We start from the raw sequence: 104,282 nt of genomic DNA, 5'->3' as shown, positions 1-104,282 counted from the left end.
GGCCAGGACACTAAGAGAACTCACCTGCTCTTCTTCAAAATAATATGATGGAATCTTTTACGTCCACCTGAGAGGGCAGTCGGGGCCTCGGTTTAAAGTCTCATCTGAAAGATGGCACCTCCGACAGTGCAGCACTCCCTCAGTACTGCACTGGAGTGTCTGCCTGGATTTGGTGCTCAAGTCTCTGGAGGGAGACTTGAACCCATGACCTTCTGACTCAGAGCTATACCCACTGAGCACGGCTCAACTTTACACTTCGTACACCAGGATGAGAAATTGAAAATCCCAGTTTGTATGTTTAAATAAATCATTACAAGTACAGCCAGAACTAAGCAAGAAATTAATTAGAATATAACTGTTAATGCAAACTACACAATCTTTTTAAAACTTTATTCCTTCTTTCTGATCCTGAATTTGAAGGTTGATTACCCCTTAGAGCAAACATTGATTCTAATATCGTGGACGTAGAAATCAGAAATAGCTGCCTCAGTAAATCAGGCTGTAAAAATTCACTGCTCTGCTTAACTCCCTTTAGTTTATACTCTCCAGTGCTGGATTAACATCCCCGGCTGGTACTTAGTTACTCAAATTTACCACCTTGAAACGGGCATTATTGCAAGTGAGTCCTGATTGGTCAGCTCTCTGCTAGTAAGGCTAAATGCTATTGAATTAATTGACCTAGCAGAAAACTGACGTTATCAACATCTCCAATGGCCGCTGTTAAAGTAAACAAAAACTATCAAGATCAACACCAGTTTCTAAAAGCAGAAAATGTCCCCATTATTGGACAATGTACGCAGGCTGATGCAATTGTAGTATGAACACTGTTATCTCCTGTCAACTCTTACATGGCTTGTAACCTTTTAATCACTAATCACTAATATTTAACCTGTATTTAAATAGCAGTTAAATATTACCTGCTTTTTCATATATTTGGCTCTGGTAAATACAGTGCCAGCTCAGATTTAACACGTATTCCCATCTGTGTGCTTGTGTCACAGAGACAATTGTTTTATGTGAGTATTTGGCACCAAGTGTATCAGTGTGTTTAAAGATCCCCTGCAGTGTTGGTTACAAGGAGCTGGGGTCTGGAGCACAGTTTTTTTTATTAAACTGCTAGGCTGGCCTGTCACTTTAAGGCTGAAGTAGTCCCTGGGGGAAGTGGTCGACAGAGACAAATCGAGGCAATCCTAGCTTGCAAACTAATGAGGTCGACTATAACTGCTCAAGGCTCCAGGTCAACGCACAGCTTTCTTTCTCTTTATTTATAAAGACAAATGGTGTTTGACCGACGCTGTGCGATGCATGGCGTTTGACAAGTATGATGGATAACATATGACGGATAGTGTGTGACAGATGGTGTATAACATCTGGAGTGTGACAGATGAGATTTGACGGATGGTGTGTGATGGATGGTGTGTGACGGCTGGTGTGTGACAGATGGTGTGTGATGGATGGTGTGTGACAGATGGTGTGTGACGGATGGTGTGTGACGGATGGTGTGTGATGTATGCTGTGTGACAGATGGTGTGTGACGGATGGTGTGTGACGGATGGTGTGTGACGGATGGTGTGTGACGGATGGTGTGTGACGGATGGTGTGTGACGGATGGTGTGTGACGGATGGTGTGTGACGGATGGTGTGTGATGTATGCTGTGTGACAGATGGTGTGTGATGTACGCTGTGTGACGGATGCTGTGTGACGGATGGTGTGTGACGGATGGTGTGTGACGGATGGTGTGTGACGGATGGTGTGTGATGTATGCTGTGTGACGGATGCTGTGTGACGGATGGTGTGTGACGGATGGTGTGTGACGGATGGTGTGTGACGGATGGTGTGTGATGGATGGTGTGTGACGGATGGTGTGTGACGGATGGTGTGTGACGGATGGTGTGTGACGGATGGTGTGTGACGGATGGTGTGTGACGGATGGTGTGTGACGGATGGTGTGTGACGGATGGTGTGTGATGGATGGTGTGTGACGGATGGTGTGTGACGGATGGTGTGTGATGTACGCTGTGTGACGGATGCTGTGTGACGGATGGTGTGTGACGGATGGTGTGTGACGGATGGTGTGTGACGGATGGTGTGTGACGGATGGTGTGTGACGGATGGTGTGTGACGGATGGTGTGTGACGGATGGTGTGTGACGGATGGTGTGTGACGGATGGTGTGTGACGGATGGTGTGTGACGGATGGTGTGTGACGGATGGTGTGTGACGGATGGTGTGTGACGGATGGTGTGTGACGGATGGTGTGTGATGTATGCTGTGTGACGGATGGTGTGTGACGGATGGTGTGTGACGGATGGTGTGTGACGGATGGTGTGTGATGGATGGTGTGTGATGGATGGTGTGTGACGGATGGTGTGTGACGGATGGTGTGTGACGGATGGTGTGTGAGGATGGTGTGTGATGGATGGTGTGTGACGGATGGTGTGTGACGGATGGTGTGTGACGGATGGTGTGTGACGGATGGTGTGTGACGGATGGTGTGTGACGGATGGTGTGTGACGGATGGTGTGTGATGGATGGTGTGTGATGGATGGTGTGTGACGGATGGTGCGTGACGGATGGTGTGTGATGTATGATGTGTGACGGATGGTGTGTGACGGATGGTGTGTGATGGATGGTGTGTGATGGATGGTGTGTGATGGATGGTGTGTGACGGATGGTGTGTGACGGATGGTGTGTGACGGATGGTGTGTGACGGATGGTGTGTGACGGATGGTGTGTGACGGATGGTGTGTGACGGATGGTGTGTGACGGATGGTGTGTGACGGATGGTGTGTGATGTATGCTGTGTGACGGATGGTGTGTGACGGATGGTGTGTGATGGATGGTGTGTGACGGATGGTGTGTGATGGATGGTGTGTGACGGATGGTGTGTGACGGATGGTGTGTGACGGATGGTGTGTGACGGATGGTGTGTGACGGATGGTGTGTGACGGATGGTGTGTGACGGATGGTGTGTGATGGATGGTGTGTGATGGATGGTGTGTGACGGATGGTGTGTGACGGATGGTGTGTGATGTATGCTGTGTGACAGATGGTGTGTGATGGATGGTGTGTGATGGATGGTGTGTGACGGATGGTGTGTGACGGATGGTGTGTGACGGATGGTGTGTGACTGAGGATGGTGTATGATGTATGGTGTGTGATGGATAGTGTGTGATGGATGGTGTGTGACGGATGGTGTGTGATGGATGGTGTGTGACGGATGGTGTGTGGCGGATGGTGTGTGACGGATGGTGTGTGACGTATGCTGTGTGACGGATGGTGTGTGATGGATGGTGTGTGATGGATGGTGCGTGACTGAGGATGGTGTGTGACGGATAGTGTGTGACGGATGGTGTGTGATGTATGCTGTGTGACGGATGGTGTGTGACGGATGGTGTGTGATGGATGGTGTGTGACGGATGGTGTGTGACGGATGGTGTGTGACGGATGGTGTGTGACGTATGCTGTGTGACGGATGGTGTGTGACGGATGGTGTATGATGTATGCTGTGTGACAGATGGTGTGTGACGGATGGTGTGTGACGGATGGTGTGTGACGGATGGTGTGTGACGGATGCTGTGTGATGGATGGTGTGTGATGGATGGTGCGTGACGGATGGTGTGTGATGGATAGTGTGTGACGGATGGTGTGTGACGGATGGTGTGTGACGGATGGTGTGTGACGGATGGTGTGTGACGTATGGTGTGTGACGGATGGTGTGTGACGGATGGTGTGTGACGTATGGTGTGTGACGGATGGTGTGTGACGGATAGTGTGTGACGCATGGTGTGTGATGGATGGTGTGTGATGTATGGTGTGTGACGGATGGTGTGTGACGGATGGTGTGTGACGGATGGTGTGTGACGGATGGTGTGTGACGGATGGTGTGTGACGGATGGTGTGTGACGGATGGTGTGTGACGGATGGTGTGTGATGGATAGTGTGTGATGGATGGTGTGTGATGGATGGTGTGTGACGGATGGTGTGTGACGGATGGTGTGTGATGTATGCTGTGTGACGGATGGTGTGTGATGGATGGTGTGTGACGGATGGTGTGTGACGGATGGTGTGTGACGGATGGTGTGTGACGGATGGTGTGTGACGGATGGTGTGTGACGGATGGTGTGTGACGGATGGTGTGTGATGTATGCTGTGTGACGGATGGTGTGTGATGGATGGTGTGTGATGGATGGTGTGTGATGGATGGTGTGTGACGGATGGTGTGTGATGTATGCTGTGTGACGGATGGTGTGTGACGGATGGTGTGTGACGGATGGTGTGTGACGGATGGTGTGTGACGGATGGTGTGTGACGGATAGTGTGTGACGGATGGTGTGTGACGGATGGTGTGTGACGGATAGTGTGTGACGGATGGTGTGTGATGGATGGTGTGTGACGGATGGTGTGTGACGGATGGTGTGTGACGGATGGTGTGTGACGGATGGTGTGTGATGGATGGTGTGTGACGGATGGTGTGTGACGGATGGTGTGTGACGGATAGTGTGTGACGGATGGTGTATGATGTATGCTGTGTGACAGATGGTGTGTGACGGATAGTGTGTGACGGATGGTGTGTGATGGATGGTGTGTGATGGATGGTGTGTGACGGATGGTGTGTGATGGATGGTGTGTGACGGATGGTGTGTGATGGATGGTGTGTGACGGATGGTGTGTGACGGATGGTGTGTGATGGATGGTGTGTGATGGATGGTGTGTGACGGATGGTGTGTGACGGATGGTGTGTGACGGATGGTGTGTGACGGATGGTGTGTGATGGATGGTGTGTGATGGATGGTGTGTGACGGATGGTGTGTGACGGATGGTGTGTGATGGATGGTGTGTGACGGATGGTGTGTGACGGATGGTGTGTGATGGATGGTGTGTGATGTATGGTGTGTGATGGATGGTGTGTGATGGATGGTGTGTGACGTATGGTGTGTGACGGATGGTGTGTGACGGATGGTGTGTGACGGATGGTGTGTGACGGATGGTGTGTGACGGATGGTGTGTGATGGATGGTGTGTGACGGATGGTGTGTGACGGATGGTGTGTGATGGATGGTGTGTGACGGATGGTGTGTGACGGATGGTGTGTGATGGATGGTGTGTGATGTATGGTGTGTGATGGATGGTGTGTGATGGATGGTGTGTGACGTATGGTGTGTGACGGATGGTGTGTGACGGATGGTGTGTGACGGATGGTGCGTGACGGATGGTGTGTGATGGATGGTGTGTGACGGATGGTGTGTGATGGATGGTGTGTGACGGATGGTGTGTGACGGATGGTGTGTGACGGATGGTGTGTGACGGATAGTGTGTGACGGATGGTGTGTGACGGATGGTGTGTGACGGATAGTGTGTGACGGATGGTGTGTGACGGATGGTGTGTGACGGATGGTGTGTGACGGATGGTGTGTGACGGATGGTGTGTGACGGATGGTGTGTGACGGATGGTGTGTGACGGATAGTGTGTGACGGATGGTGTGTGACGGATGGTGTGTGACGGATAGTGTGTGACGGATGGTGTGTGATGGATGGTGTGTGACGGATGGTGTGTGACGGATGGTGTGTGACGGATGGTGTGTGACGGATGGTGTGTGATGGATGGTGTGTGACGGATGGTGTGTGACGGATGGTGTGTGACGGATAGTGTGTGACGGATGGTGTATGATGTATGCTGTGTGACAGATGGTGTGTGACGGATAGTGTGTGACGGATGGTGTGTGATGGATGGTGTGTGATGGATGGTGTGTGACGGATGGTGTGTGATGGATGGTGTGTGACGGATGGTGTGTGATGGATGGTGTGTGACGGATGGTGTGTGACGGATGGTGTGTGATGGATGGTGTGTGATGGATGGTGTGTGACGGATGGTGTGTGACGGATGGTGTGTGACGGATGGTGTGTGACGGATGGTGTGTGATGGATGGTGTGTGATGGATGGTGTGTGACGGATGGTGTGTGACGGATGGTGTGTGATGGATGGTGTGTGACGGATGGTGTGTGACGGATGGTGTGTGATGGATGGTGTGTGATGTATGGTGTGTGATGGATGGTGTGTGATGGATGGTGTGTGACGTATGGTGTGTGACGGATGGTGTGTGACGGATGGTGTGTGACGGATGGTGTGTGACGGATGGTGTGTGACGGATGGTGTGTGATGGATGGTGTGTGACGGATGGTGTGTGACGGATGGTGTGTGATGGATGGTGTGTGACGGATGGTGTGTGACGGATGGTGTGTGATGGATGGTGTGTGATGTATGGTGTGTGATGGATGGTGTGTGATGGATGGTGTGTGACGTATGGTGTGTGACGGATGGTGTGTGACGGATGGTGTGTGACGGATGGTGCGTGACGGATGGTGTGTGATGGATGGTGTGTGACGGATGGTGTGTGATGGATGGTGTGTGACGGATGGTGTGTGACGGATGGTGTGTGATGGATGGTGTGTGACGTATGGTGTGTGACGGATGGTGTGTGACGGATGGTGTGTGACGGATGGTGTGTGACGGATGGTGTGTGACGGATGGTGCGTGACTGAGGATGGTGTGTGACGGATAGTGTGTGACGGATGGTGTGTGATGTATGCTGTGTGACGGATGGTGTGTGACGGATGGTGTGTGACGGATGGTGTGTGACGTATGCTGTGTGACGGATGGTGTGTGACGGATGGTGTGTGACGTATGCTGTGTGACGGATGGTGTGTGACGGATGGTGTGTGACGGATGGTGTGTGACGGATGGTGTGTGACGGATGGTGCGTGACTGAGGATGGTGTGTGACGGATAGTGTGTGACGGATGGTGTGTGATGTATGCTGTGTGATGGATGGTGTGTGACGGATGGTGTGTGACGGATGGTGTGTGACGTATGCTGTGTGACGGATGGTGTGTGATGGATGGTGTGTGATGGATGGTGCGTGACTGAGGATGGTGTGTGACGGATAGTGTGTGACGGATGGTGTATGATGTATGCTGTGTGACAGATGGTGTGTGACGGATGGTGTGTGATGGATGGTGTGTGACGGATGGTGTGTGATGTATGCTGTGTGACGGATGGTGTGTGACGGATGGTGTGTGACGGATGGTGTGTGACGGATGGTGTGTGACGGATGGTGTGTGACGTATGCTGTGTGACGGATGGTGTGTGATGGATGGTGTGTGATGGATGGTGCGTGACTGAGGATGGGTTGTGACGGATAGTGTGTGACGGATGGTGTGTGATGTATGGTGTGTGACGGATGGTGTGTGATGGATGGTGTGTGACGGATGGTGAGTGACAGATGGTGTGTGATGGATGGTGTGTGACGGATAGTGTGTGACGGATGGTGTGTGACGGATGGTGTGTGAGGATGGTGCGTGATGGATGGTGTGTGACGGATGGTGTGTGACGGATGGTGTGTGACGGATAGTGTGTGATGGATGGTGTGTGACGGATGGTGTGTGATGGATGGTGTGTGACGGATGGTGTGTGATGTATGCTGTGTGACGGATGGTGTGTGACGGATGGTGTGTGACGGATGGTGTGTGACGGATGGTGTGTGACGGATGGTGTGTGACGGATGGTGTGTGACGTATGCTGTGTGACGGATGGTGTGTGATGGATGGTGCGTGACTGAGGATGGTGTGTGACGGATGGTGTGTGATGGATGGTGTGTGATGGATGGTGTGTGACGGATGGTGTGTGATGGATGGTGTGTGACGGATGGTGTGTGACGTATGCTGTGTGACGGATGGTGTGTGATGGATGGTGCGTGACTGAGGATGGTGTGTGACGGATGGTGTGTGACGGATGGTGTGTGACGGATGGTGTGTGACGGATGGTGTGTGACGGATAGTGTGTGACGGATGGTGTGTGACGGATGGTGTGTGAGGATGGTGTGTGAGGATGGTGTGTGACGGATGGTGTGTGACGGATGGTGTGTGACGGATGGTGTGTGATGGATGGTGTGTGACGGATGGTGTGTGACGGATGGTGTGTGACGGATGGTGTGTGACGGATGGTGTGTGATGGATGGTGCGTGACTGAGGATGGTGTGTGATGGATGGTGTGTGACGGATGGTGTGTGACGGATGGTGTGTGACGGATGGTGTGTGACGGATGGTGTGTGACGGATGGTGTGTGACGGATGGTGTGTGACGGATGGTGTGTGATGTATGGTGTGTGATGGATGGTGTGTGATGGATGGTGTGTGACGTATGGTGTGTGACGGATGGTGTGTGACGGATGGTGTGTGACGGATGGTGCGTGACGGATGGTGTGTGATGGATGGTGTGTGACGGATGGTGTGTGATGGATGGTGTGTGACGGATGGTGTGTGACGGATGGTGTGTGATGGATGGTGTGTGACGTATGGTGTGTGACGGATGGTGTGTGACGGATGGTGTGTGACGGATGGTGTGTGACGGATGGTGTGTGACGGATGGTGCGTGACTGAGGATGGTGTGTGACGGATAGTGTGTGACGGATGGTGTGTGATGTATGCTGTGTGACGGATGGTGTGTGACGGATGGTGTGTGACGGATGGTGTGTGACGTATGCTGTGTGACGGATGGTGTGTGACGGATGGTGTGTGACGTATGCTGTGTGACGGATGGTGTGTGACGGATGGTGTGTGACGGATGGTGTGTGACGGATGGTGTGTGACGGATGGTGCGTGACTGAGGATGGTGTGTGACGGATAGTGTGTGACGGATGGTGTGTGATGTATGCTGTGTGATGGATGGTGTGTGACGGATGGTGTGTGACGGATGGTGTGTGACGTATGCTGTGTGACGGATGGTGTGTGATGGATGGTGTGTGATGGATGGTGCGTGACTGAGGATGGTGTGTGACGGATAGTGTGTGACGGATGGTGTATGATGTATGCTGTGTGACAGATGGTGTGTGACGGATGGTGTGTGATGGATGGTGTGTGACGGATGGTGTGTGATGTATGCTGTGTGACGGATGGTGTGTGACGGATGGTGTGTGACGGATGGTGTGTGACGGATGGTGTGTGACGGATGGTGTGTGACGTATGCTGTGTGACGGATGGTGTGTGATGGATGGTGTGTGATGGATGGTGCGTGACTGAGGATGGGTTGTGACGGATAGTGTGTGACGGATGGTGTGTGATGTATGGTGTGTGACGGATGGTGTGTGATGGATGGTGTGTGACGGATGGTGAGTGACAGATGGTGTGTGATGGATGGTGTGTGACGGATAGTGTGTGACGGATGGTGTGTGACGGATGGTGTGTGAGGATGGTGCGTGATGGATGGTGTGTGACGGATGGTGTGTGACGGATGGTGTGTGACGGATAGTGTGTGATGGATGGTGTGTGACGGATGGTGTGTGATGGATGGTGTGTGACGGATGGTGTGTGATGTATGCTGTGTGACGGATGGTGTGTGACGGATGGTGTGTGACGGATGGTGTGTGACGGATGGTGTGTGACGGATGGTGTGTGACGGATGGTGTGTGACGTATGCTGTGTGACGGATGGTGTGTGATGGATGGTGCGTGACTGAGGATGGTGTGTGACGGATGGTGTGTGATGGATGGTGTGTGATGGATGGTGTGTGACGGATGGTGTGTGATGGATGGTGTGTGACGGATGGTGTGTGACGTATGCTGTGTGACGGATGGTGTGTGATGGATGGTGCGTGACTGAGGATGGTGTGTGACGGATGGTGTGTGACGGATGGTGTGTGACGGATGGTGTGTGACGGATGGTGTGTGACGGATAGTGTGTGACGGATGGTGTGTGACGGATGGTGTGTGAGGATGGTGTGTGAGGATGGTGTGTGACGGATGGTGTGTGACGGATGGTGTGTGACGGATGGTGTGTGATGGATGGTGTGTGACGGATGGTGTGTGACGGATGGTGTGTGACGGATGGTGTGTGACGGATGGTGTGTGATGGATGGTGCGTGACTGAGGATGGTGTGTGATGGATGGTGTGTGACGGATGGTGTGTGACGGATGGTGTGTGACGGATGGTGTGTGACGGATGGTGTGTGACGGATGGTGTGTGACGGATGGTGTGTGACGGATGGTGTGTGATGGATGGTGTGTGACGGATGGTGTGTGATGGATGGTGCGTGACTGAGGATGGTGTGTGATGGATGGTGTGTGACGGATGGTGTGTGACGGATGGTGTGTGACGGATGGTGTGTGACGGATGGTGTGTGACGGATGGTGTGTGACGGATGGTGTGTGATGGATGGTGTGTGATGGATGGTGCGTGACTGAGGATGGTGTGTGACGGATAGTGTGTGACGGATGGTGTGTGATGTATGGTGTGTGACGGATGGTGTGTGATGGATGGTGTGTGACGGATGGTGTGTGACGGATGGTGTGTGATGGATGGTGTGTGACGGATGGTGTGTGACGGATGGTGTGTGACGGATAGTGTGTGACGGATGGTGTGTGACGGATGGTGTGTGACGGATGGTGTGTGACGGATGGTGTGTGACGGATAGTGTGTGATGGATGGTGTGTGATGGATGGTGTGTGACGGATGGTGTGTGACGGATAGTGTGTGATGGATGGTGTGTGACGGATGGTGTGTGATGGATGGTGTGTGATGGATGGTGTGTGACGGATGGTGTGTGACGGATAGTGTGTGATGGATGGTGTGTGACGGATGGTGTGTGACGGATGGTGTGTGATGGATGGTGTGTGACGGATGGTGTGTGATGGATGGTGTGTGATGTATGCTGTGTGACGGAAGGTGTGTGATGGATGGTGTGTGACGGATGGTGTGTGACGGATGGTGTGTGATGTATGCTGTGTGACGGATGGTGTGTGATGGATGGTGTGTGACGGATGGTGTGTGACGGATGGTGTGTGACTGAGGATGGTGTATGATGTATGGTGTGTGATGGATCGTGTGTGACGGATGGTGTGTGACGGATGGTGTGTGATGGATGGTGTGTGACGGATGGTGTGTGATGTATGCTGTGTGACGGATGGTGTGTGACGGATGGTGTTTGACGGATGGTGTGTGACGGATGGTGTGTGACGGATGGTGTGTGACGTATGCTGTGTGACGGATGGTGTGTGATGGATGGTGTGCGATGGATGGTGCGTGACTGAGGATGGTGTGTGACGGATAGTGTGTGACGGATGGTGTGTGATGTATGCTGTGTGACGGATGGTGTGTGACGGATGGTGTGTGACGGATGGTGTGTGACGGATGGTGTGTGACGGATGGTGTGTGACGTATGCTGTGTGACGGATGGTGTGTGATGGATGGTGTGCGATGGATGGTGCGTGACTGATGATGGTGTGTGACGGATAGTGTGTGACGGATGGTGTGTGATGTATGCTGTGTGACGGATGGTGTGTGACGGATGGTGTGTGATGGATGGTGTGTGACGTATGCTGTGTGACGGATGGTGTGTGATGGATGGTGTGTGATGGATGGTGCGTGACTGAGGATGGTGTGTGACGGATGGTGTGTGACGGATGGTGTGTGACGGATGGTGTGTGACGGATGGTGTGTGATGGATAGTGTGTGATGGATGGTGTGTGACGGATGGTGTGTGACGGATAGTGTGTGACGGATGGTGTGTGATGTATGCTGTGTGACGGATGGTGTGTGACGGATGGTGTGTGACGGATGGTGTGTGACGTATGCTGTGTGACGGATGGTGTGTGATGGATGGTGTGCGATGGATGGTGCGTGACTGAGGATGGTGTGTGACGGATAGTGTGTGACGGACGGTGTGTGATGTATGCTGTGTGACGGATGGTGTGTGACGGATGGTGTGTGATGGATGGTGTGTGACGTATGCTGTGTGACGGATGGTGTGTGATGGATGGTGTGTGATGGATGGTGCGTGACTGAGGATGGTGTGTGACGGATGGTGTGTGACGGATGGTGTGTGACAGATGGTGTGTGACGGATGGTGTGTGATGGATGGTGTGTGACGGATGGTGTGTGACGGATGGTGTGTGATGGATGGTGCGTGACGGATGGTGTGTGACGGATGGTGTGTGACGGATGCTGTGTGATGGATGGTGCGTGACGGATGGTGTGTGATGGATGGTGTGTGATGGATGGTGTGTGACGGATGGTGTGTGACGGATGGTGTGTGATGGATGGTGCGTGACGGATGGTGTATGATGGATAGTGTGTGATGGATGGTGTGTGATGGATAGTGTGTGATGGATGGTGTGTGTCGGATGGTGTGTGATGTATGGTGTGTGACGGATGGTGTGTGACGGATGGTGTGTGACGGATGGTGTGTGATGGATAGTGTGTGATGGATGGTGTGTGATGGATGGTGTGTGACGGATGGTGTGTGACGGATGGTGTGTGATGGATGGTGTGTGATGTATGGTGTGTGATGGATGGTGTGTGATGGATGGTGTGTGACGTATGGTGTGTGACGGATGGTGTGTGACGGATGGTGTGTGACGGATGGTGCGTGACGGATGGTGTGTGATGGATGGTGTGTGACGGATGGTGTGTGATGGATGGTGTGTGACGGATGGTGTGTGATGGATGGTGTGTGATGGATGGTGTGTGACGTATGGTGTGTGACGGATGGTGTGTGACGGATGGTGTGTGACGGATGGTGTGTGACGGATGGTGTGTGACGGATGGTGCGTGACTGAGGATGGTGTGTGACGGATAGTGTGTGACGGATGGTGTGTGATGTATGCTGTGTGACGGATGGTGTGTGACGGATGGTGTGTGACGGATGGTGTGTGACGTATGCTGTGTGACGGATGGTGTGTGATGGATGGTGTGTGATGGATGGTGCGTGACTGAGGATGGTGTGTGACGGATAGTGTGTGACGGATGGTGTATGATGTATGCTGTGTGACAGATGGTGTGTGACGGATGGTGTGTGATGGATGGTGTGTGACGGATGGTGTGTGATGTATGCTGTGTGACGGATGGTGTGTGACGGATGGTGTGTGACGGATGGTGTGTGACGGATGGTGTGTGACGGATGGTGTGTGACGTATGCTGTGTGACGGATGGTGTATGATGGATGGTGTGTGATGGATGGTGCGTGACTGAGGATGGGTTGTGACGGATAGTGTGTGACGGATGGTGTGTGATGTATGGTGTGTGACGGATGGTGTGTGATGGATGGTGTGTGACGGATGGTGAGTGACAGATGGTGTGTGACGGATGGTGTGTGACGGATAGTGTGTGACGGATGGTGTGTGACGGATGGTGTGTGAGGATGGTGCGTGATGGATGGTGTGTGACGGATGGTGTGTGACGGATAGTGTGTGATGGATGGTGTGTGACGGATGGTGTGTGATGGATGGTGTGTGACGGATGGTGTGTGATGTATGCTGTGTGACGGATGGTGTGTGACGGATGGTGTGTGACGGATGGTGTGTGACGGATGGTGTGTGACGGATGGTGTGTGACGGATGGTGTGTGACGTATGCTGTGTGACGGATGGTGTGTGATGGATGGTGCGTGACTGAGGATGGTGTGTGACGGATGGTGTGTGATGGATGGTGTGTGATGGATTGTGTGTGACGGATGGTGTGTGATGGATGGTGTGTGACGGATGGTGTGTGACGTATGCTGTGTGACGGATGGTGTGTGATGGATGGTGCGTGACTGAGGATGGTGTGTGACGGATGGTGTGTGACGGATGGTGTGTGACGGATGGTGTGTGACGGATGGTGTGTGACGGATAGTGTGTGACGGATGGTGTGTGACGGATGGTGTGTGAGGATGGTGTGTGAGGATGGTGTGTGACGGATGGTGTGTGACGGATGGTGTGTGACGGATGGTGTGTGATGGATGGTGTGTGACGGATGGTGTGTGACGGATGGTGTGTGACGGATGGTGTGTGATGGATGGTGTGTGACGGATGGTGTGTGATGGATGGTGCGTGACTGAGGATGGTGTGTGATGGATGGTGTGTGACGGATGGTGTGTGACGGATGGTGTGTGACGGATGGTGTGTGACGGATGGTGTGTGACGGATGGTGTGTGACGGATGGTGTGTGACGGATGGTGTGTGACGGATGGTGTGTGATGGATGGTGTGTGACGGATGGTGTGTGATGGATGGTGCGTGACTGAGGATGGTGTGTGACGGATGGTGTGTGACGGATGGTGTGTGACGGATGGTGTGTGACGGATGGTGTGTGACGGATGGTGTGTGACGGATGGTGTGTGATGGATGGTGTGTGATGGATGGTGCGTGACTGAGGATGGTGTGTGACGGATAGTGTGTGACGGATGGTGTGTGATGTATGGTGTGTGACGGATGGTGTGTGATGGATGGTGTGTGACGGATGGTGTGTGACGGATGGTGTGTGATGGATGGTGTGTGACGGATGGTGTGTGACGGATGGTGTGTGACGGATAGTGTGTGACGGATGGTGTGTGACGGATGGTGTGTGACGGATGGTGTGTGACGGATGGTGTGTGACGGATAGTGTGTGATGGATGGTGTGTGATGGATGGTGTGTGACGGATGGTGTGTGATGGATAGTGTGTGATGGATGGTGTGTGACGGATGGTGTGTGATGGATGGTGTGTGATGGATGGTGTGTGACGGATGGTGTGTGACGGATAGTGTGTGATGGATGGTGTGTGACGGATGGTGTGTGACGGATGGTGTGTGATGGATGGTGCGTGACGGATGGTGTGTGATGGATGGTGTGTGATGTATGCTGTGTGACGGAAGGTGTGTGATGGATGGTGTGTGACGGATGGTGTGTGACGGATGGTGTGTGATGTATGCTGTGTGACGGATGGTGTGTGATGGATGGTGTGTGACGGATGGTGTGTGACGGATGGTGTGTGACTGAGGATGGTGTATGATGTATGGTGTGTGATGGATCGTGTGTGACGGATGGTGTGTGACGGATGGTGTGTGATGGATGGTGTGTGACGGATGGTGTGTGGTGTATGCTGTATGACGGATGGTGTGTGACGGATGGTGTTTGACGGATGGTGTGTGACGGATGGTGTGTGACGGATGGTGTGTGACGTATGCTGTGTGACGGATGGTGTGTGATGGATGGTGTGCGATGGATGGTGCGTGACTGAGGATGGTGTGTGACGGATAGTGTGTGACGGATGGTGTGTGATGTATGCTGTGTGACGGATGGTGTGTGACGGATGGTGTGTGACGGATGGTGTGTGACGGATGGTGTGTGACGGATGGTGTGTGACGTATGCTGTGTGACGGATGGTGTGTGATGGATGGTGTGCGATGGATGGTGCGTGACTGATGATGGTGTGTGACGGATAGTGTGTGACGGATGGTGTGTGATGTAAGCTGTGTGACGGATGGTGTGTGACGGATGGTGTGTGATGGATGGTGTGTGACGTATGCTGTGTGACGGATGGTGTGTGATGGATGGTGTGTGATGGATGGTGCGTTACTGAGGATGGTGTGTGACGGATGGTGTGTGACGGATGGTGTGTGACGGATGGTGTGTGACGGATGGTGTGTGATGGATAGTGTGTGATGGATGGTGTGTGACGGATGGTGTGTGACGGATAGTGTGTGACGGATGGTGTGTGATGTATGCTGTGTGACGGATGGTGTGTGACGGATGGTGTGTGACGGATGGTGTGTGACGTATGCTGTGTGACGGATGGTGTGTGATGGATGGTGTGCGATGGATGGTGCGTGACTGAGGATGGTGTGTGACGGATAGTGTGTGACGGATGGTGTGTGATGTATGCTGTGTGACGGATGGTGTGTGACGGATGGTGTGTGATGGATGGTGTGTGGCGTATGCTGTGTGACGGATGGTGTGTGATGGATGGTGTGTGATGGATGGTGCGTGACTGAGGATGGTGTGTGACGGATGGTGTGTGACGGATGGTGTGTGACAGATGGTGTGTGACGGATGGTGTGTGATGGATGGTGTGTGACGGATGGTATGTGACGGATGGTGTGTGATGGATGGTGCGTGACGGATGGTGTGTGACGGATGGTGTGTGACGGATGCTGTGTGATGGATGGTGCGTGACGGATGGTGTGTGATGGATGGTGTGTGATGGATGGTGTGTGACGGATGGTGTGTGACGGATGGTGTGTGATGGATGGTGCGTGACGGATGGTGTATGATGGATCGTGTGTGATGGATGGTGTGTGATGGATAGTGTGTGATGGATGGTGTGTGTCGGATGGTGTGTGATGTATGGTGTGTGACGGATGGTGTGTGACGGATGGTGTGTGACGGATGGTGTGTGATGGATAGTGTGTGATGGATGGTGTGTGACGGATGGTGTGTGACGGATGGTGTGTGACGGATGGTGTGTGACGGATGGTGTGTGATGGATGGTGTGTGACGTATGGTGTGTGACGGATGGTGTGTGACGGATGGTGTGTGACGTATGGTGTGTGACGGATGGTGTGTGACGGATAGTGTGTGACGGATGGTGTGTGACGGATGGTGTGTGATATATGGTGTGTGACGGATGGTGTGTGACGGATGGTGTGTGACGGATGGTGTGTGATGGATGGTGTGTGACGGATGGTGTGTGACAGATGGTGTGTGACGGATGGTGTGTGACGGATGGTGCGTGACTGTGGATGGTGTGTGACGGATGGTGTGTGACGGATGGTGTGTGACGGATGGTGTGTGACGGATGGTGCGTGACTGAGGATGGTGTGTGACGGATAGTGTGTGACGGATGGTGTGTGATGTATGCTGTGTGACGGATGGTGTGTGACGGATGGTGTGTGACGGCTGGTGTGTGACGTATGCTGTGTGACGGATGGTGTGTGATGGATGGTGTGTGATGGATGGTGCGTGACTGAGGATGGTGTGTGACGGATAGTGTGTGACGGATGGTGTATGATGTATGCTGTGTGACAGATGGTGTGTGACGGATGGTATGTGATGGATGGTGTGTGACGGATGGTGTGTGATGTATGCTGTGTGACGGATGGTGTGTGACGGATGGTGTGTGACGGATGGTGTGTGACGGATGGTGTGTGACGGATGGTGTGTGACGTATGCTGTGTGACGGATGGTGTGTGATGGATGGTGTGTGATGGATGGTGCGTGACTGAGGATGGTGTGTGACGGATAGTGTGTGACGGATGGTGTGTGATGTATGCTGTGTGACGGATGGTGTGTGACGGATGGTGTGTGACGGATGGTGTGTGACGTATGCTGTGTGACGGATGGTTTGTGATGGATGGTGTGTGATGGATGGTGCGTGACTGAGGATGGTGTGTGACGGATAGTGTGTGACGGATTGTGTATGATGTATGCTGTGTGACAGATGGTGTGTGACGGATGGTGTGTGATGGATGGTGTGTGATGTATGCTGTGTGACAGATGGTGTGTGACAGATGGTGTGTGACGGATGGTGTGTGATGGATAGTGTGTGACGGATGGTGTGTGACGGATGGTGCGTGACGGATGGTGTGTGACGGATGGTGTGTGATGGATAGTGTGTGATGGATGGTGTGTGATGGATGGTGTGTGACGGATGGTGTGTGACGGATGGTGCGTGACGGATGGTGTGTGACGGATGGTGTGTGATGGATAGTGTGTGATGGATGGTGTGTGATGGATGGTGTGTGACGGATGGTGTGTGACGGATGGTGTGTGATGGATGGTGTGTGACGTATGGTGTGTGACGGATGGTGTGTGACGGATGGTGTGTGACGTATGGTGTGTGACGGATGGTGTGTGACGGATAGTGTGTGACGGATGGTGTGTGATGGATGGTGTGTGATGTATGGTGTGTGACGGATGGTGTGTGACGGATGGTGCGTGACTGAGGATGGTGTGTGACGGATGGTGTGTGACGGATGGTGTGTGACGGATGGTGCATGACTGTGGATGGTGTGTGACGGATGGTGTGTGACGGATGGTGTGTGACGGATGGTGTGTGACGGATGGTGTGTGACGGATGGTGCGTGACTGAGGATGGTGTGTGACGGATGGTGTGTGACGGATGGTGCGTGACTGTGGATGGTGTGTGACGGATGGTGTGTGACGGATGGTGTGTGACGGATGGTGTGTGACGGATGGTGTGTGACGGATGGTGTGTGACGGATGGTGTGTGACGGATGGTTTGTGACGTATGGTGTGTGACGGATGGTGTGTGACAGATGGTGTGTGACGGATGGTGTGTGACGGATGGTGTGTGACGGATGGTGTGTGACGGATGGTTTGTGACGTATGGTGTGTGACGGATGGTGTGTGACAGATGACAACACATTGGTAAAGCATTGAGTGCAATACGAATATGTATCCATCCCTGGCCATTACATGCTAGGCTGGAGCATAAAAGAAAAATGATGCAGCACTCAGGAATTCATCCCCCTCTTTGCCCTTTATACTGTTATTTTCCCAGTCTATTTTGGGATAATTGAAGTCCCCCATTACCATTACTCTATAATTCATGCACCTTTCTGAAATTGGCCTGCAAATTTGCTTCGCTATCTCCTTCCCACTATTTGGTGGCCTACAGTATACACCCAGTAGTGAAACAGCTCCTCTATTGTTCCTTGATTCTAACCAAATAGATTCTGTCTTTGAACCTTCAAGTACGTCATCCCTTTCCAGTGATGTAACAGTATCTTCGATCAATACTGCCACCCCCTCCTTTTCATGCCTTCCCTATCTTTCCTGAATACATTGTAGCCAGGAATATTAAGATTCCAATCCTTCCCTTGTTTGAGCCAGGTCTCCATTATTGCCACTATATCATAATCTCATGTGCCTGCAGCTCACCAACCTTATTTACTGCGCTCCATGTATTTACACACATGCACTCCAAAACCATCCTATTCTGCCTTGTAGTTCCCCCCTATCTGATCCCTCCTATTTCTGAACTCTTCTTTATTCTAATGCTATTTGTCTCTCCCAGTCCTCTATGCACCTTGTTTCTCCTCTTTAATGCTTCAACCCAGTGCCTCTCCTCCTGGTTTAAACTCTGGTGGGGGAGTCCAGTCCAAGGGGGTATAACCTTAAAATTAGAGCTCGGCCATTCAGGGGTGATATCAGGAAGCACTTCTTCACACAGGGTAGTAGAAATCTGGAATTCTCTCCCCCAAAATGCTACTGAGGATGGGGGTCAATTGAAAATTTCAAAACTGAGATTGATAAATTTTTGTTCGGCGAGGGTATTAACGGTTACGGAACCATGGCGGGTAAATGGAGTCAAGATACAGATCAGCCATGATCGAATTGAATGGCAGAATAGGCACGAGGGGCTGAATGGCCTACTCCTGTTCCTATTACTGTGCCGGTGAACAGATTTAGATGCATGGGAGAATGGGCCAAACGCTGGCAAATGGTATTTAATCTAGATAAGTGAAATGTTATGCATGTGGGCAACACCAAGTATACTTACACTTTACATGGAACAGAAACTGAAATTGGTTGAGAGAGAAGAGGATCTTGGCATTATAATTCTCTAAAGGTTGATGACCAATCCCAAGAAGTGATAGCCAAAGTAAATAGGGTAATAGGTTGTATTAACAGGACTCCTACTAAATTTCCATCCGTCAGCTCAGCAGTGATGATGGGGCCAAATGAATTCACTCCATTGTTGTCAGTTCTGAACAAGCCTAGCCAGTCATCTGTATCCCTTTCTGTGACAAGTCACTCTTGACATTATCTCTCTTGCACTTCCTTGGTCTTTCTCGGGCTTCCAACACTCAGGTCTCTTATAATAAGGCCAAATGCAACAATTGCAGAGGAGTCAGCTTACTGAGTATACCTGGAAAAGTATTGACTGGGACACTGCAGAGGAGAATGAGAAGATACATAGAAGTAGGACCGCATGAAGGACAAGCTAGTTTTGGATCAGGATGAAGTATAATGGATCAACTGTTTGTGGTAAGACAGATTTTGGAGGCCTTTATAAAACACAACATCCATTGTTACAACAGCTCAATAGGTTTTAAGCACGCCTTTGACAGTGTATGGTGAGAAGGGATATGGCTTGTCTTGAGAATGTATGATATTCTTGAGAAACTTGTCAGTCTGATTAACAAGTCCCTGAGCGCTGTTCCAGTGGGCAGGAAACTGACGGAATGGTTTATATCAATAGTTGAGATGAGACAAGGATGCACACAGTTGCCTGATGTATTTAATCTAGTGCTGGAAACAGCAATGAATCTTGCACTAAGAGATGATATTGGAGGAGTCTCCTTATGTTGCAAGATTAACAGGACTTTTCAATATAAAACAAAACACAGCATTTCGTCCTTGTACAAGACCTTGGTTGGACCACATTTAGAATACTACGTCCAGTTTTGGTCTGCTCATATGGTGGGTGATATAAAGCCTTTGGAAAAGGTTCAGAGGAGAGCCACAAGAATGATTCCCAGCTTAAACATAGAAGCATAGAATCTTGCAGCACAGAAGGAGGCCATTTGGCCCATCATGCCTGTGCCGACTCGTTGAAAGAGCTATCCAATTAGTCCCAAACCCGCTCTTTCCCCATAGCACTGCAAATGTTTCCTTAAACTGCCTTAGTTACTCAGAGAAGCTTAAAAAGTCAGGTCTATTCACTTTAGAGATGCGTAGACTTAGGGGTGATTTGATAAAGGTATATAAAATAGATAAAGGGATAGATAGTGATAGACTATTTAAATTTGATACATGGGGGAAGACCAAGGGCTTAATTTTCCAGTGAAGTAGCGGGTGCCTTGAGGGCAGGAGGAGCTCCGAAAATCGGGGAAATCCCGTTCGGGTTCGGAGCCCGGCTCCAACCCCCAGACTTCCGGGTTCCCCACTGACACGTCTGGGTGCGAGCACCTCCCAAATGTGGGAGTCCCACCGGCAATTAAAGCCGGCCGGATGATCATTTACACACTTGTTTAGATAGTTTAAGTACTTGAAGTAATTAATTTTCTCCACATTTTGTCAGGGGTGCGATTTTGAAGCATCCTCAGCGTGTTTCCCGTGCTGTGGGAAACACTCCCTGTTGCAACAGATGTGTTTCAGCCAGCAGCCAATGGGATAAATGCTTATTTGACAGATGGGGAGAAAAGGTCACTTATTGCAACAAGGCACTCTGTTATTTCAGACAAAGTTTTGGCTGCAAGATCTTTGTGTTTGCACTGAAAATTCTTACTTTCCACTCAAAATTCTGCTGTGCAAACATTTAACTACTTTGTGGACCCCCTCAAACTCACACCATCAGGAATGGGGGGGGGCGCCATGGCTGCATTCATCACTACATCCGAGGACGAGCAACATCACCAGCCTCGCCAGGCACGGTGTCCACCTCCGCCACGTGGAGCTCCACAACACAGTGCTGCGCCACAGGCACCTGCACAAGAGCACGGAGGGCAACAACAGAGAGGGGGCCGCTTGAGGAGGCCCCATCCACATCTGCAGAGCAGTGGCTCACCTGGCTGCTCGTGAGGCCAGGGAGTCACTGATATGTGAACGGTTCTCCTAACATCAGAGAGTGTGAAGAGTCCAGTCCTCACCACCTGGACAGAGCAGCGCCCAAACCAGCAACAACCCCCCCTCCCGATTCCATGCACAAAACAGGCCCGCAACTACACATACACCCACTGTAGAGTGACCCAGTGGGTGACGTCAAGTGTTGCCGTTCATGGTGAAGGTCATGAAAGGGCCTTATTACAGAAGCCAGGCACGAATGGCCAAGACGTGGCAGTGGTGGTGCCAATAATAATATTTAATGTGAGTTTAACAAAAATCAAATATAAATAATAAACATGACCAACCGTCAAACACCCTTGTGCATTCCCTTCATGCTTACAAAACCTTCGCCTTTCGCTTCCGACTACTTCTACGTGGTGCATCCCCTGTGGCTGCAGCAGAGGTAGTGACAGGTTGCTCTTGTTCATGCCCTGACCGATTAGATGCTTTGGGCCTACGCCCTCTGGGTTTTGGTGCCCATGAGGGCCCCTCCAAAGACTGCTCCACCTGCACCTGTCCAGGGGCAGACTCAGCCACCTGGAGAGGAGGCAGCATTATGGGTACTGGTTGAGAGGGGGACAACGGGTGATACGTGGAAGTTCCCACTTCCATGTCCCCTTTCGCCATCATCCCTCCCCTGTGCCAGGCCCACATCACTCCTTCCACTCTGCTGGACAACAGTTTGGAGGACATGTGTGAAGCCTTGTAAGGCCAGTGCTAGTGTAACTGCCTGCCTGTTTAAGGTGGCAGAATGTGAGTCCGAACGGTCGTTGTCAGGGCCTGAATGGACTCATTTGTGAGCCGTGCTTGAAGCTCAATGGAGGCTAGCCGTCCCTCCATCGCAGACATTCCCGCACTTACCCGTGACAGTATCTCCGAGAGTTGCTCATGTCCCTGTGACAATATCTCCGAGAGTTGCTCATGTCCCTGTGAAAGTATCTCAGAGATTCCCTCCCGTACCTGTGCCACCATTCCACTCATGCAGGAGTTGGACTCCTCCATCCTCTGCGTGATTGTGGAGAGTGTGCATGGCACCTGTTCCAGCACCTCGCAAATGTGCTGCTGTCCCTCGATCATTCTCCTTTTAAAGGATGGCCCCCAGGGTTCAGCATCTGTGTCCAGCTGAGCAGAGCCTGGAGAGGAGTGCTCCCACCAATGCGGAATCTCCACTGCTGCCCCTGCCACCAGTGTCTGATCATGCTCACATTTGTGTGGTAACTCACCAGGTGCCAACCCAACTAACTAAGGACTGGACCCACTGAGGTGTGGGTATCTGTGCTGGTGGTTGACTCACTCAGATGTGACGGTGCCCCCTCAGAGGCTGACAGGTCCTCTGAGGAATCGCCCTCTGCCATCACAGCAGTCACTGAAGGCCCTGAAAGAACAGACGGCAATATTAAGCATGATCATAGATGTGTCATGTTGTGATGAGCATACTGAGGTGCTGAAGATGACAAGGCATGTTAACATCAATTCATATTGTGTGTGATGAATGTTAAAGTTATGTCACCAGTTGTTTCTGGGATGCCAGCCTCGGCGTCCCCAACGGACAGGCACTCGAGGGTTCGTCTGAGCTCCAGTGCCTCCTGCTCCGCGTCTGTGAGGACAACGATTTGTTGCGGCCCCCCTCCAAGTCCTCGTCCTCTCCCGTGCATTCTGGGCTCTCTTCTCCTATATCTGTAAGGAGTCTTACAACACCAGGTTATAGTCCAACAGTTTTATTTGAAATCACAAGCTTTCGGAGGCTTCCTCCTTCGTCAGGTGAGTGTGGGATTCAATAAAAGTACAGCATATATAGTCAGAGAACAATGCCTGGTGATTACAGATAATCTTTCCAACTGCCCGTTATCAAAGCAATCAAAGGACTTGAACGGTGTTCAGACAGGGAAACATTACATACAAGACTACCGAATACACAAACGGTCACAACACAAAGACAGAGAGAGAGACACACCCTAAAGGCAGAGAAAGAGATAGAATGACCATTTGTATTAAAAACAGATCACTTTTTTTTCGCTGGTGGGGTTACATGTAGCATGACATGAACCCAAGATCCCGGTTGAGGCCGTCCTCGTGGGTGCGGAACTTGGCTATCAATTTCTGCTCGACGATTTTGCGTTGTCGTGTGTCTCGAAGGCCGCCTTGGAGAACGCTTACCCGAAGATCGGTGGCTGAATGTCCTTGACTGCTGAAGTGTTCCCCGACTGGGAGGGAATCCTCTTGTCTGGCGATTGTTGTGCGGTGTCCGTTCATCCGTTGTCACAGCGTCTGCATGGTCTCGCCAATGTACCATGCTCTGGGGCATCCTTTCCTGCAACGTATGAGGTAGACAACATTGGCCGAGTCGCAGGAGTATGAACCATGTACCTGGTGGGTGGTGTCCTCTCGTGTGATGGTGGTATCTGTGTTGATGATCTGGCATGTCTTGCAGAGGTTACCGTGGCAGGGTTGTGTGGTGTCGTGGACGCTGTTCTCCTGAAAGCTGGGTAATTTGCTGCGAACGATGGTCTGTTTGAGGTTGGGTGGCTGTTTGAAGGCGAGTAGTGGAGGCGTGGGGATGGCCATAGCGAGGTGTTCGTCGTCATCGATGACATGTTGAAGGCTGCGAAGAACATGGCGTAGTTTCTCCGCTCCGGGGAAGTACTGGACGACAAAGGGTACTCTGTTGGTTGCGACCCGTGTTAGTCTTCTGAGGAGGTCTATGTGATTTTTCGCTGTGGCCCGTCGGAACTGTCGATCGACGAGTCGAGCGTCATATCCCGTTCTTTCGAGGGCGTCTTTCAGCATCTGTAGGTGTCCATCGCGTTCCTCCTCGTCTGAGCAGATCCTGTGTATTCGCAGGGCCTGTCCATAGGGGATGGCCTCTTTGACGTGGTTAGGGTGGGAGCTGGAAAAGTGGAGCATCGTGAGGTTGTCCGTTGGCTTGCGGTAGAGTGAGGTGCTGAGGTGCCCGTCTTTGATGGAGATTCGTGTGTCCAAGAATGAAACCGATTCTGAGGAGTAGTCCATGGTGAGCTTGATAGTGGGATGGAACTTGTTGATGTTATCGTGTAGTCTCTTTAGTGATTCTTCACCGTGGGTCCATAGGAAGAAAATGTCGTTGATGTATCTGGTGTATAGCGTTGGTTGGAGGACCTGTGTAGTGAAGAAGTCGTGCTCGAACTTGTGCATGAAAATGTTGGCGTATTGGGGTGCGAATTTGGTCCCCATGGCTGTTCCGTGTGTTTGGGTAAAGAATTGGTTATCGAAGGTGAAGACATTGTGATCCAGGATGAAGCGGATGAGTTGTAGGATGGCGTCTGGAGATTGGCTATTGTTGGTGTTGAGTATTGAGGCTGTTGCAGCGATGCCGTCATCGTGGGGGATACTGGTGTAGAGTGCCGAGACGATAGGATCAGGCAACGGAACCCTGTGTGAGAAACTCTCTGGATACGTCAAGGGCATCCTGAAACCCATCGTGCAGGGAACCCCCAGCTTCTGTCGCGACACTACAGACTTCCGACAAAAACTCAGCACCCACGGACCAGTTGAACCAGGAACACTTCTCACCACGATTTCAAATAAAACTGTTGGACTATAACCTGGTGTTGTAAGACTCCTTACATTTATCCACCCCAGTCCATCACCGGCATCTCCACATCATCCTCCTTTTAGGGAGGAAAGTACAAACACATGAGTGGGTGATGGTGAATTGGCCAACCGATGAATGCATTGGTTTGGGTGCGCTGACTGCGAAAGACATGCATCAGAGGGTGAGTATGAGACAGAGCCAGGACATTGGATGAGGATTGGGTTGAGTGGTAGTGGTGGGGTGAGTAATGGGGAGGTGAGGAAGTGCAGGTAGGTTGAGGATGAGTTTTGAGTGGGTGTGAGGAGTGATGTGATAGAGTAGTGTTGGCAGTGCAGAATGAGTTGGGGGGTGGGGGCGGTGATGTGGATGACAGAATGTAGGAGAATGAGTAAGTGTACTCACTTTGGCTGACCTAGTTAGGTCATTGAAGCACTTCCTGCACTGGATCCAGGTGCGGGAGGTGTTGCTGCTGCTGGTGACCTCCTCTGCCACCTCGAGCCAGGCCTTCTTGGTGGCAGAGGCAGGCCACTTCCTCCCGTCCACCGGGTAGACCACATCCCTCCACCACCTCACCCCATCCAGTAGCACCTGGAGTGAGGCAACGCTGAATCTAGGAGCAGCCTGGCCCCTGTGCTGCTCCATTGTGCTGTGTGGGTGTTTGTTCCTGGAGCAGCCATTGGAGGACTGCCCCTTTAAATAGAGCTCCTCCAGCAGACAGCCTGTGATGCGGGTGCGCAATCCGCCCGCTGCTCAGCTTTCGGACGGCAAACCCGGAAGCAACGTTAAGTGGCTCCAATTGGCCCATGATCACATGGGGAACGGACTTGTTTTATTGGGCGGGTTACCCACGTGCCCAATCAGCCCCCCTCCGCTGCCATCCCACCTCCCCACTAATATCGGGGCCCATGAGTCAAGCGTATAAGTTGCGCAAGGGTAGGGGAGCTTGGTTAGATGTTAGGTGGTTGGTCTTTTCCCAGAGGATAGTAGACCATTGAAACAAGAGTCTGGCTTGTGTTGTGAGTGCTGACTCTTTGCAAACCTTCAAAAGAGAGCTGGACCAGTTCCTGGGTGGGGCGGAGATCACATCTTACAAAAGTTAGAAGAAATACCAGGTAATATAAACACGATCAATGTGGTCTCCCAAGGAAGTCAGAAGGAACTATCCAGATGTTTCTTCCCTGATTGTCATTGGGTTTTATCTGTGTTTTTGCCTCTCCCGGGAGAAGACAGGACTGCGGGAGGGTAGGGGGTGTCTAATGATGATGCTTCACACATCACGAGGAGCAGGCTTGATGGACCAGATGGTCTTTTGCTGCCCGTCATATTTGTATGTTCATTTTCTCCAGTTTCAGATCAATGGAATTGAAGGGCGAGAGAAAAATTCTACACCTGGTCCCAATTGATTGCGATATACTGAGAACAGCTGTGCTCTTTACTATTACACATCACTAATAAGGGAATGAAATTAATGAAGGCAACATTTCTTTCCCCTAGGATGTGGCATTGATAAACTATCGGGCTCCCATCTTTGCTGCTGAGACACTGGATCCTGTGTTTCCTAAAGAGAGAGACAGTGCGCTGGTCCTCGATGTCGCCTGTGGAACAGGAATGGTTGCTGAACAGGTATCAAAGTGAACACCAATCATACACACAGATTTGTGTTGCTGGTTAGGCCTCATGTAGAGCTGACACCAGGCCGGCTGTGTTCACAGTATCCCAGTCTTGCTCAGGGGGCCTGAAACAGGTGTTAGGCCCCTTATTTGCATATGCAATGGGCCTGACGCCTGTTTCAGGTGCGGGCCCTCGAAGCCTATTTTTTTGCCCGCACCAATATAGCAGGTGGTGCACTTCTGGCTCGTAATGACCGCCCGCCTCCTGCCCGTCGCATTGGAAGCTTAGGTGGCCGTTTAGCACCTGAAAAACAGGCACAGAGCCATTGAATTTCTAGGCCAACGTTCCAACATGAAAATGTGCTGGAAACACCAAAGTAATTCACTTCTATGATTCCATGCTACCCTTGAACCCTGTCCCAGTCATGTTACCTTTCGATAGTCCTTTCCAACAAATACTATTCACACTGAGCAGAAGTCAAGTGATCAATCTTTATTGACTCATTCACAGCAATGTGTTCTCTAAATCCTATGCCAGTGCTTCATAGTCCATAGTCTCAGACTGTGTCTACATGTTCCTGTGGATGGAGGCTGCTCTTGAGTATTGTAGCTCTGTAGGGACAGTGATAGCGGGCAGGGTCATGGGGATGGTCCTGCAACAGCAGGAGCCATTCCCAACAACACTGTATATGCCAACATCTGCCTGTTCTCCAGCAGTTCACCAATCCCTTGAGGGTTCTAAGTAGAGTGTTGGATGTGCAGTTGTCCTGAGAGGGAGCTATCTCATTATCCCCTCCTCCTGCCATGCTCCAGTTGCTGGGCATGCCAGCTGGATGGCAAATGATGTACGGATTATTCTCACACATTGTGACTCCCACATGGTTTAAGTCAACCCCCATTGCTCTCTTGAGCCAATCACCCATTCTGTCAAACTGATGGACTAGTGTAAGTGGGTACCAAGGGTCCAACTGTGCTGGTCACAGTTTCATGGGTGAATGTTTGCCACTTGTTCCCTCTGTGGTTTAGGGATGTAAAGATACTATCACTCCATGGCCTCTGCATTTAAGCAAATTCGTCTATTTCAAATTTCAGATCTGCAGCAGCTATTCTCTTGGCTTCAGCATTCCATAAGCAGACCTTGAAGCCCTTACAGCCAAGAGTTCACCTTTACTGCCCAATATCTACTCATAAGCTCATGACCCTGGGGGTTGTAACAATGCAACCCATTGTTACTTGAGCAGAATACGGTTTTGTCATACATGCCGTCAGCGTGTTTCTCCTATCTTTCAGAAGTTGGACTAATGAACACTCGAGTCAGACAAGGTCAATTATAGATGTATGTGATATATAATATGTCAATGAGCAGAATAACATTTACAGTAAATATTAACGTGTTTCAAAAAACTCTTCATAACAGAAAATAGCATAGCGATTCCCATGTTAACGGGCTGAATACACTTTTCTGACTAGCAATATCTCTGAAATTAGACAGCACTGAATTTAAACAGGGAGATGTCACCCTCGGCATCTAATTTCCATTCCAGGTTTTTCTCAGCTTGCCCCAGCTAAACAGGAAACCAAAGGCTTGCCCTCTGACCCTCCCCAAACTCTCCAAATTCCACCCTCCTAAGTGAGAGCTTCCCTGGCAGCAAACCCCTGCTGAGACTCTGGGGAGGGGGGCGGGGGAGGCCGAGTGCTTGAACAAGTTATAAAATGAGGGTGAATTTCCGCAGGGGTTCACCTACTTGTCTGCCTTAACTGCTCCGGAAAAAGCACGGAAACCCGGGAAAAATGGGTGGACACTGCTTACACCGTTTGTCAGGGTTTCCGTGGCTGTTCTGCCGAAATTACAGCAAACGAGCGGTCGAACACCGCCGAAAATTTACCCCTCCTCTCCCCTCCACCCGTCTATAGGTCGGCACGCATTTCCTGTCAACTTTTTCCATTGTGAATTCCTTTGTCCACATTTATAATGGAAACTGCCAATGTAATCTTGTCACGTTCTAACGACCCCCCCCCCCACCAACCCCAATTGTTGTCGTCAGAAAATAGCATGCAGGAAAAAATAACATCAGCCAATAATTTTAATGTCATAACGAAAGTCCCGCCTTGGGCAGTGAGCTGGTGTTCCAAAAGTTCTGCCCCACGTGCGCCAGTTTACAGGACGTAATGAAGACAAAAATCACCCCCGCTGCACAGCGTTCCATTCGCAGCTTAACCAAGAGCTGTTGCTGACTCTCTGCTTAGGTGTCTCCACTGGATTAGAGAGAAGTGATCATCTTGTGATCGGATCGGTAAGTCTGAACTAGGAGCAGTGATTGACAGTCCCATTGCCACTACTGATCAGTCCTAGGACACTCGCTCATGCCTCCTTTAGCCAGAGTGGTGTGCCCCAGGGATCTGTACTGGTGTCTCAGCTTTTGACCATATTTATCAATGACTTAAATGAAGGAATAGAGAGCCATAGATCCAAGCTTGCTGACAACTGTCGAAAACTTAAATACCTGTTATATACAATGCATTAACTCCAAACACTTATTTTCAGACAGGTAAGAATTTATTAAAAGAAACTTGTATACAAGGGAAGAGTGTTCTAAGCAATGGTCAGAACATCCTCTTCACTGAACAAAGGAAACAGCTCACGTTTATACAGTTAATTCAGCTTCGCCCACCTGTCATAGAATATGGGCGTACACGTACATTCTTTATTGGTTCAAGTGGTTAGTCAATCAAAATAGGGAACCCACCCTCTGGTTCCTCATGACTGCCTCGTGATGTTTGGACACAGTCCTGGGAAAGTAATTTTCCTTAATAAAGTCTTTTTTATCAGTAGGTCTGTACCTAGTCTCAAGGCTATATGGTCATTCATTTCTGTTAGTCAGACAATTATCAGCATGAGGGAACAATAGCTCTTTGGTGAGAAACTAAAACATAAGCTTTCTATTATATTCAGCTGGTCAGTTAATATGGTCAACTATCCATCATGCATTTCTTCATTTTTTTGGTTTTAAGGGTATTAGAAAATTAATATGGTCAGGTCCACATTCATGGTTTAGGTGTATTAGAAAGTTAATATGGTTGATGAACTGGATTCTTTTTTTTTCCTCAGTCTGGTTCAGCAAACACTGAGTCGAATACGCCTTTAAAGTTCAACACAACTTTAATAGCAGGTCTTAGTCTGTAGCTTCGATTCAGACTCCTGAGGGAGTCCGGACGATTCTAACAGTGGGTTGTGTTGTTGACAATTGAGACAGCGACTGCTGATGCTCTGGGCCAGGGCTTGCAACCTAGGATGCCACCAAGTGGCCAGCAGCGTACCACTAGCAGCTTTGGCACCACAATGAGTTGCAAAGTGTACACATTCAATAACCCATAGTGCTAATTCATCTGACATACAAGTCTGCCCCGCAGGGGTAACCCACAATTTAGATACACAGTCATAAGTACAACCAAGTTGTTTCCACATTTGTTTATCACCGTCAGGAGCGTCCTCCTGTAATTTAATGACGTCTTGGATGGTTGGCATTGGCTTTTCAGAGGGAGACTTGCTTTTGTTTGAGCTTTTAGTCTGACTCATCATTCTAGGGACGACCACCCTCTGTGTCTGGGATGCTTCCTTAGCTTCCCGATCAGCATATCTATTCCCTATATCTACTGGGGTCTGTCCTGTCGTGTGGGCGGAGCATTTTATAACTGAGATCTGTCTTGGTAGCATAAGGGCTTGTAACAAATCTGAGACTAACTTCTGATGGGAAATCTGCGTACCTGCAGAAGTCAGAAACCCTCTGTTTTTCCATAACTGTCCAAAATCGTGAACTACCCCGAAAGCATATCTCGAATCTGTATACACATTAACCCTTTGGTCTTTCCCGAGGACACAAGCTCTTATCAGTGCAAACAGCTCCGCTTGCTGGGCAGAATATGGAAACTCAAAAGCAGCAGATTCGACAGTTTTACCGTCCTGGTCCACTATTGCATATCCAGAAAGTTTCTCTCCAAAGGAACCAATAGAGGCACACCCATCTAGTACATAGTTATGTCCAGATCCTTTATTGGGACATCAGATAAATCGTCTCTGATAAAGTGTCTTCCTTAATTAAAGATAAACAATCGTGTCCTGGATCAGTCTGTTCCAGGGATGGCTCTGTGAGAAAACATGCTGGGTTGATAGTAGTACAATGTTTAAATCGCAGTCTAGGATTATTCAGCAGATATATCTCATACTTATTCTGTCGAGCCATGGTAAGATGTTGAGTCTGCAGCTGTCCTAATAATGCAGTTACCGAGTGTGAACTGTATACAGTGATGTCCTGTTGTAAAGTCAGATTAGCAGCTGACTGTAGGCTATTGTAAATGGCCGTTAAAATCTGAGTACAAACTGGATGTCCTAGCGCTACCGGATCTAACTTCGAAGAGTAGTACGCTACCGGTCTATGCTTGTCTCCATGTTTTTGAGTCAAAACAGCAGTCGAGCAATCAGCGAGGATAGTACAGTACAACTGGAAAGGTCTGTCATACAGGGGTCTCCCCAGTGCGGGTGCTTGTGACAAAGCTTTCTTTAATCTCTCAAATGCTCCCAAGGCGTCAGAATCTAGTTGAAATTCGCCCTCTTTGCTGGTATATGGCGTTAATAATTTAGTGTCCAAGGCAATATTAGGGATCCACTGTCTGCAATAGTTTACCATTCCCATCCACTGCCGTACCTCCTTTGCAGTGCGAGGTACAGGGAATTGACAGATTGGTTCAATCCTGCTTCTTTCTAGGCTCCGCTCGGTTGCTGAGAGCATGACTCCATGAAACTTAACCCTCTGTTGGCCCACCAGTACTTTCGACTGGGATACTATGTACCCTAGCAAGGATAAATTATTTAGCAATTGGGCAGTGTCTTTTCGGTTACTCTGCTCATCAGGGCTGGCTATCAACAGATCATCCACATACTGGACTAGCGCAGACCTTTGTTTCTGCATTATAGACGGAAACGGTAGTCTTAAGGAATTCTATAAATGCGGTAGGTGACTTTCTCCTATCCGGCACCCCGGTTAGAATGGCCATTATCTCGTTGGGTTTCCATGGACAGTACACATCTATCGTTCGGGAGTTGCCGGCTACTCCAGCGTTGGCTGGGTTTGGGTCAAAAGCGGGGTTAGGCATCGGCCTCATTGGTAACTGACGAGGGGTCGGCTCATACCTAGCTAGTGTCTCAGTAGTACGTTCTAAGTTTAGTGATGGCAAGTCGTCTCCTGACTCTTCAGTGTCTGCGTCTCTAAGTCCCTGACTGTCCAGTCTCTGATCTCTCTGCTGTCTTAAACTAAGTGGGCTGACTGAGAATTTAAATGTTGGAGCCAATAATTCCCTAGTTTTACTTCTGGTACAGGAAGCAACCGGGGAGACAATTTGAGGCATTATCACAGGGGTTTGAACAGTCGGTCCCGTAGGCACTGAAGAATAGATATTACTGTACTCAGGAGGGGCACTAGGACCCTGGGGAGCTACACGGGACCTACAATTCCACTCATCCAATTCATCCTCGTCCCCCTCAGCCAAGGCAAGGCCAATCATTGGATTACATAATCCACTTTCATCAACTGCTTTAGACTCGCCCAAGGTCTTTTCAGACCTCTTTTTAGAGCTCTTTTCATGAGCACATTCTCCTTTTAGGACCTCTACGGACTTGACTACCCCTCCTTCAGTGAGTCCTATCCCTAACTTCAACGGGTTATCCTGCCAACTTGCTAATAACGAAGCTTCTTTCAGTTCTTGACAGTACTGTCTCCATAAAGCAATTAAATCTTTGGTTGCTTTACTTCCGTTATTTTTCCAAATTAATTCCTGTGCTTTTATGGCAGTATCTAGGTCTTTAGTTCCTCCCAATGACCATTGACCATTCCCCAGTTTTTTATTCAACCCGCCTGACAATTGTCTAAATTGTTTTGCCTTGTCCGGATATTTTTCACACAAAGTCTGTAAGGCACTCCCTGGTTCTGCAGAGGTATCCAGACAATTACCCATTCTATGTCCCATTTTCCTTTACTCTAAGTCAACTAATTAATACAACCGTATTCGAACAGAATTCAAGGATGGACCTGACTCCTTGTGCCTCACAATCCTAAGTGCCTTTGGTCTCTACGCCCACTTCAGGGTCCTGACCTTCGCGTGGGGGATCTCCCCTCTTAACAACCGGTCTAAGGCTGCACGTTTGAGACAGGCACTTCCTTCTGTAGTTGATCAGCACAAGCAATCAGTTCCTGTTCATACCCAATCCCCAGGGAATCGAAGTTTCTGTTTATACCCAATCACCAGGAACTCGAACCCTAATCCTCAGCGATTTTTACTCACTGACTCGAGGTTCCGGTTTATATCCAATTACCAAGAACTCGAACTTTAACTCTCAGTGATAATTTTGATCACTGACCTTCAGTGACAGTTCGATCACTGACCTACCGCTTACAAGTTATTCCCTCAGTACCTGTACTGACCCTCAGTGATATTCAACCACTGACCTCTTCCTGCTATTTCTGTGTATTCGCCAGACTGACCTGAATCTCGTAAGGACGCCACACGAGTGTTAGCGATTGGACGATTCGTCGTCAGACTTAACAGATTTAGGAAAGCCGTAATAGTAAAGAAGGTTTTACTTACATAGGGAGTGCTCTCTCCTTCCTCCGTGTCCAAGACAAATCCGCCTCTTACTCCGCGAACTCTCGGTGAATGACCGTTGAGATCCCCGTACGGACCACCAAATGATGAACTGGATTCTTTTTTTTTCCTCAGTCTGGTTCAGCAAACACTGAGTCGAATACACCTTTAAAGTTCAACACAACTTTAATAGCAGGTCTTAGTCTGTAGCTTCGATTCAGACTCCTGAGGGAGTCCGGACGATTCTAACAGAATAAGATGACAAAGACGTATACAAAAATTCATACCTTTATACAGATCAATAGGGGTTGGAGCATTGTTAACACAAGGGTCAACACCAATCATAAGCTGGACATAGACTGGCCATGCGAGGTTACCTAATTTCAAGCCAATCACAGGTAGCCCATGGCCTGATCATGCCGCAGTGACAGACACTGATGGATGCATCCTTTCTTCTCATTAGGAATGTCCCTTTTGGTCTTGCTAAGGTGTTACCAATCTTGATTAGCTCGCAACATGGAGACACTCAGACCAGACCCTGAAACACATCAAAGACTCTACATTGATAAGACAATGCAGGCCTGCTGACTACGCAAACATATGGCCCAGCAGAGGGGGGGGCCCCTTTACCAACCTCAGCTACCAACTTATTAACCCTTTCCTAACCATTTTGCATTCTGCTCCTTTGCCACATAGGCATTTTAATACTTTACTGGACACTGACCACACAGGGATTCTCATGGTCAGGTATCTCTTTATGCATTTCCACACAACACTAAATTAGGTGGCAACTAACTTAATGTCCGGAAACCCGCTGGCAACTAAAATCCCTTCCAGACTCTATTCACTGGAGCGTTAAGTTAGGAGGGACAATAAATAGTGTAGATGGGAACAGAAAGTTGCAAAGGGATATTGATAGATTAAATGAGTAGGCAAAACTGTGGGGAAATTTGAGGTCATCCATTTTGGACCTAACAAGGATAGATCAGAGTATTTTCTAAATGGCGAGAAGCTCGGAACTGTGGAGGAGCAGAGAGATTTAGGGGTCCAAATACAGAAATCAGTAAAAGCTAGTGGACAGGTACAAAAAATAATTAAAAAGGTTAATGGAATGTTGGCCTTTATCTCTATCTATAAGGCGGCTGGAATACAAAGGAGTGGAAGTTATTTAACAGTTATATAAAGCTCTGGTTAGACCTACACTGCATGTAGTTCTGGGCACCGCACCTGAGGAAGGATATATCGGCCTTGGAGATGGTGCAGTGCAGATTCACTACAATGATACCGGGGCTAAAAGGGTTAAATTATGAGGCCAGGTTGCATAGACTAGGCTTGTGCTCCCTTGAGTATAGAAGATTAGGGGTGATTTAATTGAGGGGTTTAAGATGATTAAAGGATTTGATAGGGTAGAGAGAGAGAAACTATTTCCTCTGGTGGGAGAGTCCAGAACAAGGGGGAATAACCTTAAAATTAGAGCTAGGCTGTTCAGGGGTGATGTCAGGAAGCACTTCTTCACACAAAGGGGAGTAGAAATCTGGAACTCTCTCCCCAAAAAGCTACTGAGGCTGGTGGTCTATTAAAAATTTCAAAACCGAGATTGATAAATTTCGTTAGGCAAGGGCATTAAGGGTTACAGAACCAATGCGGGTAGATGGAGTTAAGGTACAGATCAACCATGATTTAAATGAATGGAGAAACGGGCTCAAGGGGCTGAATGGCCTACTCCTGTTCCTATGTTCTTCCTATGTTCCAGAGCGAACCTCATCCTGAGTAAAGCAAAAGCAAAGTAGATGCTGGAACTACAAATGCTGTACCATTCTTAGAAATTAATGGATAGGTTTATAAAATAGAAGTTAAGTGATAACGACAAAGCTTTTTAAATCTGGTTTCTTTTGTTGCAGAATGTAGGATTTAAGAACTTCCATGGAATAGATGGCAGTGAAGCAATGCTGAAGGTGGCTGATTCCAAAAACCTGTATCAGAGTCTGAAAAAGTGTCTGATCGTTCCAGATAAACCACTGCCTGTATCTTCAGGTAACAAATCCGTTACATAGAATTACATAGATTTTACGGCACAGAAACAGTGCATTCGGCCCATCTAGTTTATGCCGGTGTTTATGCTCTACACGCGCCTCTTCCCACCCTACTTTATCTAACCCTATCAGCATATCCTTCTATTCCTTTCTCCCTCATGTGCTTATCTAGCTCCCCCTTAAATGCATCCATGCTATTCACCACAACCACTCCTTGTGGTATTAAGTTCCACATTCTAACCACTCTTTGGGTAAAGGGGTTTCTCCTGAATTCCCTATTGGATTTATTAGTGACTATCTTATGACCCCTCGTTCTGAAGTCCCCTACAATTGGAAACATCTTCTCTACGTCTACCCTATCAAACCTCTTCATAATTTTAAAGACCTCGATTAGGTTATCCCTCAGTCTTCTCTTTTCTAGAGAAAAGAGCCCCAGCCTGTTCAGTCTTTATTGACAGTTATAGCCTCTCAGTCCTGATATCATCCTTGTAAATCATCCTTTTTTGCACTTTCTCCAGTGCCTTTATATCCTTTAGTAATATGGAGACAAGAACTGTGCACAGGTAAGTGTGATCTAATCAAGGTTCTATATAAGTTTAACATAACTTCTCTGCTTTTCAATTCTATCCCTCTAAAAAGGGCAGGGGGAGTGGGACTAATTGAATAGTTCTACCAAAGAGCCAGCAGAGGCACGATGGGCTGAATGACCTCCTTCTGTGCTGCATCATAATATGATACTAAGATATTATAAATTAACTCAAGTGTTTTATTTGCATTTCTTATGATGCTACTTTCAATGATTGATGAATCTGTTCCCGTAGATTCCCTCTGCTCCTCTACCCCATTTAGACTCTTATTTTCCAAGGAGTATGTGGCTTCCTTATTTCTCCTACCAAAATGCACTACCTCACACTTATCTATATCGAAATTCATTTGCCAATTATGTGCTTATTCTGTATTTTGTCGCAGTTTTCCTCGGTATTAACTTTACTCCCCAATCTGGTGTCATCCTCAAATTTTAAAATTGTATTTACAATTCCCGAGTCCAAATTGTTAATGCAATTAGTGAAAAACAACAGTCCCAGCACCGATCCCTGTGGAACACCACTTCCTACCTTCCACCAGTCTGAGTAAATGACTTTAACTCCTCCTCTCCGTTTTCTGTTTTGTAGCCAGCTTGCTATCAATTCTATTACTTGCCCCTGACTCCACATTCTCTGACCTCAGTCATACAGTACCTTATCGAAGGCCTCTTAAAAATCCAAGTATATTCATCGACTGCATTACCCTTGTCTACTCTTTCTGTTACTTCTTCAAAGAATTCAATAAGATTTGTCAAGCATGACCTTCCCTTTTGAAATCCATGCTGACTATTCTTTATTATATTCTTGGTTTCTAAATGTTTTTCTGTTATATCTTTCCTACCACTGACGTTCAGCTGACTGGTCTAAAGTTCCCTGGACATGGTCTATCTCCCTTTTTAAATATAGGAATTACATTACCTGTCCACCAGTCCTCTGGCACTATTCCCTTTTCTAATGAATTTTGAAATATTTATAACAGTGCCTCTATTATCTCTTCCCTAACTTCTTTTACTATGCTCAGATGCAATCCATCGGGACCAGGGGTTTTATCCTCTCTAAGTTTGATTAGTTTATCAATTATCTTCTCCCTTTCTATTTTAAATGTCTTTATATCTTTTTTGATCTCTTCTTTTAATGTCATGTCCACCGTGTTAGTCTCCCTGGTAAATACTGAGGCAAAGTGGTTACTCAATATTTCTGCCATCACCTGTGAGTTTATCTTGTGCATCCCTTAGTGGCCCTATCGCTATCCTGATTTTTCTTTTGTTATTGATGTGTCTGTAGAATACTTTACTATTTCTTTTTATATTCTTTGATAATCTAATTTTGTAGTTCCTCTTTGCCTTCGGAATTGTTTGTTTTGACTACTTTCCTCTTCGTATTCCCTTTTGTCATTCTCTCCTTTATTGCCTATGTACTTGTTATGTGCCTTTTTCTTTAGTTTCAATTTTGCCCTTATCTCTTTATTCATCCATGGTGTTTCATTATTGGCTAGTTTGTTTTTGCTTTTTATATTTCTCCTGAACTCTATTGATCACCAATTTAAATATTTCCCATTGCTGTTCTATCTCTGTTTGACAATATCTTTTTTGAGTTTAGCTCCATCCTCATCCCCTCAAAATTTTATTCCAATCTATCGCTTTGATCTTTGTCTTACTTATGTCTTTCTCAATTATTATCTTAAACCTTATTATGTTGTGATCGCTGTTGACTAGATGCTCCCCTATGCTTACTTCCCTTTTCTGCTCTGATTCATTTCCATTATTAGATTCTTACCGTCCTCTGAATAGAATTGCAAATTTTACATCTTGCAGTTCTTTTATTCTGACAGACAGTTCCTGTATTTCGGTTCATCTCTTAAATCTGCAAATTAGATCAAGTGTTTACTCAAAAATCTAAATACGACCATTCTAAATCATCAAAACAAAATGTTCCGCAAATTTTTCAGCAATCAAATTCACATTGCAGCAAGTAACCAATCCAAAGTATGGATTCCCTTTAAAGACTGTTTCCAATTAAGTTAATTATTGACTTATTGGCCCAATAAAGGATTAAAAAATGATTAGAATGGAAATTACATGAGGGCCAGTGTTTCATTCTTCATCTTGCCTGATTGATTCAATGGAACCAAAATGAATGCAATTCAAACTGTGGTTTCAGTTATTTATAGAATCATTGCATCATACAAAGGCTACAGCACGGAAGGAGGCCATTCGGCCCATCGAGTCTGCACCGGCTCGATGCAACAGCGATCCAGCTAGTCCCAATCCCCCACCCTATCCCCGTAGCCCTGCAAATTTTTTCCTTTCAAGTAGTTATCCAGTTCCCTTTTGAAGGCCATGATTGAATCTGCCTCCACCAACCCCCCGGGCAGTGCATTCCAGATCCTAACCACTCGCTGCATAAAAAAGTTTTTCCTCATGTCACCTTTGGTTCTTTTGCCAATCACCTTAAATCTATGTGCTCTGGTTCTTGACCCTTCTGCCAATGGGAACAGTTTCTCTCTATCTACTCTGTCTAGACACTTCTTGATTTTGAATACCTCTATCAAATCTCCTCGCAACCATCTCTGTTCCAAGGAGAACAACCCCAGCTTCTCCAGTCAATCCACATAACTCAAGTCCCTCATCCCTGGAATCATTCTAGTAAATCTCTTCTGCACCCTCTCTAAGGCCTTCACATCTTTCCTAAAGTGCGGTGCCCAGAACTGGACACAATACTCCAGTTTTGGCCGAACCAGTGTTTTATAAAGGTTCACCATGACTTCCATACTTTTGTACTCTATGCCTCTATTTATAAAGCCCAGGATCCCGTATGCTTTTTTAATCACTTTCTCAACCTGCCCTGTCACCTTCAATGATTTGTGCACATATACCCCCAGATCTCTCTGTTCCTGTACCCCTTTTAGAATTGTGCCCTCGAGTTTATATTGCCTCTCCTCGTTCTTCCTACTGAAATGCATCACTTTGCATTTTTCTGCGTTAAATTTCATCTGCCACGTGACTGCCCATTCCACCAGCCTGTCTATATCCTCTTGAAGTCTATCACTATCCTCCTCACTGTTCACTACCCTTCCAAGTTTTGTGTCATCTGCAAATTTTGAAATTGTGCCCTGTACACCCAAGTCCAAGTCATTAATATATATCAAGAAAAGCAGTGGTCCCAGCACCGACCCCTGGGGAACACCACTGTACACCTCCCTCCAGTCCAAAAAATAACCATTCACCAGAGATGGCGATTTGAGATGTCAATATTTTTATGAAGCGACCAAAGAAAAACATATGAAAATTAAGATGTGAATTCAGATAATATACAGACTGCAATATACAACTGTTATCAGTGCAGGTTGAATACAGTTTGGGATTTTTGTTTGGAAATGTTCCAGATACCTACGATTTAGTGATAGTTGTCGGTGCTCTGTCCAGTGGACATGTGTCTCCAGATGTGCTTCCAGAACTGCTGAGAGTCACCAAGCCAGGTGAGCAGAAAGTCTCACCTATGTAATACAATGTAACAAATACACTTATGTAGCCACTTCAATGTAGTAAACGTGCAAGGTTTAACACAAAAGGGGGCGAGGGAGCACATAGGCCCCGATATTACCAGGGAGGCGGGTTGGCAACGGGAGGGCGACTGGGCGCGAGGGTAACCCGCCCAGTAAAATCAGTACGTTCCCCACGCGATTGCGGGTAAATTGAAGCCACTTAATCGCAGGCTGTCAGCTGGAGGAGACCTATTTAAAGGGGCAGTCCTCCAATGACTAATCTTGCAGCAAAGAACCACACAGCGCCATGGAGCAGCCCAGAGGAAAGGCTGCCCGCAGGTTTAATGATGCCTCACTCCAGGTCTTACTGGATGGGGTGAGGAGGAGGGAGATCCTCTACCCGGCCAACGGGAGGAAGTGGCCTGCCTCTGCCACCAAGAAGGCCTGGCTCGAGGTGACAGAGGAGGTCACGAGCAGCAGCAACATCTCCCGCACCTGGATCCAGTGCAGGAAGTGCTTCAATGACCTAACTAGGTCAGCCAAAGTGAGTACACTTACTCGTTCTCCTACATTTCATCTTCCACATCACCGCCCCCACCCCCCAACTCATTCTGCACTGCCAACACTACTCTATCACATCACTCCTCACACCCACTCAAACCTCATCCTCAACTTACCTGCATTTCCTCACCTCGCCAGTACTCATCCCACCACTACCATTCAACCCAATCCTCATACAATATCATGGCTCTGTCTCATACTCACCCTCTGATGCATCTCTTTCACGGTCAGCCTCACCCAAACCAATGCATTCAGCGGTTGGCCATGTCAACGTCCCTCACTCACACCTCTCTACTTTCTCCCCTTATAGGAGAAGAGAGCCCAGAATGCACGGGAGAGGGTGAAGACCGGAGGGGCGGCCACAACATCAGGTCGTCCTCACAAACGCGGAGCAGGAGACTCTTGAACTGAGCCGCACCCTCGAGTGCCTGCCCGTCGGGGATGCCGAGACTGCCACCCGACGAACGGCTGGTGACAGAGCTTTAACATTCAGCACACACAATAGCAAATGATGGTAACATGCCTTGCCATCTTCAGCACCTCAACATCTGTGATCATGCTTAATATTGCCTTCTATTCTCTTTCAGGGCCTTCAGCGACTGCTGTGATGGCAGAGGGCGATTCCTCAGAGGACCTGCCGGGCTCTGAGGGGGCACCATCACATCTGAGCGAGCCATCCACCAGCGCAGATACACACACCTCGGTGGGTCCCCGACCTCACTTAGTTGGGGTCGCACATGGTGAGTCACCACACACGTGTGAGCACGAGCAGACACTGGTGGCAGGGGCAGCTGTGGAGAGACCGCCTTGGTGGGACAGTTCTTCTCCAGGTTCGGCTCAGCTGGACACAGATACTGAACCCTGGGGGCCATCCTTTAAAAGGAGAATGATCGAGGGGCAGCAGCACATTTGCGAGGTGCTGGAACAGGTGCCATGCGCACTCTCCACAATCACACAGAGGATGGAGGAGTCCAACTCCTGCATGAGTGGAATGGTGGTACAGGTACGGGGGGGAATCTCTGAGATACTGTCACAGGGACGTGAGGGAATCTCTGAGATAGTGTCGCGGGTAAGTGCGGGAATGTCTGCGATGGAGGGACGGCTAGCCTCCATCGAGCTTCAAGCACGGCTCACCAATGAGTCCATTGAGGCCCTGACAACTGCCCTTTGGACTCAGGGTGAACAACATTCTGCCGCCTTAAACAGGCAGTCAGTTACACTAGCACTGGCCTTACAAGGCTTCACACATGTTCTCCAAACTGTCGTCCAGCAGGGTGGTAGGAGTGATGTGGGCCTGGCCCAGGAGAAGGATGATGGCAAAAGGGGATATGGAAGTGGGGTCGCCACTCAAAGCGCCCCCACGTCTCACCTGTTGCCCCCCTCTCAACCAGTACCCGCAATGCTGCCTCCTCTCCAGGTAGCCGAGTCTGCCCCTGCACAGGTGCAGGTGGATCAGTCTTTGGAGGGGCCCTTACGGGCACCGAAACCCAGAGGGTGTAGACCCAAAGCAGCTAATCGGTCAGGGCATGGACAAGAGCAACCTGCCACTACCTCTGCTGCAGCCACAGGGGATGCACCACGTAGAAGTAGTCGGAAGCAAAAGGCGAAGGTTTTGTGATCACAAAGGGAATGCACAAGGGTGTTTGACGGTTGGTCATGTTTATTATTTATATTTGATTTTTGTTAAACTCACATTAAATATTATTATTGTCACCATCACTGCCACGTCTTGGCCATTCTTGACTGGCTTCTGTAAAAAGGCCCTTTCATGAGGTTCACCATGAACACCCACACTTGATGCCACCCATTGGGTCACTCTACAGGACTGTTTTGTGCAGGGAGTCGGGGGTGGTGGCGGGGGCTGGTGTGGCCGCTGCTCTGTCCAGGTGGTGAGGACTGGACTGTTCACACTCTCTGATGTTAGGAGAACCGTTCACATATCAGTGACTCCCTGGCCTCACGAGCAGCCAGGTGAGCCGCTGTTCAGCCCATGGGTTGCTCCTCCTCCTCGTCCTCCTCCTCCTTGTCCTTCTCCTCCTCCTCCTCAATATGGGTGGCAGATGTGGACGGGGCCTCCTCCAGCGGCACCCCTCTCTGTTCTGTCATGTTGTGCAGGGCACAACACACAACTATAATGCGTCCCACGTATTGAAGCGCTCCCCCAGAACAATCAAGGCACTTGAAGTGCATCTTGAGCAGCTCTATAACATGCTCAATTGTAGACCTGGTAACGATGTGGCTGTCATTATTTCGACGCTGTTGCTCGGTGGTGGGGTTCCTCAGAGGTGTCATAAGCCACATGTGCAGGGGGTATCCATTGTCCCCGAGGAGCCAGCCTTTGCGGGTGTTCATTGCGTGGAAGAGGGGCAGGACGTTGGACTTCCGGATGATGAAGGAATCGTGGCAGCTGCCAGGGTATCTGGTGCACACGTGAAGGAATCTCTTGCGGTGGTCACAGATGAGCTGGGTGTTGATGGAGTGATAGCCCTTCCTGTTGATGAACAGTCCTGGCTCGTGTGGAGGTGCTCGTATTGCTATATGGGTGCAATCGATTACACCCTGCACCCATGGGAAGCCAGCCACAGCGTGGAATCTCACTGCCCTCTCCATCTGGCTGAGGTCATCCATGGGGAAGTTGACATAGTGCGAGGCCCTGTGAAACAAGCCCTCGGTGACTTGCCTTAAGCACTTGTGTGCAGACGACTGAGAGACCCCAGCGATGTCCCCAGTGACACCCTGGAATGATCCGGAGGCGAAGAAGTTGAGGGCAGTGGTGACTTTTACAGCGACAGGTAAGAAGATGCTGCTCGGCCCAGCCGGGAGCAGCTCGGCATGAAGGAGGCTGCAGATATTTGCGACTACCTGGCGACTGACTCTGAGCCTCCGTCTGCACTGCTCCTGAGAGAGGTCCAGGAAGCTGAGCCTCGATCTGTAGACCCTGTGGCGAGGGTAGTGCCTCCTGCGACATCGCTCTCTCTGTTGTTACCCTCTGTGCTTTTGTGCAGGTGCCTGTGGTGCAGCACTGTGTTGTGGAGCTCCATGTGGCGGAGGTGGACACCGTGCCTGGCGAGGCTGGTGATGTTGCTTATCCTCAGATGAAGTGATGAATGCAGCCATGGCGCTCCCCCATCTTGACGGTAAGAGTTTGAGGGGTCCACAAAGTAGGTAAATGTGTTTGCACAGCAGAGTTTAGGATATAAATTAATAATTTTGAGTGGAAAGACAAAGGTGTTGTAGCCAAAACTTTGTCTGAAGTGACAGAGTGCCCTGCTGCAATAAATGAGGTTTTCCCCCCACCTGTCAAATAATCCTTTGCATCTCCCACTGGCTGCTGGCTGAAACACGTCTGCTCCAACAGGGAGTGTTTCCCACAGCACGGGAAACACGCTGAGGATCCTTCAAAATTGCACCCCTGCCAAAATCTCCAGTCAATGAAGTCTGTCTAGTACCTCAACTAGCTAAATAACTATCTAAATTATCATCCCGCCAGTGGGAGTCCCGCATACGGGAGCTGCGCGCGCACCCGATCGCGTCATTGGGGAACCCGGAAGTGAGCGGGTTGGAGCCGGTCTCCGCACTCGCTCTGGGATTCCGCCATTTTCGGAGCCCCCCTGCCCCCAATGCACCCACTCGGCCATCCGAAAATCAGCCCCATCGTCACACAATTTGGAACAGGGTCAGGCATTCGCTCCTAAACCTTTGACATGTTTGACCACACCATCCTCCAGCAACACCTGTCCTCCATTGTCCAGCTCCATGGGACTGCCCTCAGTTGGTTCCACTCTTGCCTATTCAATCATAAGCAGAACATCTCCAGCAACAGGCTTCTCTTCCTGCCCCTACACCATTACCTCTGGAGTCATCTAAGATTGTATCCTTGGGCCCTCATCTTCTTTCTCTACATGCTGGGCATTGGTGACATTATCTGTAGAGATGGGGTCAGGTTCCACGTGTATGCTGACGACACCCAGCACCTCTCTTGACCCCTCCATTGCTCCTGAGGTGTCTGACGTCCAGTCTTGCACGAGCTGTATTTCCCTCCAACAAAACTTTGGGAAGACCAAAGCCATTGCCTTTGGCCCTCCCCACAAGCTCCGTACCCATCCCACTGATTCCATCCCCATCCTTGGTCATTGTCTCAGGCTGAATAAGACTATTTCTGGAATGTAGAATTGTATAATAGAATTGCATTCTATTTGACCCCAAAATGAGCTTCCAACCCCATATCCTCTCCATCACATAAAATGCTTACTTCCACCTCCGTAACATCACCCCTATTCTCCATGCTTTTGTCACCTCCAGCTTCAACTATTCCAATGCTCTCCATGGTGATCGCTCATCCTCCACCCTCCATAAACTTCAAGTTGGAAATATATCGTCGTTCCTTCATCGTCGCTGGGTCAAAATCCTGGAACTCCCTACTAACAGCACTGTGGGAGAACCTTCACCACATGGACTGCAGCGGTTCAAGAAGGCGGCTCACCACCACCTTCTCAAGGGCAATTAGGGATGGGCAATAAATGCTGGCCTTGCCAGCGACGCCCACGTTCCATGAACAAATAAAAAAAACTCTGTTGCCCATTTTCTAACCTACACCAAAGCCTGCTCACCCATCACCCCTGTGCTTGCTGACCTATATTGGCTCCCAACACCTCAAATTTAAAATTCTCATCTTCACGTGTCAAACCCTTCATGGGTTTAACTCTCCCTGTAGCCTCCTCCAGCCCTACAATCTCTCTGAACTCTCCGTTCCACTAACTCTGGCCTCTTGTGCAACAAATCAGGCCAACATTTATCCCTCAACCAACACCTGAAACAATGATCAGGTCATTTATTTAATTTATGTTTGTGGAATCTTGCTGCATTTCCTACATTATAACAGTGACTACATTTCAAAAGTACTTTATTGGTTGTAAAAGCGCTTTGGGAATTCCTGATGTCGTAAAAGGGGCTATATAAATACAACTCCTCCTATTTTTCCTTCCTACTGTTACTTTTACTCTCACTGTGCTCAGAAAATTGAGCTAGCAAATATTAGTTGTGAGAGACTCAGTTTCTTTGTGGTTAATCTTATCTATTCATAGAGTGGAGATGCTGGTGGTGGACTGGGGTGGACAAATGTAAGGAATCTTACAACACCAGGTTAGAGTCCAACAATTTTATTTTAAATTGTTGGACTATAACCTGGTGTTGTAAGATTCCTTACATTTATCTATTCATAGAGTGGAACTCATTAACTAGCCCAGTAGGTTTGGAATTTTAAACAAGTCTACACTCATCCGGCACCACTCTTTAGTTGGGATGATCGGGAAGTACCAGTATGTATGAGTCCTTTGTCTTTCTCGCATTCTCAATATCTACCTAAGTGCATTCTTAGCCGGGGTTATTAAGTGAGGAGCAATCAGGAGTGTGAATGCTGTCAACTCTCCCCAGCCTAAACCACAGTTGCTGAGATAAACTGGAGTCTCCTCACTGCCTGCTTGGCTGAAAACAGCCAACTCAACATACCAGGAATCAAATCTAGGACAACTGATCCTATAAGGCAGCTATCTAGAGTGTTTTCTTCATATAAGAGGTCAAAAAATTAATGACAGACACTTTTGTACCTTGCAGTAATTCCAGAAGCCTGATATCACGTTTATGAATACGATCCAGTGTGAACTGGATGTGGTTCAGGGTGAGTGTATAACTGAGGACCACACATAATGTAAAGCTGCTTCACGCCCAGCTAATAACATGCGTCCTTTTCTTTCTCCCCTAATAAACCACCAAGTAATCTAACAAAAGACTTTGGACTACCCATTGACAGGTTTTACGTCTGAGCTGCTGCACTGCTGTTTCGTTACTGATGCTTTATAACACAGGTGCTGGCACCTTTTACCAATGTTTACAGGAGGGCACGTTTATTCTGAATAATAACAAATTGGGAATTTGTAAATGAGGAGAGATTTGACCAGTGTTTTCCCACTTTGCAGGAGCATATCTCTGTTTAACAGCAATAGAGAACAAGGGCAGCAATTACATGCAGCAGCTGCTGGCTACCATGGAAGAACTGGAGAACAAGGGGCTGTGGACCAAAGTTGTGGAGCAACAGATCGATCATTGGCAAAAGGCTGTGCTGGAAACTAAACTGGGCTCAGAGTAATTCGTGGGCTTGTGGCCATTTATAGAAAACCTGGTCACTGATATTGCTGCTGATCTGTGAGCTGTGTCAGTGCTGTTATCAGACATATTGATCACATCGGCACCATTACACACTGCAAAATAAAACTGCACTTAAGCCAATACACTAATGTTGTGCCAATTGCTTGTGTGATATTCTTACATGGAGCACCTGGAGTTTCTCTCACCTCTGCTGACAGATGAGCACTTCACCGCAAGGCTACACAGTTCAAAATGGTCTCTGCAGACAAAGTCCAAATTTAGAACAACAAAATCTATAAATGTGCTGTTAGTGGATTTTCCCCATTACTGTCGCAACTATGGATTATTAATTCTTCCACATTAACGTCCGCTTGATTCTAGCCTGAGTGGTTACAGCAGACCAGCTACGATATACCGCCAAACAGACGAGGCAACGGAACTACGCTGCCTACATGAAAACCAAGAGCAGGAAGCTTGAGAAACTCGGCATCACCACCAGCATCGACCAAGCCTCCCCTGGTACCACGGTTGCAACCACAGGGAAGTCTATCGTAAATTTGTCCGACCACACCCTTCAACCAGACGAAATCGAAGTTCTCAGCCGAGGGCTCAATTTCTGCCCCACTACCAAAATGGACCCCACTAGTCTCGCGGCGGACACAGAGGAATTCATCAGGAGAATGAGGCTCCGGAAATTCTACCACAAACCCCAAGATTTCAGCAGCGAACCCAATGAGACAATCGACGATCCGGAACAGCAGACAGAGGGATCCGTGGTACAGCAACCGAAGAGGAAAGCGTCAAACTGGACTCCTCCGGAGGGTCGCTGCCCTCAGCTGGACATGTATGCTCAAGCTGTCAGGAAATGCGTCAATGCCAGATTCATCAGCCGCACTCGGAAGACAGTCCAGAATGTCACCCGAGCACAACGCAACGCCATCAAAGCTCTCAAGACCAACCGCAACATCGTCATCAAACCAGCGGACAAAGGAGGAGCCATCGTCATACAGAACAGAACGGACTATTGCAAAGAAGCATACCGACAACTGGACAACCAGGAACACTACAGACGGTTACCCGCAGATCCGACCAAAGAACACACCCATCAGCTCAACAAACTGATCAAGACCTTCGATCCAGACCTTCAAAGCCTCCTACGCGCTCTCATCCCACGTACTCCCCGCGTGGGAGACTTCTACTGCCTCCCAAAGATACACAAAGCCAACACACCCGGACGTCCTATCGTATCAGGCAACGGAACCCTGTGTGAGAACCTCTCTGGATACATCGAGGGCATCCTGAAACCCATCGTACAGGGAACCCCCAGCTTCTGTCGCGACACTACAGACTTCCTACAAAAACTCAGTACCCACGGACCAGTTGAACCAGGAACACTTCTCACCACGATGGACGTCTCGGCACTCTACACCAGTATCCCCCACGATGACGGCATCGCTGCGACAGCATCAATACTCAACACCAACAACAGCCAATCTCCAGACGCCATCCTACAACTCATCCGCTTCATCCTGGATCACAATGTCTTCACCTTCAATAACCAGTTCTTTACCCAAACACATGGAACAGCCATGGGGACCAAATTCGCACCCCAATACGCCAACATTTTCATGCACAAGTTCGAGCAGGACTTATTCACTGCACAGGACCTCCAACCAACACTATACACCAGATACATCGACGACATTTTCTTTCTATGGACCCACGGTGAGGAATCACTAAAGAGACTACACGATAACATCAACAAGTTCCATCCCACCATCAAGCTCACCATGGACTACTCCTCAGAATCAGTTTCTTTCTTGGACACATGAATCTCCATCAAAGACGGGCACCTCAGCACCTCACTCTACCGCAAGCCCACAGACAATCTCACGATGCTCCACTTTTCCAGCTTCCACCCTAACCACGTCAAAGAGGCCATCCCCTATGGACAGGCCCTGCGAATACACAGGGTCTGCTCAGACGAGGAGGAACGCGATGGACACCTACAGACGCTGAAAGACGCCCTAGTAAGAACGGGATATGATGCTCGACTCATCGATCGACAGTTCCGACGGGCCACAGCGAAAAATCGCGTAGACCTCCTCAGAAGACTAACACGGGACGCAACCAACAGAGTACCCTTCGTCGTCCAGTACTTCCCCGGAGCAGAGAAACTACGCCATGTTCTCCGCAGCCTTCAACATGTCATCAATGATGACGAACACCTCGCTATGGCCATCCCCACACCTCCACTACTCGCCTTTAAACAGCCACCCAACCTCAAACAAACCATTGTTCGCAGCAAATTACCCAGCTTTCAGGAGAACAGCGTCCACGACACCACACAACCCTGCCACGGTAACCTCTGCAAGACATGCCAGATCATCGACACAGATACCACCATCACACGAGAAGACACCACCCACCAGGTGCACGGTTCATACTCATGTGACTCGGCCAACGTTGTCTACCTCATACGTTGCAGGAAAGGATGCCCCAGAGCATGGTACATTGGCGAGACCATGCAGACGCTGCGACAACGGATGAACGGACACCGCGCAACAATCGCCAAACAGGAGGGTTCTCTCCCTGTCGGGGAACACTTCAGCAGTCATGGACATTCAGCCACCGACCTTCGGGTAAGCATACTCCAAGGCGGCCTTCGAGACACACGACAACGCAAAATCGTCGAGCAGAAATTGATAGCCAAGTTCCGCACCCATGAGGACGGCCTCAACCGGGATCTTGGGTTCATGTCACACTACACGTAACCCCACCAGCGAACAAATGTTATCTGTTTTTAATATAACGGGTCATTGACTGTCTTCCTTCTCTCTCTCTCTCTTTTTTTTTGGGGGGGTTTGTATATTCGGTGGCCTTTTAGGTGACACCTTTCTGTCTGCTCACTGTGATTGCCTTGGCAACGGGCAGTAATCACCAGGCTTTGTTCTGTGATTTTCAAATGCGAAGGATTTGAAAATTCCATTTCCACATTCACCTGAGGAAGGAGGAAGCCTCCGAAAGCTTGTGGAATTTAAAATAAATTTGTTGGACTATAACTTGGTGTTGTGAAATTGTTTACAATTGTCAACCCCAGTCCATCACCGGCATCTCCACATCATGGTTAGAAACTAGCAAGCTTTAATTGATTGACTCACAACAGTAATACAACTGTCTTCAGATTACACTAAATGACAAGCAATCAATTCAACCTGATCTCTCCATGAATTCAGGATGATCAGACCTGAACTTTGCGGACTGTCTGTGGCAATGGACTTCTGACTGTCCCCTCTCGGGAGCTCTAACTTTTGAGGAGGAACATTTCGTATCTTTATACTATTCGGTTAAGTTGTCCTGCACGTACGCATGCCTGTCCTTATCTCCTGTTTGTAAATATCCCACTATGCTGACTCTGTCAAAAACCACCAAGGATGGTTATACTATCTGCGTGGCTATCTCATCCCTGCTGCATAAACAGTTTGTTCCACGTCAACCTCGAACAGGGCTCCTGCGATGTCTAATGTTTTCACAGCCTTTCACAGTTATCAGGCCTTAGTATGTTGGTTTCTTAGCAACCACATCTGTTGTTTTGGTATAAACCACCTTCTGACATTACAGCATCTAGAAATGGACCACCTCTTGACCTTTGGGTGTTTATAGTTCTGAAGTTTCAGCATTCCTTGTCTTTTACAAACTGTCTTTGTTCACACAATGAGAACGACTTCGCCCCCCTCCCATTAACATCCGTCCTCTTGCTAAGATGTTTGGGAGCTTAATGCGAGCTATGTGAGATGAGATAATTGACCATGCTTCTTTCAAGCCATATTCTTACATGTTATCCACAGTTAAAGGGAAATCATATAGAAACTTCAAACCAGGACACTTCACTGCAATCCTAGTGACAACAGTCGTAACTGCCAAAGTTAATGAACTCACAGATTTGCCAGGAACAGGCAGCAATTGAAAATCATTTAAATTAGAAAGGAGGGAGATCAGGGAGGTAACCAGATCCCAGACGGAACGGATCGTAAGAACAGGTCATCCGCAGATGGTATGGACACAGTAACCCAGAGAGGCATACATGTACTTGAGCCCAGGAAAAAGCAGACTCTGGGTGGCGTGAAAGGAGGCAAATCTAGTTTAAGATGCTTGTACATGAATGCTAGAAGCATTAGAAGTAAGATGACACAATTGGAGCCTGTAGTGGCATAGGGAATGACGATGTAGAGGGAATATCAGAAACATGGCTAATTTCAGAGGATGAAAATGGATTTAGCATCCAGAGGTATAGAATGGCCAGAAAGGACAGAAGGGACAGAAAGAGAGCAGGTGCTGCTATGTGTGAGTGTCAGCTGTGGCTCACTCTCTTACCTCTGAGTCAGAAGGTCATGGGTTCAAGTCTCACTCCAACCACTTGAGTACAAAATCTAGGCTGACACTTCAGTATAGTCCTGAGGGAATGCTGCACTGTTGGAGGTGCCGTCTTTTGGATGAGATGTTAAATCTCTGACCTGTCAGGTGGACATAAAAGATCCCATGGCACTATTCAAAGAAGAGTCGGGGAGTTCTCCCGGTGTCCTGGCCAATACTTATCCCTCAACCAACATCACTAAAACAGATGATCTGGACATTATCACACTGCCATTTGTGGGATCTTGCTGTGTGCAAATTGGCTGCTGTGTTTCCTACATTACAACAGTGACCACACAAGTACTTCATTGGCTATAAAATGTGTTGGAATGTCCTGAGGTCATGAAAGGTGTGCTATAAATGCAAGTCTTTCTATGTCAGGGAAAATTGGGAGATAAATGAAGACAATCCTGTGGGAAGAGGTAACCTACAGAAAGAACTGTTCCAAATAGAAATGTCCAATGTGAAAAAATCCAAGCTAACAGAGGATCAAAGTCACAAAATGTAATTTTAGAACTGATACCAGGAAGTTCTTCTTCATACAAAGAGTGATCAACACTTGGAATGGACCTACAGATAGAGAGATGGCAACAAAACCCTGGAATCATTCAAGAAACAATTGGACGCTGCAATGAGTGGACTGCAGGGTCTTTCCAGATCGATAAATGAAGATGGGCCAAATGGCTTTCCTCATCTGTAGTTATCTTATGATTCTGTGATATTCTAAAATTAGTTTAAAACACAAATCAACCTGATAGAACTAATGTAAGGAATCTTACAACACCAGGTTATAGTCCAACAATTTTATTTTAAAATCACAAGCTCTCGAAGATTATCCCCTTCGTCAGGTGAGTGAGTGACGAAGGGGATAATCTCCGAAAGCTTGTGATTTTAAAATAAAATTGTTGGACTATAACCTGGTGTTGTAAGATTCCTTACATTTGTCCACCCCAGTCCATCACCGGCATCTCCACATCATGATAGAACTAACCCTGTGATTTCAGATCAGTGAAAGAACAGGTTTCCCAGTCCTTTCTGCTGCTCCAGCTCCTTCTCAGCAGTGCTGTTTAAAGTCCGCTCAACAGAATTAGAACAAGACGGCGAGAGCTGTGGGGCCTTCACCACGTTTCTGGTGAGGAAGGGAGACGTGCTGGAGTCTGACCTGGCATCAAACCTCTGATGTATTGCAGCCAAGGTCAAATCCTTTTGATCATTTCCCATGATTAATCGTTTTGATCACTCCCCATAATCAAATCTCGGAGGGTTGTAGGGCTGGAGGAGGTTACAGAGATAGGGAGGGTCGAGGCCATGGAGGGATTTGAAAACAAGGATGAGAATTTTTCAATCGAGCCATTGCCAGACCGGGAGCCAATATAGGTCAGATAGCCTACATTTTAAGAGGGATAGCAGTAGACCTCCCTGAAAATGGCACAAACACCTGGTTTTGCCAGATATGCAGATGATTACTACCATCTTGCCCCTTGGTTGTGCCTTATTACTATGACTACCTCGTGTGCCTAATGTTTTCACATTGGACCCAAATCTCTTACTCCTGCGTGGTGTTACCTCAGTGTCAGGAGGTTGTGAGGTCAGTGGCTGGGACTGTTCCCACGGGCCGACTGAGGACAGAGGCGACACTTGCCTCAGTGAGCCCAAGTCCTTGAAGAACTTACTTCTAGCGCCCTATTGATTGCACATCCAGTGCTTGCCAGGCCCAGACTGGACGTTGACCTGTGTGTGTGACAATATTACCTTGTGTGCAGAGTACAGCCAAGTTCCTAAATTTCCATATATTCAAATATGATCAAATACTATGATCATTGAATCATAGAAGTTACAGCATTGGCAAAAGCCTTCGGGCCTGTGCTGGTATTAACTCTTCAACTGAGCCGTCTACTCCAATCCCGTTTCCTGACATTTCCCTGTATCCTTTTACATTCTTCCTTTTCAAATACAAAGTACCAAAATGTGGAGCCATGCACGCGCACAACAGCCGGCCCACAGGTTTCTGCCCCAAAGGGTCTACAATCCACAGAGGTCCTATCTGGATTTTTCCTATAGACAGTGCGTGAAAAGAGCTTTTTGCCCCCTGGACACTGTGATGGAGATATGCCAATTGTTGGAACCTGACTGGGAGCCTCTTTCCACCAAGGGCACTGACTTGTCTGTGGCTGTGAAGGTGACGACAGCTTCCAGGCGGCCTCTGGTGACATTCGTCACATCGGTCAGACACATCATGGATGTTCGGTTCAGGCATGGCTCAGAGTTTATTCATAAAAGGTTGTTATGCAAGATAAGGGTTCATGGGGTTGGGGCTAATTATATTAGCATGGATAGAGGATTGGTTAACGGACAGAAAACAGAGTAGGGATAAACGGGTCATTTTCAGGTTGGCAGGCTGTAACTAGTGGGGTGCCGCAAGGATCAGTGCTTGGGCCTCAGCTATTTACAATCTATATTAATGACTTAGATGAAGGGACCGAGTGTAATGTATCCAAGTTTGCTGACGATACAAAGCTAGATGGGAAAATAAGCTGTGAGGAGGAAACAAAGAGTCTGCAAAGGGATATCGACAGATTAAGCGAGTGGGCAAGAAGGTGGCAGGTGGAGTATAATGTGGGGAAATGTGAGGTTATTCACTTTGGTAGGAGGAATAGGAAATCAGAATATTTTTTAAATGGTGAGAAACTATTAAATATTGGTGTTCAGAGAGACTTGGGTGTCCTCGTACAAGAAACACAGAAAGTCAGTATGCAGGTACAGCAAGCAATTAGGAAGGCAAATGGCATGTTGGCCTTTATTGCAAGGGGGTTGGAATACAAGAGTAAGGAAGTCTTGGTGAGACCACACCTGGAGTACTGTGTACAGTTTTGGTCTCCTTATCTAAGGAAGGATATACTTGCCTTAGAGGCAGTGCAATGAAGGTTCACTAGATTGATTCCTGGGATGAGAGGGTTGTCCAATGAGGAGAGATTGAGTAGAATGGGCCTATACCCTCTAGAGTTTAGAGGAATGAGAGGTGATCTCATTGAAACATACAAGATTCTGAGGGGGCTTGACAGGTTAGATGCTGAGAGGTTGTTTCCCCTGGCTAGAGAGTCTAGAATTAGAGGACATAGTCTCAGGATAAGGGATTGGCCATTTAGGACTGAGATCAGAAAGAATTTCTTCACTCAGAGGGTTATGAATCTTTGGAATTCTCTACCCCAGAGGACTGTGGATACTGAGTGTAGAATATGTTCAATGCTGAGAGGTAGTTTTTTGGATTCAAGAGGAATCATGGAATATGGGGATTGAGCGGGAAAACGGAGTTGAGGTTGAAGATCAGCCATGATCTTATTGAGTGGCACAGCAGGCTCGAGGGGCTGTATGGCCTACTCCTGCTCCTATTTCTTATGTTCTTATGTTCTCATGACCCATTTCCGATACCTGAGCAGGTCGGGGGAGCCCTCTAGTATAAACTACCAAGGGTTTCCAGAGTTGTTGTGGCTTGCTGCATCGCCCATAATTTGGCCACGACAAAGGCATTGGGCCTTCCAAGCACAGAAGGTGAAGAGGAAGAAGATGCTGGAGACTAATCCACTGCTCATGATGAAGGTAGTCGCGAGAGAGAAGAGGCAGGTCCAGACACCTCACTGCTAACAGCACGTGCCATCAGCAGGACGTCATCACCAACCTCTCCCAATAAAGAGGATGCCCTCCATCCACATGACACAATGAAGCTTCTCGTGATTCCTTGCCTTGCTCTCAGATAACCACTCAGCTAATTTGTAATCCCTCTAATCTCCTCTCTAGGAGAGGACAGTTACAGAAATTAATCACCATACAAGAACGCTAACATGAGGTATCCCTAGAAAAAATACACAGGACTGTTCCGATGAAGCCACTGAGAACTGAGAAGGCACATAGTGAAGCCCATGCCCTTGAAGATCCTGCTTCCAGTGCCCCATTGATTGCACAGCCAGTGCCTGCTAGGCCCAGACTAGAAGTTGGCTTGTGTGTGTAACAGTATTACCTTGTGTGCAGAGTACTGCCAAGTTTCTAAATTTCCATATATTCAAATAAGAACAAATACTATGATCATTGAATCACAGAAATTACAGCACAGATAATGGTCATCGGATTTGTGCTGATGTTAACTCTTCAACTGAGCTGTCTACTCTAATCCTGTTTCCTTTTCTACTCTAGTCCCATTTCCCTGTCTACTCTAGTCCCATTTCCCTGACTACTCTAACCCCATATCCCTGTCTACTCTTGTTCCATATCCCTGTCTACTCTAGTTCCATATCCCTGTCTACTCTAATCCCATATCCCTGTCTACTCTAATCCCATTTCCCTGTCTGCTCTAATCCCATTTCCCTGTCTACTCTAATCCCATTTCCCTGTCTGCTCGATTCCCATTTCCCTGTCTACTCTAGTTCCATTTCCCTGTCTGCTCTAATCCCATTTCCCTGTATACTCTAATCCCATTTCCCTGTCTGCTCTAATCCCATATCCCTGTCTGCTCTAATCCCATTTCCCTGTCTACTCTCGTCCTATAACCCTGTCTACTCTAGTTCCATTTCCCTGACTAATCCCATCTCCCTGTCTACTCTAGTCCCATTTCCCTGTCTACTCTAGTCCCATTTCCCTGTCTGCTCTAATCCCATTTCCCTGTCTGCTCTAATCGAATTTCCTTGATCTTTCCCTATATCCTTTTATAATCTCCCTTTTCAAATACTAGTAGCAGTTTTAGCCTGCAACAGTCACGTCCTGAGTATCATATTTCTGCATTCGCCTTAAATGAAATGTGGGTTTAGTCTTAAGTAGCAGGGGTATCTCAGTTTAAACAACGTCAGGTGGCTGTTTTCCTGGGATGTCTATAGGAATTCCCTTTGTTCTGGTAAAGTAAGGCCAATGAATGTGGCTGGCTACGATGTGAATAGCCCTTGCCACATTGAGATTAACTAAAGAAACTTTGTGTTAAATATTCATCTGAGCCCTCAGTCTATTGAATTTGTCACACTGTGGCCTGTGTGTCCATATCTGAAACTTTGCAATGTTTTTCCCCAGTGTTAGTTGGGAGGTGCACTTTCCATTAATTAACTGTAGATGGCATATGTGACAGTCATGAGCCAACAGTGCCTTGTTTGAAAAGATTTTAGATTGTTGAGATTCCATTCCCTTTACATCTTCAGCTAAATTCCTGAAATTTCATAGGGGAAAATATTCTTAAAATCTTCTAGTATTCAGCAGTTCTGATCATCGTGCTGTTCGGTATTATTGACCATAATATGATGCGGTTTAAAGTCAAATAGAGAAGGAAAATGTTAATACCACAACAACTTGCATTTATATAGCGCCTTTAACAGAGCAAAACATCCCAAGGCGCTTCACAGGAGCGTTATCAGATAAAAATTGACACAGAGCCAAAGAAGACATTAGGACAGGTAATCAAAAGCTTGGTCAAAGAGGTAGGTTTAAAGGAGCATCTTAAAGGAGGAGAGAGAGGTGGAGAGGCAGAGAGGCGGAGAATTTAGGGAGGAATTCAGGAGCTTAAGACCTAGGCAACTGAAGGCAGGGCCTCCAATGGTGGAACGATGAAAATGGGGATGTTCAAGAGGCCAGAATTGGAGGAGCTTCTCGATCTCGGAGGGCTGAAGGGCTGGATGAGGTCACAGAGATTGTGGGGGCGGAGGGAGGCCATGGAGGGATTTAAACATGAGGAAGAGAATTTTAAAATAGAGGCTTTGCCAGACTGGGAGCCAGTGTAGGTCAGTGAGCAAAGAGGTGATGGGTGAACGGGACTTGGTACAAAAAGGTCCTAAAGAGGCGTGGGACGGGTAACCTTGCTACCTGCAATTCAAATCGATGGGGGGAGAAGGAGTGGGTATGTCCCCTGCTTAATTTTAACTCTCCCTACCACCTCCCACCCCCACCCCAGCCTGGTTTCTGCCAGTTGGGGGTTAGTTAAAATTAAGCCCATAATGTTTCCAATGGTTGTAGGGCCTAGATTGAGGGGAGCTGGTGCAAGATTAAATGTAACAGATTTAGATTTAAGAATAAATAGGTGACTGAAGGAAAGGGGAAATAATGGGATATGGGACATGGATGAGCACGCAGGATAAGGATTACTGCTCACATGGAGGAGAAATACCAACACGGACTGGTTGAACCAAGCAGCCTGTTTCTGTGTTGTAATTTCTATGTGATTCTGCACTACATGTTTCATGAGCGATGGAATTCCAGGAGTATCTGCTAGAGTGTTGCCTATGTCTGCACCTTTTCAAGGGTTTGCCAGCAGTTGCTGTAGGAACAACGACTCTTTTAAACAGTGCATCCAATTTAAGGACTTTGCCTAGCTTTCTGCTTCTGTCCCCAAAGCCCACCTCTTGGAACAATCTTTCAGCCACTGCTCCTAGTCGCTCTGTTTTCCACATTCCTATCTGTGAAACCCTTAACCCTTTAGGGCATGTTTTTATGTTATAGACACTCGAAGAATGCAAGCTGTTATGTGAACCATTTTAATTGTAAATAGATCTGCATAGTAATTTAACCTGTACAGTGTTGTAATATTTTCTACCTTCAGGATTAGCATAGTTGGGCCTCCTGCGTGTTGCCCAGTAACCGTGATTGGTGTTAAATGTCTGAGCTGGGCTCCTCTAACAGCACAGCAGATAGTAAAAGGCAGGTTTCAGTTTCTGAGAGACTTGATCTGCCATTTGCAGAAGGAAAATGTGTTAGAAAAAGAACAAATTGTAATACACAGAGTTGCTGCAGATCAGGGTAATGGCTAACAATGGAGAACACAACCAAAGGCCTACACTGCTGGTTCATGAGAGACGTAACTTAACTGAGGGGAGTCTGGTCAAATCTTTCAAAGAGCGACATTTTCTTGATTATGCCTCTGTGAAGTGCTTTGTGACATTATTCTATGTTATCCTAAGCTCTGGAATTCCCTCCCCAAACCTCTCCACCTCTCCCTTCCTTTAAGATGCTCCTTAAAACCTACCTCTTTAGGTCACCTGCCCTAATATCTCCTTATGTTGCTCGGCGACAAATTTTGTTTGAAAACACTCCTGTGAAGCAACTTGGGATGTTTTTATTATGTTAAAGGCACTATATAAATGCTAGTTGTTGTTTTTTTAAAAAGACTAGTTCATAACAGCATTTCCCTCTCTGTCGCAATAATTAATACTTTGATTTTAAAAGACCTGAATAAAAATGGCAGGTGTATGTGATGTTACCATGAATGACTTCATGCAGTGGGAGTCTAGTACAGCAATGAAAGAAAATTAGCCAATCAGAACACACGTGAAAATCTTCCTTCATGTTTCTCCAGGTATTTCCATCAACATTCCTCCCTCATCCAACACACCGAAAACCAAAACAGGTCAACTGAAAGGGAATTCAATTCCTAGCTATTTGTGGGATCTTGCTGTGTACAGAGAGATTGCTGTGATTGTCTACATAGCAACAGTCACTGCAGTTCATTGTATGTGAAGTCCTTTGACACGTCTCGGATAGACATGGTAAGATTCTACAAAAACACCTTTTTTATGTTAAATTGGTGTGATGACATCATTCCATTCACCCAGCTGTGAAAAAACCAGAATGTCTAAAGAATAATGGGACAAAATTAGAGAGAAATCTGCCCCACTGTTTAGGACAAGGGAGTCCTACTGACAACATTTTCAACAAAGTGACCTTCACTGGGAGTGATTCACAAACTTACACTGGACACAGTGACCTTCACTGGGAGTGAAGGGAGTGATTCACAAACTTACACTGGACACAGTGACCTTCACTGGGAGTGATTCACAAACTTACACTGGACACAGTGACCTTCACTGGGAGTGAAGGGAGTGGTTCACAAACTTACACTGGACACAGTGACCTTCACTGGGAGTGATTCACAAACTTACACTGGACACAGTGACCTTCACTGGGAGTGATTCACAAACTTACACTGGACACAGTGACCTTCACTGGGAGTGAAGGAAATACTTGATGTAGAGACACACAGCAATGTCCCACAAATAACAATGATATAAATGACCAGATTTCCTGTTTCAGTGATGTTGGGTGAGGGATAAATATTGGCTTTATTTTTTGAATAGTGCCATAGGATCCTTTAAACCCACCTGAGACGGTGCATCGGTTTCATGTCTCATCCGATAAACGGCACCTCTGACAGTGCAGCACTCCCTCAGTACTGCACTGAGGTGTCAGCCCCAGATTATGTGCTCAAGTCTCCGGACTGGGGCTTGAACCCATGACCTTCTCACTCAGCTAAAACTGAGTCAACGCAGATACTTTTGATATATGTTCTGCCGGGTCACCCTCTCCTCAAACAGCTACACCATGTAGGAACCAGCAATGGTTACCTCACCATGTAGGGACCATTATTCATGTGTTAGCCTTGACAGTGAGTGTCAGTGGACTAGTTGTCTTTGGGACCAGTGTTACTAACCCTGATCTTGTCCTCAGCCTACACCCACAGGTGTGATAACACCCCGCCCCCAACTCCTGCGCCCCCCCCACCCTCCACACCCCCCTCCCATGCCCCCACCCCCTCCCCTCCCCAAACCAGGACCCTGAATCCACTTCTGGCCATGTTGGGATCAGCTGACTCAGCACAGACCGGGGGTCCATGTACTCCTCCTTCTGTATGCTCCTAGATGATACTGTGCTGCATTTCATTTACTACATTTAGAAATGGATGAATTTTCAGGGTCCCAGTGAAACTGGCTTTCATTGAAATCTCTCTGTTTATTCTGTTCAATACAAGTACCCAGTCCTGTTTCAGCAGGTTACCTTGACCAGCAGGTTACAGTAAATCCGTGTTAGAATTTCAGGCATCGTTCAACATTACTTCTGCTCGAGACCCCCTGTCATGTTGGCAGTGAGATTAAAGACTGTTCTCGATGTGGAAGAAAACTATCAGAATTATTTCAATCATTAAAGATTTTTTGATGAACATGAGTTAAATCTCCTGGTATCAATGCTCAATAACAAATAGTTCCCACCTACACCAACAGCCCCTCACTCCTGGTATCAATGCTCAATAACAAATAGTTCTCTTCCTACTTTAATTACCTCACAAATTTGAAAAGAACTGCTCTTCAGTAAACCCATATACTTTTTCGCAAAGGCTGCCCACAATCTCTAACCCAACCAGGCACAGCTTCGATTCCAGCTCCCCATCACACATACGCCACCTTCTTTCTCACCCATATTCATCGATGCCCATCCCTATCACTACAAACAGAACAAACATACTAGCCACTAGCCCACTGCACACACTGTCACGCTGACATTCCCCAGCATCTCTCCACTACACTAAAGTCACCCTTCAGACCTCTGTACACAATAAATACCTCAATATAAAGGCATCAGAAAATATATAAAACCTATTCAGGTAACCCACCCTCCCCCCAGTACACACAATAAAAAAGGCACTTGTGATAGAAATTAAATGTACTGCGCAAATCGACCAATCCCATTTTAACAGAGGGGGGAAAAAAACCTTGCCAGGTCTGCCAGCTCGGGGGGCAGTTCCATATCCACGGCTTGCTAGCCTTCGTATAAACCATGTGATATGAGGGATCTTCTACGGTGAGGCACCATCTGCTCTGGGATGGTGTCACAGCATAAGCTGACCCTCCCACCCTCCAGCTGGGCAGGTAGCAGGCTGTTCAGTTGCCTCCCTGTGCCCTGTTACCTGGTTGGATAGCTGGTTACAGGAAACTCCCAGCTATCAGTGAAATGGGAATGTTCAGCCGATACGGTGAGCAGGTGGGCAAACCACCATAAACACTACAGGGTAATGCTTTAAGGTTAGACTCCAGCTATGGAGCATCTCTAGAAGATTGCGTGGGTTGGAGATAGGATTATAAAACTACAGGGCCCATTCTACAACCCAACCCATGCTCCGGTCTAGAGATGTTCCATGCCAGGTGGGGAGAGACCCACAAAATGATCCATTCTAAAGGGGAACAAAACAATCCCAATTAATTCTGAAGCCGGAGCCTGCAAAGCCCGGCCTATGGTCAGTTATCTACCACAGGGAGTTAGTCCACAGTCTGGAAGACCATTCACATGTCCTGCTCGGCTGTAGTGCTGTAAGTGGTCCCGATGAGTTAAATAAGGTCAAGTAACGGTGGTAACTGCAGCATCTCTTCCAGTCGACTGGTGATCCTGCCTCCTGTCGTAGGAATAAAACATGGATGGCTTTATCCAAACAAATAGCCTTGGGTCATTCTACTGGTCCAGCAGTGTCAGCTGAGCCCAGCTGTCAGTCAGGTTCAAGAAGTGACAGCCATCTCCGGACAGTAAAATTGAAAGTAATCATCCATTCAGCCTTCACCTTCAGTCCGGACTTGGAATTTTCTCTGTGTTGTTTTCTGTTTCTTGCTGCAAAAATAGAGAGAATATTACATACAAAGTAGGTATAGTAATGTAGTGGTTATGTTACTGGATTAATAATCCCGAGAACGCGAGTTCAAATCTCACCATGCAGTGTGAGAATTTGAATTCAGCTTAAAATATCTGGAAATAAAGAGCTGGTGTCAGTAAAAGTGACCATGAAGCTGTTGGATTGTGGTTCACTAATGTCCTTTACAGCAGGAAACCTGTCGTCCTTACCCGGTCTGGCCTATATGTGACTCCAGTCCCACACCAACGTTTTTGACTCTTAATTGCCCTCTGAAATGGCCCAGCAAGCCACTCAGTTATATTAAAATCGTTACCAACACTTCAAGGAGAAGGCTCATCATCAACTTCTCAGGGCAATGAATGGTGGTGGACAATTAAACAAAGAAACGGGAAGAGGAGGCTCCGTGAACACCCCCATTCTCAATGATGGCGGAGTCCAGCACGTGAGTGCAAAAGACAAGGCTGAAGCGTTTGCAACCATCTTCAGCCAGAAGTGCCGAGTGGATAATCCATCTCGGCCTCCTCCCGATATCCCCACCATCACGGAAGCCAGTCTTCAGCCAATTCGATTCACTCCACGTGATATCAAGAAACGGCTGAGTGCACTGGATACAACAAAGGCTATGGGCCCCCGACAACATCCCGGCTGTAGTGCTGAAGACTTGGGCTCCAGAACTAGCAGCGCCTCTAGCCAAACTGTTCCAGTACAGCTACAACACTGGCATCTACCCGACAATGCGGAAAATTGCCCAGGTATGTCCTGTCCACAAAAAACAGGACAAATCCAATCCGGCCAATTACCGCCCCATCAGTCTACTCTCAATCATCAGCAAAGTGATGGAAGGTGTCGTCGACAGTGCTATCAAGCGGCACTTACTCACCAATAACCTGCTCACCGATGCTCAGTTTGGGTTCCGCCAGGACCACTCGGCTCCAGACCTCGTTACAGCCTCGGTCCAAAAATGGACAAAAGAGCTGAATTCCAGAGGTGAGGTGAGAGTGACTGCCCTTGATATCAAGGCAGCCCCATTTGACTGAGTGTGGCACCAAGGAGCCCTAGTAAAATTGAAGTCAATGGGAATCAGGGGAAAACTCTCCAGTGGCTGGAGTCATACCTAGCACAAAGGAAGATGGTAGTGGTTGTTGGAGGCCAATCATCTCAGCCCCAGGATATTGCTGCAGCAGTTCCTCAAGGCAGTGTTCTAGGCCCAACCATCTTCAACTGCTTCATCAATGACCTTCCCTCCATCATAAGGTCAGAAATGGGGATGTTCGCTGATGATTGCACTGTGTTCAGTTCCATTCACAACCCCTCAGATAGTGAAGCAGTCTGTGCCCGCATGCAGCAAGACCTGGACAACATCCAGGCTTGGGCTGATAAGTGTCAAGTAACATTCACGACAGACAAGTGCCAGGCAATGACCATCTCCAACAAGAGAGAGTCTAACCACCCCACCTTGACATCCCCCACCATCAACATCCTGGGGGTCACCATTGACCAGAAACTTAACTCGACCAGTCACATAAACACTGTGGCTAAAAGAGCAGGTCAGAGGCTGGGTATTCTGCAGCGAGTGACTCACCTCCTGACTCCCCAAAGCCTTTCCACCATCTACAAGGCACAAGTCAGGAGTGTGATGGAATACTCTCCACTTGCCTGGATGAGTGCAGCTCCAACAACACTCAAGAAGCTCAACACCATCCAGGACAAAGCAGCCCACTTGATTGGCACCCCATCCACCACCCTAAACATTCACTCCCTTCACCACCGGTGCACCGTGTCTGCAGTGTGTACCATCCACAGGATGCACTGCAGCAACTCGCCAAGGCTTCTTCGACAACACCTCCCAAACCCACGACCTCTACCACCTAGAAGGACAAGGGCAGCAGGCACATGGGAACAACACCACCTGCACGTTCCCCTCCAAGTCACACACCATCCTGACTTGGAAATATATCGCCGTTCCTTCATCGTCACTGGGTCAAAATCCTGGAACTCCCTACCTAACAGCACTGTGGGAGAACCTTCACCACACAGACTGCAGCGGTTCAAGAAGGCGGCTCATCACCACCTTCTCAAGGGCAATTAGGGATGGGCAATAAATGCTGGCCTTGCCAGCAACGCCAACATCCCATGAACGAATAAAAAAGAAGTGCCTTTATTTCACTGCTTGTGAGCCAGGAGGAGCAGGAGTGTTTCCCCCCCAGACCAATAAGCCTACCTGCACAGTAAATGCCGGCCTTGCCAGCGACGCCCACATCCCGAGAATGAATAAAGAAGAAAAGAAAACAACCATAACCTTACACTAGGAGCAACCTTTGGCTGATAAGTTGTTACACCATACTCACATGTAACACATCCCACTCATAGACTTCCACTGGCTACCAAGAGGCCTCGAGACCAGAGATACAGTTTCAAACAGATCTCCTTTTGGGCTTTCCCACTAATAAGAAGGTGGTAAAACTGAGTCTTGACTTAGACAGGATGTCACTCAGGTGAAACTCATGCTCCTGATGTGTTGGACTGGGGAAGGGGAGGCTGCAGTGTTACAGCGATGGGTGTTTCGTTGAGGTTTGTGTTGAAAGACTTTGGGGGGGGTCTAATGAAGGACAGACACATGTACTGTATCTGACATAGCACCCCTGGCACTTTCACTGGGAAACAGATCTGTTCAGCAGGACTGTCTCTCTGGTGTGAAGCAATGACCCCTATCATTACAAGGAGGTAAGAAAGATATTGGGTTTGCTCTTTGTTCACCCATTGTGTGGCAATACAATGAGCAGAACATGGGCCACAGATTGACAAAGGTGAAGAAAACAAGGTGATTTCATACAATATGTATGCAATCTTAATTATCAATAATATATATTACATTATACATGGTTTTGCCATGTTTCTGGAGGGGGATGGTCTGATATAGGCCAGGGAACTATAGATCAGCTAGCTTAACGCAGTGGTGGGAAAGATACCAGAATCTTTGCTAAAATATCAGGTAACGAAACATCTAGAGACAGAGATTATAATAAAAATATTCAGCATGGATTTCTAAAAGGAAGGTCATGTTTAATCAATCATGTTGCATTCTTTGAAAAAAAGCAGAAAGAAGACAAGAGCAATGCAGCGGGTGTGGTATACGTGGACTTTCAGAAGGCCTTCGATAAGATGCCGCACATAAGAGGTATGATAAAGGTCAGGGTGCGTGGAGTCAGGGACCAGGTAGCAGAATGGATTAAAAGATGGCTACGAAACAGAAAATAAGGAGTAGGAGTTAAGGAAAGTTTCTTGGACTGGAAGAAAGTAGAATGCGGTGTCCTGCAGAGATCTTTGCTGGGACCACTGTTGTTTACCATATGTATAAATGATGATGACTCAGAAATTGGAGATATATTATCGAAATTTGCAGATGATACCAAATTCAAAGTTTTGGCTAATAATATGGAGGACTGCACCAAAATACAGGAAGACATAAACAGGCTGCAGAATGGGTGGATAAATAGCAAATTAAATTCAATTTAGCGAGAGTGAGGTGGCTCATTTTGATAGAAGGAATAAGGAGGCCACGTATTCTTTGGAAGGTAAGAAACTAAATGGAATATAAGAGCAAAGAGATCTGGGAATACAGATACATAAATCACTAAAAGTAACTACACAAGTTCATAAGGCCACAAAGAGTGCAAACAAAATACTCGGGTTCATTTCTAGAGGAATAGAATACAAAAGCTGGGAGATAATGTTAAGTTTATGTAGAACCTTGGTTAGACCACACTTGATGTACTGTGTGCAGTTTTGGTTTCCACACTATAAAAAGGATATTGAAGCATTGGAGAAAATGCAGGAAAGATTTACAAGGAATTGAGAGGGTGCAGCTATCAGGAAAGATTGAGCAGACTGAGGCTTTTTTCTCTGGAAAAGAGACTAAGAGGAGACCTGTAGAGGGAGGTCTTTAAAATTATGAAGGGGTTCCATAGGGTGGATGTAGAGAAACTATTTCCATTTATGGGTGAGTCCAGAACAATGGGGAATAAGTATAAGATTGCCACTAACAGAGCAATTAAAACATTTCGGAGGATTTTTTTTTAACACAGGGAGTGGTTGAAGCAGATAGTATTGATGCATTTAAGGGGAGGCTTGATGCATACGTGAGAGATTAGGGAATAGAGGGATACAGAAGCAGGGTGGGAAGAGATAATTAGAGTGGGAAGAGGCTCATGTGGAGAATAAACACCGGCATAGACCAGTTGGGCTGAATGGCCTGTTTCTATGCTGTAGATAATTCTATGTAATTTCATGTTGGATATATCCATGATCTTTCCGAATTTTTTCCCACGAGTTTGCCACACGCTCGTCCGGAATGCTGGGTGTTTGCACTACAGAGTTTGCACCCACCTGATCACTGAAACTGGGCAGCTGCCAACACGCATCCTGGAGGTATTGGCTCCCGAAGCCAGTGATCCGTTTGATCTGGTGGCTACAGATCCCCGCTACCTTTGCAGTAAAATCAAGTGTAAAAGCAAACTTGACCAAGTCGGAGTTCGCCTGCGTCACCTTGCTCCTCACTTCTTTTTCGATGTATTGGTCTGCCAGTTGCTTGAAGGAATTGTAGCTCATGTCCGCAAAGAAGGTGGAAAGCAGCGAATTCCCTTGGAGCTGCCAGAGACAAATGCAAACTGAAATCAGGAACCAGTGCAACATAGTGAGGCCTCACCAATAGTCACCAATTAGCTGCCAAGTCAATATATCCAGTGATCGAAGATGATGCAATTCAATTTGGTACAAGCAGTGACTAAAACTAAAGTTGTTGTATGGTAGTATTGAATCTATTGGTTTTAATAAGTTAATGTAAACTAAGTCATCACTGAATTATACGTGTATCAAAAGTCTGGTTGCAATTATTGAATTTGTGTCCTGTTAGACTTTATATCTCGTATGTATATATCTATGTCTCATTAAAAACCTTGTTTCTGCACGCATTTCCTGTCTGCGAAACTTTACTTCCTGTTGCATGTCTTTGTCACATTTATGTATCATTTCTCTCCCAAATTCCTACATCCACATTTAATAATACAAACTGCCAATGTAAATGTGTCACACCATGATGGCATCATCTTCAAGGGAATTGTTTGATCTTCAAAGGGAAAAATCTCCTTATAACCCAGGAATCCTCCAGGATTCATCAGTGTCTGTGTTTCAGACCAATACTGATGGAAGACTTCTGCAGCAGTAACTCCCAACCCCACAAACTCTACCACCTCGTGAAGGACAAAGGCAACAGGTGCATGGGAACAACATCATCTCCAAGTCTCACACCATCCCAACTTGGACATGTATCGGTCGTTCCTTCATCGTCGCTGGGTCAAAATCCTGGAACTCCCTTCCTAACAGCACTGTGGGTGAACCTTCACCACACGGGCTGCAGCGGTTCAAGAAGAAGGCGGCTCGCCACCACCTTCTCAAGGGAAACTAGAGATGGGCAATAAATGCCAGCCTTGCCAATGACACCCACATCCAGAGAATGAATAACAAAAAAAATCACACATCTTACCTCTGTATCAACGTGATCACCAACGTTTTGGAGTATTGCAACGATTTTCCAAATGGTTTTGTCTACTGTTGGGAAGATAAAGCAGGACCATATTAGTACCATCCAGGAGCAATCCTGTATAAAGGGATTAGGCCTGGATCAGAATCCCATTTGGCCCGATCCTGTACGGTATTCACTTTGTGGGCTAGACCATCCAATGACAAATAGAAAAGTTTCCAAATCACAGGGCCTCCCATTCTCTTTGTATAAATGATCTCATTTAAAGGCTGTGAAGGATCGATTCTCCTGGTGCGAGAAAGTATCAACGTTGGAACGTTAGCTGATAATTTTGTTTACACGGTTTGCTGTTCAGATGAGGATTAGAATCTGATAAATGTAACCAACGCAGTAAAGAACGAACTTGCAATTACATAGCACCTCTCATCATCTCTAGACATTCCAAAGCGCTTTACAGTCAACAAAGTACTTGTGTGGTCACTGTTGTAATGTAGGGAATGAGGCAGCCAATTTGCACACAGCAGTGTGTTAATGACTAGATAATCTGTTTCAGTGATGTTGGTTAAAGGATAAATATTGGCCAAGACTCTGGAGACAACTCCCCTGCTCTTCTTCGGATAGTGCCATGGGATCTTTTACGTCCACCTGAGAGGGCATTAACATTTCATCCGAAAGACGGCACCTCCGACAGCACAGCACTCCCTCAGTACTGGAACTGGGAGCCTCAGCCTTGATTATGTGCTCAAGTCTCTGGTATGAGACTTCAACCCACACACTTCTATCTCGGAGCTGAGAGTGCTACCCACTGAGCCACGCTAACACCTAAATATCCAACACTTGCTTTACTAGGTGATGGACAATCACAAACATAACTCGGACTGGAATTGGCCCAGAGGCTAGGAGACTCGTCACTGTGACAGACATGAGGAAACTGATGAATGGGATCAGCGGGGGGAGGGGGAGGGGGTTTCCCAGACGTCCTTACAGTAAAGACATCTTTCAAATTTTCTGTAGGTTTCCTGCGCGACAGCCGGCCAACCTGTTGGACGGGAAAGCAGGCAGGGAGTGGATGCCAGAAGGTAAGTCTGACATCGGGGGCTTGGGGTCACACATCGGCGGGGGGGAGAGCGGGTCGATCATCGGGGGGGGGGGTCAGTCGGTCATTGGGGGGGGTACGGAGATCGAGGGGGGATTGGAGATCATAGCGGAGGTCAGAGATCGTGGCGGGAGGTTGGAGATCCGTGGGAGGGGTCGGAGATCTTGGAGGGTTGGAGATCGTGGGGGGTCGGAGATCGTGGGGGTGGGTCGGACATGTTGGGTTGGGGAAATCGGCCGATCGCAGCAGGTAGGCTTATTGGTCTGGGGGGGAAACACTCCTGCTCCTCCTGGCACACAAGCAGTGAAATAAAGGCACTTCTTTTTTATTCGTTCATGGGATGTGGGCATCGTTGGCGAGGCCGGCATTTATTGCCCATCCCTAATTGCCCTCGAGAAGGTGGTGGTGAGCCGCCTTCTTGAACCGCTGCAGTCTGTGTGGTGAAGGTTCTCCCACAGTGCTGTTAGGTAGGGAGTTCCAGGATTTTGACCCAACGACGATGAAGGAACGGCGATATATTTCCAAGTCGGGATGGTGTGTGACTTGGAGGGGAACATGCAGGTGGTGGTGTTCCCATGTGCCTGCTGCCTTTGTCCTTCTAGATGGTAGAGGTCACAGGTTTGGGAAGTGCTGTCGAAGAAGCCTTGGCGAGTTGCTGCAGTGCATCCTGTGGATGGTACACACTGCAGCCACAGTGCGCCGGTGGTGAAGGGAGTGAATGTTTAGGGTGGTGGATGGGGTACCAATCAAGCGGGCTGCTTTGTCCTGGATGGTGTCGAGCTTCTTGAGTGTTGTTGGAGCTGCACTCATCCAAGCAAGTGGAGAGTATTCCATCACACTCCTGACTTGTGCCTTGTAGATGGTGGAAAGGCTTTGGGGAGTCAGGAGGTGAGTCACTTGCCACAGAATACCCAGCCTCTGACCTGCTCTTGTAGCCACAGTATTTATATGGCTGGTCCAGTTTAGTTTCTGGTCAATGGCGACCCCCAGGATGTTGATGGTGGGGGATTCGGCGATGGTAATGCCGTTGAATGTCTTGGGGAGGTGGTTAGACTCTCTCTTGTTGGAGATGGTCATTGCCTGGCACTTGACTGGCGCGAATATTACTTGCCACTTGTCAGCCCAAGCCTAGATGTTGTCCAGGTCTTGCTGCATGCAGGCACGGACTGCTTCATTATCTGGGGGGTTCTGAATGGAACTGAACACTGCAATCATCAGCGAACATCCCCATTTATGACCTTATGATGGAGGGAAGGTCATTGATGAAGCAGCTGAAGACACTGCCCTGAGGAACGCCTGCAGCGATGTCCTGGGGCTGAGATGATTGGCCTCCAACAACCACTACCATCTTCCTTTGTGCTAGGTATGACTCCAGCCACTGGAGAGTTTTCTCCCTGATTCCCATTGACTTCAATTTTACTAGGGCTCCTTGGTGCCACACTCGGTCGAATGCTGCCTTGATGTCAAGGGCAGTCACTCTCACCTCACCTCTGGAATTCAGCTCTTTTGTCCATGTTTGGACCAAGGCTGTAATGAGGTCTGGAGCTGAGTGGTCCTGGCGGAACCCAAACTGAGCATCGGTGAGCAGGTTATTGGTGAGTAAGTGCCGCTTGATAGCACTGTCGACGACACCTTCCATCACTTTGCTACTGATTGAGAGTAGACTGATGGGGCAGTAATTGGCCGGATTGGATTTGTCCTGTTTTTTTAACTGGGCAATTTTCCACTTTTTCGGATGGATGCCAGTGTTGCAGCTGTACTGCAACAGTTTGGCTAGATGCGCGACTAGTTCTGAAGCGCAAGTCTTCAGCACTACAGCCGGGATGTTGTCGGGGCCCATAGCCTTTGCCGTATCCAGTGCACTCAGCTGTTTCTTGATATCACGTGGAGTGAATAAGAACATAAGAACATAAGAAATAGGAGCAGAAGTAGGCCACACGGCCCCTCGAGCCTGCTCCGCCCTTCAATGAGATCATGGCTGATCTTCGACCTCAACTCCACTTTCCTGCCCGATCCCCATATCCCTTGATTCCCCTAGAATCCAAAAAACTCTATCTATCTCAGCCTTGAATATATTCAACGACTCAGCATCTAAAGCCCTCTGAGGTAGAGAATTCCAAACATTCACAACCCTCTGAGTGAAGAAATTCCTCCTCATCTCAGTCTTAAATGGCCGACCCCGTATCCTGTGATTATGCCCCCTAGTTCTAGACTCTCTAGCCATGAGAAACAACCTCTCAGCATCTACCCTGTTAAGCCCCCTCAGAATCTTGTATGTTTCAATGAGATCACCTCTCATTCTTCTAAACTCCAGAGAGTATAGGCCCATTCTACTCAACCTCTCCTTGTACGACAACCCTCTTATCCCAGGAATTAATCTAGTGAACCTTCATTGCACTGCCTCTATGGCAAGTATATCCTTCCTTAGATAAGGAGACCAAAACTGTGTGCAGTACTCCAAGTGAGGTCTCACCAAAACCCTGTACAATTGTATTCCAACCCCCTTGCAATAAAGACCAACATGCCATTTGCTTTCCTAATTGCTTGCTGTACCTATATGCTAACTTTCTGTGTTTCTTGTACGAGGACACCCAAGTCTCTCTGAACACCAACGTTTAATAGTTTCTCACCATTTAAAAAATAATCTGGTTTCCTATTCCTCCTACTGAATAACCTCACATTTCCCCACATTATACTCCATCTGCCACCTTCTTGCCCACTCACTTAACCTGTTTATATCCCTTTGCAGACTCTTTGTGTCCTCCTCACAGCTTACTTTCCCACCTAGCTTTGTATCGTCAGCAAACTTGGATACATTATCCCTCATCTAAGTCATTAACATAGATTGTAAACAGCTGAGGCCCAAGCACCGATCCTTGCGGCACCCCACTAGTTACAGCCTGCCAGCCTGAGAATGACCCGTTTATCTCTACTCTCTTTTCTATCCATTAACCAATCCTCTATCCATGTAATATATTACCCCCAACCCCATGAGCCCTTACCTTGTGTAACAACCTTTTATGTGGCACCTTATCGAATACCTTTTGAAAATCCAAATATACGACGTCCACTGGTTCTCCTTTATCTACCCTCTAGTTACATCCTCACAAAACTCTAATAGATTTGTCAAACACGATTTCCCTTTCATAAAACCATGTTGACTCTACTTAATCATATTATGATTTTCTAAGTGCCCTGTTACCACTTCCTTAATAATGGATTCCAGCATTTTCCTGATGACTGATGTCAGGCTAACAGGTCTGTAGTTCCCTGTTTTCTCTCTCCCTTCTTTCTTGAATAGCGGGGTTACATTTGCTACCTTCCAATCCGTTGGGACCATTCTAGAATCTAGGAAATTTTGGAAGATCATAACCAATGCATCCACTATCTCTGCAGCCACCTCTTTTAGAACCCTAGGATGTAGGCCATCGGGTCCAGGGGATTTATTGGCTTTTGGTCCCATTAGTTTCTCAGTACTTTTTCTCTACTGACATTAATTACTTTAAGGTCCTCAATCTCATTAGCCCCTTGGTTCCCCACTATTTCTGGTATTTTTTTTGTGTCTTCTACTGTGAAGACTGATACAAAATATTTGTTTAACCCATCTGCCATTTCCTTATTCCCCATTATAATTTCTCCTGCCTCGGCCTTTAAGGGACCACCGTTTACATTTGCTACTCTCTTCCTTTCTACATACTTGTAGAAGCTCTTATATTATATTTTTTGCTAGTTTACTTTCATATTCTATTTTCTCTCTTTTTATCAATTTTTTGGTCGTCCTTTGCTGGTTTCTAAAACTCTCCCAATCCTCAGGCTTACTACTCTTCTTGGCAATCGAATTGGCTGAAGACTGGCTTCTGTTATCTACTGGGCTCTACTATCATTGAGGATGGGGATGTTCATGGAGCCTCTCCTCCCGTTGGTTGTTTAATTATCCACCACCATTCATGACTGGATGTGGCAGGACTGCAGAGCTTTGATCTGATCCGTTGGTTGTGGAATCGCTTAGCTCTGTCTATAGCATGTTGCTTCTGCTGTTTAGCATGCATGTAGTCCTGTGTTGTAGCTTCACCAAGTTGGCACCTCATTTTTAGGTACGCCTGGTGCTGCTCCTGGCATGTTCTTCTACACTCCTCATTGAACCAGGGTTAATCCTCTGGCTTGTTGGTAATGGTAGAGTGAGGACTATGCCAGGCCATGAGGTTACAGATTGTGCTGGAATATAATTCTACTGCTGCTGATGGCCCACAGTGCCTCATGGATGCCCAGTTTTGAGCTGCTATTTCTGTTCTGATACCTGATCTATCTATCAACTTACCTGTTGATCTGGGCCTTCTCGCCTCCTCTTACATGACGTGAAGCAGAAGGCCCGGGAATCCCGGCCCCAGGAGTTTAAAATAAAAATGCTGTTAAAATGGAGGCCCGCAGCCTGCTTAAAAGATTTTACTGACCGACCCGCCTCCTGAGAGCCGATTGGTCGCCCGGCCCCCCGACCCGCCTCTATTAAAACCGAAAGTGGGCTGGTTGGAGGCAGGTTAGGATTGGATTTTACATTTTTACAATTTTTACCTTCCCACCCGCCCCTAACTCACCCGTCCTTGGGGGTTAAAATTTACCCGAGTGTCCCCAGTCGGTTCTATTAGCCGACCTCAATGGGGGAAGCAATAGGGGAACTACTGGAAGTGTGCATATGTGGACGTTGGAGGGGGTCAAGGAAAAGGGGCCTTGGCTGTGATAACCCCATGGGTGCCGACACTGATGGTCAAGGCTGACTTGGCTGAGGTATCAGTGAACAACCAGTACCCATGGAACTGCACCCCCTAGCACACAGTGTAGACCTTCAGGAGAGAGGAGACAATTGTCAGAAAACAAAAACAACAAATAATTTTAGACCTAAAGATTTTATCTCAACCACATGATACTCAGGTACACGATTGGCAGAGGAGGTCACAGATCCAAATCAGGACCTTCTCATGAGAATCTCCAAAGTTTTCCTCCAAGTCTGGTGTGTGAAAGCCTTTCGCCCACTCACACACTGCTCAGAGGTCCCATTTACACTGCCTCAAATGCATGGAAACATTGCAGATTGTTGTCAAAGGTGTATCCTCACTGATGAGTTGAAAGCATTGGGGCAAAAGAGAAAGAGGTCTCCATTTAATTGTATATGACTTTAAATAGGCTAAATGCGAATTACAAATGGGTTTCAACTGGATGAATTTTTAAGGAAATGCCTCTACCAGGAGAGCAGTCAATACACAAAACTGACCAGAGCAGTCCACATTTTCAATGAGTCAACTAGGCTTCTTCGTTAGTGTCACTGCCTTAATCAGAAACTAATTAGGCCAAAGACTATTTGGTGACTGGGCATTCTGTCTTTGCAATGTCGTCTGTATTTTAGTTAGGAGACTAGGATTGCTTTGTGTAACTGAATTGTAAGCCCATTTATAAAGACCCCGTTTATAAAAAGCCCGTTTATAAAGAACTTGCTTATGACTCTGTTACATTAATTACATGGAAGAAGCCTTTCCCTAAGATGTTTGCGCAGGTGAATGAACTATTGATCAGTGGGTGGAGGGCGGCGGTTAAATTCGGCCACTAGCTCATTTCTGTTATGGTGATGGTCTCACACACTCACCAGTTTCTGTCGGCCCCTGTGTTTCTAATTCTTCTGCTAAGCTTCCGCCCTTATTCTCACATCCTTCGCTGGACTCCAAGGTCTGCACAATCCGCTTCACTTCCTCCGTCGCCTGTTCATACAGACACTCCGTGTCCGGGTCTGGAACACACAAAGGTCACACTTTGGGTTCAATAACTTTCCTTTGGCTTTTAACACGACATAAAACACTTGGAGATGCAGGATTAGTAGTTGCATGATTTACTCGGAAAGACCGTTCAAGTTGTGGGGGAGGAGATCAATCATAAAAGGGATGGGTTTATTTGCTTAATGATATAAATGGATTTATCTTCAGATGTTGATTGGCTCCCGAATTTCCATTTATTATGATGGAAATCCATTCAAACAGGTCCTACCTGTTTTACCATGCATGGGCCCGCAGACATCTCTGAGATCCAGCTGGCTGGGTCTGACTGCTTTACTCTTGCTGGTTCCTGGACTTCCAGATCCAAACCCTTTAACTTCAAAATTATTTTTCTTAAAAGAGAAAACTCTCCTGAGACTACTTTTCTTCTTGGTACTCTTAGGTTTGTGAGCAATGGCCAGCTCTTCAGGTGGCTCCTGACTGTCAGCAAGGGGTTGCTCCCCATTCTGTGCTGGAGGATGTTCTTCTGGAGGCAGACCAGACTCCTTCGATCTTTTACCTCCTTCATCTTTCTTCTCATCACCTTTCCTTCTCCACAGGAAACTGGCCACCTTGCTGAAGAATGTTTGAGACTTTTTCCCTTTCTTCCCATCCTTGCTCCTTCCCTTGCTGGCTTCCTTCTCCACCGTCGGCTCAACACTTGAAGAGTTGCTAACTGGAGGCACTGTCTCATCCCCACGTGTTTTGCTTTCTCTTTCGTTTTGTTCTCTTTCTCTAGCCCTGCAACGTATCCCCGGGTCGCTCAGCCCAGGTCCATTTCTGCGGCTCGTGATTTTTTGTGGGATCTTTGCTGGAAGAGATCTCCACTTCAGCTCCTTGTCCGTGAAGCCACCTTCCCTTAGACTTACACTGCGCTTGACATAGACTTCAAGCACCCTGCTGGGCTTCAGTCCGCTCATGTTCACACTCAGACCATTCTCTGTGGGACCAAGGCTGTCCATGACACCAGCTTCAGGCAGCAGCTCCATTGGTTTAGTATCAGAGATCAACTCTGTTAAAAAAAAACATAGTTTATGAGGCCATTCAGCCCATCATACTTGTGCCTGCTCTCTGAAAGAGCTAGTCACGTAGAATTCCCCCTCCCTTTTAAATTTCTCTTTTTCAACTATTTATCCTTGTCCTTTTTAAAGCTATTACGTATTCTGCTTTCACCACTGTTTGTGGTAACAATTCTCTGGATTAATAAATGAATTCTCTGAACCTCTCTCTTTGATCTTTTTACACTGATCTTTATTCCCTCTAGTTACCGACTCACTGAGCAGTGGAAGTGATTTTCCTGATTTATCCTAACCCCTCATAATTTTGAACACCTCTATTAGATCTCTTCCAACCTTCTCTGTTCCACTTTATCTAATCTCTCTCCTGATATCTAAAGCCTCTCATCCTTGATCTCATCTCAGTGAATCTCTTCTGTGTCCTCTCCATGGCCTTCACATCCTTCCTAAAATAGGACTCCTGAAATTGGATGCAAAGTTCTAAACTAAATCTTTCTGCTCCTCTATTCCTGTTAAAGTTTTTACCATTTAATGTAAATGTCCTCTCTTTATTTATCCTCCCAAAATGTATCACCTCATATTTCTACACACTAAATTTCATCTATCTTCCTGCCCAGTCGACTAATCTGTCTATCCGAGTTCATCTTGACCATGAGACCCACCTCCTGCTCCCTCGACCCTATTCCCAATAGACTGCAGACCACCCAACTTCCAATCCTGGCCCCCATGTTATCTGTTCCCTCTCCTCAGGGACTGTCTGCCTCCCTTTCAAATCTGCCATCATCGCCCGCCTCCTCAAAAAACCCACCCTTGACCCTTCTGTCCTTGCAAACTAACGCCCCATCTCCAACCTCCCTTTCCTCTCTGAAGTCCTTGAACATGTTGCCACCTCTCAAATCCGTGCCCATCTTTCTCACAACTCCATGTTTGAATCCCTCCAATCAGGTTTCTGCCCCTGCCATAGTACTGAAACTGCCTTATCAAAGTCACAAATGATATTCTATGTGAATGTGACTGTGGTGAGCTATCCCTCCTCATCCTTCTCTGCAGCCTTTGACATGGTTGACCTCACCATCCTCGCCTGGTTCCATTCTTATCTGCCAGAGAATCACCTGCAATGGTTTCTCTTCCCACTCCCACACCGTTACCTCTGGAGTTCCCCAAGGATCTATCCTTGGCCCCCTCCTATTTCTCATCTACATGCTGCCCCTCGGCAACATCATCCAAAAACACAATGTCAGATTCCACAGGTACGCTGACGACACCTAGCTCTACCTCACCACCACCTCCCTCGACCCCTCCGCTGTCCCTCATTTGTCACACTGCTTGTCCGACATCCAGTACTGGATGTGCAAAAATTTCCTCCAACTAAATATTGGGAAGACCAAAGCCATTGTCTGATGAAGGAACAGAGTGTCTTGTGGCCAAATTTGCTGATGATACAAAGATAGATGGAAAAGCAAATTGTGATGATGACACAAAGTGTCTGATGTGGAGATGCCGGTGATGGACTGGGGTTGACAATTGTAAACAATTTTACAACACCAAGTTATAGTCCAGCAATTTTATTTTAAATTCACAAGCTTTCGGAGATTTTCTCCTTCCTCAGGTAAATGTTTACACATTTACCTGAGGAAGGAGAAAATCTCCGAAAGCTTGTGAATTTAAAATAAAATTGCTGGACTATAACTTGGTGTTGTAAAATTGTTTACAAAGTGTCTGCAAAGGGATATTGACAGGTTAAGTGAATGGGCAATAATTTGGCAGATGGAACATAATGTGGGAAAATGTGAAGTCATCCACTTTGGGAGGAAAAATAAAAAAGCAAAGTATTATTTGAATGGAGAAATACTATAAAATGCTGCGGTGCAGAGGGATCTGGGTGTCCTCGTACATGAAACACAAAAAGTCAACATACAGGTGCAGCAGGTAATCTGGAAGGCAAACAGAATATTTAATTCTAGGGGGATGGAGTATAAAAGCAGGGAAGTCATGCTACAATTGTACAGGGTGCTGGTGAGACCACACCTGGAGTATTGTGTACAGTTCTGGTGCCCTTATTTAAGGAAGGACATACTTGTATTGGAGGCAGTTCAGAGAAGGTTCACTCGGTTGATTCAGGGTATGGAAGGGTTGTCTTATGAGGAAAGATTGAACAGGTTGGGTCAATACTCATTGGAGTTTAGAAGAATGAGAGGAGATCTTATTGAAACATACAAGATTCTGAGGGGACTCGATAGGGTAGATGCTGAGAGGATGTTACCCCTCAGGGGGGAATCTAAAACTAGGGGGCATAGTCTCAGAATAAGGGGTCGCCCGTTTAAGAGGGAAATGAGGAGGAATTTCTTCTCCCAGAGGGTCGTGAATCTTTGGAATTCTTTACCCCAAAAAGCTGTGGAGGCTGAGTCATTGAACACATTCAAGGCTGAGTTAGACAAATTTTTGATCAGCAAGGGAGTCAAAGGATATGGGGAAAAGGCGGGAAAGTGGAGTTGAGGTAAAAATCAGATCAGCCGTGATCTCATTAAATGGCGGCGCAGGCTCGAGGGGCCGAATGGCCTACTCCTGCTCCTATCTCTTATGGTCTTGTGGTCTTATGGTTCCCTCTCCCTGGCCACTGTCTGAGCCTGAATCAGACCGTTCACAACCTTGGCATCCTATTTGACCCTGAAATGAGCTTCCGAACACATATCCGCTCCATCACCAAGACCACCTACTTCCACTTCGGTAATATCGCCCGTCTCCGCCCCTGCCTCAGCTCTTCTGCTGCTGAAACCCTCAGCCATGTCTTTGTTACCTCCAGACTGGACTATTCCAATGCTCTCCTGGCTGGCCTTCCATTTTCCACCCTCCATAAACTTGAGCTCATCCAAAACTCTGCTGTCCGTATCCTAACTCGCACCAAGTCCCGTTCTCCCATCACCCCTGAGCTCGCTGACCTACATTGGCTCCCGGTCAGGGAATGCCTTGATTTTAAAATTCTCATCCTTGCTTTCAAACCCTTTCATGGCCTCGTCCCTCCCTAACTGTGTAGCCCAGCCCTACAGCCCTCGGCACTCCTCCGATTCTGGTCTCTTGCACATCCCCGATTTTAATCGCTCCACCATTGGCAGCCGTGCCTTCAGTTGCCTAGGCCCTGAGCTCTGGAATTCCCTCCCTAACCCTCTCCATCTCTCTACCTCTCTCTCCTCCATTAAGACGCTCCTTATCTCTTTGACCAAGCTTTTAGTCATCTGTCCTAATACCTCCTTATGTGAAATTTTGTTTGCTAATCGCTCCTATGAAGCGCCTTAGGGTGTTTTACTATGTTAAAGGCACTATATAAATGTAAGTTGTTGCTTTTGTTCAAAAGCAAAATACTGCAGATGCTGGAAATCTGAAATAAAAAAAGAAAATGCTGGAAATACTCAGTAAGTCAGGCAGCATCTGTGGAGAAAGAAACGGGGTTAATATTTCAGGTCGAAGACTTTCGTCAGAACTGGAAGATGTTAAGAGTTAAAGTTTATCAGCAAGTACAGAGTGAGGGAAAGTGGGGGGAGGGGAGGAAAGAACAAAAGGGAAGGTCTGTGATAGGGAGAGGGAACGAGTGATTAAATGATGGTGCAAGGCAGGAAGGTGGTAACGGGACAGGTTAAACAAAAGATTGACCAGGAGTAGCTGTAAATGGCAGCAGCAGAACCATTACCAGCACTAGCTGACCGAAAAAATGGGAGCAGTGGTTCTGATCTGAAGTTATTGAAATCAGTGTTGAGTCCGGAAGGTTGTAAAGTGTCTAATCGAAAGATGAGGTGCTGTTCCTCGAGCTCACATTGAGCTTCATTGGAACAGTGTAAGAGGCCGAGGACAGAGAGGTCAGAGTGGGAGTGGGACGGGGAATTAAAATGGCGAGTGACCGGCAGGTCAGGGTCACACTTGTGGACAGAGCGGAGTGTTGAGCAAAGCGATCACCCAATCTGCATTTGGTCTCCCCAGTGTAGAGGAGACCGCATCGTGAGCAGTGGATACAGTATAATAAATTGAAAGAAGTACAAGTAAATCACTGTTTCACCTGGAAGGAGTGTTTGGGACCCTGGACGGTGGGAAGGGAGGAGGTGAAAGGGCAGGTGTTGCATCTCCTGCGCTCGCACGGGAAGGTAGTGGGGAGGGGAGCGGGTGTTGGGGGTGATGGAAGAGTGGACCAGGGTGTCGCTGGGGTAACGGTCCCTTCAGAATGCTGAAAGGGGAGGGGAGGGGAAGATGTGTTTGGTGGTGGGATCGTGCTGGAGGGGGCGGAAATGGCGGAGGATGATCCGTTGAATGTGGAGGCTGGTGGGGTGGAGGGTGAGGACAAGGGGGACCCTATCATGGTTCTGGGAGGGAGGGGAAGGGGTGAGGGCAGAAGTGCGGAAAATAGGACGGACACGGTCGAGGGCCCCGTCAACCACAGTGGAGGGGAATCCTCGGTTGAGGAAAAAGGAAGACATATCGGAAGCACTGGTGTGGAAGGTGGTATCGTCAGAACAGATGTGACGGAGACGGAGAAACTGGGAGAAGGGAATAGAGTCCTTACAGGAGGCGGGGTGGGAGGAAGTGTAATCAAGGTAGCTGTGGGAGTCGGTGGGCTTATAGTAGATATTGGTTGACAGCCTATCCCCAGAAATGGAGATAGAGAATTCGAGGAAGGGAAGGGAAGAGTCGGAGATGGACCATGTGAAGGCGAGGGAAGGGTGGAAATTGGAAGCAAAGTTGATGAACTTTTCCAGTTCGGGGCAAGAGCAGGAAACGGCACCGATACAGTCATCAATGTACTGGGAAAAGAGGTGAGGGAGGGGACCTGAGTAGGACTGGAACAAGGAATGTTCCACATATCCCACAAAAAGGCAGGCATAGCTGGGTCTCATACGGGTTCCCATAGCAACACCTTTTATTTGGAGGAAGTGAGTGGAGTCAAAGGAGAAGTTGTTGAACGTAAGAACAAGTTCAGCCAGGCGGAGGAGGGCGGTGGTGGATGGGGACTGGTTGGGCCTCCACTCAAGGAAGAAGCGGAGGGCCCGCAGGCCGTCCTGGAGGGGGATGGAGGTGTGGAGGGACTGGACGCCCACAGTGAAAAGGAGACAATTAGGGTCGGGGAACTGGAATCTGTTAAAGTGGCGGAGGGCGTCAGAAGAGTCGTGGATGTCGATCGGAAAAGGCTGGACAAGGGGAGAAAAAATAGAGTTAAGATAGGAGGAAATAAGTTCCGTGGAGCAAGAACAGGCTGAAACAATGGGTCTCCCAGGGTAGGCCTGTTTGTGGATCTTGGGAAGGAGGTAGAAGCGGGCTGTGCGGGGGGTGGTGGTGGTGGTGGTGGTGGTTGTTGTTGTTGTTGTTCCTGACCACCACTCAGTTACAAGATTTCATCACAACCTCGGTTATAGGAACATAGGAACAGGAGTAGGCCATTCAGCCCCTCGTGCCTGCTCCGCCATTTGATAAGATCATGGCTGATCTGTGATCTAACTCCATATACCCGCCTTTGGCCCATATCCCTTAATACCTTTGGTTGCCAAAAAGCTATCTATCTCAGATTTAAATTTAGCAATTGAGCTAGTATCCATTGCCGTTTGCGGAAGAGAGTTCCAAACTTCTACCACCCTTTGTGTGTAGAAATGTTCTCTGATCTCACTCCTGAAAGGTCTGGCTCTAATTTTTAGACTGTGCCCCCTACTCCTAAAATCCCCAACCAGCGGAAATAGTTTCTCTCTATCCACCCTATCTGTTCCCCTTAATATCTTATAAACTTCAATCAGATCGCCCCTTAACCTTCGAAACTCTAGAGAATACAACCCCAATTTGTGTAATCTCTCCTCGTAACTTAACCCTTGAAGTCCGGGTAACATTCTAGTAAACCTACACTGCACTCCCTCCAAGGGAGTGTTTCTGTGAAGGCCTCAAACAGCTTGACACTTCTTGTTTTCGAGACAGTTTAAAGTATGTAAGTTATGGCATTTTAATGCTGGCAGTAATTCTTTTGCCTGCATGTAATTAACGTACTTTCAAATAAACTTGATTAGTAGTTTTAACCTGGACATTGTGATATTTTCTCCTTATTGGATAGGACAGGAGTGCATGGCAGGCAGCCTGTGCAACCTCTGATATGAAATATAAAAGGGTAATTCTTCAACCTGCGATGGCCATTCACAGTGCGCATGGTGTGGGGGGAGGGGCCAATTGCTGATCAGATGACACCCGGTCTGCCTATGGAAAGTGCATTTTTCTGTGCTCTGGAGTGAAGGGAATTGGAAGAGGGGCTGAACTGTAAAAAGTGCATTGTTGCAAATTGGGATAAAATCCAGCCCAGCCTTTCAGCCTGAATTTTGTCTTTCTCCAGCAGCATATTAATTAATATGGTGTCGGCAGCTGTGATAGATAGACAAATATCCTGTCATCTCTATTGTACTAATAATAAACCTCCCCCATGCCCATCCACTGCAGTGACTTTGGACTTTGTTTACTGTTAACTGGTGCGCGGTTAGCCTCGTAGAAAGTACCTTCACTCTACTCAGTATCTGCTGACTCACTGCCTGAGGGCAGTGATTATCACTCGACATTGATCTCCTCAATTACATTAATTACACTGTTTGTGTGCCTGGAATAACGTCAGAACAAATTATCAGTCGGAATTCTACAAATTGCAGTGTACGAGGTAATTAAGGGCCCTCACTGCTCAACAAGTTTATCCAGTCAGTAACTAAGCCATACGGAATTACACGGCCCCAGATTCCATCACAGGTCGGTGCTCAATTAACTCATTTCAACCAGGGCTCCAGTACAAGATCACAATTGGTCTCAGGGTCCCTGGATTAGAAAAGGTAAAATCTCCCAGGATTCTCACTCCAGAGAAAAATTCAACAACCCTGCTGGACGGTTATGTGTGGAAGACAGGTAGTGACAGGATCAGGAGTGCTCTGATGCCCCTCACCCAGTTATAGGGTCCACTTCCTTACTGACCCTTCCAGTTAGAGGGTCTCCCTTCCTTACTGACTCTTCCAGTTATAGGGTCTCCCTTCCTTACTGCTCCCTTCCAGTTATAGGGTCTCCCTTCCTTACTGCTCCCTTCCAGTTATAGGGTCTCCCTTCCTTACTGCCCCCTCCCAGTTATAGGGTCTCCCTTCCTTACTGACCCTTCCAGTTAGAGGGTCTCCCTTCCTTACTGACTCTTCCAGTTATAGGGTCTCCCTTCCTTACTGCTCCCTTCCAGTTATAGGGTCTCCCTTCCTTACTGCTCCCTTCCAGTTATAGGGTCTCCCTTCCTTACTGCCCCCTCCCAGTTATAGGGTCTCCCTTCCTTACTGACTCTTCCAGTTATAGGGTCTCCCTTCCTTACTGCCCCCTCCCAGTTATAGGGTCTCCCTTCCTTACTGACTCTTCCAGTTATAGGGTCTCCCTTCCTTACTGACTCTTCCAGTTATAGGGTCTCCCTTCCTTACTGACTCTTCCAGTTATAGGGTCTCCCTTCCTTACTGCCCCCTCCCAGTTATAAGGTCCCTTCCTTACTGCCCCCTCCCAGTTATAAGGTCCCTTCCTTACTGCCCCTGCCACTATCCTGCCTGATTTGGATGATCCCAGCCATTATCTCCCATAGTCTCTATTTAGACCGATAATTCCGTACATTATCTCACAGTTTTATACATTTGTCAAATTCTCCTTTTAGCTCCTCTCATGGGGTGGGGGGAGGGTAGGCGATGGGTAGAGGAACAGCCTACTTAGCCTCCGGGACATGGAGACCAGCTGGTCCTAGGTTTGATCTGTGCTGAGTTACCTGATCCCAACTGGGTAGCAGTGGAGGCACTAGAATTGGCCTCAGTGCCCCAGTCTAGGGAGGAGAGGGAGCAGTCAGCATCCCTTCTATTGATTGCTATCCAGTGAGTCCTGCTGGGAATTGCGAGTTTATGCCTTTCGAATAAGGAAAATGATCGTGCCTTCCATGGTCGAATAGTTCGCTGGTAGTCAAGGCCTGGATATGAATAAGGGCCCACTGGCTGAGATACCAGAGGGATGAGCAGTGCCGATGGAGCTGAATAGCCAACGAGGAGTGGGGCAAACAGAGCAAAAATTGGCAGGTTTACTGACTGGGCAGGAATATCACATCAGGTGGCACCGTCACCAGAGAAACTGTGCCAATCACAGAGAAATCCTCAGAACAAATTAAATCCCTGAGCTTACCTGTGCCAGTGAAGGGGTGCAGACCAAACCCTCTTGCCCTTGACAGTCGGAAGGCTGATATCAGTGTGCTCGGGTTGTTTACGATGTATAAGAACCTTGTGTCGCATTCAGATTAAAAAGAACTGCATACCTCCTAATGTGTGATCAAAGCACACCCTTAAATGGACACGTTGGGACTAGTCAGTGGGAGGAGCCACGTAATCAGGATAAAGGTTGAATTACTTTGATCACCTGCTCAGATTTGCATTGTCCTCATTCTCCCGTAAATCACCTGACATGAATTCCCCGGTTTTGTTTATCTGCCCTGTTACTGAAATAAAGAGCACAAGGAGGAAACAGACTCTAACTGACCTCATGATGTGTCCACTTAGAACGCTTACTCACCTAAGCAAAGGCCTTAAAGAAACAGGCCGGGTTAAAGACAGCTCCATCCTAACACAGCTAAACAACACAACCACACGACAGAGTCCAGACTAACCATGAGCAAGAAAGAACCTGCATTTATATAGCGCTTTTCACAACCTCAGGACATTTCAAAGCGCTTTACAGACAATTAAGTGCTTTAGAAGTGTAGTCACTGTTGTAATGTAGGAAACACGGTAGCGAATTTGTGCACAGCAGGTGATGTGATGATGGCCAGATAATTTCTTTTAGTTGGTTGAGGAGAACGCCACTGTTTTACGTGACATCCAGTACTGGTTGAGCAAAGCTTCCCTCCAACTAAATATTGGGAAGACCAAAGCCATTGTCTCTGGTCCCCACCAGAAACTCCATTCCCTAGCCACCGACTCCATCCCCCTCCCTGGCCACTGTCTGAGGCTGAACCAAACCATTCACAACCTTGGCGTCCTATTTGACCAAAAATGAGCTTCTGACCACATATCTGCTCCAACATCGCCCGTCTCCGCCCCTGCCTCAGCCCATCTGCTGCTGAAACCCTCAAACTTGTTACCTCCAGACTTGACTATTCCAATGCTCTCCTGGCCAGCCTCCCATCTTCAACCTTCCATAAACTTGAGCTCACCCAAAACTCTGCTGCCCGTAACTCGCACCAAGTCCCGTTCTCCCATCATCCCTGTGCTCACTGAACCTACGTTGGCTCCCGGTCCAGGAACACCTCGATTTTAAAATTCTCAGCCTTGTTTTCAAATACCTCCATGGCCTCGCCCCTCCCTATTTCTGTAACCTCCTCCAGCCCTACAACCCTCTGAGATCTCTACGCTGCTCTAATTCTTGCCTCTTGTGCATCCCCGATTTTAATCGCTCCACCATTGGCGACTGTGCCTTCAGCTGCCAAGGCCCTAAGCTCTGGAATCCCCTCCCTAAACCTCTCTGCCCCTCTACCTCTCTCTCTCCTTCTTTAAGATGCTCCTTAAAGCCTACCTCTTTGACCAAGCTTTTGGTCACCTGTCCTAATATCTCCTTATGTGGCTCGGTGTCAATCCTGTGAAGTGCCTCGGAACATTTTACGATGTTAAGGGCGCTATACAAATGCAATTGTTGCTGTTGCTTTTCTTTGAATAGTGTCATGGGATCTTTTACATCCACTTGAGAGGGCGGACGGGGCCTCAGTTTAACATCTCATCCGAAAGAGGCCACAGGAGATCAGCAAGATGTATAGAAAACTCAGCACTGTTGATGGGTTGATGATAATGAATCTGCTCCTCCTGGGTGTGTGATACTGTCATTGCCTTCAGTCTATGGCTGTATATTGCTGTTATCGGTATTATCCTCAATGATGGCGGAGTCCAGCACGTGAGTGCAAAAGACAAGGCTGAAGCGTTTGCAACCATCTTCAGCCAGAAGTGCCGAGTGGATGATCCATCTCAGCCTCCTCCCGATATCCCCACCATCACAGAAGCCAGTCTTCAGCCAATTCGATTCACTCCACGTGATATCAAGAAACGGCTGAGTGCACTGGATACAGCAAAGGCTAAGGGGCCCGACGACATCCCGGCTGTAGTGCTGAAGACTTGTGCTCCTGAACTAGCCGCAACTCTAGCCAAGCTGTTCCAGTACAGCTACAACACTGGCATCTACCCGACAATGTGGAAAATTGCCCAGGTATGTCCTGTCCACAAAAAGCAGGACAAATCCAATCCGGCCAATTACCGCCCCATCAGACCATCAGCCCCATGAAGCAGCACCGACTCACCGATACTCAGTTTGGGTTCTGCCAGGACCACTCGGCTCCAGACCTCATTACAGCCTTGGTCCAAACATGGACAAAAGAACTGAATTCCAGAGGTGAGGTGAGAGTGACTGCCCTTGACACAGGCAGCATTTGACTGAGTGTGGCACCAAGGAGTCAATGGGAATCAGGGGGAAAACTCTCCAGTGGCTGGAGTCGTACCTAGCACAAAGGAAGATGGTAGTGGTTGTTGGAGGCCAATCATCTCAGCCCCAGGATATTGCTGCAGGAGTTCCACAGGGCAGTGTCCTAGGCCCAACCATCTTCAACTGCTTCATCAATGACCTTCCCTCCATCATAAGGTCAGAAGTGGGGATATTTGCTGATGACTGCACAGTGTTCAGTTCCATTCCCAAACCCTCAGATAATGAAGCAGTCCGTGCCCGCGTGCAGCAAGACCTGGACAACATCCAGGCTTGAGCTGATAAGTGGAAAGTAACATTCACGCCAGACAAGTACCAGGCAATGACCAGCTCCAACAAGAGAGAGTCTAACCATCTCCCCTTGACATTCAACGGCATTACCATCGCCGAATCCCCCACCATCAACATCCTGGGGGTCACCATTGACCCGAAACTTAACTGGACCAGCCATATAAATACTGTGGCTACAAGAGCAGGTCAGAGGCTCGGTATTCTGCGGCGAGTGACTCACCTCCTGACTCCCCAAAGCCTTTCCACCATCTACAAGGCACAAGTCAGGAGTATGATGGAATACTCTCCACTTACTTGAATGAGTGCAGCTCCAACAATACTCAAGAAGCTCGACACCATCCAGGACGAAGCAGCCCGCTTGATTGGCACCCCATCCACCACCCTAAACATTCACTCCCTTCACCACCGGCGCACAGTGGCTGCAGTGTGTACCATCCACAGGATGCACTGCAGCAACTCGCCAAGGCTTCTTCGACAGCACCTCCCAAACCCGCGACCTCTACCACCTAGAAGGACAAGAGCAACAGGCACATGGGAACAACACCACCTGCACTTTCCCCTCCAAATCACACACCATCTCGACTTGGAAATATATCGCCGTTCCTTCATCGTCGCTGGCTCAAAATCCTGGAACTCCCTTCCTAACAGCACTGTGGGAGAACCTTCACCACACGGACTGCAGCGGTTCAAGATGGCGGCTCATCACCACCTTCTCAATGGCAATTTGGGATGGGCAATAAATGCCGGCCTCGCCAGTGACGCCCACATCCCATGAACTTTCAGCAATGTTCCTTGACCTTTGTGACTCAAAACTTGCAGAGACAGGTGTTCTTCCTGCCTGGAACTTTCCAGAATGGTTATGTTTTCTGTAAATATTTGAAGCATGAAGCTGCTGATTCCCATCAGGAGAAACTTTTATTTACCAAAAGAAATAAAACCACAACTTCTTATTTGGAGTTGTGGTAACAGGAATATCGTTTCCCTGGTAACCAATCACTGAGAGAAATCATGTTAAAACCACCTGGTTTTAAACTGAGTAACCGTATACACAGACAAAACCTCATATAAAGTACAGTAAGATCTATTATTGAGGTACAGTCAGATAAAAGACAAGTTGATACAGCTGCTAAAAAATGCATACGGTTTTATAGAGTTACTGGGGGCTATATTAGACCGTGTAATGCCCATTGTCTCGGCACTACACGGACTCCTAAGCACCGAAAATGGCGTCCGAGATGCGCACACACATTTCTAGCGTGACGTGCGCCGGACGCCATATTGGTAAAGGCGTTTACGCACATGCACTTAATGAACACCGCCACCATGTAAAGTAAGGAGATTATGCGGTAAGTCAGAGTGCAACGCTGATTTAAAGGGACAGATGCGATTTTGGAACTCCACACTCCAGCCAAAGCACTGTCTTAACCTCACACAGCTGAAGAGCTGCGGCTCAGAGTCATTGAGCTGGAGGCCGAGCTACAGACACTGCGACACATCAGGGAGGGGGAGAAAATACCTGGACATTCGGTTCCAGGAGGCGGTCACACCCCTGAGGATAAGGTCGTCTAAATTGGTCAGTGGTCAGGGATAGAAGGATGTGACTGCGAGCGAGGCAGGTAAGGGGATCGAGGAGGTAGAAGTGGAGGAGCCTCAACATTTGCAATTGTCCAACAGGTTTGAGGTGCTTGCAGCCTTTATGGACGAAAGCGGGGGTTGCAGGGGTGGATGAGCAAACTGACCGTGACACCATGGTACAGGAAGCCATTCAAGCAGGGGGAGTTAGTAGGAATGTAGTGGTAGTAGGGAACAGTATAGTCAGGGGGATAGACACAGTTCTCTGCAGCCGAGAACAGATGCCCCGAACCCTGGCACCGGGCAGGCAACACAGCCTTCTGGACTCTCGTTCTCGAATGAGACTCCAGAAGGCTGTGTTGCCTGCCCCGTTCCAGGGTTGGAGGCATCTGCTATGGGCTGGTGAGGAACTTGCAGTGGGAGGGGGAGGATCCAGTTGTCGTGGTCCACGTAGGTACCAACGACATAGGTAGGACAGGGGAAGAGGTTCTGCTGAGGGAGTATGAGCGGCTAGGGGCTAAATTAAAAGTAGAACCTCAAAGGTAATAATCTCTGAATTATTACCTGAGCCACGAGCAAATTGGCACAGGGTAAATTAGATTAGAGAATTAAATTTGTGGCTCAAAGATTGGTGTGGGAGAAATGGGTTTCAATTCATGGGGCACTGGCACCAGTCCTGGGGAAAGTGGGAGCTGTACCATTGGGACGGGCTTCATCTGAACCGTGCTGGGGCCAGTGTTCTGGCGAATCGTATAACTAGGGCGGTAGAGAAGGCTTTAAACTAAATAATGGGGGCGAGGGATCAAGTAGGGAAGATGTGATAAATTAAAGAAAAAAGACAAGGCAAGAGACCAAGTTAGCAATAAGGGAAATGATAATCAGAGAGTGGCAGGAAGGGACAGGGCATGCAAACTTAAGAGTGCGCCAGCAGATAAGGCTAGAGATTGCATAATAGTAAAAAGGCACCACTAAAGGCTTTGTATCTGAACACGTGAAGCATTCGTAACAAAATGGATGAATTGACAACAAATAAATACGGACGATCTGATAGCCATTACAGAGACATGGCTGCAAGATGACAAAGGCTGGAACCTGAATATTCAAGGGTACTTGACATTTCGGAAGGACAGGAAGCTAGGAAAAGGTGGAGGGGTAGCTCTGTTAATTAAGGATGACATGAGTATAATAGAGAGAAATGACCTTAGTTCTAAAGACCAAGATGTAGAATCAATTTGGGTCGAGATAAGAAATAGTAAAGGCAAGAAGTCACTTGGAGTAGTTTATAGGCCCCCTAACAGTAACCACACTGTTGGACAGGGTATACAGGAAGAAATAATGGGGGCTTGTGAGAAAGGAACAGCGATAATCATGGGTGATTTTAATCTACATATAGATTGGAAGAATCTGATTGGCAAAGGTAGCCTGGAAGATGAGTTCATAGAGTGCTTTCAGGACAGTTTCTTAGAGCAGCACGTTCTACAGACAACCAGAGAGCAGGCTATTCTAGATCTGGTAATGTGTAATGAGACAGGATTAATTAATGACCTCATTGTAAAGGAGCCTCTAGGTGGCAGTGATCACAATTTAATTGAATTTCGCATTCAGTTTGAGGGAGAGAAGAGTAAGTCTGAGACTAGCTTAAATAAGGGCAATTATGAGGGCATGAAGAGAGAGCTGGCTGAAGTGAACTGGGAACTTAGGTTAAGGGATAGGTCAGTAGAGATGCAGTGGCAGACATTTAATGAGATATTTCATAACACACAGCAAAAATACATTCCAGTGAGAAAGAAAGACTCCGGGGAAGGGCGTACCATCCGTGGCAAACTAAAGAAGTTAAAGATAGTATCAAATCGAAAGAAAAAGCATACAATTCCGGGAAGATTAGTGGCAGGTCAGAAGATTGGACAGAATATAAAAAACAGCAAAGAATGACTAAAAAAATAATAAGGAGGGAGAAATTAGAGTATGAGAGAAAGCTAGCAAGATATATAAAAACAGATAGTGAGAGTTTCTACAGGTATTTAAAAGGAAAAGATTAAGTAAAGTGAGGGTTGATCCTCTAGAGAGAGAGAGTCTGGGGAATTAATAATGGAGAATAAGGAAATGGCGGATGAATTGAACAGATATTTTGCGTCCGTCTTTACTGTAGAGGATACAAATAACAAGCCAGAAATAATTGTGAATCAAGAGGTAAAAGGGAGGGAGGAACTTAAAACATTTACAATCACCAGGGAAAGGGTTCTGAAAAAAATATTAGAACTAAAAGCTGACAAGTCCCCAGGTCCTGACGGACTTCATCCTAGGGTCTTAAAAGAAGTGGCTGCAGAGATAGTAGATGCATTGGTATTAATTTTCCAAAATTCCCTAGATTCTGGAAGGGTCCCATCAGATTGGAAAATAGCGAATGTAACTCCTCTATTCAAGAAAGGAGGGAGACAGAAAACAGGAAACTATAGGCCAGTTAGCTTATCATCTGTCATAGGGAGAATGCTAGAATTTATTATTAAGGAGGTGTAGAAATGCATAAAGAGATACTTGACCATATTAATGTAGAAATGCATGAACAATTACTTGACCATAGTAAAGAAGAAATGCATGATGGATATTTGACCATGTTAACTCTTCGACTCACATAATGGGGTAGCTACAGCACACACACACAGAAAGACACAATTGTGTAATTACGTTTAAGCCTTGGTATGTTGATAATTAAGTTGGCTGAGCAAGTGCTTAATACCATCTGGCCCCCCTAGCAGATAAGGGTATTGCTGACTATAAAATATAATGAGAATACAGTTTCTTGGAGGTCCCACCGAGATCGCTTGTGATCCCTGGTAAGTACGGACACAAGGGGCCCGATTTTACCAGGGGTGCGGGATCTCGGTGGGTTGCCCGCGCGATCGTAGCAGGCAACACACTAATTGGATCCACTTACCTGCTCCTCCGGGTTCCCCGATGCTTCGGGCGGCCTGCGCATGCGCAGTAAGATCTGTCAGCTTGAGGCGCTCTATTTGAAGGGGCAGTCCTCCACTGACAGATGCTGCCACAAACAGCAAAAATTACAGCATGGAGCAGCCCAGGGGGAAGGCTGCTCCCAGTTTAATGATGCCTCACCCCAGGTATCATTAGATGGGGTGAGGAGGAGAGGGAGGACAGAGATCTTCCCCCCGGCGGGCGGGAGGAAGCGGCCCGCCTCTGCCACCAAGAAGGCCTGGCTCGAGGTGGCAGAGGGGGTCACCTGCGCCACAAACATATCGCCCACCTGCATACAGTGCAGGAGGCGCTCCAATGACCTCAGTAGGTCAGCAACAGTGAGAACACGTAGTCTTTCCCCTACACTCCGTCTGCCACAACACTGCCCCCACCCCACATCTCCTTCGGCACTGCCAACACTACTCTGTCACATGACCCCTCATACCCACTCAAACCTCATCCTCAACTTACCTGCACCTACTCACCTCGCGAGTACTCACTCCGCCACTACCACGCAACCCAATCCTCATACAATCTCATGGCTCTATCCCATAGTCACCCTCTCGTGCATCTCTCTCACGGCCAGCCTCACTCAACCTGCCACTACCTGTGCTGCAGCCACAGGGCATGCATCACATATGTGCAGTAGGCAGCGTAAGGCAAACGTGTCGTGAGCATGAAGGGGATGCACAAGGGTGTTTGTGGGATTGTCATGGTTCTTACTTCTATTGAATTAAAGAACAACTCACATCACACATTATATTGGCACCACTACTGCCATGTCTTCGTGAATCCTGTCCGGTTTGTGCAATAATGCCCGCTCCTGGGTATCCCTATGAGGACCCACCACTGATGCCACCCAGTGTGTCACTGCAGAGTGGGTGTAGGTGTATTTGCAGGGTTCTTCTGCGCAGACGACTGAGAGACATCGGGGATGTCCCCGGTTGCAGCCTGGAAGGCTGTGGAGCAGAAGTTCGAGAGGGCAGTGGTGACTTTGACAGCGACAGGTAGGAAGATGGTGCACGGGCCAGCCAGGAGCAGCTCGGCATGAAAGAGGCTGCAGATGTCCACGGCTACATGTCGAGTGACTCTGAGCCTCCGTGTGCACTGCTGCTCAGAGAGGTACAGGAGGCTGAGCCTCGGTCTGTGGACCCTGTGGCGAGGGTAGTGCCTTCTGCGACGCATCTCTCTCTGCGGTTGCCCTCCCTCCTGCTGTACAGGTGGATGTGTCACAGCACTCTGTTGTGGAGCTCCACGTGTCAGAGGTGGACGGCGTGGATGGCGAGGCTAGTGAGGCTGGTGATGCCGTTCGCCCTCCGAGGAGGGCATGACTGCAGCTACGGCGGCCCCCATCCGCAAGCTGTACATCTGAGGGGGTCCGCAAGGTAGGTACATGTCTCCGGACCCCGGGGTAAGTGTGCAGGTTGGTGACTTCGACCATCAGAAGGAGGGTGGTGGAGGCCAAACTTTGTCCCAAGTGACAGAGCGGCCTCCTGCAATGGCTGAGGGTCTCCCCCCACCCCACCTGTCAAATGGACCTTTGCAGCTGCCACAGGCTGACGGCTGCAACACGTCCATTTCAACTGGGACTGTTTCCCCCAGTGTGGGAAACAGTCCCATATTTATCCAAAATCACACACAGTCCCTTAATCAGGTCAGTTAATGACCTGAACAACCAAAGTAAATACACTCAAGTGGCATCCCGCTGGCTTTAATTGCCTGCGGGATTCCCACCAGCGGTGGCTGCGCACGCACCCCCGCACGTCAGCGCGGAACCCGGACGTGGGCGGGATCGAGGCGCGATCCGGTCACGTGCCTGGATATCGGGATTTTCGGGGCCCCCCCGCTGGAAACCCACAGGAAACCCGACGGTAAAATCGAGCCCAAGTTGTCTGTACGAACCCAGACACACTGCGATTGATAAGTATATGCATTAACTGACGTGACTAATTCTTCTATTTGCCTTTAGGAATTGGAAGGCGATCATAGGAAATGTGTTTCGTATAGACAAGGGGAAAAGGAACTTGTCAGTTTACTCGATATTGTCAGCTGCGGTGTTGTAGTAACGGGCTGAGAGAGAGCAATAATGGAGTAGATCTGTGATACCGGTAATTACTAGAGTGACGTTGAGGTTGCTGTATGGGACCAACAGATGGTCAGCTGCTAGTGGAAAACAAAGGTGCCAGGAAAAGAGAGAGGTAACCAGGTTATGGACTTGTGTAAAAAATTTTAAGTGTGAAGTTGTAATTTGGACAAGCGCAGACTAGATGTTGCATAATTCGGAAAAGTGTGAAATTACAAATCTGTAGTGGCGACAAACGCAGACTGGTGATGTCGCATTAACAATTCGGAACAGTGTGAAATTATAATTATAATTATAATTAGATATATAAGATCGTTAAGATAGGCCTTGATTGTTGTGTAACTACAGGTGAAGGATAAATGATTTTTTAAAAAAAGGAGGGATAATAACTACAGAATGTGTTCTTTTGTACTGTCTCTTTAAAAAGCCTGTCCTTATTGTGAGTGTTTTCTGTCGGTGTTGTGGGCCACGCCCCCTTCTTACTGAGTCTTACGTGTTTTCCTCTTTTGTGTAATGTATCTGTTTTGTCTTGTGTTTAATTCTGATATTGCTGAGTTAAAATTGGAGTTATTGAGGTTAAGTGACCTATTAAATTTTGGTTCTTATAAAATGTGAGCAAGTCAAATTCCAGACATGGGATCGTCACAAAAAAAAAATTGGCATTTTGAATTTTTATCTTGTGATTGGCTGTGGTTAAAAAAGAAAGGTTCAAAAAAAAAAGCTATCTGGTATCACCGTGATAGGGAAAGTAGGAAAGCTGGAACAGCTTGGAGAGTTGGTTATAATCATACCCACTAAAAGTATATGAAAATTGAGGAGGACCTAAACAAAAGTTGATCACAACAATCTGGAAATACTAGACTAACTATAAACCAAAATGTACGATGGGAGATGTTATTTCCCGGTATGAATTTTTTTAAAAAAAGAATTTATGTGAAAATTACGTTGACATATGCTGAGAACGCTGCGTGAATCTGATATCTGGCTCCGTCGTTTTGTTTCTGAAAAAAAAAGTTAACCCCTTCCAAGGACACCAACATCTGTTTTCAATTCACCGAGCAACAACCTTTGCATTTATATAAAATAATTGACAAAATTAGGTTTAATTGTAAAAGAAAAGATAAAGTGCAGCTTTAAAGAATTACAAGTTACAGTTGCAGGATGATCTCTGGCTATAAATTAATTTGATCTTCTTCGAAGCATTTTTGTGCTATTGTGATTGATTCTTCCCCTACCCCTTAAGGTTTTTTACAAGCAAGAAATAACTAACCCTTATTTCCGCATTGCTGAAGTTAAGAGTTTGGACTGCACTAGTTTTTTTTTAAGATGTTGGTCTGATACCTTTGGAGTCACAGCATTCTGAAGGTGGAAAGAGCAGGTACTGTTTAAACAGTTTTAAACAGTTTTATTGTCTCTTGATAAAAACAATGATTTTTGTGAATTTTGAAGGGAGACACCCTCTTTCTTCAGGGTGCATGGTGAGGATCCTTGAATCCTCCTCCCCTGACGGAATAGATTAAAAAAAAGACGGCGATAATGATCATATTGGATTTTAATTGTCGTCTGAAGGATAAGATTAGGGAAAAGGCTGTTTGCAAAGTTAAAGCAGAGTCTGAAAAGAAAGTAAAGAAGCTGCAAGCAAACAAGTTGGTTAATAAGAAACATTGGAGAAAACACTATGATTAAAATAAATCTCAAAAATAGTGTGCAAAATATATAGTGTAAAGCAATCCACAAATGTGAGAAGTGAAAAAATATATCAGTCAAACCTGTGTGAGGAGAAAATTTGAAGCCAAAAAAATCGCCAAGTAGCTAAAAAGGTTGAATTTGCTGAGTGTCTAGCAAGTGGAATGAAATATGGAAACTTAATCTCAGAGGGAGAAGTATCAAATTACTACTACCACGAGAGCCAGTTAATGTTAACCCCTTCCATCCCAAGAAGCCAGACTGTCATGCCAAGAGCAGTTCAAACAGATAGAAATGACCCAGTCGGTTGAGAACTGTCTGAGGCTTGCCCAGAACACAGGTGAACATGAGGTAACAATTGGTATAGGTTACATTATTAAAATTGACCCAATTACTCGGAAATGCCAAAGGCTACAATTGACTGAGATATAAGTTTCCACACAGACAATGCTACAGTGAAAAAAAAATTGATAAGAAAGGTGAATGTAAAACAGATAGTATGAAGAGAACTCCGCCCACAGTACGATAAGGAAGTTCGACAAGTTCTGGGGCTATTCACGAATAGTATATCCAATACAAGATCTGACCAAATGGGGGAGACCTTCCCTGACAAATTATATAACTCACATTGAGAATGCTAAGAAAACTCAACAATTATATCAACACCTCTTAAATCAAGTGTTAAAACAAAGCACGACATGGAATGGAGGTGGACATCGTAAAAGAGATAGACAAATGTGGAGACGTAAAAGATCTGTGATAAGTGATATAGCAACTGCCTTTAATACGGGTGCCTCAGTTGTTAACACCATTGATTTGGCAACATTAGATCAAAAGGTCAGAGATTTAGGGTCTCGCATTAAAGATATATTTAAAAAATAAATGAAAATACAGATAAGGAATTGTCTGAGGATCAAATGCTGACCATACATTTGCAAAGGATAGCTACAGTGCTAGAAACACATGCCCAAACCATTAATAAATTAATAAAAGAGGAATATAACGTATCTTAGCAGGTGGCTGCTAATGACATCTGCAGTACATATGGTAACTGGATTGTGGAACAGACACGAGAGAACCTAGCCCAGATACAGGCAGGGGAAGTGCCCTTATGGATAACGAATCAACAAACTGAGGGTGAACCTGACCTGTGGGCATGATGGAGGTGGTACCTCCAAGCGGCTGTTAGCAAACAAGAACATCACCCCTTGCCAATTCAGGGCAATGGTGCGGGTGTACCCCACTCAAGTGGAGTGTAAACCTGACGGAGGAGGGCTCCTAGGGTTGGTACTAGTAATACCGGTGATGGCACCCAAAACCCAGGGACGAGAGGTGTACCAAGTACAGAATATTGGGGTAGTGAAGGACAGAATGCACATATCCCATCACAATATGTTACCATAGGCTGTAAAAAAAAAATTAAAGGGAATTTGGCTGGAACAAAATTAGAGGGATGTGTTACTAGACATGCTGTCACTGTATGTCCACATAGTGTTGGACACAGCCCAGAAGCACAGTGTGGGTTTAACAATACCGGTACCAATCGGGATATTAACTGTACCATGGAGGCCCTAGAGGCAGATCTAAAACCCACTGAAGTGGCATATGCCGGAGAGGGCGAATATTGTGTTACAACTAATTTGAAAACATTTAAATATGCCAATCTAACTTGTGATATTTTAAGTACAGAGTTCTGCTCCATTCCTGAAGTCCCGGTTCGGATTGGACCCGAGGAACTGGTAGAGATACACCGGCATAACCTCACCACCTTACAAGTTTCTGAGAATGTCAAAAAGGACTTAAAAGAATATCAGGACACATTTGGGTATCTGACACCCCTGTTGCCTAAATACTTGAAAGCATTGCGAATGGAGATACGCCTCTCCCAGAAGGTTTATTATAACCTACAACAGGACAATAAAAATATTAAGCATGACACTGACCAAATTAAAGTCACCACTTGGTGGGATGACCTCTGGAATTGGGGACTGAATATACAGATCCATCCTCAGATTAGATTAATTTCACATGTATTAGCCGTAGTGCAGTTTGTTGCAATATGATTCTTGATTTTCATGGCATGTAATAAATGTAAGCAGAGGATGAAGGGTTTGGCAAAGGTAGTAAAACAGAGCCTGGGTGAGAATGTCCCCATTGTCCCTGTGATTTCAACTAAGAACACATCTTAATGGTACCGGGAGTAGCACCCGCTGGGGTAAGGTGCATGTAAAAGGGGAGACAATCATAGTTTGATAGGATTATCAGATGCTCTACCTCTCTTCCACCCGGACTGGTGGCCAATACAAAGGGAACCTGGTTAAGATGAGGTACAGCATCTTACATATGTAAAATTCAGGGGATGCCTAGGTGCTTGCAAGAGGGCAACACTGAGCAGGGCATACCTATGGGCAACCATGGGTGACGGATAAAGGTTGGCTATCTTGGACTTAGCCAAGGGGATATTGTAGGGATAAAATTTGGATTAGGGATATAAAGGGGAGGGCCCCAATTCACCAGTATAAAACGGTCTGAAAGGTACCATTCAGTCTAGTTAGGCTGGAAACAAAATATAAAGCACCATGGGATATTTGACTATGTTAGCCCTTTTCAAACTAACATGGATAGGTTTAGCTGACCAAGGACATTCCCAGCTTACTTGAGAAATGTTTAGAAGGAGTCTGTTCCTGAGAAGAGATAAGAGTACAAAGGCGTATTGATGAAACATGTCTGAGTTCTATTGGGACTTCTCTAGTTCAAGGGTTAGTCATATTAGTTGTTATAATTCTTATAGTTTATTGCTTACTTAAATGTTGCTGTGCTATGATGTCTAATTTGGGTACAAATATATCACCCACTAATTTAATGATACAAGTAGAGATGGGAGGAGACGAGGTACAGGAAGAATTTGAACGGTTAACTAAGGTGATGCTCTACTAGAATATTGTCCTTTATAAAGAACAAAAGGGGGAAATGTAGAAATGCATAGAGATACTTGACCATATTAATGTAGAAATGCATGAACAGTTACTTGACCATAGTAAAGAAGAAATGCATGATGGATATTTGACCATGTTAACTCTTTGACTCACATAATGGGGTAGCTACAGCACACACACACAGAAAGACACAATTGTGTAATTACGTTTAAGCCTTGGTATGTTGATAATTAAGTTGGCTGAGCAGGTGCTTAGTACCGTCTGGCCCCCCCGAGCAGATAAGTATATTGCTGACTATAAAATATAATGAGAATACAGTTTCTTGAGAGGCCATGTGGCCTTGAGACTGACTTCAGCCCTACTGATAACCAGCTTTAGAATGTAGGGAGGATAGTGTGCTCAGGCCTACGAGGCCTACGTGCCAATATAGGAATGAGCTATGGACGTCCAGAGGGGGCAGGCTCACTACTTGATTGACCAACAACCTGAACCAATAAAGAATGTGCGTGTACGCCCATATTCTACACAGGTGGGCGTACACAATTAACTGTATAAACCTAAGCTGTCTCAATGACTCGAAGAAGTTGTGCCTTCAATCATGGCTTGAGGGCGCACTTCCCTTGTATACAAGTCAATTAAAATAAAACTTTTCCCTTTGTGATACTGGTCTGAGTGTGTTAGTGCATTGGTATAGTGTTAAGTTTCGACAGAGGTTATAGCAGGACACTTAGAAAATCTCAATGCAATCAGACAGAGTCAACAGGGCTTTGTGAAAGGGAAATCGTGTTTGACTAATTTATTAGAGTTCTTTGAGGAAGTAACAAGCAACGTGGATAAAGGGGATCCTGTGGATGTGGTGTACTTGGATTTCCAGAAGGCATTTGATAAGGTGCCACATCAAAGGCTACTACACAAAATAAGAGCTCATGGTGTAGGGGGTAACATGTTAGAATGGATATAAGGTTGGTTAGCTAACAGGAAACAAAGAGGAGGCATAAATGGGTCATTTTCAGGTTGGCAAGATGTAACGAGTGGAGTGCCACAGGGATCAGTGCTTGGACCTCAACTATTTACAATCCATATCAATGACTTGGATGAAGGGACCGAATGTATGGTCGCTAAATTTGCTGATGACACAAAGGTAGGTAGGAAAGTAAGATCTGAAGTGGACATAAGGGGCCCGATTTTAGCACCCGGTTCCGGGTGCGTTCTCGGCGGGGGGGCCTCTAAAATCCCGGTTTCGAGGAGCGGGACCGGATCGCACCTCGATCCCGCCCACTTCCGGGTTGCGCGCTGACGTGCGGGGGTGCGTGCGTTGGCCCCGCTGGTGGGAATCCCGCAGGCAATTAAAGCCAGCGGGGTTCCACTTGAGTGTATTTATCTTGGTATTTCAGGTCATTAAATGACCTGATTGAGCTGTTTATTTAACAGGTGTCGGATTTTACAGTGAAATGAGACTGTTTCCCATACTGGGGGAAACACTCACACTCTCAACGGACGTGTTGCAGCCAGCAGCCTGTGGCAGCTGCCAAGGTGCATTCCACAGGTGGGGGGGGGGAGAGCCTTCACCAACGCAGGAGGACACTCCGTAACATTGGGCAACGCCTGCCCTCCACCACCCTCCTCCAAGCAAGAAGATTCACCGGCGTGGAAGTCCAACCCCTGTGCGAGGACACACTTTTCTAGCGTGCACAACCCCGCAAACCTAAACCTGCCAGATGGGTGCTGCGTTGACATCCTCGGAGGACGAACAGCATGACCAGCCTCAGCAGCCTCGCAGTCCACGCCGTCCGCCTCAGAGACATGCATCCCCACAACACGGTGCTGCGGCACATCCACCTGCACAGCAGGATGGAGGGCATCCGCAGAGAGAGATGCGTCGCAGGAGGCACTACCCTCCGCACAGGGTCTACAGACCGAGGCTCAGCTTCATGGACCTCTCTGAGCAGCAGTGCATACGGAGGCTCAGAGTCACTCGCCAGGTAGTCGCCGACATCTGCAGCCTCCTCAATGACGAGCTGCTCCCGGATGGACCAAGCAGCATCTTCTTACCCGTCGCCGTCAAAGTCACCACTGCCCTCAACTTCTTCGCCTCCGGATCCTTCCAGGGTGCCACGGGGGACATCACCGGGGTCTCTCAGTCGTCTGCACACAAGTGCATAAGGCAGGTCACCGATGGGTTGTTCCGCAGGGCCCCGACCTACATCAACTTCGCCATGGATGAGCGCAGCCAGACGGAGAGGGCGGTTGGATTCCATGCTGTGGCTGGCTTCCCACGGGTGCAGGGTGTAATCGATTGCACCCACATAGCAATACGGGCACCTCCACATGAGCCAGGGCTGTTTATCAACAGGAAAGGGTATCACTCCATGAACGCCCAGCTCATTTGTGACCACCGCCAGAGATTCCTACACGTGTGCGCCAGATACCCTGGCAGCTGCCACGATGCCTTCGTCCTCAGGGAGTCCACCGTCCCGCCCCTCTTCCACGCACCCAACGCCGGCAACGGCTGGCTCCTCGGCGACAAGGGATATCCCCTGCACACGTGGCTTATGACACCTCTGAGGAACCCCATTACCGAGCCACAGCGTCGGTATAATGACAGCCACATTGCTACCAGGTCTACAATTGAGCAGGCTATAGGGCTGCTCAAGATGCGCTTCAGGTGCCTTGATCGTTCCGGGGGAGCGCTCCAATACACGCCACTCCGAGTGGGACGAATTATAGTTGTCTGCTGTGCCCTGCATAACATGGCACTACAGAGAGGGGTGCCGCTGGAGGAGGCCCCATGCACACCCGCCACCCACATTGAGGACGACAATGAGGAGGAGGTGGAGGAGGAAGAGGAGGAGGAGGAAGAGGGAGAGGAGGAGGAACGACCCATGCGCCGAACACCGGCTCACCTGCGTGCTCGTCAGGCCAGGGAGGCACTCATATGCCAACGGTTCTCCTAACATCACACTGTGTGAGGCGTTCACATGTCATAACGTGCACAGACGAGGGTCCATACAGGCTCCCTCCACAGAAGAGTGGTGCCTGTACACCTGCACCCACTGGATTATGCTCAATGGGTGGGACGGGGTGGTCGTCGTCATGATGAGGCGCAGGGAAGGGACATATTGCACAAGCCGCAGAATTATGGACAAGAGGTGGCAGCATTGGTGAGAAAAAGTGAGTTTATTTTGTGGTGACATTCAAAGAGTAGAAAATTTAAAAAAAACGACAAACACCCTGGTGCAATCCCTGTGTGCTCACGGAACTTTAGGCGTTCGTTTTCGGAACCCCCTACGTGGTGCTACCCCTGTGGCTCCAGCAGAGGTGGTGGCAGGTTGCTCCTGTTCGTGCCCTGACCGGGTAGATGCTTTGGGCCGACGCCCCCTGGGTTTCGGTGCCCGTGAGGGCACCTCCACAGACTGCTCCTCCTGCACCTGTGCAGGGGCAGACTCGGCCACCTGGAGAGGATGGACTATTGCGGGCACTGGTTGAGAGGGGGGCAACGGGTGAGACTTGGGGGCGCCTTGAGTAGCGTCCACACTTCCATTTCCCCGTTCACCATCTTCCCTCTCATGGCCAAGGCCCACATCACCCCTTCCACCCTGCTGGACGGCAGTTTGGATGACGTGGGTGAGACCTTGCAAGGCCACCTCCAATGTATCTGTCAACCTGTTGATGGCGGCAGAATGTTGTTCACCCTGAATCCGAACAGCCGTTGTGAGGGCCTGGATGGACTCATTGGTGAGCTGTGCGTGACGCTCGAGGGAGGCTAGCCTGTCCTCCACCGCAGACGTTCCCACACCTACCCGCGACACTATCTCAGAGATGCCTTCACGTCCCTGCGACACTATCTCGGCGATACCCTCCTGCACCTGTGCCACCATTCCCCTCATGCAGGAGTTGGACTCCTCCATCCTCCGTGCGATTGTGGAGAGTGCGCGTGGCACCTCTCCCAGTACCTCAGCAATGTTCTGGTGCCCCTCGACGACTCTCCTTTTGACAGGTGGCCCCCTGGGTTCAGCATCTGGGTCCGGCTGAGCAGAGCCTGGAGAAGAGTGCTCCCACCGACGCGGACCCTCCGCGGCTGACCCTGCCACCAGGGTCTGCTCATGCTCATGTGTGCGCGGTGACTCACCATGTGCAATCCCAACTAGCTGAGGGGGGGGACCCACCGAGGTGTGTGTATCTGCGCTGGTGGATGCAAGGCTCATGTGTGACGATGCACCCTCAGAGACGGGCATGTCCTCTGAGGAATCGCCCTCAACCGAGACGTCGATCGCAGACGGTCCTGGAAGAGAACAGAGGGAAATATCAGGCATGTGACCAAATGTGGCGGTGCGCCATATGCCATGTGATGCTACGATCATTCACGATCATGAGTGATGAGTGCCAGCTTTCCCTTACCGGCCGTTTCGCCAGAACCAGACTCGCCATCCGCCATCGACAGGCAATGCAGCGTGCGGCTGATCTCCAGTGCCTCGACCTCGGCGTCTGTCAGGGCCATCTCGTGTGGCGGGCCCCCTCCGGTGCATGCCCTATCGCGTGCGTTCCTGGCCCTCTTCTCCTGTGAGGGCAAAACACAAAAACGTTATTGAGTGATGATTACAATGTGAGACGCTTCAAGCATTGGTGTGATTGGGTTGAACGTGTGCCAGATGGATGGGAGGATGCGTGTGCCACATGGCCATCCCATTGTATGGGCATTGGGGTGTGTGGTAGTGGTCGAGTGGGGACAGGGACGGTGGGTACGTGCAGGCACTGTGAGGATGATAGTTGGGTGGCTGTGAGGATTGGTGCGGGAGCGCAGTACTGTCAGTGGAGATGGGGTTGTGAGGTGTTTGAGGTGATGTGGAAGACGGAGTGATGCAGAATGCGTTAGTGTACTCACTTTTCCGGACCTGGTGAGGTCATTGAATCTCTTGCGGCACTGAATCCAAGTGCGGGTGGTGTTTCCCCTGCTTGTGACCTCCGCGGCCACCTCCTCCCATGCCCTCTTGGTGGCGCTGGCAGGGCACCTCCTTCCATCCGTGGGGAACAGCGTCTCCCTCCTCATGCGGACCCCGTCCAGCAGCACCTGGAGGGCGTGGTCCGTGAAACGGGGAGCAGCCTTACCCCTGTGCTCCTCCATCCTTGATGGAGTGTAGTTTGTGGCTGGAGGGGCTTTGGTGGACTGCCCCTTTAAATAGAGCGCAACCATCGCTCAGACGTCAATGCGCATGCGCAGGCCGCCGGCATGCAGCTGAGAAGCGCGGAACCCGTAACTGCCGGCTAATCACATCAATCATCCCGCGATCGCGTGCGCAACGCACTCAATTTGGCCGGCGCGTTTTCCTCGAGCCCGCCCGACCACCCGCTGCCAACCCGCACCCCTGGTAAAATCGGGCCAAAGGAGTCTGCAAAGGGATATAGATAGGTTAAGTGAGTGGGCAAAAATTTGGCAGATGGAGTATAATGTGGGAAAATGTGAACTTGTCCACTTTGGCAGGAGGAATAGAAAAGCAGTGTATTATTTAAATGGAGAGAGATTGCAGAACTCTGAGGTACAGAGGGATCTGGATGTACATGAATCACAAAAAGTTAGAATGCAGGTACAGCAAGTGATTAGGAAGGCAAATGGAATGTTGTCATTTATTCCAAGGGGAATGGAATATAAAAGTAGAGATGATTTGCTACAGTTGTACAGGGCATTGGTGAGACCACATCTGGAATACTGTGTGCAGTTTTGGTCTCCTTATTTAAGAAAGGACATAGTTGCTTTAGAGGCAGTTCAGAGAAGGTTCACTCGACTGATTCCTGGGATGAGGGGGTTATCTTATGAGGAAAGATTGGACAAGTTGGGCCTTTAGAAGAATGAGAGGTGATCTTATTGAAATATGTAAGATCCTGAGGGGACCAGAAGGGGTAGATGCTGAGAGGATGTTTACCCTTGTGGGAGAGATCAGAACTCGGGGACACAGTTTAAAGTAAGGGGTCTCCCATTTAAGACAGAGATGAGGAGAATTTTTTTTCTCTGAGGGTCATGAGTCTGTGGAACTCCCTTCCCCAGAGAGCGGTGGAGGCAGGGTCATTGAATATTTTTAAGGCTGAGTTAGATAGATTCCTGATTAACAAGGGAATCAAAGGTTATAGTAGGTAGACGGGAAAGTAGGGTTGGGTCACAATCAGATCAGCCTCGATCTTATCAAATGGCAGAGCAGGCTCGAGGGGCCGAATGGCCTACTCCTGCTCTTAATTCGTATGTTCGTAACAGGTCTTAAATAGCATGAAGGACCCCCCCCCCTCCCTCATCACCAGCGCTATTTAAAGGGACCATGCAGGCTAGTTGCTGGATTATTGCTTCTGGCTGCTGATGCATTTGTATCTGTTTTTGGAGGTCTCCAATATTTGAATACCAGGACTAGGGGACATAGCTTAAAAATTAGAGCCAGGACTTGCAGGAAGTTAGGAAATGCTTCTTCGCTTAAAGGGTGGTAGAAGTTTGGAACTCTCTTCAACAAAACGCAGTTGATGCTAGCTCAATTGTTAATTTTAAATCTTAGATTGATAGATTTTTGATAACCAAAGTTATTAAGGGATATGGGGCTAAGGCGAGTATATGGAGTTAGGTCACAGATCAGCCATGATCTCATTGAATGGTGGAACAGGCTCAAGGAGCTAAATGGCCAACTCCTGTTCCTATCTTCCGACGTCCCTATAATAAAGTTTCAACACCTCTACAGGGAGTGGGCTGCCTAGCTGACAGGCAATAGCAAGGGCACTGGCAGAGTGGCAGGAGTGGGATAGGAATGCTGTCATCCTGAGAGAGGACAGCATGTCCATGTTCCATGGAGCCACTATCACTTGCTGCCTCCTGTTATGCGCCACCTTCGCCTGCAAGGAAGCCGGGACGTGTGTCGGTGAGTGTCCTGCAAGATGTTCGGGTGATGTGGCTGTCATGGTTGAATAGCTGCCAGTGCGTGTGGTCTGTGAGTTGTGAGTGTGCAGCTTGCAACAGTGGTAATGTGCGAGGGTGAGAGGAAGCATCTGATGGGAAGAGTTGAGTGCTGATGGAAAGAGTTTGTTGGTATGTGAGTGATGGGGGGTGTAGTGCACAGTGCAGTGGATGCAGCTAGTGGTGTAGTTGGTAGGAGACACCACTTGATGGTTGAACTCATTCACCTCGACCACCCGTGTCAGATTATTGCACTTCTTCCTGCGCTGCATCCACGTTCATGATGCTGTGCTCCTGGCATTGACCTCATCGCCTACTTCCTCCCACTGCCTCGGGAATATATGTCTGGGCCTCTTGCAACCACCCACCCCCACCCCCGGCAGATATAGGATGTCCCTCCTTCTGTCGATCTCTTGCACCGAGGCCTCTAGTGCATCATCAGAGAACCTTGGTGCTCACTTTCTCACAGGCCTGGTACCAACTCAGATCGGCTGATTGGTGAGGTCTGGCATGTAGATTGGAGGATGTGGGATTTAATTGTGAGCAACCTTTATTGAATGTTTTAAAAGAACTCAACAGTTTGTAAACATAAGGACGGGACCTGCATCTGCATTTTACGTGTGCGATTTCTGATCTTTGTTCAGACTCCGTTCAGCCCCATATCTTATATTTTGAAAATATAAGAGTCCCGCAAACTTTGAGCAGCCAAGTTGTTGCTTATTAAAAATTCCAGAGTTCCCATCATCACCGTGCTTCACTATACTGCAGCACAGATTCACTTCACCATTGACATCCACCATTTCCTGCAGCCACACTGCACCTCCCCTTTAAGAGGAGCAGGCTGCCTTTAAGTGGTGCTAGCCACTCGCGATATCAGGGCCCCCTGCTGGTGAGCAGCCATTCAACAGCGCAGGTAGTGCTGGCTGCACGCAGCAATCAGGTAAATCACCAGGCAGCACGAATGTTAGACACTGCCTGCATCTCAACAACTGGGCGCGGGTTAATCGCGCACTGCGATCCCAGCACCCGCTTTCAGGG

General features: G+C 47.9%; 2 protein-coding genes across 3 annotated transcripts; one reads left to right on the top strand and one right to left on the bottom strand.

Annotated features, from left to right (window-relative positions):
* Window positions 1-19,915: 19,915 nt before the first annotated feature.
* LOC137344328 (methyltransferase-like protein 27) lies at window positions 19,916-45,982 on the top strand. Its single transcript, XM_068007191.1, has 5 exons — window positions 19,916-20,233; window positions 26,424-26,551; window positions 35,070-35,209; window positions 39,178-39,270; window positions 45,813-45,982. Exons 1-5 carry the CDS (start codon window positions 19,916-19,918, stop codon window positions 45,980-45,982), a joined length of 849 nt encoding a protein of 282 aa, XP_067863292.1.
* A 13,143-nt stretch (window positions 45,983-59,125) lies between these two features.
* On the bottom strand, window positions 59,126-82,592 carry LOC137344668 (apoptosis facilitator Bcl-2-like protein 14). 2 transcript variants are annotated; one of them, XM_068007791.1, is made up of 6 exons: window positions 82,445-82,592; window positions 73,477-74,256; window positions 73,082-73,222; window positions 66,354-66,418; window positions 65,198-65,458; window positions 59,126-60,789 (listed from the first exon to the last, which is right to left on the bottom strand). In XM_068007791.1, exons 2-6 carry the CDS (start codon window positions 74,231-74,233, stop codon window positions 60,745-60,747), a joined length of 1,269 nt encoding a protein of 422 aa, XP_067863892.1. In that variant the 5' UTR covers window positions 74,234-74,256; window positions 82,445-82,592; the 3' UTR covers window positions 59,126-60,744. The 2 variants fall into 2 exon arrangements, with proteins under 2 accessions (XP_067863892.1, XP_067863893.1); XM_068007792.1 differs by having other exon boundaries at window positions 66,354-66,415.
* Window positions 82,593-104,282: the final 21,690 nt, after the last annotated feature.

The sequence above is a fragment of the Heptranchias perlo genome, chromosome 27 (genome assembly GCF_035084215.1).
Source record: "Heptranchias perlo isolate sHepPer1 chromosome 27, sHepPer1.hap1, whole genome shotgun sequence".
NCBI classification, from domain to species: domain Eukaryota; kingdom Metazoa; phylum Chordata; class Chondrichthyes; order Hexanchiformes; family Hexanchidae; genus Heptranchias; species Heptranchias perlo.
Note: the sequence above shows the minus strand (reverse complement) of the source record. Positions and strands in the feature narration are given on the sequence as shown.

Coding starts and splice junctions, on each gene's coding strand:
- LOC137344328 (XM_068007191.1), top strand. CDS start 19,916: ATGTATGATATTCTTGAGAAACTTGTCAGTCTGATTAACAAGTCCCTG. Junction 26,552..35,069: donor ACAGGAATGGTTGCTGAACA/GGTATCAAAGTG, acceptor CTGGTTTCTTTT/GTTGCAGAATGTAGGATTTA. Junction 39,271..45,812: donor GCTGAGAGTCACCAAGCCAG/GTGAGCAGAAAG, acceptor CCCACTTTGCAG/GAGCATATCTCTGTTTAACA.
- LOC137344668 (XM_068007791.1), bottom strand. CDS start 74,233: ATGGAGCTGCTGCCTGAAGCTGGTGTCATGGACAGCCTTGGTCCCACA. Junction 73,223..73,476: donor GCCCATGCATGGTAAAACAG/GTAGGACCTGTT, acceptor TGTGTGTTCCAG/ACCCGGACACGGAGTGTCTG. Junction 60,790..65,197: donor TGCCCAGTTTCAGTGATCAG/GTGGGTGCAAAC, acceptor CTATTTTTGCAG/CAAGAAACAGAAAACAACAC.